Source organism: Ambystoma mexicanum, chromosome 1q, assembly GCF_040938575.1.
Source record: "Ambystoma mexicanum isolate Mex_15411 chromosome 1q, UKY_AmexF1_1, whole genome shotgun sequence".
NCBI classification, from domain to species: domain Eukaryota; kingdom Metazoa; phylum Chordata; class Amphibia; order Caudata; family Ambystomatidae; genus Ambystoma; species Ambystoma mexicanum.
Window position 1 is genome coordinate 158,976,639 of NC_090922.1, and position 144,179 is coordinate 159,120,817.

The following is a 144,179-nucleotide window of genomic DNA, read 5'->3' on the forward strand; positions in this document are numbered from 1 at the left end:
TTTCTCACCAACAAATACCTCACTTCCATCATCCTTTCTCCTTTTGGTCTTCTGATCTGCAACCTCCTCCTCTGCTGCCCTCACATAAACAACCCGCACAATCCTGTTTCCTGTCTTTTCTTATTTCCTCCCATTTCTTGTTCCGCTGGCCAATCTTGCCTGCTCCTCCCAGCCCAGGAGGTATTACAAACAGCGCAATTCATAAAAGGGTCTAAGCCCTGCCCCTTTTTCTATTGCCATTCACTACGGATCAGCAATGGTGCTCTGATGTAACAGCAATTGCATTTTGTGTAATGCCATGTCGGACAGTTCGTAAAATGGATTTGCAAACTCCCAGTCCCACAGACTTCCCGTAAATATGGAAGGTCTCTTAATGAATTGGAGCACTTAGTAGAAATGCTGCGTGGGGCAGTCCACGAGCTTGTGTTGGTGAGGGTCACAGAACGTGATGGCTTCACCAGCTTTTTGTTCTATAGTACTGTCACTCACGGATGTCTCTTTATGTCCGCCAGTGTGTTGGTTTTTTCAGCACTATGCATGCTGGTAGTGGTACATTTTCTACAAAGAAACGGAGACGACTTGGCCAATACCATGTAAGCCAATAATGGAATGATCAGCAGTGGTACTGTCCACACACATATGGGCACTTAAAGAGGGGAAATGAATTGGGACTCTCCCAAATGCCACCTTCTTGCATTGGGGAATGACTGGCTCAGTCTTCCACCCTCATAAGCCTCCCCTCACCCAAGGCTGAGAGGGTTCCCCATCTCCTCTTGACAGGGTCAGACTGGCTATCTATCACCTTGCTATCCTTTTGTTCACCTCCTACCACCTGCTGTTTTACCAACTTCTTCTTGATCTTCCACAACTTTCTCCCACGTTTTACCAACAACATCCTATGCTTGTTACCACCAACCTCCTACTTATCTTCACCACCAATCTGATCCCGACTTACACCAAATGCTTTGAGACCACCCCTGCCAACTATGTCATGAATTCCACCTCTAACCTCCCCCTCACTTTCAACAATCCCCCTTGATCTTCACCACAACATCCACCTGTCTCTGAACTTCACCAATCTCTTCCTGATCTTCATTACCAACCTCCCCCTGAGTTTCACCAACTTTCTCCTAATATTTTCCAAACTCTCTCTGTTATTCACAAATCTTATCCTGACTTCCATCAACCTCCCCTGATCAACGACTTTAATGTCCCTATCATGTCTCCAATCTTCTCCTGATTTTATCCATCAACAACTTCTTAATAACATCATGAGACCTCACCCTATACTCCTCTTCTTACCTCTCTAAACTCCTACCGCCTTCTCCACAAATCAATGTTTTCCTTAAGGTAAGGAGAAGTCAAGTTCAGAATGTGGCTGCAATATTGGAGAAGGTTGATATTCTGGGCATCCTTCTGGTGTATCACGGTATTGGTAGGAGAATGCAGTTCTTGATATCAGAAGTCTTGAAACGTAAGGAATTACTTTTCCTTAGAATAATTTAGAACTGAATGGAGTTGTGTGTAATGCAGAGTGACAATGGAGCACCCTCAGCGCTAGGGGGATCTAGTCTTTCCTGGTGCACCTTAGTAACAGTCATGTGGCTGTGTTCTGGATGTTTGTAGTTGCTTCAATAGGTGGACCTGAATGCCATGCCATGTTATATGCTCTTAAAATAGATCATTCTTGGTAGCACCAGTAATATGACCGCAGAGGTTCTATGTTGGGAACCAAAAATGGGTATTTTTCTCTTGATTAAACGTAGGTGGGAAAAAACACTTTTTCACCATGATGTTGATCTGTGGTTACAGTTTGAGTCCACTGTCAATCAGAATCCCTAAGTTGTTTGTGAATTTCAGTTTCTCTAGCCAATTGCACATCTCTCTAAGTCATGGGATTTTTTCTAGTGTGCAGTGTTGGTGGGGGAAATCATGTTCTCAATGGGGCAAATGTTCAGCTTCAGGTTGTTTCTCATCATCATTGTATGCATGCTGTGCACTCTGATATATGAGCAGAAAGCTGGTAATATTGTGACATATGATGAACTATCTCCCTCTTGTGACATAAACACATTAAAGAACATTAATTTGTTATGTATGCAGAGTATCAGTGAGTGTGCAGTTTGGAGGCAGTAACTTTTCTGAAGTGGCCTGCTTCGTGAGCGGATCCATTTCCAGGCAGACCCAACCCATAATTGAAATGCCATGCTTCAGCACAGGGTACCCCTGGGTGCCGGTGAGTGTGCAGTTGGGAAGCCGAACCTTTTCTAAAACAACCTGCTTGGTGAGAGGACCCATTTCTAGGAGAACCTGGCCCAATAATTGAAATATTGTGCTTTATTACAGAGCACCGCAGAGTGCTGGTGAGTGTGCAGTTGGGAGGCCAGAACTGTTTGGAAGAATTCTGCCTGGTGCGCAGATTAATTTCCAGACAGGCTTTGCCCATAATTGAAATACTGTGCTTTAGTGTGGAGCACAGCAGAGTGCCAGTGAGTGTGCAGTTGGAAGGCCAGAATTTTTCTGAAGCAGGCTGCTTATTGAGCAGACCCTTTTCCAAATGGACCCGACCATAATTGAAATATCATGCAGTGTCATGGAATGCTGGTGAATGTGCAGTTGGGAAGGCAGAACTTTTCTGAAGCACCCTCCTTGGTGGGTGGACCTATTTCCAGGCAGACCCATAATTCAAATATAGCACTTTAGCGCAGAGCGCCGGTGAGTGTGCAGTTAGGAGGCGGTGGAAGGCGGTGGAAACAAATACTGTGCAAGGTAACTGTTATAGTTTATTTGTTCATTCTGCCCAACTTGCTGCTGTTCAATTATGTACAATCTTCAGAATACTTCCATGGCTGCTGAAACAATACTGATCCCTGTAGAGGGGATCTTGGAAAATATATCTGGACAAAACAATAATGCCAATGCTACCGAAGCTAATTTTCCTCTGCCCTAAACAATCAAATTTTGATTGACTCCCCTAGCACTTCAGTGACCGGCTCCTCCCTAAATATGTAACATATTTGTACTCTCTCTTCAACTTCCATCTAAAATAATATAACCAATTTATTTCACACCTCAAGTGCCAGTATGGGAGATCTGACAAATGTAAATGATGACATGTTATCCAACCCTTTTACAGATCTAAATAAGGTGCATAGGGACATCTTCAGCACTCATGAGGGTTTGTGACCAAGACCATTGTAATGCTAATCTGCAGTCAGTTTCAGTATTGCCAGGTCATGGAGCGGGTTTCTTCCTAAGACCTTTGGGCTCACTCTCAGAAACTCTAGATGTTTTTGCTGACCAAGCCTCATTGAATGTTTCTAATTTATCTACCTCATTGTCTCTTAGTTTTGAAGAGAGTGATAAACACAGAAGGCCAGAAGATATTAAGGAATTGGGGGGCCTCCTCAATTTCTTCATTACATTTATTTTCTAAACTCAATAGTAAGGCTCTATGACAACATCAGTAATGAAGTCAAGTCTCATACAGTCTCATTCAACACAATTAATTAAAGCAAAGCTAGATTCCTGTAAATTGTACTCTCTTGTCCCCCAGGAGGTTGAGATGACTACAATGGCCCACTCAAGGAGTAAAAGTCAATGCCCTGAGTTGGTGAGTTCTTCTAATATCTAATTGGTTTATGCAAATACACCTACCTCCTGAATTTTATTTATGGACGATAAAAGGACGGATGCAAAAGAGAAATGAAGAACACATATGAACATTTATCACCCTCTAAAATACATTTTAAAACAAAAGGGTAAAAAGGGGAAAATTAAGATTCAGGCGAAAAAAAACAAAAAATCATATCAATGCTGGGGCCAATCAGAAGTCATCCAGAACATGTTTGAGATCTCGCTCCTTAAGGAATTAACTCTAGTAGGCAGATGTGCTGTTGTAAAAGAAAATGAGAGGTTTGTTGCAATCAGTATTATTCCACCCAGAGACACGAAAACTTGTTCCAAAAAAGGCAAGACAAAAAAATCGAGAAAAAAAGAACATCATAGGCGAGCAACACAGTCAATGTTTAAACCATGAAACAGTGACAATCTATTCAGCTACTAGTCCCTTAGGGGAATTAGTAACTAGTTTTCCATCTCAATCGATTTGCATAGAGCAGAGTGAAGTAAATGAACTGGGACTGCAACCTGATCTTCCATCAATATTGTGTTGTTTTCACAAATAGTAGAAAGGAATTCATCAGTTAGGAAAACCCTTCTTGAGGACTCTTTTTAGATGTCTTCGACAATGGACAAGTTGCTAATTTAAGATGTTTAATCGCGTTTCATTTGGGAATTTCTTTAGGCATCAGGATCTGGAGTTGTGTTAAATAGAACAAACATTCTTGCATTATTTCAAAAAATCTATGCTAACCATTTCATTTAATCAAGAAACATAGTTCTTGTTTACTTTTTTGACCCCTGAATGATGGACTTAGTGTCGATAGCAATGCCTAAAAAATAGTGTGTGGAGAGAATCCATAGTGATCAAAATATGATAATGGCTAGAAAATGTGGACTCCCCTTAGTAGCACATTTCTCTGGTGCATCTGCTACAGTAGTTTCAACTGGTAATGATAGAATTTCATGGTATCTGAAAAATATTTCTTCATTTAATTAGAAAATCCAACAAGATGTGTATTCAATTTCACATGAATGGAAGGTGGAGGCGTTTTCCCCATTTGTTTTTTTTGAGAAAATGGAGATTATACATAATAAGCAGATGCAATTTTGCCCTAGGATTCGTCCCTATTTATAAAATACTGAAATTCAGAACCATACAAGAATAATGAGAAAGAACATTAAGGAAGCTCTTAAGTGTAACTTGGAAAGGGATGTTAAATTACATACAATTAGGTTGATTCATCAAATGTACAAAAATGTTATCAAATCATTACAACATGGACTATTCCAATATGATGTTGAAATGTACTACTAATAAATCTGATGTCAACTTTTAGTAGTTGATAAATAATTTTGAAAAGAACGATTTGATTGCCCAAGAAAATCTGATAATGGAATCAATCTGGTGCCTGTATTTTATAGCTCTTGATGAATAGTCTAGTAACATTAGTTTATGAAACAACACTGAGGTAAACTGGTCCTTAACATTTGAGGCTGAAGATGTTTATTTATTCATGTATTTATTTTTGCAATTATTTCAGAGCGCCAACTCCTTAGGCATCATGGCACCAGTTACAGAAATTGCTTAGTACATCAGAGAGCTTCAAGAACATGCATAGTGGTTACAGGTGATAGGTGAATTGGTGTTTGTATACAGAATGGCAAAGCCTCACCTCATGGTACGGGGGCTACGTCAGGCATGCGGGCAAGCAAATGAGAAATAGTAGGTATGAGTGTATACAGACTGGCAAAGCCTCACCTCAGGTATGGGGGCTACATCAGAAGTGCAGATTGGTATACACAGTGCTGGTAAAACAATCAAAAAGACAGTAGCAGTGCAAGGGTAGTTTATCATAAGAAATGCAGCTACAGTGCAAACGCACCACAGGGCTGGTGAGTCACATCAGGCAAATTGTAAATCGGGAGCATACACAGCAAACACTCGGAGGTCTAATCTGGTAAATTGTATGTTAATTGCAAGCGCAAGCACAACACTAGGCTGCTGAGTCACATCAGGTAATTTCTGAGACAGGAAATACAAAGCAAACACTAGGAGGTCTAATCCGGTAAATTGTATGTAAATTGCACGCCCAAGCGCAACACAAGGCTGCTGAGTCACATCAAGCAAACTGGTAGTCAGGAACATACACAGCAAATGCTGGGAGAGCTAATCCGGTGAGCTGTAGGTAGGTTGCAAGTGCCCGACAGGGGGCCAAAGGGACAACAAGATAAGATCGGGTGAAGGTGGTAAAGGAGGGGTGGCGAAAGAAAAAAGGTCAGGAGAATCATGGAGCATAAATGATGAACTTGATTGACCTAACAGTGTATGAGTCGCATACCTTGATGGATGTATGAATGGGTGCCCATCCAATGCTGGACAGGGCAAGACCGGCATCAGCCTTGTTTAGAGGCCTTTGGTGGAGGACTCCGGCTTTGCCTGTCTCCTCGATGCTGGTAAGTGCCAAATGACATAGACATGACCCTGAAAGATAGTGACATCTGCATACAAGGAAACAATATTTAGGTAATGTGTATTTGACAAAACTATATTGGTGACCAGAACCCCCTTCCTCCTCAAAATGAGGACACCTCAGTGGGATTGTGTGATTCAGAACCCATAAGTATTGCATAGCCAATGAGCGAGAAAGAAGACTCTTTTGATTGGCACTTGACGAGAAAAGAACAAAGGCATTTAAAAAAATGAAACACATTAAAATCAAGTAGGGGTCAGCTAACCACAAATGAGGATGAAGTAGTGAAGGAAGGAGAGGAGCAGGTACTGCAGAAAGTAAAGTCAAGAATGATGAATAAAAAGGTTGGCACTCTTACAAGTTGGGTATTGAGAAACAACATGGATGGGACTAGCACACAGGATCCACTGGAAGCAACCAATTCAAAATGGCAGCAGTAATGAAAGTGACTGTGAATGAGATTCATCTGAAGTAGACAATGGTACATCAGAAAGGTGTACTACTCCGGACAGACAAAAAGTCATTACTGAACAGCCTAGTAAAAGAAAAGGCAAAGACCCTCAAAAACCATTGGTTCGATCACTAATGGAGGAGGCAGGGGAGGCCACTGTGTGAGGACGGACATAGATCAGATGGTGGACCTGGGCCAAGTTCATACGAAAATGCAGCCTCAGACAAATGGCAAGATACTCTGGAGAAGAGAATGGCTCTGTTGAAAGGATGAATGAAAAGGGCTTCTCTATAATTAAGTTCTTTAAGATGGAGAAGAAGAGTGGATAAACCACTCATATCTGCTACATTTATTCTGTGCTATCCCTCAATATGAGTTCTCCAATCGGGGGATTTGGATTGGGTGGAGCCATTAGATTGTAAGGATGGCCCAGTGACAAACGTTTATTGCTATTACAGTGCAGGGTTCGAAATTGTTGGGATCTGGGAGCTATTTAGCTCCTTCTTGTGGCCTAGAAGAGCTTGGTTAGCTCAACACCAACTGCTGCCAGGAGCTACTTCTGGCTCCCCAGACCAACTGATGCCGAAAAAACACATACATGTCAATTTAACTCTGTGCATTTGGGACAAACTATAAATAAACATTAGGACACATGTATGCAACATTTAAAGCATAGGACGTCTTAAATAATGGACAGAAGGATATGTTTGCATCTTATGTGGAAGCTAGATTTGCATAACACTATGTACTAGCTCCTCATTCCCCATTGGTAGCTCCTTGTCACTAGTTAAGGCTGGATATGCAGGAGCTGCTTTTAGCGCCTGCTTATCAAATGTTGATTTTGATCTCTGCAGTGACAAAGTACATCTGATCAGGACTCAGACATCGGCTTTTCTTAAAATGTGTTTTGACATGAGTGGTTGTAGGGACTTGCAGCCCCCTCAGGAAATTACTCCTTGTGATGATTGTATGCCACATCTAAGAGTGACCACAAATAGGGGGGTATTGTGGTTGGCTGTGAGGGAAGAGAGCAGGGTAGGAAACCCATGGACTGAAATTGGCTACTGAGTTTCCTGCCTTTCAGGGTGGAGAGACAATGGTAAAATTGTGAGATTGTAACTTGGAACACCAGGAACTTGGGGCATTTTCATTGCAGCAACAGTCTGTTATCCTATCTCATTGATGTTGGCATCTTTTGTTATGCTGCAGGTGAGTTGTATGACAGCAGACTACAAGCTTCACGGTTATACGATATTTTCAAAATAAGGCCAGAAAAGGCCAACTTGGCTGCCCTTCAGCTGGTCTTTTGATAGGCATAAAGAGCACATTAATAGCATGGCAGATATCTGTCCCTTAATATTGGCGTAATGTTTTAGTAGTTCAGGTGGCCATATCGGATTGTGAGGAAAACAACATAATATTGTTTGTTAACATCTATGACCATCAGGTTGTATATACATGGAAGTAATATAGTAAACTGTGATGGAAGCAGTCTAAATTGGGAGGGGTTAGGAAACGCAGACCTGGTCATTAATTAAGGAGATCTGAAGACTTGCTGCATGGATGAAACATTAATCAAGTTTTCAACTTATGTTGTGCAGGTCTGTCGAATGAACAAACCACACAGCAATGAACAGGGAAAAGATGTCTCAACTTTATGCGGAAGTGCGATTTGTGAAAGCTGAACGGAAGAACTGTAGGTGATATCCCTGGGAGTGATGCCTGGTCAAATTGGTATTGTTTTGCAACTTTAGATAACTGTTTCCTCAATACCTCCATGCTGTACATGCCATAATTATGGAGGTCTGTGCAAAATGTCAAAGTGACCATTCAGTACTTATGTTAAAATTACAGGTGGCAGACCGTGGAGTTATTCCAATATTAAAGGGAAATGTGCAAGTAAATAGTGCTGGAAATAGTGTCTCTTGATCAGCTGCAAACATGGTCAAGTTCAGCAGGGCATTAAAGAAAGAAGTGGGACATATTGTTAAATTAGTGAACTTTATGTCTCCAGATGAGCTAATAGCATGGTTAAAATGGCTGTGATCCAGCATTGTTTTACAGACTGGGTGGTATCAATTGACAGAGGGAAAAATCACCAAAAAAAGTAGGATCGTGCCATTCCGGTTGCAAAGCGTGAAATGAGGAGGGGGTGCATTACATGAGCTGAATGGGCTTGGAACAGGCTGATATGGAGAAGGCAGTAAAAAAGATCAAAAATGCCTACACAAACTGGGTAAAAAGGTGGCTCCAATCTGAGAAAAATGTGCATTGGCAAACTATGGCCTCTATATTGGCCAGTAGGCACTCAAGGAAAATCTGGAGGTACCTAAATAACCATAGATGGAGAAAAGCTGAACAGGTTATCAACCCTGTTAGAGGGGAGGGCTGGATTGTCCATATTAAAGGTATACAGCAGAGCTCTGTGTCCCTATCCGACACCAAAAGGCAAAAACCTAGGGTATTGCCCTTCTCGTTTGACAGGGAGACCATAAAATGCACTAACAGGAATCTGAAAAAATCTAGAGCACCGGGCCCTGACGGGCTTGCAAGTGTGGTATCAAAGCAAGTCGAGGATCTTTGGTAACACATCTTAAACTAATTATTCAAGAAATTGTGTCTGGAGGGAATCATGCCACTATCATGGAGGCCGGCAGTGATAGTGCCAGTATGCAAAAAAAGGCCTGTTATCAACCCATGGGAATTACTGCCTTCTATCAATGCTCAATGTGCATGGGAAGTTGTTTGCTGCCGTCATTTTAATGATCTCAAGTATGGGTGGAGGAGAAAAATATCCTGACCCAATTCCAAACAGGCTTTACCAACTCCACAACATCTTGGTACTAAAGTTCTTGATGAATGAAGCATGGATAAAAACAATTCCTCCGTTATACCAACATATTGAGGTTTTAAGCAGGGTTGTGTCTCACATCCTTGCTTTTCAACCTCTATCTAGGGGATTTCCCAGTGAGAAAGATAGAAGCTAAAAATGTCCCTCCTAGAATTGGCATGGGACACATGGTGTAGCTCTCATATGCCGATGATATCATCATACTGGACCACACGTGAAAACCACCTGTAAGTGAATTTTAATAAGACCAAACACATGTGCTTTAGCTGGAGGAAAACCCAACCTAGACCTGTGTATTGCACTTTGGGGGTTATTGATCAGGTTGACAATTACTGTTACTTGGGGGTGCCTATCAGCACCAAGAAAACGCATGAAAACCTGAGAGCTTTGAACAAGCTCAAAACAATGGTAATTGTAAGCATGGCAAAGAAAATTGATCAGAGTACTGCTGGGTATAGGATAAAGAGACTGATAACGGTATACGAGCAGTGCTATTGTGCTGCCTTACTGTATGTTTAGAGGCAAATCCCTTTGATGAAAATCAGTTCCAATGGCTGATGTTTTATAGGGGAAGTAATGGAAAAGAATACTTGCGATGCCAACCTGTATAACTATGGCCGCCGTAAGGCTGGAACTAGGAATACTGTCCCCGGTGAGTCCGGGAAAGGCAAGTCTTTCTTTACTTAAAAATCATGGATGATCCCTTATACCTGCTGTTAAAATTGCTGGGCTTGATGCTAAGCAATACTCATTTGGCATTAAGTAGGACATACCTAGATTCAATTGGAAAGTTCTTTGAAGAAGTTGGCTGTGAGCCTGATTGGACAATGGATGCACATAGCCTTAAACAAAGCTTCACCAAGAAAGTGAGAGTGCACAGCTGTTGTCAAAATTGCAACCATTTGGCAACATTAAAATCCTACAATGAGCTTGCAGGAATGTCACATGTGAGATAACGGGTGCAGAAATATCTGGTAATATGCTCTGAGCATGGCCTAAGAAGATTTGTGCTGTTATTAAGATTAGGACAACTTCCCACATTTGCCATGTGTGGCCCTAGTATGGGTCTAACTAAGGAAAAGTGCACATGCAGTCCATGTAAGATCGATGGGAAGATTGAAACAAACAGGCATGTGCTAACTCTGTGTAGAGAAATAGGGGATGTCTATAACAGAAACCTTGGTACCGAAAGACTAGCTGCATGGTTAGCACATTATAGGATCTGTAAGCATATTGAGTATCTCACTAATGTGTTTGATACATTTGACACATAGAAGAATTGTGCTACTTGGGACTTGGCACCTTTTAGGTGGTAGAATTAACACCCATTGTGGGGATCTTTTGGCTTTATTTTGCCTTGTAAATCAGTGGGATTACCATTTTTGTTTCTGGAGCTAATAGTTCTGGTGGAATTAGTACTGCAGGAATTACCGCCAGTTTCCAGCAATAATTGCACCTGTGCCAATTCCCTTAAGGCTAATTCCACCAGATAAATGAGCATCAATTTCAGTGACCCTGAACTTGGCAGAGTGATAACAACGGCGGTAATTCTCTTACTGCCACTTTTTTCCATTTACAGCCAAACTCGAAATGATGGCAATTTTTGGAATTACAGCCAAGGTAATTTAATGTTATTGCCACTGGGTTGAGTGGATTAGCAGCAGGATTATATGTGGTGATAAATCAGTGTTAATCCTGTTTTTTTGAGTGGGGATTTTGTTGGATTTACTTAAAGTATGTAACCTTTCTAACTCGCTCTGCTTGTTGTCTTTCAAGAAAAGCACATAGATGTCTTTGGGTCTGGAGCGCTATAAAAATGACTAAATAAATAAATAAATCAGTAATTCCATTGTCGAAAAGATGATGGTTTTGGAGGTAATGTGGAGGATTTACCATCAGCTACATGCTAGATGTAAATCCTCCTCTTTACATCCAATCTCAGAGTTCGGCTCTGTGGTAAAATTCACAGCAATTTTTCTGCCGTTTAACAAAAGGTAACAGTAAATGAATTACTGCTTACATCTACTGCAGTATCAAACAGGTAAAAATGCCCTTTGGTTGAGTGGCCAATGATAAATACTATCTTTGTGGCAAAGTGATCCCAATGAAATTAAACTGCCCAGTATTTCTCCAAAAGAAGCAGCTCTAGATGGTGTCTGGCGGTGTCAGCCAGGGAAGCAGGAAGCAGGCACCCGTAAACCAGCAGTGACAGATGTAGTAAGTGTGGTGTGGACTGGCGGGCACAGTACTTCACCCCACTGCGCCACACTAAACTGATCTAACTATATAAAGTAATAAATACATTTATGACAATTGTATTGGGGCTCTTAGCTTGACTATTATATTTCATTAGCAATAACAAATAAGCATTGCCAAAGCAGATAGTTTTGGCTTTTGCAAATCAATTGCATAGCTATTTCGGAGTAATTTCCTTCATATACATAGGTACACATGCCATTTGCCAGCTGTTGTCATCATACACTCATCGACTATCATTTTTTGCCACATTTTACCATGATACGTGCCAGCATTCCTATCATATTCCAAGTATTACTATCAAAATTCAAGGGACTCTCACCATTGGCAGGTTTTTCTAAAAATCCCCAAATGCACAATCCATAGTGAGATATTTTCTCTAAATGCCCATGCACTAGCTCAGGTATTCATACTTCCATGTTCCCTCCCTACCCTTGGAAGGACAGCCCTTAAAATATGGATGAATAAAGCATGACTGTTTTTACCCTGGTGCAGTCAGTTAGCTCTAGCACAAATAAAGAAATTCCCCTGAGACTCTTAGACTGAGACTCTTAGGTAGCAAGGGACTGCGAAGACGGCAAACTCGATAGTGCTGCCTTACTGAAAACTCCATCTTATTCCCACACCCAAATTCCCTGTCTGTCACTGCCATCACACTGCTTTTCAACATCCTGAAACCGTGTCGCCACTCCATGCTTTTTTAAGGCCAAGGCACTGTACGTTTATTTTTAGAAATCAACACTCCATCTTCCAACTTGAAGAAGAGCGCAGCCACATTTGTCTCTGCACAGTACAGGAAAAATTACTCTGGAGTTTGGATACATGTCAATGACTTTCCCCAGTCCTTCTTTTCAAAGCAAATTGCAAATAGATTCCAGAAACATGTCCTAAACTGTTTCCTCCACAATGAATAATAATAATATCTGGATGACACTGTGTCACCAAAGTACCACAAAGAGGTACCAAATCCAGCAACTTCCTTCCACGCACTCCATGCCAGTGCACTTCCACATGAGGGAATCCAAGATGCACAGCCACTCTATAACGATCTGCATGCACCTCCAACCAATTTATCCACAAATCTCCCAAAATCCAGACAATCTGCTTTCTGAAACACACAGCCATAGCTATGTGCTCTCCTCTCAGGAAAAAGACTTTCTGACAAAGTCTCTGCTCACACATCAGACCCAGTAAAACCTATTGACCAATCCCTTACTCTGGCAAGTCTCATTTGCATGCCTCTCAACCTCAATAATCCCGTATGTAATACGCGCTGTCTGCGGATAACCGCAGTGTCCACGGTCAAATCATAAAATCTGAGCGTGGGGAATTCAAATTTAAATAATGTAGCCCAATTCCCCCTTGAGGTTGGCTCTGAAAAGAGCAATTTTTTGGTTTTCTTTTGCAGATGCTTCAGAAACACCTTTTATTTAATCTTTTTGGTTTTTTTTCCCTTATTTCCTCCAAAAATTTTCACATTAGCTTCTCCAAAGCAACCCTTATGTTCAAAAACAGCATGGCATTTTCCATAAAAGATAACGACATGCTATCTTCTTTAGAGTAATCAACATTACCAGAGTCAATGTTCTCATTGTTGCAAAAGAACATGCCAGCTAAAAGCAAACATGCCTTGGTTGATTAAACACCTTGCAATATTTACTGCCTGAACCAGGTTTACTAGATCTTTTAACAAAATAGGGGCACTGACATAGCCCAAATGAAATGTACCACAGTGAAGAACAAACACATGTGGACTATAAACCCTAGCCATATCTTCACAAACTTCTAGCATTGCCTGCAAATTGAAACCAGACACAGTGCTCCACACCACCTCCACTCCTTTTGAATCAAGATTGTTAGCCACATTCCTACATTTAGCATACTGCTCCAAAGCATTCACAAACATATCTCCTAGCAGCAACACCCTGACTTTCTCCACCTCTGCCATCTTGACTATACACAGCCTCTCTCAATACAAAGCAGAAACTCAACACCTGATTGGCTAATCCTTACAGTCCTATTTCCATGCCAGATATGTTGAGAAGCCATGTATGTGGCACGCCCTGCCCGTGAACAGCCGCGGTGTCCGCACAGCGTGTAACACTGGTGCAGCCCTTTTACCCTTTCCACTTCACTCTCTGCACCATTCCCTCATTGGCTACTGTTAAGCAGTCACACAACAATCCACCAATCACATCCAAGAACTCTACATCGAACTCCATCATCACTATTCAGCACTTTATATGTGCTGTTGATCACTCTGAGTACAATTGCGCTGTTACTGCCAAGCACCTAGAGCAACTACTAGTAAACTTTACAATACATTTCTTGTATAAATTCACATACATGCCAACATTCAGAGACACCTGGCAGGGAGATTTCCACAGGGAAATCGGGAGATCTACATTTCCCCATAGAAATGCATTGGGGCTAGAATAATTTTAGGTGGGAGAATGTGAAAAATAACTATATTTTTCACCAAAGAATCGTGAGTCTCCTGCCTAAATCGGAAGGGTTAGCATGTATGAATACATATAAACAGAGTAACTGCCACTTACCCTGTACAACCTGTAAAACAAGCTTACTGTCATTTCTCCCATCTGCTATGATCAACTGTCACTTGCAAAGTTGTCTGCTCTCCAATTTTCTATTCACCCATATTATTAACTGCAATGTGCAAACTGTTATTTTCTTCATTCATTCTATCATTTGTGTAACCTCTGCCACCTATTTAGCCACATTTCAACCGTAAGAGCATTTAATGCATTATAGTGCATAAGATGTACATACAATTTCCTTTCTATACATTCTGCATATTTAACATACATTCTATCATTTCAGCTTCCTTTACAAATGATTCTTAGATAGATGTGTGTGTTGTGTTCGATTAGTATTACAAAGTGTCATTTCATGTTAAAAGATGGGAGAAATAACAGAATAATTATGGAAAAAGTCTTTCTAGTGTGTTATAAAATGACACACACTCAGGATGCGTATATGCTTCTTTAGTTATGCACACAGATAGCCAATATCATTTGAAAGGCTCCCAGCTGAAACAACACCAGTGCCTCTACAACTCTTCTTCCAATCTTCACAGCTCTTTCATTCCAGCTGGTTGCCCATTCCGTTTTAGAATTTACAACAGCATTCAACTATACACAAGTGCATTTATGTCTATCACATCATCTACAACTATGTACAGTGTTGTAAAGCAACACATAAAAAATCTCCCCCTTCCGTCTCCAACACAAGCACCAGATCCTTCCTTGCAACCCTAACTTTATTTCAGACTCTCCCATCTCCAAGCTCCACAGAATCACCCAGTACTTTGGTAATGACTTACTGAGGAATAAGCTGCTGACCCCATCAAATCGTTCTGCTTTATTTCCCACATCTTCACAAATGCATACATTGCATACTTTTCCATATACTTCCGGCCCTTTACCCTCTAAAAATAGCAAACAAAGCATACGATTATTTCTTCTATCTCCTAACATCCAATAACACCACCTGGTCTCTGTGCGCTTACTATTGCACTAATTTCTAAAGCACATTCAACTAACAGATTCTAGAAGAAATATACAGAATGCACATAGGCAAAGGAAAGTGCATGTACATGCTATGCACAGTTATCAGAAAGCACTACTACTGCAAAAACAAAGAAATCCATGTCTACATTAACAACAGTGCCATTAACACACATATTTACTAACTTCTTTCTTTCACGATTGCAGTGAAGACCACTCCCCTGAAAAGCAACATCGTCTCAAGTACGAAGGAGAACTCTTAAGAAACCTACTCTTTCCATCCAAAAAAGTAAGTGCAATACTGCCATAATGATCTAACTGTTACTCAAACACTGTAGAATTCTAGCATTCTAGAACCAACAATTGTACTAACCCTGCAACATTAGATTGAGTATTCGTGCTTCCCCTCACCAGCTCCATACTTTGTATTGTAATCTGAACACCAGTATAGTAACACACAAATACAAGAATAGCCTTCCCAACCTGATATAGCAGCCCATTGCACAATCACACACCCCTACATACATCCTTACCAGCATACTCAGACACTCATGCACTCATGCACTCATGCACTCATACACTGGCCAAGATTCGAACCCACACTTTCTTTTTTTCTCCAACAGACTCCAAAGAATGCCTACCAAAAAAGCAACTCTGTAGAAAGCAACGCAAAAGTAAGCAAAATCAAACTAAAACTCTCCAAAATAAGCATCCACCTCTAGCAGAATGTGTACAAAAAGTTCTAACAAAACAGCTAATACAGTCATTAAGCGAAATAAAACAGGCTTCCAGTACAGAAACCTTGCCTCCACTTTCAAAATGTAAAACTAAACAGAAAGTGATTAACGAAACTGCAGTTAACACTAGTGCTAACATTGCACCTATAAATCTGGATGTAGCGACAAGTAAGAATACCAAACAAATTATTTTACAAAGAATGTTCCTCCACAGAGTCCTTCAGAACCTCATAAAAACAGGAGAGAAATCATGCACAACCCTTAAAACCTACCGTAGAAAATTATTCCTAGAATCTCTCATAGAAAGTGCAATCCTTCTCAAAAGGAAATTATTTATTTTAGTTTTAAACAGAATGAAACCACTAACAAAACTAAGTACTGAACTACAAAAAAGACTTCCCAATAAACTGAATATCAACAAAGATAGCTTCACAAACATCTGTGGAGGTGAATGGAGTCACACAACGAGCACAGAACCGTATTTCAATGAAGAAGCATACAAACAAAAGCAAATAAACCCAATTGCCATACATAGCAGTGGAAGAGGGTATGAAAAACGTAACAATAACATTATGGAACAAGAAACACTGCTCACAAAAATATCCCCAGAAAACTCAATATCAACTCTCCATTCCGCTGAAACAATACGTCCAGTCTACAAATGGCCATGCACATCAATGTGTAACATAGCCAAAAACTATTTCAAATCTTTACGCCAGTTCCTCTATCAGTATGTGAAAGGCAAAGACAAATTAAAAATGAAACTACTACAAAATATGGACTCCTGTTCAGTGCGCATTACACAGGACTACAAGGACATTCACTAGCCTGCATTTCTGGACCTATTTGCAAAATCACATTCTACCATATCAAAATAATATCAACACATCATTCAACTATAAGAGATCTGGTCCATAAACTGTACTATGCAAAAAGTTCTGCTTTAGCACTAGCCAATTAAAATAACAATCTTCTACATGGTACAGCCAAACAACTACTCGAAGAAATAGAGCATATCCAGTGAAAATATTTTGGAACTGAAAGCCACTTACAAAATGCAATAGATTTAGAACAGACTAGCAACAACTGTACAGATGGCAACCTTCTTTTACACACATACAAAAAAGAAATATTAAAGTTTAAAAGTACATCTGCTAAAGTACCAAACCGTGTGTGTGTTGCCACTGGACTTTTTATAAAAATAGCACAGAAACTGTAGACATAATGTACAAAATAGAAGACAATGACGATTCCAAATGGTTCCAATTAGCTCTATATTTTATAGCAGAAAACAAATATGAGATTACTGACCCCTTAATACTTTGCATTTACTGCACTGCAAAACTTGACAACAACCAAACACCTTCACGTGCTATCACAAATAACTTGGAATTATTCCCATTACCAAAACCCCTGCAACAACTCAATTTATTTGAGAGCATCATAATTCAAACAGTGCACCCATTTCAAGCACTAATATGCATTCAAGGAAAAACAGCAAAAGTACCTCCCTCTGAATTAGTGAAAGGCATTTGTGGCAAAGTAGTTTATTTTCCATTAGAGCTCAAAGAAAATGTACACACTCTGGGAGTGCAACGTCCAATAGATCAATCTTTAATTATCTTAGTAAATGCATACCTACAAAAGACAAAAAAACTGTCAACAACTCGTGGACTTACATAAAGTTAGACAAGCCCTGTAATATCTAAAATACATAGAACAATGAATACTACAGAGAAATTAATATTGAAGAAAACCTGGGGGGAAACACTGAAATCATTCAAGAGTCATCAGAAAGTGGTCAATTTCAACTTCTAGATCCTGCAACAGAATCCAATATTTTAGACCATTATACAATGTATCCATTACACTCTAAAGATACCATAGATGAGGCACTGGAAACATACCAAATGCGACAAGCCAAAGGATCACCAATCAACATATGGGAATAAAGTATAGAAGCACATGCCTTTCCTCTACTCTTTCCTACTGGGAAAGGAGGAAGGTACGATGATAGACCGACACAAATAACAGCATCAGAATACTGCTCTTTACGAATGTATTCTGAAGACCCCAGATTCAGACAAAACGTGGAATACATATTCCACCTTCTCTTTGAAAGTGAACTAGCAACGTTATGCTATGGACTTGCACACACATTGATATCATGTACCCATTTTCAAGACGTTTAAGTCATCTGGAAAGGAAGTCAAAAATCCCTACATGAATATCATAAGTACGTAAACAACAATTAATACAATCTCAAGCTAACAATGGAAGAGAATGTCAACAGAATCCACTTTCTAGATTTAGAACTATATATAGAAAATAACAAAATATAATCTACATTCTATACCAAACCAACAACTGGCAATAGCATCTTACATGCAGAAAGCAATCATCTGCAGCATATCAAACAAAATATACCATATGGAGAATTCCTCAGGATTAAAATAAATTGTACACAGGAAAAAGAAATGACCAAACATGTGGATCTCAAAATTACCAGATTTGCGCAAAGGGGATATGGCAAACAACAATTAAAGGAAGCCTATAACAAAAACAAGTCTCACACAAGAAATGAATTATTACAGAATAAACCCCAAGCAAAGAAAAAAACAATAGAAGGAAAGATAAGATCTATCACATCCTATAGCTCAGATCATATGACTCTAAGAAAAATACTCAATAAACATTGACCTATATTGAGGCTTGTCATAGATCTGATAAAGTATACAGATGAAAATCCATATATCACATTTCGCAAAGCAAAAAACTTGAAACAAATCTTATGTCCTTCACACTTTTTGACCAAAAAGAAAGTCCAAGGGAAAAGAAAATTGTGGACAAATGACAAGCTAAAAGGAAATTTCAAATGTGGATCCTGCAATTACTGCATATATTTAGATAATGGTAAAAAGGAAATAACATTACCTAATGGAAAAAAACATGTGATTGAAGACTTTATAAATTGTTATTCAAAGGTTGTGGTATATGAAATAGAATGCATCTGCTCCAAGCTCTATGTAGGGAGCACAGTGAAAGCACTAAAAATCAGATTTTCGAGCATTTAAGGACAATCTAAAACAAATATACAAGGTACACATTAAGACAGCATTTTGAATCAGAACATCCAGATGACAGTCCAAATGGAATTAAATACTATGGTTTGGAAATAGTGAAGACCCTGCCCAGAGGCGGGAGCAGAGAAAAATTATTACGTCAACATGAAGCTATCTGGATTGGTTGTAGGTCAAAGGATCGAAAAAAAAGGGTCGACAGGACAAAGGATCGACACCAAAGGGTCGACAGGACAAAGGATCAAATGTTTACCTTCTTTTTTTTGGGGGGGGTACCCCCACCCTCTTTTTTTTTGCTAAAAATCACTTTTTTCCAAAACGAAAACCTAAAAAAAATATATATAATTTAAAAAAATTGGATCCTTTGTCCTGTCGACCCTTTGGTGTCGATCCTTTGTCCTGTCAACCCTTTCTTTTCAATCCTTTGACTAGACACCATCTGGATTTGTAATCTTGACTGCTGCAACACTGGTCTCAATTTTGATAGGGAAATGGGGCATTTTCAGTAATATTTAGTAACTTTCTGTAACTCTTTGTAACTTTGAATTAGCAATCTTTATGTTTAAGTTTTTGCAAACTTGTGATATTGCTAGATCTCTAATGAAGCAAATTAGTATGAAAAGTAACTATGAACATACTAACATGCATTCTGCCCAGATAGAATAGGCAACGGTAATTCACCCGGTACATATATATATATATATACACATATATATATATACATGATCACTTTATATTTTGGTGCACAATCAGGAATAATTATCCCTTATAAAATACACAATGGCAAGTACCAATCAGATTACCCATAATAATCAGAACTCTCCAGATTGCAGTAACGGTATACAATAGGGCCAGTGACACATACATCCCGACCTGAAATGGCGTTCAAAATGCAATTGCGTAATGACGTCATTACGCATCAAAATATCGACGTAAATGATGCAGTTTAAATTTGTCCATTTTGAAGTCACTTTTTTCGAAATATAGGGCTCGTAAAGACACACGGGTTTTCACTTGAAGCTAAAATGGAAGCAAATTAATAAGGTAAGGGACAAGAAATGCATGAAAATTGCTCATAACCTAATAAGAAAAGCAGTTAGATATGGCAACATGATGCTAATGTTTTACCAGCACAGGATCAATACAGGACTATAGAATTTGGAATTGTGGTGGAAAACAACACATTGACTAAATATTTGTCAAAATTGGAAAGGAACAATAACGATTAAGACACCAATGGTGCAACAAAAACGGGAAACACCTAGGAGTATTAATAGATGTACAATGTACGTATATAGACCTGATACAAATACTATGTTATAATAACACTGGCCCAACCAAGTAAATATCCTAATTATACAATAATCTTGTTCCCACAGATAACAAGTTCTCAATTGATACTTCTATAATCATATTTATAAAACAAATTGAAAAAGTCCTATCATAAACACTGCATCCCTCCTGAGGAACACCTAACAATTGAATACAACCTACAAATGTGATCCACAAGAATTGTAAAGAGGAAAAGAATCTGATGTTGAAATCCTCATTTGATGAATGAATTTTATACAATACACAACTGCAATATTTCATTTAAAGAATTGAAAAGGTTGGAAAAGACATTATAAAAATGTATTTTGCAGCAGGCCAAAGGGGTCAAAGGAGGTTATATTTCTTATATAATTATTTACACTGGAAAGCCGCAGTGTAGCAAGCTCCAGGTGCAGCAAACAAAGCGTTGAGTAAAATCTTCTAAACAAATATAAGGATACTCGTCATAGTTGCTACAGGCTGAAACAAATAAACCCCATTTTCAAAATATGTCAGCTACGGAATTACTACAAAAAGTGCAAGAAAAAGATGAGATTTTGCAGTCAAGCATTACAAGTCTTGTAGCAAAAATGCGTGGTACAAAAGAATGCTGGTTCAGACGTCACAGAGATGTACGCTGTATGATAAGAAACCTTGGCCCGCCCACTTGGTGTGTGACATAAAGTTGTGCAGAATATGCATGGGAAGATGTACACAATTTCCTACGCGTAGCAAACAAAAACAAAACAAACATAGATATAAAAACACCAGGAGAACTCTGCTCTCTAGATCCTGTAAATGTATCAAGATATTGCCATCATCGCTTCATTGCTATGCTACACTACATTTGTAATAAAACTGTTCCTCCCCTCGGAGAAGTGCAACGCTTCTTTTGGAGAAAAGAGTGCCAAGCCAGAGGAGCACCACACATCCACATGCTTTTGTGGATTAAAGATGCTCCTAAATTTGGTCAGGACAGTGATACCACTGTTTTACAGTTCATACAAAAATATGTCACTTATGAAATCCCTTCACAAACAAGACATAGTGACCTTCATGCACAAATTTTACAATTTCAAAGACACAAATGTCAATAATATTATTGTCGTTGCAAATATAAAAAACAAAGGGAAATTGTCAGGAAAAAGGGCTGGTGCAAGAAAGGAGTGTGCAAAAGGCAGTAGAGGTCTGTGGAATTCACGAATTTAACTCTAACTACATTTCCCAGCATTCTTTGGGAAAAATTGTAGTTGCGGGCCGTGCCGCCGTTGACACAGCTGGTAAGGATTAACAAACGTTTATAAGGAGTAACAGAGCCACGGCAGGTGTGGCTTATTTTGTGTATCGAAGCAGGAGCAGGCGAAGCTACAACACAGGCAGCCGCATGTGAATACTCTCTACGGGAACACGGACTACAGGCGGCTGCAGAATCCACTTTAGAAGCTGAAAACTGCTAGGTCCGGGAAGGCTTGCGGGCCTCCCGGACTTGAGTTAAGTACAGGGCGAGTGGCGGCGGGCAGAATCACGCTCTTATGGGTGTTATTTGCTGTGTGTGGAACGGCGCGCTTACCGCTCGGACATAAGTAGTTTGTCCTTGTTTCTAGTACCCTGCCACCTTGAAATCCAGTGCTAGAAGTTTGCTTGCTCGCAAGTTTCATTGATCAATGCGGGTGGAAGAGCCATTAATGAATTGCATGACAGCAAATCACGTTCTAAAATCAAAAGGGGCATATGTATTTGTTCTTTATGTTGCTGCAAATACGTTCCATGTTTCATGTTACGTGTTCATATTCATTGTTTTCTGTAAGCCCACGGGCCATGTGTTTGTTGATTCATTGTGGGATTTTCTCCCAAGTATGACATGTGCAGGGTATCATCTATGTTTCTATGTTTATGAGTTCGTAGTGGCAGGTCTAAGACTATGGTAGATGCACGTATTAAGGTGTTTCAAATCTCAGGACTATATTCTGTGTATGGTATGCTGGATACAGGTGTAAAGTGTTCAGAGGAAAATAAATAGGGTTCTTCCCCGTTGCTCTCCTTGTCCTATCCAACATAGGTTTTCCTATCCCTCTTACAGGTGTTCCTAATTTCCCCCCACCCTATCCACAACCTCTTCCTAACTCCTCTTCCCCCCATTGGCTGCCACGTGGTGTCCTGTTTATTCTATCAGGTGCCTGTGCCAACCACGGGTGGAGGGTCAACTTCATTCGGCTTCTGTGGTTCGGGAGAGAGTGTCGAATTCTCTTCCCTTGTGCGGAGTATTATTGACATAATAAGCCACCCCCATATTGGGATACTTACAACCACCCAAGCCAAATGGACGCGACACCTCCGCCTTTAGCCAATGTGCTAAAGGCTCTTTAGGATATTCAGTTGGAGTTGGCACATGCCAGACAAGAGTCAGATAATCTAAAAACACAAGTTCAGAGTTTGGTAGCCCAGGGAATTCCTTTGGAAGGCAACAGAACTCAGGGAGCATCCGCAAATCAAAATCCAACAATCATTGTGAAACCTCCGAGCAGTGTTCCTCTAGCAGCACCGGAGCGGTTTGCGGGAGATCCTCGCAAATACATGACGTTCCTCACACAATGCAGATTACATTTTTTGTGTAAACCCACAGCTTTTGAGAGTATAAAGGCGAGAACAGCTTTTTTAATCTGCTATTTTACTGGAGATGCAGCGGCTTGGGCCATGCCTTTGGTACAAAAGGATGATCCATTGCTATATAATTGGGATGGTTTTTTGGCAGAATTTGGCAGACTATTTGATAGAAGAGAGGTGTCCTTAGCACAGGACAAAGAGTTGTTGGGATTGAAGCAAGGAACAAGGGATTTGGTCACCTATGTCACACAATTTAATCGGCTGGTAATCGAAACAGAGTGGCCAGTGGCTAAACAAACAGTGTTATTTTACCAGGGGTTACGCGAAGAGCTCAAAGATGCTATTGCTCAAGTAGAGCCGCAACCAAGTACTTGTACGGCAATGATTGACTTGGCATTACGATTGGATCATAGGATGAATGAACGAAAAGGGGATAAGAAAAGACCGGAAGTAGTACCATTTGCGAGGCTGGATAGAGGTAGAGGAGGAAAACTGAGTGAAGCGGAACCTATGCAAATTGGCAGTATTAGAGGACCATTATCAGCATTAGAAAATGAACAACGTAAAATGAATAAATTGTGTCTTTATTGTGGGCAGGCGGGACACTTTATACGTACCTGTCCCAACACCCCGCAAAAGAAGGTGGGTGGAGAAAAGAGTAGTAAGGAGTCGGGAAAAGAGTTGGGCCGACCTTAGGGGGAACACAGGTGTCAGGCCCGAACGAAGTCGGGTTCCCAAGATTGGAGGCAAATACGATGGGAAGTAAAACTTCTCATTTATACATTCTGGTAACATTATATTTTGCGTGTACTAAACAAGAAGTGATGGCCATGGTAGATTCTGGGGCTACAGGCAATTTTGTGGATATTTCATTTGCTGAAAGGTTAGGATTGCCCTTGGTTGATAAACAGAAGATGGAGGGAGTGCAATCTGTGGATGGTTCACCGCTAATATCAGGGCCCATCCGGAAACAGACACAAGTCATGGAGATGATTTGTACATCTGGGCATAAGGAGGAAATCACGTTTGATTTAATTGCAGCCCCACAGTTCAGATTGATTTTGGGTATGCCATGGTTGGTGCTACATAACCCTCGAATTGATTGGATAAGACAAGTCTTGTGGTTTGAGGAGGAAAGTTGTCAAGAACATATGGTACCAGAAATAGGACCTGTCCAATTTATGGTAGAGAAAGGATTGGACAATCAGGTGGTGGGGGCCATGAGTGGAGAGATTCCGTCACAGTATCAAGAATTTGTCCAGGTATTTGACAAAAGGTTATCAGAGCAGTTACCACCTCATAGACCATACGATTGCGTGATTGATCTTGAGGACGGAGAAAAAATTACCTTGCAGCAGGATTTACGCTCTTACTGAAAAAGAAAATAAGTATTTACGTGACTATTTGGATGAGATATAAGACACTCTACGTCCCCGGTCTCCTCACCATTGTTTTTTGTCCCAAAAAAAGAAGGCACTTTACGAACTTGCATAGATTACCGTGCATTAAATAAGGTGACAATTAAGAACAGGTTCCCATTGCCTCTGATTGCAGTCCTTTTAGATCAAGTAAGGATAGCCAAGATTTATACTAAGTTGGACTTGAGAGGAGCATATCATTTGATAAGAATGAAAGAAGGTGATGAGTGGAAAACCGCTTTTCGGACAAAGTTTGGGTTATTTGAATACTTGGTTATGCCTTTTGGTCTATGTAATGCCCCAGCGGCTTTTCAGTTTTTTATGCAAGAGGTATTGCATGACTTTCTTGATGTTTTTGTTATTGTGTACATAGACGACATTTTGATTTATTCAGAGTCTCTAGAGCTGCATGTGCAGCATGTAAAAGCTGTGTTGCACAGGTTGCAAGCTTATCAACTGTGTGTTAAGGTAGAGAAATGTGCTTTTCATGTGACTCAGGTGGAGTTTTTGGGCTTCATTCTGACGGCAACAGGAATTGTGATGGATCCTAAAAAAGTTCAGGCCGTCAGGGATTGGCCATCTCCACAATGCATAAAGGATATTCAGTCTTTTCTGGGTTTTGCTAATTTTTATAGGCGGTTTATTAGTAATTTCTCAAACATTGTTACCCCTATTACACAATTACTCAAAAAGGCAGTGAGATTTCATTGGAGTGCTGAAGCAGAAAAAGCATTTCACGAATTGAAGATAGCCTTTACCACTGCTCCAGTACTAAGACATCCAAACACGGAGAGGGTTTTTCAGGTGGAGACAGATGCCAGCAATGTGGCCATAGGAGCTATTCTTTCCCAAAAGGATGAGAATGGAGTTTTGCATCCGGTGGCATTTTTCTCTAGGAAATTGTCTGGAAGCGAACAAAACTATTCCATCACTGATAAAGAACTATTGGCTATCCGATCAGCATTCCTTGAGTGGAGGCATTACTTACTGGGAGCAAAACATCAGGTTGTGGTAGTAACAGATCATAAAAATTTACAATACTTTAAGACAGCTCAATCTTTGAGTACAAGACAATTAAGATGGTCTCAATATTTCAATGAATTTGATTTTGTGGTGACATTTAGGCCGGGAAAGAAAAACGGTAAAGCTGATGCTTTGTCCCGGCAACAGAATTTAGACAATACAATAAGTGAAACAAAAACAATCATTGCATCCCAGGATTATTGGGACTATTACCATGAAGTTGATTGAACAGGTAAAGAAAGCAGTATCATCTAGACAACTGCAAGAGTGGCAAAGGAGTCATTTGACTAGGACAGTACGGAATGGCTTACCATATCATCAGGGTCGATTGTATTTACCAACCAAGATGTTGCAAGAAAAGGCTTTGTTTTGGTGTCATAACTCTCCCTTGGCGGGACATGCAGGTCAGAAAAAAATGAAAGTGATGTTGGAAAAGTACTTTTGGTGGCCCACATTAAGACAAGACATTATGACTTATTTGGTACGATGTGAAAATTGTTTAAGAAATAAGGCAGATCATGTTAAGAAAAGAGGTTTGTTACAGCCATTACCGACGCCTGAGAGACCCTGGACTCACATTTCGATGGATTTCATCACAGATTTGCCCCCTGACAATCACTTTGATACAATATTGGTTGTAGTGGATTTCTTGTCAAAACAGGCACATTTTTTGCCGTGTGTTGGAATACCGGGAGCAGGCCAATTGGCTGAGTTATTTCTACAACACATAGTGAGATTACATGGTCTACCTAAAAGCATTGTTTCCGACCGAGGTTCTCAGTTTACTTCTAGGTTTTGGCGTGCTTTTTGTCGACTATTAGGAATCAACTGTGCTCTATCCACCAGCTATCACCCTGAAACAGATGGTCAATGGAAAGAATGAATCAAACACTTCAGCAATATTTGCGAGGGTATTTGGGGGATGGAAGAGGATCCTGGGTGCAAGCTCTTTGGTTAGCAGAATTCACATACAATAACACATTTCACAGTTCTTTGGGAATGGCTCCTAATGAGTGCCTGTATGGTCAGGAGCAGAATATGATACCTGAACATTTGCCCGAAATAGAAAGTATACCAGCATTGCAGGAGCGCAAACAGTTTCTTTTGGAAGTCAGACAAAAAGCACGAACCAATTTGGAACATGCCAAAAGACAGTATAAAACACAAGCTGATAAGCATAGACAGGAAAGTCCTAAATATCAAGTGGGAAATAGAGTGTGGCTCTCAACTCAAAACCTCTCCATGGTAGGATCACAAAAATGTATGCCTAGGTTCATTGGGCCTTATACCATTATTCAATGTATTTCTGAATCTGCTATGAAATTACGTTTGCCTAAAAATCTAGCGATACACCCAGTATTCCATGTATCTCCTCTTAAACCCGCAGCTCCTGGCATGACAACTAAATGACCACCAGCAATCATGAAAGAAGGACAGGTGGAATATGAAGTGGAATGAATTTTGGATGTCAAGAAACGGGGCCAGAAGATGTGGTATTTAATCCAATGGAAAGGCTATGGACAGGAGGATTGTTCTTGGGAGCCAGCAGGAGCAGTGCATGCTCCTAAGTTGGTGAAACAATTTCACTTGCGCCGCATGTCCAAGGCTGGTTTGAGGAAGGGCCGTGAGAGGGGAGGTAATGTCAGGAAAAAGGGCTGGTGCAAGAAAGGAGTGTGCAAAAGGTGGTAGAGGTCTGTGGAATTCACGAATTTAACTCTAACTATATTTCCAAGCATTCTTTGGGAAAAATTGTAGTTGCGGGCCGTGCGGCCGTTGACACAGCTGGTAAGGATAAACAAACGTTAATAAGGAGTAACAGAGCCACGGCAGGTGTGGCTTATTTTGTGTATCGAAGCAATAGCAGGTGAAGCTACGACACAGGCAGCAGCATGTGAAAACTCTCTACGGGAACACGGACTACAGGTGGCTGCAGAATCCACTTTAGGAGCTGAAACCTGCTACGTCCGGGAAGGCTTGCGGGCCTCCCAGACTTGAGTTAAGTACAGGGTGAGTGGCGGCGGACAGAATCACGCTCTTATGGGTGTTATTTGCTGTGTGTGGAACGGCGCGCTTACCGCTCGGACATAAGTAGTTTGTCCTTGTTTCTAGTACCCTGCCGCCTTGAAATCCAGTGCTAGAAGTTTGCTCGCTCGCAAGTTTCATTGATCAATGGGGTGGAAGAGCCATTAATGAATTGCATGACAGCAAATCACGTTCTAAAATCAAAAGGGGGGCATATGTATTTGTTCTTTATGTTGCTGCAAATACGTTTCATGTTTCATGTTACGTGTTCATATTCATTGTTTTCTGTAAGCCCACGGGCCATGTGTTTGTTGATTCATTGTGGGATTTTCTCCCAAGTATGACATGTGCAGGGTATCATCTATATTTCTATGTTTATGAGTTCGTAGGGGCAGGTCTAAGACTATGGTAGATGCACATATTAAGGTGTTTCAAATCTCAGGTCTATATTCTGTGTATGGTATGCTGGATACAGGTGTAAAGTGTTCAGAGGAAAATAGGTAGGGTTCTTCCCCGTTGCTCCCCTTGTCCTATCCAACATAGGTTTTCCTAACCCTCTTACCAGTGTTCCTAATTTCCCCCCACCCTATCCACAACCTCTTCCTAACTCCTCTTCCCCCCATTGGCTGCCACGTGGTGTCCTGTTTATTCTATCAGGTGCCTGTGCCAACCACGGGTGGAGGGTCAACTTCATTCGGCTTCTGTGGTTCGGGAGAGAGTGTCGAATTCTCTTCCCTTGTGCAGAGTATTATTGACAGAAATACTATAACAAATGCTGCTTTGGTTTCCCTAGACCAGTTTCAACAACAGGTCAAGTAAACAACTTCATGTCTTCAGTAAGAAATAGGGCCTCATTACGACCTAGGCTGTAAGGGGTTAACGGTGCCGTAAAAGGTGGCGGTGCCGTTAACCCCTTACCGCCTAATTACGAGGTCCCTTTGCGGGTCCCCACCTTAACGGCTGGTTTTACCAGCCATTAAGGAAGGAACCCGCAAAGGGACTTTCGAGACAATTTGCGGTACCATAATTACCGCCTTCCCCATTCCCACTGAGCCCTATGGGGGCAAAAATGGGAATGGGGACAGGCCAATGGTGAATGGGGAATTACCGCCCCACCAACCTTGGAATGGAGCGGTAATTCTGCCATCAACCATGGCGCAAACGGTAAAATACCGGCATCAACCATGGCGCTAATAGCACCATGGTTAACGCCTGGGTCTTAATGACCCCCATAGTGTCAAAGGTAAATCACCTAAGAACACATATTACATAAAAAGAAAAGAAGAATCAAAATACATCAATGATTACAATGCAATCATTGCCCTCCTATGGAATGCAAACATAGATGTGCAGTACATTGCAGACAATTCCACTGCAGTTGCACAATATGTCACAGCCTACTTAACGAAAGCAGAGAAAACAGATCTTCAGGACCTCTGTGATGACATATCAACAGACAAAACACTATCACAGACATTGTACAGCTTAGGCATAAAAATGCTCTCTCATGGAGAATGTGGCTGCTCTGAAAATGCAGACCGTTTAACCGGTACTGCCTTGTATGGAAAATCTGAAAATATAGTATGGCTAAGTCTTGGTCCTGCTAAATCTAGAAAAAGAGTTCTCAAATCAAATGAGGACATAGAAACAATAGCCAAAAATGATCCCAACAGATAAGACATTTTGAAAAACAATTTACTGGACACATACTACTCAAACAGGAGTACCACTTTGCAAACCTTGTCTCTATACCACGTAGCCCAAAATTTTACATACAAAAATAATATTAAACCAGATGAAAAGAAAGGTAGATCCAGAGTGGCAGATTGTGAAGGCAGCTTAGTGAAACTTACCAAACTTAGCTTAATGAATCATATCAAATTGTCATTAAAAACTCCTCAACATAAAGAACTGTATCGTATGTCCCTACTACAAATTTTTAAACCATGGAGAAAAGAAGAAGAGTTACTAGATACCTATGACTCCTATGAAGACGCTTTCAAAGCAAATGAAAGCACAATAACAGAAATAAACTTTACACAGTACCAAACAATGTTGCACAATGAACAGCAACACGAAGAAGAACTCCAGGTGCAACTTAATGTGGACACTACTGACAGAAGTCAACCTTCTGTGACAGGAAGCCAAGAACCACTTGGACAGCCGCTAATAGCAAATGAGGCAGAATTAGCCATGACAGAAGTAGAAAACACCATGTGTCAGTATGAGCAATCTACAGAAGAGTTTGCAGTAGTAGAATCACAACCAAACAATGAGCAGCATAGCATTTTCCTAGAAGTAACAAAACAAATTGAACATGGTGTGCAACATTAAAGTAAAAACTGTACTTGCCAAGACTACAAACCTATACTGCTATACGTGAGTGGTTAAGCTGGTTCAGGCAAAACATTCTTAATCAAAATCATCAGCAAGTTCCTCCAACAATTGACAAACAACAAACTGTCAGCTATTGCAACTGCCCCACAGGTTTAACTGCCTACAACATAGGCAGTGTCACTTTACACCGATTACTACTCCTTCCAGTAGAACAGCAAAACAAATTAGACTACTGCAAACTTTTTACAGAAGCTGCAATGGAACTATGCAGAGTTTTCAAACAAATGAAAATGCTGCTAATAGATGAGGTGAGCACGGTCTCCAGCCTAATGTTATCTGTGATTCAACTCAGATTACAAGAGGTCCTCAAAACAGACTACGAAGAGCTCTTTGGAGGACAACACATTATTGTTTTCGGAGAACTTCTTCAATTAACACCAGTGAAAGGTGAACCTATTTTTAAAACCTTAGGGCACAAACTGTGCCGTAAAACTCTTGTCAGCATAGGAAATGTCAACCTTTGGCAACATTTCCAATACAGAGAATTAACTGAAAACATGCGTCAGCCTGCAGACCTCACACATGCCAACATTTTAAAATGTATTAGAGTTGGTGTACATACTCAAGAAAGAAGCGCAATCTATATTAATCCCTACAGTGCCAAGACGAGATATCTCATCTGTGGAATTGCATGTGCAGTGCCAAGGACGAGATAGCTCGTCCTTTTTGGCACCTTGTTTTGAGCGATCCCTGCAAAGCAGGGATCGCTCAAAACTGTAATCCAACCCCCGGGCTATGTGAGGGGGAGGTCCCCCCTCACTGCCAGGGGGCTGGATTACCTTCAGTTTCACGTCGGCGTGCGTAAAGCACGTCGGCGTGAAACTGAAAGTAAAATCACTGCAGCAGCCGTTTTCGGCTGCTGCAGTAAAGAAAGACGGTAAGAGCCCTTCTTTCTCCGCATCGATCTCCGGCTGTATTTCAAGCTGGAGATCGAGGCAGGTATCGTTCCAATGATACCCATTGTGTGGCATTGCTGCCCGTGGATCCGGCGCAGGGCGCGCAATCCGTGGGCAGCAATGTCACCGGATCAATAGAGATCCGTTTGTGATGCGGGGGGAGAAGGGGCTGCTTACTAGGGCTGGAGACCCCTGGGTCAGGAGACCCCTGGGGGCAGATGATCACTGCCCCAGGGGTGAAAATAAAAAAATAAAAAATGTAAAATAAATCGAGGGATGGGGGAGGTGGGAGGGGGTTTGGGGCCCTGGGGCCCACTAGGCCACCAGGGATATAGGAAAAAGTGGTGTCCTTGGAAAGGGGAGGTTCTTCCTTTCCAAGGACACCACGTATATGAGGCATTGCTGGTCAAGGATCAGCGCAGAGCACTCGATCCTAGACCAGCAACCCACTGGACCACCATCAATTCGTTTGTGACATGGGGGGGAGGGTGCCTGCTTACTTGGCAACCCTCTCCCCCCCGGCCCCCAAAGCATGGGGGCACATATGTGCAAAATCCTGGGGGAAGATGGCTGATCATCTTCCACCAGGGAAGGGGGGGCAAAAATAAATTTAAAAAAAAATAGGATGGGGATGGGGGGCCTGGGATTTTTTTTCCCCCATGAAATGGTGGTGGCCCTCCCCCACCCACACCAAATGGAAAGGTGGGGCCACCCTTGTAGCCCTCCCTGCGGGCAGATTTATGCCTCCAGGCAGGAGTACATGAGGTGGCCCCCCCATCCAATTGGGGGTGAGGGGGAGGGCCACCAGGAATTAGTGTGCAGGCCCCCCAAAGGATGGGGCCTGCAGGTTAGGCCCCCCCGGGGCAGATGGCTGATCATCTGCCCCCAGGGAAGGGGGCAAAACAAAAACAACAAAATGAAAATAACGAAAGGGAATTTTGGGTGAGATTGGGTGGGCCATTAGCCACCAGGGATATATTTTACAGAAAAGGGGGGTGGCCCTCTCCCCCTCACCCCAAGGGGAAATGGGGGCACCCCTTGTAGCCCTCCCTGGGGGTAGATATCTGCTCCTAGGAAGGGGCATCTGACTGTCAATAATACTCCATACAAGGGAAGAGAATTCGACACTCTCTCCCGAACCACAGAAGCCGAATGAAGTCGACCCTCCACCCGTGGTTGGCACAGGCACCTGATTGAATAAACAGGACACCACGTGGCAGCCAATGGGGGGAAGAGGAGTTAGGAAGAGGTTTTGGATAGGGTGGGGGAAATTAGGAACACCGGTAAGAGGATTAGGAAAACCTATGTTGGATAGGACAAGGGAAACAACGGGAAAAAACCCTACCTACTTTTCCTCTGAACACGTTACACCTGTATCCAGCATACCATACGCAGAATATAGACCTGAGCTTTGAAACACCTTAATACGTGCATCTAACATAGTCTTAGACCTGTCCCTACGACCTCAGAAACACAGAGACATAGATGATACTCTGCACATGTCATACTTGGGAGAAAATCCCACAATGAATTCAACAAAACACATGGCCCGTGGGCTTACAGAAAAAAACAATGATATGAACACGTAACATGAAACATGGAACATATTTTCTAGCAACATAAATAACAAATAACATATGCCCCTTATGATTTTAGAATGTGATTTGTTGTTATACAATGCAGTAATGGCTGTTCCACCCGCATTGATCAATGAACTTTTGCGAGCAAACAAACTTCTAGCACTGGATTTTCAAGGCGGCAGGATACTAGAAACAAGGACAACTATTTTATGTCCGAGCGGTAAGCGTGCCGTTTCCACACACAGCAAATAACACCCATAAGAGCGTAATTCTGCCAGCCGCCACTCGCCCTGTACTTAACTTAAGTCCGGGAGACCTGCAAGCCTTCCCAGACGTAGCAGTCTTCAGCTTCTAAAATGGGTTCTGCAGCCGCCTGTAGTCCGTGTTCCCGTAGAGAGTTTTCACATGCTGCTGCCGGTGTCGTAGCTTCGCCTGCTCCTGCTTCAATACACAAAATAAGCCACACCTGCCGTGGCTCTGTAACTCCTTATAAACGTTTGTCAATCCTTGCCAGCTGTGTCAACGGCCGCACGACCGCAACTACAATTCTCCCTAAAGCATGCTGGAAAATGTAGTTTAGAGTTGAACTCATGAATTCCACAGACCTCTATCGCCTTTTGTACACTCCTTTCTTGCACCAGCCCTTTTTCCTGACACTGACCCCAGGGAGGGCTGCATGAGATGCCCCCCTCTTATCTTCCCCCAGGGAGGGATGAATGAGATGCCCCCCCTGCATTTGGTCTGGGGGGGTAGAGGGTCACCCCCAGGGGCGTTGCTAGGGAGGGATAAGGGGGCTATAGCCCCTGATCTTTTGGTTGTAGCCCCGGATAAAATCTCAGGAGCTACAGCCAAAAGACTAGCTAGCCCCCAGTCTCAACAGTTCCGATATCAGCGTAGCCCAGGGTCTTTTCCAGACCTAGCAACTCCCCTGGTCACCCCCATTACATTAAAAAATCACCTGGCGGTTTATGGTGCCCCCCAGCCCGTCCTAAAGTGTAGTGTACCTTTTTAATTTTTTTCTTTGTTTACAAAACTTGCCTTGGCGCAGAGGGGACATTGGTGTGCCAATCTGGCGCCGGGGTGCTCAAACCTTACTGCCCCACCCACTGAATTGCGACATTAAAATAAAGCAGCAGTATCAGATGTGAATAAGCAGTCAGCAAAGTATGACAGGGTTTTTGTCCTGGGATGCTTGTCGTAGAACATAGTGTTTACGGCAATTCATGTTCCAGGTATGAACAATAGCTTAGCACATGTCTTGTCACATTTGCAGTGGCAGGGGTTCCATGGTCTGTAGCCTGGTGCAGAGGAGCGACTGAAGAGAATGCCACAGGGCTTAGGGTACATAGGAGAATTAGGGCTTTAAGGCTTGTCATGGGTCCCTGGCCTGCTTGACCATGGAGAACCATAAAAAAAGCCTGGCATGATATGTAAATAGTGGGGATAAGTTCTGAAGATGGTGTAGGGATGCGGACATGATGAAATTGTGTAGTTAATTTATTGTTGGATTTGATGGACAGGGGGCGGTCGAGGGCTCTGCTAGCAGGGAAATTGACATGGATTGCATTTTATGGAAGATGGTTCTCAATTTACAGCTGTCAGCTATGGAACTGGGGAGGAGGATGTTGGAAGACTGTACCAGGGAGAGGGCTGGAAAGAGAGGACAGGGAGCACTAGTTGCGGTAAGAGTGCTCAAGAAGATCTGTGGATATTGGAATGAGCTGCTTTGAGAGTAATGGTTGGAGGCACAAAGTAATACTTGGTATTTATTAAACTTGTAACAGGAGCAGGGGAGAGAGGCAGCTGGCATCTAACTCAAGGCGTTAATCTCTCCATCCTCCCAAAGTCATCTCTGCACCTGTGATGCTCATGCAGTCTCATGCGCAGGAGAACCTGTGTGAAAAAGCAGTGCTACATGTCTCTCTTATTATATACAAAACTTTGAATAAAACCAATAATTTAATGCAGTACATAATCTTTGTAACTCATAGACGGACCCCTCAACACAGATTGTGTTCTTCCTCTGGGTTGAACTCTCTTCTCTGCTTCCTCATTATCCTGAACACTTCCGGCATCCTCTTCCTCTATTTGTCTCTCATCACTAACATGAACAATATTCTGTTTATTCCCCTCTGGCTTTTTCCGTAAATCCTGCCATGATCCACTTGTCTTTCTCTCATCCATATTCTCTCTTGCATGACACATGTAATACGGTTCATGTTCCAACTATCCCAATTTTTTATATGCACACAACTTTCCTTGCACTCCTTGAATCTTTTGGAACTTGAAAACTTCCACAATTTCCTTGACTACCTTCACAGGTAATTTAATCCATACCAATTCACCTTCTCGATTGCAAATCATTCTTGTTCCTTGTCTGTTGTCTGCATAAGTCTTCTGCTGAATTTGTTTTTGTCCTACTCTTCCTTGCAATTCTCTCTGCATATCCTTATTCCACTTGTATACCTTCTACTCTCACTCATCTTGCACACAACCTGTTGCATAATAAGAGTTCACGCATTAACTGAAAACTGGTCACATCAGTTACACTGTGGGGCGTGGTACGATAAGAAGAAAGAAACCTTACTTGTTCCTTCCAAAAATTCCAATTATTGTGCAGACACATTTGAATAAGCTCTTTCAATCTTGTATCAAAGCTTTCTTTTATCCCATTGGATTGTGGATGATGCAGGGTGGTACACAAATGTACAATAGTATGTTCTCTCAGAAAAACAATAATTTCTCTTGATTTATATTGCACTGCATTGACTGATACAATTTTCCCCCATGCTCCCTCATTGGTAGATACCTTTTCTAGGAAAGTTATCATACTCATTGTATTCACCTCTCTCATAGGTTGTACAATTGTCAAGTTCTAGTAGTAATCCATAACTCTCACCAAATATTTGCAATCCTTAGGTAATACCTGGAAAGGCCTTGCAATGTTTATGACAATTTATTTTCATGCACCTACAGGTAGATCAACCAGAATCAAAAGACACATCCCTGTTCCCAACATCTTGTCACTGTTTTTACAAGGAATGCAAAATATCACTGCATTCTCTTTTTTCGAATCCATACCTGGCCACAAGATGTCAGCTCATATTTTCCTTTTTGTGGCAGTGATACCTAAATTGCCTTGATGCACAACTCTATTGATCGTCTTCTTAGTGACTGAAGGCAAGCCCCTGAATGCTCACACCACAGAGAATACAATCTGCTAGGGAAGAAAGGCGCAAGTTGATTTTGTAAGGATAACAAGTTTTAATCTCACATGCAGATGAGAGCAGCAGCAAAGAACTCTATTGCTAAGAAGGTTCTGCCAAAAAGAGGTACAAGCAGAAAATTTGAAAGGTACACAGCGTCATGATGACGCGACAACATACAGTAAAAACCCACACGGCTGATTGAATGGACCCTATACATGTACCACTTTATCCGTAAGGAATGGCAGTTTATTGGTCCCAGCCCAGTCAGTCCATCTTCCATCGGGTGGGTGCTGCGGGGCTCATCTTCTTCTCGAGTCAAAGGTCAGAAAACAATGTAATTATACTCCTACTATACAGCTTGTTTTATAACTCATAATGTGCACTTGGCAGGCCTTAAGACAGACACAAAGGAGATTCTGGGCACTCTAACCTTCACACACACATTTCACTCACTCCCTCTGAGTCATCCGGCTTCAAGTTCTCCACCCTCGTTTTGAACTATAATGTATCCCTCCCAGCACCTTGCAATACAAATCACACGATTGTCAATTTTCCGATATGCCCTGTCCATCCTCATTGAACATTTCAGGACTTGTTTCTCTGGGGTTGGTGGTCAAAGGGCACCTGGTGCCATGGAATTCAGGGGTCTTAGGGTTTAGTCAGTTACATGGGCTACAATTTGTGATCAGCCGGTAATGAGCTGGGTCATGCTTTGGCCAGTCTGAGATAACATGCACACCAGGCACCGGTCTCTGATCGAGACTTTGTAGGGCACATTCTTCTTCGGTGAAAAAAACATCTTTGCAACACTTGGAACAATTAATAGACATGGTGGTTGGGGGTGTGGGATGTCCTTATGGCCACTCAGGAATGGATGGGGATTTCTGTGGTCTCACGAATTTGGGCCTAGTACCTGTAATGCTGCATTTACTGCGCAGGCCTTCCCTTCTACCCATGTTTACTAATATCTATACAAAATAGCAATTCTGCTCGCACCTTGGATCACCCCATCTAGTTAGACTTTATTTGATTATTTTAAAACGGGGTCCTGTTAAACAGAAAGGCGTCCCTCTGACTGTTCCACGTCCCCCAGGCTCATCACAGTGCCTCGAATGCATCTCACCTCACTTTAAAGCACCTAGGGATGTGGAGGGGAAGAGGCTGTCCCCTTCCCTACATGACCTTGGAGGAATCAACACCTCACCTCTCACTGCACATTCACCTTGACGCCAAGTTCACCAAAAATCTTCAACAAGGAAACAATTCTCTTTTTAATCATCTTTCAGGTGGCCATCCATTTGCACAATATTCCACTACTTTAGTTCTTTACTTCTGTGTGCCATTAATTTCTTGAAATGGCTTTCTCTCCCAACCATCCAATTTCTGTACTAATCTGATCTTCACTCTCTAGCCTAGTAACTTCACATTCAGACTCACTCAGTTCTCCTATTCCGCTTATTGGTATTCTTGACAAGCACTTTGTCAGGCGTAATCTCTGCCTCATAACAAGTGATGATAGCGGTGTAAATCCCCCTTTACGGACCCAATGGGCCTTTTTTTGCGGAATAAGAATGGCGGAATTACAGCAACAGTAATTCAGCTAATTCTGGCGATTTTTGGGCGTTGAGTGGCAAGATTTACCACCAGGTTTTTGCCATAGGTAAATCTTCCACTCAAATCCTTAACTCACAATTTAGCGTAGTGGTAAAATTGGAGGTAACTTGGTTACCTCCAATTTTACCACTTATCTCCATACTCATAATGAGACCCAAATTATTTCTACAAGTACTTATCCTCCATTTCTGTCCATTCAAATGCTTTTCCTTTTCTTAGTAATCTCTTTGGTCTGTTTTATGTCCAAATGACTCCACAAATGTTGAATACAATTCTGCCAACGCAAGAAATGTGCTTAACTCTTCTACATTCATAGGAGATGGGGTCCCTGTACAGCATCCAAGTGATTCTGTTTGGATTTAGGGCCTTCCCCAGATATGATGTACTCCAAACACTCCTACTCCTTTACTCCAAACTTACATTTCTCTGCCTTTAAAGTCATTCCACAATGTTCTAAAATTGCCAACACTTCCTTCAATACCCTGTCATGTACTTACTTATTTTTCAAGTGCTTAATTTGTGCCGGTGTTTGCCGGTACTCAGCCCCATAACTTTTCTTGTAGACGGGGCTCGGCACCAGCACTTCTGCACTGCCTAAAATGAACCATTGTCTGAAGCATGCATTGTGATTTATTTTTCGTAAATGTGAAGTGCTTTAAGCATATGATGAACATTTTTGGAACGACAAGTGTGTTTCAAAAGCAAACGAAACTTGGAGAATGCCGTGAGGGAAGGAGGCATAACACAATTTGCAGCAACACTGTTTCAGTTGTTCTTGGTGCCTACCAGGCTCTGCTCCAAGAAAAGGGAAAGCAGCCTGCCCAAATGCACAGCCACGGTCTTCATCACATGGGAGGTGCCACCCAACTATCTCCACGTGCCCTGAAGATTGGCTTCCTGTAATTTGTGCCGGTGTTTGCTGGTGGCCAACACCAGCACTCTTTATTCGGCACCGTGACTCCTTTCTGCAGGCAGACTGCAGCTGTGCTGCAGAATCCCACATGCCTACTGCCCAAATTGGGAGGAGAAGGGGGGTCTAGATGTATGGCAGAAGCATAGCTGCAGCTATGCACATGTTTAATGAGAAACAAGCACATTTTCGCCTCAAAGATTGCAAGCGAACGCTCAGAATCTGAGAATCACCAGGAAACAAATAAGCATGTGTCCTGTAGGCAGTGAGGGGTTAACACGAATGGGGAATTCTGATGCAAGGCAACCAATTAAAAGAAGGCGGGCTCAGCAGTGTGACTCTTGCTGGCAGCAGCCCTGCTCTCAGGAAACCATTCCGTTGCAGAAGGCACCGTCACAGGCAGCAGCTCAGGAGGTAAGCCTCGCTCGCATGGTTTATGTCAATAACTGCTAACAGATTTTGGGAATGTGCATTTGGATGTTGCCAGGATGTGTCGTAGTTCTGCGGTGATTAGTTTGGTGTGTTTGCATTCAGTTTAAGAGACAGAGAGAAAGTGAAAGACTTTCACATCTATAAAAAAAATAAGTTATATTACATCTTTGGATCCTTTGAGTATTTCACTTCTTTTCTTGTTCAAATATTAGTTTGCTATGAATTTTCTGATTGAATTGGGTTATCCACAGCAACTCTCTGATATGAAAAGAGGCATGTTAAGGAACATGTTTTGATGCAGTTTAAAGTTAAATATGTTTCTATTGCGCAGTTAAAAGAAAGGTTATTTTGATTGCCAATATGCATAAAACACACTTTGCAAAATACCCCAAACACATATCGCAGAAATCTCTTAGAAATCCAGCAGCATGCATATCTCTTGATGCTACCACTTTCCAAGCAGCGGCCATGTTTGTTATGCTATAATAGTTTGCTGCACAGATAGGCAAGTCTACTAATCCAATTGCAGTCCTCGTAGTGTGTTCTTTGTTGTTGGCTCTGCGATGGCCTTGACTTTGTGAAGTCCCTCCCACCACTGGGTTTTCTTTTTACGTTAAACAAACCCTGATGGGTGTCTGGTGCTACCTTATCACAAGAGGGGCCCGTGCATAAGCAAAGCAAACAGTTTTCTTCTTCTTGGGCACCCGGATTGACTGTGTAACAGAGCAATGCTGTTCCACCCTTGTGGGTGGGACAGGATGGCAGAAGCAGGAACAGCCACAGGCTCTGGTAGCACAGCCTCCACACTTTATTCGGCAGTGCTCCCCCTGTGCAAACATATGCATTGCATGGGATATCTGAAGGACTTAGTGGCAATCTGTTTTCTTTAAATATAATGTATACAAAGAGCACATATATCCATGGAAGGCTGCACACACTTTGTTTTCCTTTCATCCTTTTGTTTTTTTTCTTATTCTTAACCGTGCCTTTTCACTCTAAGACAGGGGTACTGCCGGGGCCCTCAACGTAACTTCTTATTTTGCTTTTATATTAGATGTTTTGGTGTGATGATTGGAGAAAGGGTTCCCTTAGTGTAGGCAGCTGAGCTCCAGGGGCACTAAATGCCTAGAGCAGGCCTAGATGGAGCTGTGGAAGTAACTGATTGTGCTACTCTCCTTTACACATGCAAGTCCCTATAGCTCTGCTCATGGATTTAAAAGGGCTTTTCATTATGAGAATTCCACAGGGTATCAACATTCAGTGTTTTCCCAAGGAGGGGGACAGCTGAAAGGTACATTTACCCGGTGCTTCATTTGTGGGAAGGCTTGCCAAGCTCCGGTAATTATTCCTGAGCCCCAGCACTTATTTGTAAGCCCACCTTGATTATGTTGTGGTGTTTTGGCAACTTCATTATTTTAACTGTCAGTCATAGTAACACAACAATCAACAATAGTGTGCACTGGTCAGGGTCTCTGCATCCTGGATTGGCATATTGTTTTTCACAATCCTGATGACCCAGGTTGGCAGGGCAGGACGATTTATCCATTTGCATGAAAAACAATGAGATGCAGGGCACCAATCCTGGGCACTGATGCTAGCCATGTCCACGCACTGCTCCATTCAGCCTGCATGACATTGTTGCACATTTTCTAATGTAATAATCACCAGGGTGGGTTGACAACAACAAGACAGTCACCAGCCAACAGCCCCAGTACAGGGGCAAAGTAAGTGAAAAGACCCATATCGAACAGGAGAGCCAGTCATGAGTACCAACGTATGCAAACTATCTTGCTGCAGTGCTTGACAGGCACTCATCGGGTCAGTAATGATTTTGCCTACATTCGTCAATCAATTTACCATAGGCAGAAAGCGTTTATGCTCTTTTTCCTTGTGGCTGGATGGTTAACATGTTCCTCTTGACACTGATAGGTTTAGAGCAAGATGTTAACAATGATGTGCTGGGCCTGTGGGAAGCGAGGGGAGAGTACTCGGGAGAGATGGGTGTGCTATGGAGAACAGTGCGTGTGAATGTGTGAAGTGCAGCATCAATGTACGAGGCTTTCTTCTCTTTTGATTGTCCTAGTGGGGCAGTGTGTCACCTCCAGCAGCAGTGTGATGGGCTGGTGGTGGACCGATCTAAGTCTAGCACTGAACCTGCCCGGGCCGCCCGCAGCGTCTGCGGCGCCTGCCGGCACCCGGGGGTGGAATTAGGTGGGCAAGATATTTTGGGCCCTGGCACTTATTTTTTTACAAATTAAGCATCCTCAAACATGAGTACTGCACCTCTGTGCTCTCTGTTGACAAGCCTGTACAAATAATTGTTTGTTTTGTAAGTGCTTTTGGTGATGGTCACAACGGCTCTCTGGAGCATACTACACTGATGGATTGGCCAGCTGCACAGATATGTGTATCTCGCTTTGCCAAGTGAGGGTCTGTCACTGCTTGCGAGGTATGAGCTGGACAGCCAGTGGAGCCAAGAAGGCAGCACAAGGCATGCCGTACAATGCTTGGTTGAGGCGAGCTGCAACTGCTTTGACGGTTTATTTTTAAGCAGTTATCTATCCCGATCAGAGTGCGTGGCCAGTGAACTGCCACTGTGACTTTGATGAATTTGGCAAATTGTAATGCAATAAATAAAAAACAAACTAATGAAGCCATCTCACAATAATCACACATGATCCTGTGTTTTTGTATTATAAGATGCAAGTACTAATCATGTGTCTTCATGCTTCCACATGTGGCCGCGGAAGCTACTCAATTGTTCTTGGCAAATGTTTGCTCTGGGACCCTATGATCTGTGCCTGCCATAGAGCTCACTCCCAGACTGGACCACATATGAGGAATGAGCCCTGACCATTATGCAGGCAATATATATTAGTTTGTTTTTCGATGGATTCGAGTGGGCGTTGGAGAGAGGAGTGCATGAGAGTGCCAGCAAGAGAAACTGTCAGTGCAGAGGCGAGTAGGTGGTGTTACAGTCGCAGAGTGCGTGAAGTGCTGCAGGTTGAAATTGTTTCTGCTTTCATCGATACATGAATTATTGAACATAGTGCTTGGTGTAAAAACTAGGAATGCTCTGTAAACCTCTGCCACCATCCCTGGGCGGACTCCAGTCTAAATCCCTGCGCTTACCCCCATGCTGCGAGTTTCACTGTGCAAGGCTGGCTAAGACTTTGTAGACACACTTGCAAATTGCTAACCAAGCAGCTAATAACATGATGGTGGTAGTTTACAATAATTATTACTTTGCACTTTGACAATGTGCATTTATTATGCCATGTAGTTTTTCACTCTGGAATGGCTCCAGTGACTGTGCGTGGCCAACTGGGTCCACCACACCGTCCTTCTGCTGAGGGAAAACGTTTTGGAGCCTTGTGTGAAGCTGGACACAGTAAGCAGAAGGGATGGAAGGAAGGATAAAGTGCATCAGGGCAGAATACATTGGGTACAGAGGAGGGAAGTGTGCAGCGAAAGAATCGCAGGAGATGGGGGGTTGCATTGGCGAAATTTCAGTGATGGGGAGTTACGGGTGCTGAAATGGTATGGCAAGAAAGTGGAGAGGAGAGAAGTGCAGAACATGCACACATAGGAGGGACCCTAGTGGAGTACAGATGAGAAGCCCATATTAAAAAAGGGTTACAGGCATAGTGGAGTGTAGCAGAAGGAATTTGCACAGGGGATAGAGGTGCGGGCAGACTTGTGCAGGGGGAAGGGTGCAGGGAAAATGCATGAGAGCAGACAAGAGCGGTTCAGCGTGAATTCAACATCGGTACATGGATACAGGAGAGAAAGCAGAGAAGGTAAGGCACTGCAGTGCAGAGGAGAGGGGTACAGACAAGTGGCCAAGATGAGTGCAGGTTAGTGTTAGGCAGAATCACCTGCAGTAACCTTTGGGAACACTACAGGCAATTAGTACTACAAGTGTAAGCACAATTTCACCTTCCATACAAGCCTGTACTACACAGTAAAGTGGTATCTCATGAGTTTAATTGAGCAGTAGAACAAGATACACAAAGGCCCAACCAATACAGTGATTCAAGTAAACACTTACTCAAGGTTTCTTGGTAAAAGAATATGCATTTATTTACTCAGTCAGTTATAAAACATTACACTAGCTCAAGCAGCTCAATATCACACACTAATACACCACAAACATCCAACTGGTAATTAACTAAACAAGTTTAGCTAAAAAATGAAGTGTGAGCAAAATGGCACTTTAGATACTTAGAAATGGAGGGGAAAAGACAATGTTATAATAATAGACAGCCCAAATACAATCATAGGCAGGGCAAAGGGTTCAAGTTAAATACAACCAGAAATTCTTCTCAATAGGCCTGGGTCAAGGTCAATGGTTCAGAGTCTTTTGTATAGGATAGCACAGTTCTGGTATGTAACGGTTAAGTCTTTGCCACAGATTTTTAAAGGATTTGGCTAGGCGAAAAGTCTGATGAATGTTTAGGGAAGCACAAGCCTGCGTAGTTGAGGAAAGTTCCACACACTTTCTCGATGGCTGAAAAGATTTCCGGACCTTTTAAATGAAGAAATCTGTAGCTGAGGCAGTTGTTCCTGGCAGTTCAAGCAGATCTCGCTGTGCCTAGGCTTCAGTCGTGGGTACAAGAAGGAGGATGTCGGAAGGTTCCTGCACTGCCCGGAGAAGAGGACAAAAGCTTTAGCAAGTCGTCGGTTTAAGATTGAGTGCCTTAAAGTCCCCCTGGTTTCCTTCCCTCTAGCCATCCGGTTTTTAACAGCACTCTCCAAAAAATTCGACCAGAATAGGACGGTGTCCAGGTGGCTTGCGAGATGGTTGTTCCCACCAAACTCAAGGGAAGAAGTTAACCTTGAAGGGCTTCTCTGTCGTCAAGGTTTCAGGCAATTCGGACCTGCAGCAGGGCTTCACCAGGCGTCCAGGAGTTGCAGCAGTCCTCTTCCTTCCTCTCCTCTACGGTTCTTTCGTTCCAGTGTTCGACTCTGCTTTCCAAGTCCCAGAGACCTGTTTTTAAACAGTTTTCCCCCATTAATTCTGCCTGTATGTCACTCACAAAGCAGGGTGACTGTCCTTGCCCGACAGCCAGCTGAACAATCACACCAGAGTGCATTCAGGTCTCCTAGGAGACTAAGCACAGGAGTTTCGGGCACCTCCCTCACATCCTGTCCACCACAGACATTCTGGCACCAGAGGATGGCTCAGCACAGAAGCCCGCAAAAGGGCACGAATAAAGGGACCAAACCTGGTTTGGCACGCAGATACAAACACAAGAAGGACTTTTCCTAAAAGAAATGGCGAAAAAAGAGGATCGAAGTCTGTTTTTACAGATAGGTCTGGGGCGCCATATTGAATAACATGGCTACCCCTGATTTGGAGCCTCCGTTGCTAGTGGTCGTGAAAAATCACGGTAGTTGATCTAAACCACTGCCACCAGCCATTTAGAATAGGAAAAGGTAAAATGTTACTGTTACATTAGTGTTTTGACTCGGGAAGCTAAGCAACCCCTCCAGCACTCTATAGTAAGATAGGGTGTGCTGGGTCAGTAAATTTAAAGATACTAGTAAAGTCAATTTATCTTTACATGTCCTGAGAGACAGTAGTCAGTCCCAGGAAAGGTATTTAAACCTTCGGGAGTCTGAAAGACACCCCTGTGCCACTGCACTGAAGGTGCAGTGTGACACATAGGCCCTCATTATGAGAATCGCGGTAAAAACGGGGTCATTACCGGCATGGAGGAAGTAGCGGGTCTGTGCTCATTTGACACCGCTAATAGCAGCTGATTACGAGTGCGTGAGCACGTACAAACCCCCATGCCGGTAATGGCCATACCGCCATGCCGCTAATGGGCCTCCAACCCCCGTTAGTGCCATCACGGGACCCGCCGATACCGCCTTCGCCAAGGAGCAACCCCTTAATAACGACCAGGTAATAACAACATGCTAATACCGGGCTTGTAATACCGGACCTGGAAGTAACGTCTTCGCATCGGAACGGGAAATGCGCCGGCGGCCATCTTTAAAAACACAATCCATTGCAATCCTCCCAAACCACCACTGCTACAGAGGAGAGACCAGGGCCATTGTGTACAACATGTCCAAGGCAACCCGAAAAACCACCCCCCGCCTGCGCAAGAAGTGCTTGAATAGATGATGAAGATGAGGAATTGAATATGTTGGCAGATACCCTTGCTGCACATGCCGAGGAGGTATTTTCCAACAACCTCAAGAAGGAGGTGCATTTGAGGAAGAAGGAAATTTGGGCGGAGGTAGCACGCAAGGTGTCTGCGGTAGGCACCACCCCCTGGACAGTCAAAGACTGCAAAAAAAGATGGGACGACCTCCGTCTCAGGGTCCGGAACATCCTGGCCAGCAATCGGAGGGAGGCCATGGCCACAGGCGGGGGTGCGCACTCACCGGTTAAACTCATGTGATTCGAGGAAACCTGTAGCACAACCATTCAGATTGAGTCAATAGAGGGATTTGGCGAAATGGAGACATCTGGAGAAGGAGGTGAGTGATCCTGCAAACCCCAGTAAGCCAAACCATGACTTAGCACAACTGATGTGAATGTGAGCCAAGGCAAGGCAATGCATGTCCCATCGTACACACACATTTACAGATCCATGTCCAGATGGAGGCCCAAACCCTGCCACACTGAAATGCATGCTGTGTGCCAATCCCATTACCAACAGACACCCAACACACAGGGACAATTTGCATGTAACACACCACACAAAGCCCAATACAATGGCATACCAACTGGTACGTATCAGTGCCAAATGGAGATGCCACAGCTAATGCCAATATGCCCCCCCTTGAAACTACCCTGTGTGATACACCTATAAGAGTGCAATGCATGAGAAATGAAATACCGTACTGCACCATCTCATGCTTCTTGCATGTAACAGTGTCACTGATGCCCTGCATCTCTTCCTCCAACACAGGCACTGATGGAGAAGGCGGGAGTCATGACCCATCCACAAGGCCTTCCACGTCCAGGGCCAGACCGCCGGCCACTGGCCAATCAACCTCCGGGGCAGCACTGCGGCCCACAGTCCAATCCAGGGCAGGTGCACAGGCCATTCAGGCACACGAGGACACCGCAGCAGTGGACGTGACTGCTACCACAGAGCTGCCATCAACAGCCGAAAGGGAGGCTGATGGAACCCAGTCCGCTGCCACAAGCTCAGTGGGTGAGGCAGCAGCCACAGCCCCACTAAGTGACGTTGATCTAGGAGCAGAGGAGTACGTGGACCAAGATGGAACAATCCATGTGGAATGTCCACACACCCCTAGCCCCCCGTCCGCCCCCAACCCCACACTCAGGCCACACTCTCCAGCCCCATGCCAGATCCTGCAATGCACAGTTCCGACCTCAGTACCACCTCCAAGGCCAGCCCTGCAATTGCACGCCCAACCTCTGCTGCTCCCACTGACTTGGAGGCACGGCTGTCAAGGGTGGAGGCAAGGCAGGACTCCATGATTGACCTTGTGCGACAATATGTGCCTGACGTAGAGGAGACAAGGCGAGAGATCGGTCAGGCCATTGCTGGGAACACTGCTGCCATTAATGCCTGTGCGATCATGATCCTTGAAAGTTTGGGGGCCGTCACACAGGTCCTGACCAGCATCTTGCAACACATGCAGCACCAGCAACCTGCGCCTGCCTTGCTAATTCAAACAGCATTCACCCCATCTTCCACACCTGCGTCCTCCGCACCCTCCAGCCCTGTGTGGATGACAAGGTGGATTGCGAGGCAGACCGAAATGCTGCCCCCGGACACAAAGAAAGGCTGCAAATAGTGTGGGATGACAATGGGTGTGGGGAGAGGTGGTGTTGGTGGTGTATAGGGGATTAAGGGGGTGTTAATTGGGGGTATGGGTGTTAATTGGGGGTATGGGGAGTTCATTGGGGGTATTGGGAGTTCATTGGGGGTATGGGGAGTTCATTGGGGGTATGGGGTGTTCATTGGGGGTATGGGGAGTTCTTTGGGGGGTATGGGGTGTTCATTGGGGGTATGGGGAGGTCATTGGGGGCATGGGGTGTTCATTCGGGGTATGGGGTGTTCATAGGGGGGAATGAGGTGTTTGGGTGTGTGGGGGTGGAGGGGTCAAGGGGAGGGCATGTGAGTGGTGGAGGGAGGACACACTTTTCTGTAGTTTTCATTAATACACCCGTTGTGTGCAAAATCATTTAATGCCTGTGTTCTTTTCGTGTGTGTTCATTTTATTCATGACAGTGCACAGTGCCCAACACCCCACATACCCTGTGTGCATATCCACATGGACACAGTGCTCAGTGTAGCACTCACACATATCCATCAACGTCCCTGTGGTTCAGAAGTATTCGTCATTCAGTGATTGGCGTACAGCATGGCCATCTTATGCATCACCTACTGGCAGGGGTGCTGCTTCCCCTCCATCATCATCCTCATCATCCTCTCCCGGTGCATGCATGTCAATGTCAGCTTGCAGTGGTACATTTCTCCGGATGCACTTGTTGTGCAGCATGACACAGACCATGGTGATCTTTGCCAACTTCTGAGGCCCATAAAGGAGTTCTCCACGAGAACTGCTTAGGCAGCGGAACCGTGCTTTCAACAGGCCAAAGGTCTGCTCAATCACGACACGGGTATGAACCTGATTGCACTCCTCTTCGTGCCTGTTACGCGGGTTGCGCACAGTGGTAAGTAGCCACGGCTTCAAGGGATAGCCTCCATCACCTGAAAGGGAGCACAAAGAGGTCTGGGCGAGTCATTCTGAGCTGCCACCTTTAGGATTCACGGCCATGGCCGCAGCTATTTGGTGTTGACATGCACATGTCCCTGTACGTATGCACACAGATTCATTGGATGCATTGTTTACTGCAATATGGTCTGCTAGTGTGGATTGCATTGTTCAGATGATGCAGGGTGTACACTTGCATGCTGATGCAGATGGACTGTGGATGTGGAACGATGTCTTGGCTCCCATAATTGTAGTGTATGCTACTCTGTGCCTAATCACACTGGCGACATTGGCACAGTTGTTGTCATGTTTAGTCATGCATCGCTTGACATACCCATGGTGGCCTGGTTGTGTGTCTTGCATGTTGTCATTGATGTACGGCATTGATCTAATGTGTGGCATTGATGTGTCATGTTCGAGTTTAGAGGTTCAGTGCATTGTCCACTCAACGCCGATTCCCACCCAGGTGGAGTATGCATCCCCCCCATTCCCACCCAGATGCATTCCCCCATTACCACCCAGGTGGAGTATGCATCCCCCCATTCCCACCCAGGTGGAGTATGCATCCCCCCATTCCCACCCAGGTGAAGTATGCACCCCCCAATTCCCACCTAGGTGGAGTATGCATCCCCACCCCCATTCCCACCCAGGTGGAGTATACACCCCCCCATTCCCACCCAGGTGGAGTATGCATCCCCCCACCTCACAACCCCAATGCACTGCCATGGGCCAGTCAGGCAACTCACCAAGCAGCCAGGCACATCGTCCAGCATGTCGCTCCATGTGGCGGGGTAGCATGGAGTTACGCAGCACCATGGCATCATGTGTAGATCCGGGATATCGGGCGCAACATTGTGTGATGATCTTGCTGGAGTCACATACCATCTGCACATTGATGGAGTGGTATTGCTTGCGATTGCGATACACCGCCTCTGTTGCATGAGGGGCGACCAATTCTACATGGGTGCAGTCGAGGGCACCAACGCAATTGGGCATGCCTGCCAGTGCATTGAAGCCTACTTTAGGGTCGGCAAGCTCCTGGGCAGTCCGTGGTAGGGATATGTGGGTGCTAGCGTGCTTCAGGAGGGCATCCAGCACTTGGGTCAGCATGCGCGAAAAGAGTGGTTGTGATATGCCATGCAGTTGGCCCACTCTGTGCTGGTAGGTGCCTGTGGCCAGGAAGTGGAGCACGGACACCACCTTTAGTAGCGGGGAGATGGCAGTGCGTATTTCTATGAGGCTGACGATGTTGTTGTGTATCATGTCCACTAAGGTGGTGATGGTGTCCGGGTCCAACCGGTACAGGGTGTGGATCTGCTCAGGGGTTAGATTGAATGGATTGAGTCTGATGCGAGGGATTGGTGGCTGCCTACGAGGTACCACTGGCTGCACTGGTGGTAATTGCTGAGCCTGTGTCACCCTCCTTCTCCTCCTGTGTCTCCTCTGTGCTGCCTGTTGTTGTAGCTGTAGTCGTTGTTGCTGTTGTTGCTGCTGTTGCTGTTGTTGCTGTAGTTGTAGCAGTACAAGCATGTCCTCCAGCCCCATGATTCCAAGAGCTAGTGGTATCATTTTGGTGTGGGAAGGGGTGTGGTGTGTGAGTGTACTCCTTGTGTACTGGGACAGGCTCCATTGACTCCACCTGTGGTGATTGTGTGCACCTGTGGTAGTTGCCTACACTGCAGATTGTTGTTTCCGGGTGGTCCGCGATGCCTGTATTGCCACCGTAGTGCAGGCCCTAATTACCACCTTCGGGATGCCGGTAAGTGCATGCCAGCGCAACTTGTCATGTCCTCCTATTACCGGCATCCCGGTATTTATGCCGCAAAGGGGCACGTGTACGCACACATGCCGGTATGAAGGTGCACGGTACGGGCAGTGGCGGTATTGGCGGATGTCAGGTCATAATGGCCCGGACCCGTTAATGATGCCGGTATTACCATTGCGTCTTCCTATTTTCATTACCTCATGCTTGTAATGAGGCCCATAGAAAAAGAAGATGCCACTGGAGTTGTTTTAAAACTCCATAACCAAAGAACACAAAAGTAAAACACACACAAAATACATGGAAGAGTGGGGAAAAAAAGACTCACACTCTTCCCAGGTAAAAAATTAAATCCTAGAAATCCAGAAAAGTTGCTGGGGGTCCCAAAAGTTAAGGGAAATTAGCACATTTGGAGAATTCTCCATAACAGTTAGAAGAGAACACAGAGAGAAAGAGATACAGCAAAGAAAGGAGTCAAGAGTAGAATCGTACAAGTGAAAAGGGATCATAAAAAGATAACTGACAAATGGGTGTAAGGGGAAAGAGAGCACAAAAAAGAGAGCTAGATAAAGGAAAAAGACATGTTCGTAGAGAGGGGAATGGAGAAATGTGCACAGGGAGATGCAAACAGAGACAGTGCCACAGGGATATCAATAGGTGCAGCAGACAGGAAAGGGAAAGCTGGCAAAAGGAGAAAGAGCCCACAGGCTTAACTGACACAGGGATGTGCACTGGCATACAGGAAGTGAGGCCACAGACTGAGGAGGGAGAGGGGTGCAAGGAAGAGACGAGAGTTGCAAAGCAAAAGAGCAGTGCCTGGAGAGTGTATGTTTTGCATGGAGAGAGAACAATACATGGGAGATATGTATAAGTGTGGGGTAGTAGGAGTGTTGAATGGGATGACAGTGGTGTATGGCAGCTTGGTGGAAGGGATAAAGCAGGGGTGCCGGTGGAAACCTAAAACCATGTGACAGTTGCAAGGGTCAAAGAAGTACATAGTTGCAAGACGCGCCTATGGAGAAAATAGGTTCAGGAACATTCAGGTACAGCGAGTATGTGCAGGAGAGAGAAAGGCACTAGAGCCGCGAGCGTGTTGCAATTGTACACAATAACCAAAGTTAATTATATATCTACACACTGCATTTTTTAAAATTGCACACTAAATATCAGATTGCAAGAAACAGACAAAGCATCAGAAAGCATGCTTCACTGTTCTAGCAACCTATTGTTTTATATAGCAGCAATTTGTCAAAATAGTAAAATGGTACTGTCTGGTGCCTCCTGAGGAGTCCTTTGCCCCGACCCCCGGCACTAAACACCTGCGTTCCCCACTGTGCACATTTCAGAATCATGCTTGTGATGCTCAGGGCCTGCCCTTAGCTGCCTGCAGCACAGAGGTACGGATGTTGGGTTTGTCTGCTGATTTCAAGGCTAATGTTGGTGGCGTGTAGAGCAGTTGTGGGAATACTATATTGCAGAGGTGGTAGACAGAGTAACCCCAGAAGTACCCACACGCAGAAGGGTGCTAGGGGGTTGGGCAGCAAAAGAAAACCATTTGTATATGCAGGTATTTAAAAAAACTAGTTGTGGCAATAGTACTTTCTGTTTATGACTCAATTTAGTTGCGCCATATGTTGTATGAATAAGAAAGGAAAGTGGCTGTATTTGTCATTGTTTGGCAGAGCCTTGTACAGTGTGTGTAGGGCCCACCACAGTGTCTGCCCAAGTGGCTACTAAATGGAGCCATTGGCTTGGGAGGGTGTTGGGGTTTCACAGTTCTCCCCTGAAGTTTATATGCTAGCAAGATATCATGTATCACTTTATGTACAGATTATGGGGCCAATTCACAGAATTCAGCGCAGAAGTCCCGCAAGCGTCTCGCGCAGAGTGTGAGCGTGTGCCAGGCGCAGCACAAAACATAATTTTCGTGCACCGCGTATTCATGGATTACCCGAGACATTTGCAGCCGTGGCGCAGCAAACATCCAGCAGCGCCGGTTACACCCCAAAGACCGCCCCTTGCGCCAAAAAAAAAGCCTCAGAAAACTACAATTCGACGCTTAGCCCCCCTAGATCACAAGGAAACAAATAAGCATGTGTCTTGTAGGCAGTGAGGCGTTAACATGAATGGGGAATTCTGATACAAGGCAACCAATTAAAAGAAGGCGGGCTCAGCAGGGTGACTCATGCTGGCAGCAGCCCTGCTCTCAGGAAGCCATTCCGTTGCAGGAGGCACCGTCACAGCAGCAGCTCCGGAGGTAAGCCTCGCTCGCATGGTTTACGTTAATAACTGCTAACAGATTTGGGAATGTGCATTTGGATGTTGCCAGGATGTGTCGTAGTTCTGCGGTGATTAGTTTGGTGTGTTTGTATTCAGTTTAAGAGACAGAGGGAAAGTGAATGACTTTCACATCTATAAAAGAAAAAAAAAAAAGTTATATTACATCTTTGGATCCTTTGAGTAGTTCACTTGTTTTCTTGAACATGTATTGGGGTTCTATCTATCTATCTGGCTGATGTTGGGGTGTTTCTGGGAAATGCAGGTATGGTGAATGAAAAATTGGGGGATCTCAGGCTCTCTTGGTTGGCGTATGCCGACGATTTTCCTCTCTTTGATCAGAACAAAGTCGGCCTGCAAAGATTGATATGCAGGTTTGAAATATACGCTACACTCAAGGGGCTAAAAATTAATCCAAGTAAAACCCTTACGATGGTCTTCTCAAAGGGGAAAAAATGACATAAACAAGTGTGGAAAATTGGTGGTCAAAACATTATAAGAGCACAAAAATCGTATATCTGGGATTCCTTATTTTGGCCCAACCATCGGTCGCTGAACTAAGACGTTCCCTTAGACATAAAATAGTCCCGCTTATTTCACAATCTATTAAGTTAGATAATAGATATGACAGGTTCTCCTTTAAGCCAATTGTAGATTTCTTCAAGGGAAAGGTGACCCCAAAACTAATATACGGAATGAAACTAAATTATTTAGCTCTCCTGGCCTTTTGGGACACCCTTGAAGGTATCTATTGGAGAAAGGTTATGAAATTGCCTAACTGTGTCCCAATAGCGGCTATAAGGTATGAATTGGGTTTAGTTTCTTTGCGAGCAATAATCCTTTGGAGGGCTCTTGTACTTTTCTCTACATTACTCTCCCAAACAAGATACTCTCTATGTTGATGTTGGTAAGGCGCTTTTTTCACAGGGTTCTCGAGACCGTACTTTGTATCTCTCAAAATTCAGGGACTTCTGGTATAAAACGCTATTAGATCTCTCTACTGATAGGGATTCCCTGTTGACTAATCCGAACAAAGTTAAAGAGTGTCTTTTCTCTCATGACTGGAGCGATACGCTGTTAAAACTGCATGCTTATCCATCTCTCTGCGATTTACAGTCTGATCATAAGAAGAGAGGCTGTTTGTCCTTTATCTTGACACAATTCCCTAACCGTCACTATCGCTCACTTCTCCTGACACTCAGATGGAACCTGTTACCCACCAAGGAAGTTCTATATAGAAGGAAGGAGATTAGCGACTCGGTCCTTACATGCCGCTTATGCCACACTCCTGGGGTTATAGAATCTGCCCGTCATTTTTTTTAGACTGTGTTGCTCTGAAAGGGCTTAGGGCCACTTATCTAGGTAAATTTAATACTCTGGGATTATTGGGGGCAGATATTTTCATTTGGTCTCAATGTATTCCCATTTCTAAAACCATAGATGGACTTGCTGTGGCGGGTTTTATTAAATCATTAGACTTGTTTGCCCCTTCCTTATGATCAACCTATACGATGAACTTCTATTCCAATATTATTGACTGTACTGTATATCTTTATAAATTTGGGATTTTTATTGACATTGTACCAAAATTTGTCTGAATGCAGAAGGAAGCTTGACTTTTAAATACTATCTTTTAAATGCTATATCAAATTTTATCTCTGCACTGATTCTCTATGGTTTGTCAAATGTCTCCTGTTTTAAAATAAGGATCTTGGGGCTGTAATGTATTTTTTTTAATGAAATTGTATTTGTAATGTATGTTCTTGTATGCTCTTCTGATATAGATGTATTGATATTGATGTTCTCTTTTTCTTTTTTTTTCTCATCCAATGTATTTGTAAAGGTTTCTTATATAAACCATAAACAATAAAAAATAAATTTAAAAAAAATGTTGGCCCAGTCACCAGCAGTTTATTGACGCATACAGGTATTTTCCATTCATTTCCTCCTCCACAATGAGAACAATTTGGGATAGGCAGCCACCGACAGGCCTGCTCCTCGGCCCTTCCATCTATATCACACTAGGAGGAGAAGCAGCTCTGCCTTACGAATACCACAGTTGGCTCATTAGGATTGTAAAAAAGGTACAAATAAAATGCATACCCTTTTGTGTATATGCTTAACATTGTTGCTAAAACTTCAACTATGTGAAGAAAATACTTCCTCTCCTACGTGGCAGGTTTGGCTCCTTGAAGAGGCTGCTTTTTGTTCTCCCATTTGGAGGTTAATGTAACTGACTCAAGGCACAAAGCTATTCCAGATGTGCATGTTTTGAAGATGGAACTTTGTGCCTGTAATTATTTTGTTTAGGTGGATGGGTGTTCTGCTGCGATCTGGTGCGACATGTGCTTTTCTCAGCAGCCCATTGTGATTTAACTTCCAGATTCCAATAGAAAAAACATGACCAAGATCTGCCGAGTAGATGCACTGCACTAGCCCCATTGTGGCTGTCAACAATCCCAGAATCTGTTCTTGCTAGCCCAAGCAGAAGCACATGTCGGAACACGTGAACTGTACCCACATGTGGAGCCGATGGTTCTTTTTGAAATAAGCTACTTTTGGGGGACATTTTGTAACTTAACCACTTGGCCCAAGATGGCCCCATGATAAAATGCCTAAAGCTTAGTTCTTTAGAGGACACTTCTCAGCTTAAAGATAACCATGTTCCACCAAAATATGCAAAAGCAAAAAACTGGTGGAGAGGGAAGGAGAATGATGTGCAGATACGCATTCCTGTTTTCCATGTTCTCTTATGGACAGCAATTATGGACAGTGCCAAGAATTGGGCAGTGTGTCATGTTGGGTATTTTTGGAAAGTTTTTGCATTGTGGTTCTGTGCAGGGTAGTAGTGTGTATTAATGACTGTCTTGTGCTTTGGTTGTTAGTTACATTATATCATACTTTCACAGGGCAGTATGTTACATACTTGTGGTGAAATATGCTAAAACTGTCCAAATGTCATGCTATCAAACCGTTTAAACATTGTGTGCATATGGCACAGTGCAATGCCTTTTGAAAACAAGCACGAAACCAGGAGCATCAGACTTACTTTATGTCATTAGCTTGCGGGGTAGTGTATTTAGAACATGTGTCTGCCATGACCCTCTTCTTGTGTCCATTGAGAGATACAATGCACAAGGGTCTCTTTCCTTCATTCAATTCTGGTTCCACATTGAACATTAATACAGAATCCGCTGTACTTTCTTCTCTCCAGTCTGCATTGTTCTCTACCTAATGTATTGTGCTCTTATTCCTCACATAGTGCATCTGTGAATAAATGTCCTCTCTGTCCACAAGCAATCCTTTTCTAATGCTGGACAGGTATTACCATTCGCAAGATTATCTCCTTTAGCACATCTGAAACAGTGTCTCTTGTCAACTCTGGATTGATGCAGGTGTGACCCTTGTATTTCTCTCCTTCCCACTCTGTACTTCCTTGTTGACCAACCCTGTAGCGTACATATCATTGTTTTTTTTTTCTCTTTCCAGTGCCGTGATGCATATTTCAGATGTCTCAATACTTACAGAAGTTTCAATTATTGAATGTAAATCTGTATTGGCTCCAGTCCATAGTATTTCCCTTATCTTCTTGTTAAATGCACTCATTAATATATGTTCTCACAACACCTGGTCAGGTGTTATTTTTTCAAAGTTGCATTTTGCTGCCAGACACTTTAGTGCTCCCACATAGTCAGCAATGCCCTCTAATGGCATTTGTTTGCTGAAATAGAAATTGAAATGTTCCAAAACAATATTAGTCTTCTCCACAAATATTTCTTCCAGTCTTGTCATCCATATCATGAACAAATCTGTATCTTCCTCCTCTTAGCTTTAAGGAAGATGTTTCATAAACCTTACTGCCTCCACTCTAATAGTGGTTTTTAATAATGAGAACTTCTTAGATGCCCATAATTCCACACCACCGTGTGCATCTACATACGCCCCAAACAGTTCTCTCCATAACTCCCACTTCATGCTGGGATTCCCGGGAGAAGAAAAAAATGGAACTGGAGTTGCAACTGACAAACTCATAGTCTTTCTTACAATCACTGTATTCTCATTCTGTTCTTTCATTACACGGCCCGCGGTAGCGGGCGTGTAGTTATGGCTAAACCCATAGGAAGACTTATTTTTGGTGGGGTATAACCTCGCTCCCCCTGGACGAATTGTCACCAAACTTTGCAAAACAAGTATATGGGTGACTCTGAATTTTTCTCGCAGGTTTGGGGAGGTTTCTTCAAGGGGGCGGGGGGGAGTTATAGGGGGATGGCAAACATTTTTTTTTTCCCCTACACTGAATGGGCAAAAAATTGCGCATGTCTACAGCCCAAATGTCTGGACGGATTTAGCAGAGGCTTGGTTCAGAAAATGTGCTTTTGTGTATTTGGTGGAAATCTGAGCAATACTTTTGATGAAATGCACTGAAATGTACGTCTCAAAAAATGTGTGACATCTGGCTCTGCTCTGCGGACCCATTTACCTGTTCGCTCCGCGGACAGAAGTGCCATTGGCTTGCAGTATGCCGTGATGTCGGCAGGCATTGTAAGCGGCCGATGGTTGGCTGGAGGGAAGCGTGCTGTGTGTCAAAATGTTTGAGAAACACTGCCATGGTGTATGAGAGTATAGTGCGGTGGCAGAAGGGGCTGCAAAACATGGTTTGGATGGGAGGGTGGCTGAAAGAGGGGATGAGAAGTTTGGTGGAGTGAAAAGCGGAACATATGATATATTTTTATACAGCAATTGCAATCAAAAATGCAGACTTTCATCCTTTGGGTGAATCCAATGGCCTCATTACGGGTTTGGCGGGAGCCATGCCGCTATTGCCTCCAAAACCGGGTAAGGGTACGGGTTCCCTGAATGGGGAATTACCGGGCCATTCCGAGTTTGGAGGGGCCGGTAATTCCTCCCTCAGGGAACCCGGGCCCGGACCTTCCCCATTGCCATTCGAGCCCCCATAGGGCTCAATGGGAATGGGAGAGGGAGCTAACAACGGGCCGATTATGACCGGCCCGTTGTTAGCTCCCTGGTCCCCTTGCGGGACCCAGTATGGACGCCTGGTTTTACCAGGCGTCCTTACCGGGTCCCGCGAGGGGACCTCGTAATCAGGCGGAATGGGAATAACGGGTCCGTATCCATTAGCGGACCCCGTTAACCCATTCCGCCTGACTCGTAATGAGGCCCCAAATGTGAGTCTTTTCCTATTTATTTCCTAAAAGATTCTGCCTCAGATGTCCATAGAACACACTTTTATACAGCAATTGCACTCAAATATATAAGTATAAATCCAAAGCAGACAACCAAAAAACATAAAATAACCACAAAACTCACTGTTTGGATTCGCCCAAAGAAAAAAGTCTGCATTTTTTATTGCAATTGCTGTATAACTTAACAAAAGAACAACAACATACAATGGAGGATACTTATGAAAACCGGGATGCGGAAGCAGAATTTGGCTCTCACCAAACAAAATTGATTATTTTGCTGGTTTGGCGCTACTGGGAGTATAATATCATTTGGAACATATTCTTTCTACCTTTAGCAATCAAGATACAAGTATAAAGCCAAAGCAGACAACCAAAAACCATAAAGTAACCACAAAACTCACTGTTTGGATTCGCCCAAAGAAAAAAGTCTGCATTTTTTATTGCAATTGCTGTATAAAAGTGTGTTCTATGGACATCTTAGGCAGAATCTTTTAGGAAATAAACAGGAAAAGATTCTAATCTAACTAAACAAAACAACAACAACATACAATGGAGGAAACTTATCAAAACCTGGATCCTGAAGCGGAATTTAGCTCTCACCAAAGAAAATTGATTATTTTGCTACTTTGGCTCTCCTGGGAGTATACTATCATTTGGAACATATGCTGTATTTATGTAGGCCGAAGAAGGCTGTCAAAACTTGTAACCTTAGTTCTCCTCCTTTCCAACTCCTCCTCACCTGAGTCTCCGGCGGAGTCCTCTTGGAGTTCCGCCTTCTTCTTTCTTCTAGCTTTTCTGGACTCTTTACTCTTCTTTTGATGTAAGTACAGGCGTGACTCCCCGGAGGCCACCCTGACCAGATGGGAACCAAATCCTAGAAGCCTCCCAGGAGTCAGCCCCCAATGCCAGGGAAAAAGCCGTAAGGCAGAAAAAACCCTGTGTAGATGGTATTCTTCTTAGTAGAATTGAAGAGAAGAGACAAATCCGACCTGCTATTAAGTGTAGCATGCACTCTAGTTTCGAATTTCCATACAGTATGTCTTACCACAGAATCAGTGGTAAGAAGGTACGGACCGCAAGGGCTGGTAGAGAGAACAGTGAGAACTTGTCCAAAGGATTGTTTCAAACAACAGGGGGCGCCGAAGGAAGGAAAGGCGCACAAACAGCAGTCATGAAGGATGAAGCAGGTAAGACACACAAGGAGCACTGGGAAGTAAGACCGGATGGTCGAGGAAAACAAAGGACGGCGAACCGACAACCAGTCGATAAGACGGCTCGTCTGGATAGAAAGCTAATAGTAAAAAAGTGGAAGAAATCAGAGCAGGTGCGAAAATGAAAGTAGAAGGAAATGAAATGAAAGCAAGGTAAAAGTAAACAAACAGACGTAATGGAAAAGTATAGAAACAGAGGCTGAGGAGTAAAGGGCTTACCTCAAGGTGCGATATACAGGGATACAACCACAATAAAGAATGTTAACCAAAAAGTCAGCAACCGTGGTGATAAGAAAGTCAAAGATGAGAGATGGAATAATAAACTGGAGATGAAATAGAACGTAGCAAAAGCTCAGAGACAGCGCTGGGGAATACGAAAGTACTTCGATACAACGCATCCGGGCATCGGTGCGTCGTACGTAAATACGTGCTGGCGGCAATCTCGGATGAGGCATAGTCCGCCAAAAGAGGTTCCCAGCCACCCTGTTAGGTGTGCTTCCATTGGTACCAGACCTTCCAGGGCTGGTGCATTACAAAGATGGTGGCGCGCAAGTGGTGCCCGCAAGCATTGCAGCATTTTGCTGGGACCTCTTCAGGCAACCACCTTTTGTGCTGAGTGTATGGACGCTCCATTGGGAATGGGGACTTCATTGCGGATGATACGAGAATATTGGTAATGTGTTCTGGGGGTGGGTAGGGGTGGAAGTGGTTATGTTGCTTTTGTGGGTTCTCATTGTATTGCACAGTTGGGTAGGGGTGCCAGTGAGTGTGGTACGTTTGTCAGTTATGGTAAGTGGTTACATGTTACCATGCATGGCTCCATTGTCGGAGGCCTCGCATGCAGCCAAGACAAAGGCCTTGGTCATGACCACCGCAAGGCAATGGAGGCATTGGTAGGCAGAATTATATGCAGTACCCTTTGGGAACACCACACACAATTAAGACTACAAGTGACAGTACAAATTCACCTTTGGTACAAGCCTGTACTACACAGTAAAATTGGTAGCGATGGCTGAGCAGCCAGACTTATCTCAATAGCAAATGAGCAGTATCAATAGTTACACAAAGGACAGCAATCACTATGATTCAAACAAACACTGACTCAACGTTTCTGAGTAAAAGAATATACATTTATTTACACATCAGTTGTATAACATTTCACTAAAGTAAAGCAGTTTAAAAATCACACTCTTAATACTCCACACCACTCCCAATAGGTTCCAGTCAAGTTAAGCTCACAAATGAAGTGGGAGCAAAATGGCACTCCAGAAATTTAAAAAGGGAGGGAAACACAAAGGGTATACACGCATTTCACCGCAGTATTTTTCATCGCGTGTTTTTTCATTGCCGTTTTTATTTCGTTTTTTTTTGGGGGGGGTTAAAAAATTAAATATATGGTTGTGGGTGTAAGGGAATAAAAAAAAAAAGCAATGAGTTTTTCAAAAAAAACGGCGATGAAAAAACCTGCGTTGAAAAATACCGCAGCGGAATAACGTAGAACCACACAAAGTTAGGCAGAAATTGAACAGCACCAACAGGTAAGTAAGCAGGGAAATCTAGAAAGAGGACCTACAGTGCTGGAATCAAATCAAAAAGGCTTAGGGCCAAAGTCAATAGGACAAAAGTATTTTGCTCAAGATCACACAGTTCAGGGTAGTTCACGGTTAAGTCTTTGCCAAGAGTTCCTGACGAAGTTGGTCGGCAGAAAAGTTAGTTTAAAGAGTAGAGAAGGACAAGCCCTCAGATTGGAGAAAGATTTCACACACTTTCACCGCGGCTGAACGAAACGAACAACCGGATTTGAACAGTACCTTTCAATGGAGAAGAAGCTGTAGCTGAGGCGGACATTCCTGGCAGTTCCTGCAGGCTCTGGGTTCCTGAAGCAACTGTCAGACTGACATGAAGTAGGAAGACTGGAGGGTCCTGCACTGCCCAGGGAAGAAACCAGCAGCAGAGCAAGCAACGAATAAAAGGTGTGCTCCTTAAAACCCAAGAAGGGTCCGACCATCCTGGCTATCCGGCCCACTGTAGCTCTGTACATCGAATTCGACCAGAGGAGGGAGTCCTGGCTTGCAGTTTGGCCGAACTGGTTAGTCCCACCAGCTCAGGGTAAGAAGATTCCTGGAGGATCCTCTCTGTCGTTGGTGTTCGAGGATTCGGACCTGCAGCAGGGCTTCACTGGGTGGTTCAGTCATGGTAGGGGTCCTTTTCCACCAGCTCCTCATTGGTTCTTTCGTTCCAGTGGTGACTCTGCCTTTCCAGACCCAGAGACCTGCTTTTTATGCAGATTTCCCACAGTCACCACAGCCAATCATTTTAGAGTGCGACATGGGTCTCCAAGGAGACCCTGTGCAGGAAGTCTTAAACCCCTCCCTCACATCCTGCCCCCCCAGACATACAGGCACCTAAGGAGGGCTTCTGCGTAGAAGCCCATGAAAAGATGGTGAACAAAGGAATCAAACCCGGTTTGGCGCGCAGAGTAAAACACGAGAAAGGATTTTAGAAAAAGAAATGGCGAATAAACCCAGCCGGAACCAAAATAAAACATATAAGGTCTATCGGGTTTAAGTTCGAGGCTACCAAGATAGCCTAAAACAATAGCAAGTTTATTTAAGACAACCGCGGTAGGAAAAATAGGGTAGTTACCACTGCCACCAGCCAAGTCTTGATGAAAAGGGAGCGAAACATTGCTCCAAGAGAAACAGTCAAAAAGGGATAAGTATTAACCCTTTCCAGTACTCTATGTAAGATAGGGTGTACTGGGTCTGTGGTTTTTCAGAGGCTAATAAAGTTAATGGCAACTTGATATGTTCTGGGAGACAGTAGTCAGTCCCAGAAAATGGAGTCTGAGTTGGGAAGTCTAAAAGACAATCCTGTGTCACTGCACTGAAGGTGCTGTGTAACACACAGTAAAAAGATGATGCATGTGGAGTAGGTGAGGCTCCACAGTCTATGAACACAAAAATGTTAAACACACACAGCAAAACACATGTAAGAGTGGGAAAAAAGGCTCACACTCTTACCAGGTGAAAAAATAAATCCTAGATATCCAGCAAAGCTGCTGAGGGACTCTGTAGGTAAGGGAAACTAGCTATTCTGGAGAATTCTCCCTAACAGGCATGCATGTGATCAGTGTGATAGTGGAATGTGGATTGTATACATATGTCTACAGAGTGCATTCCCTTGTCCTTTGCTCATTGAGGGTAAGTTATTATAACCATAAGGTGGTGTAGTGCACATATTGTGCGCGATGGACTATTAATGCAGGTACTCACATATACTTCATTGTCGGGTAGCTGTACAGGCAACTACCTTGTATGGTGAGTGCAGACACACTCCATTGGGGATGGGGAGTGCATTTCAGATGATATCAGGATATTTTTATTCGGTGTACCATGTTGTGCTGTGCCTGCCAAGCCCCTACTGCCCTGTGTGCATGGCTAGGGCCCTAGGACCTAACAGTCTGAGCACTGGTTGCAAGTAGGTCTGAAATTGTTGCTTTGTGTGTGTGGTTTGTCATCATTGTATACATTGTTCATTCCATAGGTGTCCTGATTGTTAGCACATCCTACAGTGTTTAATCCATGGCTGGAGCTGATGGAGAGAACACTCCTGCAGTATGTCAAGTGGGTGTAATGTTGCAATACTGTGTACATAGAAGTGGATAGGGTCCAACTGCATATTTTTTTGGCTTGCGTAGTGTCTCTTGCGCAGAATGCTGACTACTGTATTGCTCTATGAAGTATTGGTTGTGTGCAAACAATAGAGTGCTGGGAGCAGGGCAGCTGTTGTCAATATGTTGTGGTTCAGTTGGCAGTAACACCATAGTATGTGAATGACAGTGGGAAGGGGTGCAGGAGGCCGTCTAAAGTTTGTAGATTGTGGTAACTGTTCAATGTATCCATGCATAGCTGTATGATGGTTGGGTGGGAGTGCCGGTGGCTGTGATGCATTTGTGGATTGTGGTACTTGGGCACAGCTTCACATTCATGGCTGCATTACATTGCAATGGGTGTGGCAAAGGCCTAGACTCTAGGGTGCATGGACAAAGGCTGTAGGCCATGCACCCAAGAGCCTAGGCCTTCACCACACACACCGCAGCAATGCAGTTTTTATGCTGCATCTGCAAGACGCTGGTGACATTTAAAGAATGGTTGTGTAGCACATTTTAGACTTGATGGAGCACCGGAAGTGAGTTGATATGTGTATATTGTTGGTTGCATGGGTGTGTTCATTGTTGCAACATCCTACAGTTTTCGGTGTATGGCTGGAGATGCTGCATTGAGAAGTCCTGCAGTATGCCCAGTGGGTGCAGTATTGGAATGCTGTCAATATTGAAGAGAGCAGGATTGAACTGGATGTTGTATGTGTCTGGCTACTGTCATTTGTGCAGACTGCTGGTAGTAGGCCCAATTTTGTCAAGATTTTGTGCTTTGGTTGGCAGTGACATAATACTTTGTGAATGGAAGTGGGTAGGGGTGTCAGAGGCTGTGATATGTTTGAGGATTCTGCAAACTCAAACATGTTTCCATGTATCGGTTAGTTATGGTGCGTGGGAGGGTAGAAGTGCTGCTGGCTGTGTTATGTTTGTGGATTGCGGGTCCTGGCCACATGGTCGCATGCACAGCTCCATTACGTTGTGCTGGGTGTGTGCAAGGTCCACGCTGTTGAGTGCATGGCCAATATCATGATGGGTTGTGCTCTGGATGATTTCGAATACTAAAATAGTTTATTCTTTAACTGAACTTTGTACTCGAGGCGGTTTGGAAGCACATGTGACGTGTACGTGGATTGCTTGACGGTACATACGCAGTGCTGTACAGAAATGATAGTGTTGGATGTAGAGGTCTTGCATGTGATAGCTGTATGCGTGTGTGCATATATCACAGTACCCAATGAGGGTGTGCAGCAAATAGAACAGTGGAAAGGGAAGATGGTCTGTCCCTAAGGTTGCACTGGATGTCGTATGTGCTTGGGTACTCTCCTTTATGCAAATTGCTGGGAGTAGGGCCAATGTTGTGAGCATGGTGTGCTTTGGTTGGCAGTGACATCATACTTTGTGAATGGAAGTGGGTAGGGGCGCCGGAGGCTGTGGTATGTTTGGGGATTATGCTAACTGTAACATGTTTCCATGCATCGGTTTGTTAGGGTGCGTGGGTTGGGTAGAAGTGCCACCGGCTATTTTACATTTGTGGACTGTGGTACATGGCCACATGGTCGCATGCACAGCTCCATTATGTTGTGCTGGGTGTGTGCAAGGCCTAGACTGTTGGGTGCATGGGCAAACTCGTGATGGGTGCTACTGTGGATGAATTTGGATGCTGAAATAGTGCATTATGTTGCAGAGGTTTTTATTGGAGATGCTTTGGAAGGACATGCGACGTGTACTCAGAGTGCTTAACAGTACATATGCAGTGCTGTAGAGAAATTACACTGTTGGATGTGGAGGTCTTGGATGTGATTGCTGCAGGTGTGTGTGACTATATCATAGTACCCAATGAGGGTGTGTAGCAAAAGAAACAGTGGAAAGGGAAGAAGGACTGTCCCTGCTGTACTGGGGCGCGGCCCTTGCTGTAGCTCGGAAAGCGCACATGCCACATTCTGACCTTCTGAGCATGGTGGCCATGGAAATGGAACTGTTGGAATTATCCAATCAGTTGTTTAGGGTGTGGTTCACAGGCAGGGGCATTACTTTTTGTCCCCAATACTGTGTGTAGTGATGTTGGCAGAGATGGAGACACATTCAGTGCTGATCGTCTGTGATACCTTTGTGCAAAATCCACACAGGTATGCCGTGCAAAGAGGCATTGGTGCTAATTTCGGGTTGGAAGGAGTGGAGGCTTTGTGGGCCAGTCTCTATGAGTGCAGTTTTGACGGTATGCTTAACCTTTGCAGATATGTGGCCTCTGTCGCCATTGTTCATCTTGTCGTGGTGCATTATGGCGCTGTATATTTGGGTTAAATGCCATGTGGACGTTTGCTCCATCACCTGAAGAAGTTGATGAGCGGAGTGGTGTAGATTTGCCCCACTGCAAAGGTGGTTTTCTTGTGCATACCACCAAGAGGAGTATGGGACCATGCTGTGGTAAATTTTCCGCAGCAAGAGCTGGGAAGGTGTCTAATAAACAGAAGAAAGAGTGAATTTATGTGCGCTGATGGGATGTTCTCCACCCAGTATGAGATCATGACTTTGCCAAATATCCACTGGTTCCTTGCAAATGGCATATCTTTCACCGCCATTGGTAATGCTATTTTCGTTTACACTGTGATATAGGTAAATGAAAATGTTCAAAACATCTACCATTGCTTTGGCACTTGATGGTAGGTGATGGGAGAGAAAACACTATGTTTTGTAAGAACGTTATGGCGGTTCAGTGCCAGACACCATACTCAGAGGCACTTATAATGGACTTGTAAACATACTGCACAAAAGGCATTCATACCTTTAGTTTGTGGTGATGGGTGCCCATGTGTAGGAATGTGGATGCAGAAATGGTGGATAGTTTTACTGAACTTTCTACTGGAGGTGCTTTGGAAGCACACACCACTGTAAGTCTGAATGTGTAAAGGTAAATATGAAGTGTTGTACACAACTGACAGTGTTAGATGCGGACGTCGTGGATTTGATAGGTGGATGCATGTGTGACTATTGAACAGTACCCAATGAGGTAGTGCTGGACAAAAAGCAGTAGAAAAGAAAGAAGGACTGCTCCTTCTTCACTGGGGCGTGGCCCTCGCAGTAGTTGGGGAAGCGCACATGCCACATCCTGCTCTTCTCTGCATGCTGGGAATGGGACTGTGGGAATTATGCAATCAGATGCAGAGGGTGTGCTTCACAGGAAGGGGTGGTAAACATTTTTTTTTTACTCTGCATAGTGAGCCTGGGAGAAATGGAGACATGTATAGTTTTGCTGGTCGGTGATGCCTTTGTGGTAGATCTGCACAAGTATGCTGTGGAAAGAGGATTTCATGGCAATTTCGACATCGCGGGAGTGCAGGCTTTGTGGTGCGGTGTCGATGTGTCCAGTTTCGGCGTTGTGCTTGAACGTTGAAGACACGTCGCCACTTTCGCTACTGTTCATGTTGTGGTCATGCACTACGGAGCCTTGCATTTGGGTCTCGTGCCTTGTTCACTTGTGTTCCATCAACTGAAGAAGTTAATGAAAGCAGTGAAGTGCAGTTTTCCCACCGCGAAAGTGTTTTTGTCATGTATACCCCCAAGGAAAGCATGGGACTCTTCCAATGTATGCTGTCCCCAGCCAAAGGTCGGAAGGTGTCTTATCAACAGAAGCATGTGTAATTTTATGAGCGTTGCTGGGATAGTCTCCTGTGACAATGACATCATTGGTTCTCGAAATGTGCACATTTCCCATGCAAATAGCATTTCTTTGTCCCCCACTGACAATGATATTTTGTTTTACAATCTACAAGCAGCATTGAATGCATTATTGTGAGAGAATGTGGAGGGCAAGAAAACAGAAACCACTGTAGAAACGGAAAACATTTTATTTCAAGCACCTAAAAAAAAGGCTTTTTTCAGAGCTACCACTAACAAATAAATCCACCGTTACAAAATAAATCCCCTACTGATCCGATCTGGTGGGACACATAGTCTCACGAGATTTAGGGGGGAACCCGGAAGAGCCAGGGAAAGAGCGCGAGAGCACCATTAAGACGGCACAGAGGACACAGAGCTGGTCGTGCTCCCGGCGTTCCACATAATGAGACTTTTGGGACATTATCCACCAAATCACCCTGTCCTGTTAATGGCCTTAAGATGCACCATTTTGTATAGTTTGTACTGTTGATGTTATTGGAGTAATAAAGATATAAAGTTACAAATCCAGAAGGCATGTCAAATTTTATTTACAACACCTACCCTGGTTCAAATTTATTTCTCCACTCTCGCAGAGCACGGAAAGTCTGCAGAGACCACGATAGTTGCAGGTTTACATGTGCCATATCTGGGGCTTTCAAGGATAGCGGCCATGTAAATGGGACTGTGCAGGCTAAGGGGTTGCTCAATAAGGTTTCTGGGTGTGGTGTGTATGCACAGACTGGTAGAAGGTGTATTTGTGGAGACAAATGCAGAGGCGTACACTTATGCTTGTGTGTTTCAGGAGTCATACAGTATGGGTTTTAGGGGAGTCCTAGATACATTGGTTGAAAGTGAATGCAAACCACTGTGAGTAGGCATCTCATTTTGGATTCTGCAATGTGCATGTACGTGCAATAAAGTGGCTGAGTGTGATTCGTCTTTGTGACACTTTGGTGACAAACGAATATCCAGCCATTGCTATTTTTTATTGTGGAGGGAAATGTTTAGGACATGTTACCAAAATTTCTCTGCAGTTTGAGATGAAGAGGCACTTGGTCAGGTCATGCTTATGTTTGAAAACTGCTGTATAATTTTTTGAAGCTGTACGCAGACACGGATGTGGCTGCGTTCTTCTGGATTTGGCCCGCAAATAGAGAAAGCAAGGTATATTCTCACGAAGGCTATAACTGCCTTTTTCGGACATGTGACCATGCCCGACTGCCACAATGGAAATATTACCTTTCATAGCACTAGAATTTTTCGCACCAATGACGTCCTTCTAACTGATACTAGAAATGAGGTTTGTCTGCGACCTATCCAAAATGCATTGGTGCCCTTTTAGGAAGTATATCAAGCATTTCTCTAGTAGGTAATGCACCCTTCAACCCGTCTGAACGCACAGAAACACAAGAAGAAGCCTCTTCTTACAGCAAGCCCTTTGTACCCGACCTGACTGCAATGTTTTTTAAAGAGCCACGCTTCCCATTATTTGCTGCGCAATGTGACGAGCGTATAGACTGTGTGGCGGCCTGCATCCTTTCATTGGCAATTCCATTTTTTAGCATTAAAAGCATGTTTTATATAATTTTTTCCTTTTGTCTTTTGTTTTGTATGTTTCTTGGTCTTGTAACACAGGACACAGAATTAAATGAAGGAAAGGGAGGGTACGGAAGGGCAAGCCCCTATACGGTCAAGATAGTTCAATTGCAGAGGGAGGAAGATGTTGGGTGGCCTTCTCTTAGGTAGGCAGCAGTAATTGTCATGCTCACGGACCAAACATTCCCAAGCTCTTCCAAGTTGCTCCCTCCTGCACAAAACCGCATCGCAGCACATGCACAATACAGTGCCCTTTGACAGGTTATGGTCTGCTGCACAGCATATTGTCTGCAAGGGTGCTTTAGGGCTCTACTGCCTTACAGGAGTGTACCTGGTGTTGGCAGGACCACATGCGGAGAATGGTATAGAGGAAAGTAACCTACTGTATTGTTGGAAGGGCAGTACCCTGCGCCCTAATGCCTTCTGTTTCACTTTTAGGTGCTGTCGCATAGAATATGGTCACTTGATGGAACGGATTGGCCGTAGCATCAGCATTCACAGACATGAGTAATACGGATAGCTTGGTATTACTAAAGAGTAACTGCAATGTCCCTGTAAGGAACTGTTTGAAAGAAGTTTGATAGGTTTTTCTTAGGGCAATTCAACAGTAACGTCCCTGTAAGATCTTTTGTTCACTGAATTTCATAGATTTTTAGTAGCACAACTTAACCAAAACATCCCTTTAACAACATTTTTTCACTGAATATTGTATATTAATTCTGTTCTGGTAGCCTTAAATGTCTCTCCACTTTCCTTCCTTTGATTTCACTTTACAACTCTTCTTTTTCAGTTTGGCCCTTTCAGCACATTCTCCTTTACTCATTTATTATTACTGTTGCTGCCTCAGTTGCTTCTAGCCCTTCTGTCCCTCCTTAATACTCCTCACTGACCTCTTCTCAATGTGCCTGGCTCCCATGCTTTATAGGGTTACAACTTCTTTCACTTCCTTGAGCTCTGTGTGGAGAGGGCGTGCTTCAACATGCCGGTATACAGAGCTACATGCCTGGGTGCACAGCTCAGTTCCTCTGCCTGCGTGTCCTGTGATCCCGTCGCTCGTCATCACTTTTTCAGAGTGATGGTCAGAGACATAGGGTAAGTAATACTTGGTGTTGATCGTCTAGCTCAAGCAGTTAGTCTCTGCCATCCTTCCAACCATCAACGCTGAATGTTTGAAGTTCACGCAGGTCTCACACGCATGAGGGCCCGCGTGAATGATCGGTGCTACAGTCTGCTTCAAAAATGGAACACTGTTCACTGTCTGTTAGTTCTTGCTGTATTTTGCCTTTTTGGATGTTGCAGACGGTTGACCGAAAAGGGACGGAATCATTGAAGTAGGTGCATGAAGGTGTAGAATCTGATAAAATGAGTAGCCTGGATTTGTTATCATTAGAGAATCATTAGACTCTCTGTTGGAGAATCATTATTCTTTGTTAACCACCATTACCCATCATTACCTATTGTTAGAGAACTATTATCCAGTATTACCCCTTTAGGAATTATTGCATCATGTTTATTTATCCATCATATATTCTGTTTAGTTCTGATTAGTACTGACCAGTAACAATTATGCATTTGAAGAGAGAAATAGGCCCTGTTATATGAAGGGTTTGCTTAGTTATGTTATTGCCATATATATTGGAAGAGATGCTTTTAGAATGATGTATTATGCATTAGAATGTAGCGTTTAGGCTGAGAGAGAAATGTGCTAGGCATTAGAGAGAATGAATGAGGCATGGAATGACATGTAGAGCCATTTAGAATTACACATTGTTATATGTGTAGAGCCACATTTAGAGACACAGGATATTTGTAGTTACACATTTAGAGATATGTATATGTATTATGTATGCATTGTAGAGACACTATGCATGTAGAGTGTGCACTTAAAATATGTTTGCATATAGATAGTGCTTGGATTTGCGGTAAATGCTACAAAGCATTTAGCTGGCATTATAAAGCATTATAAAGCCATTTCTGTAAGGAGACACACAGAAGCCTCACTGGGCTCTGTGCGGAGATGTTATGGTACACTGTGAGAAGGAATTCGTAAACAGTTTCTTGGCAGGCAAAGAGGTTGCCTTCGCATTAGTAGAAGGAAGCTAATCAGCATGGCATGGCCTGGTGTTCACAGAGAAAGGTTGGAGGGAGCGCCACATGGGGAGATGGGAGAGGAGCCTTTTCAGACGAGGAGAAGTCTTGAACACAGGCACAGCAAGAGGATTTTGTGATACCAACAGAGCCAACAGTGGAGTGAATGGGTATGAATGGAGAAATAGGAGGTAGGCACCGCAGAGAGATAGAAGGCCATGAAAGAGATATGATGTCCAATGTCACGCTGACAGAACACGACCAGAACACAGAGTGATTGCAAGTGAAAGTACATTGCAAAACACAGACTTTCAGGCATTGCTAAATGCTGACAGAGAAAGATATATTCTTAGCTTAGAGAACGATGTAACCATGGGGAATGAGTGTGTCATGGATTAGTATAACCAGAGATGGAAAGAAGGGAGTTTGGAAGTTGCTGTTCGAGATGGGGTTAGATACTGATGGAGTTTGTTCGTTGGAGTTGCGGTTGGAGATGTTGCTAGATGCGATGAGGGAGAGATGTCTTGGTGCAGCAGAATCTGATGTGGCCTTGATGAGATCGATCTGGCAGAGAGAGACCTGGGCCTGCCACTGACTGATTGATTGCAGAGTAGCGGGAGAGGAGAGACCTGGCCCTGGCAAACAGAGATGGAGACCAAGGGAAGCAAATGGGAACTATGGTTTATGGCATAGACAAACTATTGATTAGAATCAGTGGAGTGGCTTTTGCTGAGGATGTTGGGGAGGCCAAGTGAGTGGGGACAGGATGGTGTGCCATGGAAGTTGGGGGGGCAGGCACCACTGCCCCCCCCCCCCTAAGATTACACCCGTGATTAGAACAGACACTCACACAAAGAGCTTTGGGTTTGGGAAAGGGGAAATCAGACAGGGATTGTCTTAGAGAGTGAGTGTGAAGTGTGGTGTGGATTGGAGAGTATTGATCCTGCATGAAGGAGAGGATTGTTGGATGTTTGACGCTTGTATTAGACTGCATTAGAATCACAGGCTTGCATCACAGGCTTGCATTACAAGCCTGTAAGGCTTATAGTTATTGCATGGTAGATTTTCACCAGAAGCATAAAAGGTGCAAAGTTGAGATTCGCATAGTTTAATGGAATGCTTGCATTATCATCATGCTTTGCTGTGCATAAATAAATGTATTCTATTGTTATAATTGAATCGATTCATGTGTTTTCTTTGTGTCTTGTGTTTTGTGTCCATAGGAGTAAGATAGTGTATGTTGTTTGGCGTAAGATAGGAGTAACACATTGCACGTAGGCCCTGAGATACAAAAGCAGGGGGGGTATAGTGATCCACACCCCCCTAGGAGATTGTCTAAGATTGTCTAAGACCGGTGCATGGTTGCCCAGGGGGGCTAGACCATGGTAGGGATTTGTTTTCGGACTAACAAAGGAATGGTAAGAGAATGAGTGGACATACTATTAAGAGGGGAACAGTAATCAGAAGAAGGGCCCGATTGAGGCTTTTTAGTATTGGATTATACTGAGAGGATCAATAGAAGTGGCTGTTGTGCAACATAAAGCTGGGTTAGGTTTGAAGAGGAAAAAACAACAGGGCAAATTGAGGCTTAATTAAGCCATAGAAAAAATTGGTGGGGGGGATTGAATTCAGGGAGGTAGGCAGAACCTCCACTAGTGGATGGTATCATGTCAAGTGATGGTACAATCAGGGCTGTGGTAGAGGGGTCTGGGGTAGAGAGAAGGCATCCTACCTGAATGTAGTCAGGAAAGCATGTTTTCAGAGGTGTTCATGCAGCGGCGCTGCTTCTCTGTGTGTGAAATGAATGGAAAGCGTGTTATAGCGAGCGGCTATATGACTTTGAAAAAGGGCAGAGCACGGCTGTGCTGGAAGAAACAGGGCTCTTACCGGTTCTGCGGGCTTTACCGGCAAGGGCTGTGTACAGGAACATCAGACTACGAACGCGGAAGAAGCGCAATGAGTAAAAGCTTCTTCCGCATGTGACGCGTTGTGGAAGGCGTGGCTAGGCAGGCGGCTTAGTCCAATGACAAGTCGGAGCTAGTGGGTGTGTGCATGTACGTGTGCCGTGGCTTGGTCCAATGGCTGAGGATCTAGCCGGGGATGTGTATGATTACGAAGCGGACCTCTGGGGGCGGGGCCTGTGGGTGCGAGATCCAAAGTTCCAGTGTCGCGGGGAGCAACTAACGATGCTAGTGGAGCCGGGAAAGTAAAAACGGCCAGCATCAATTGGGAATGCGTCCGAACACTCAAAGGCACAAGTGGGAATGGGGCCTGCAAAGGGTGGTGACGTCCAGAAATGTACCAAGTAAGGTGGGGGAGGTGGCAAGGAGGGGTGGGAAGGTTGGAAAAGGGGAAGCAGGAGGGAAGGGGGAGGGAGGAGGAGTTACCCACTCCCACGGTTGTGTAGGAAGGCATGCCTACCAATGTTTGAAGAGTACAGTGCCGTTCATAAGAGGCTCGGATGGGAGAGATGGGAGAGACTATGTGACTCACTGTTTAAGAATTGGAACAGCACCCAAAGTGAATAGGATGAATAGGATGAAGTTGTCAGTGGAGGAAATTAAGAGGTTCAGTAGGTGGAGGATTCTGACTCATAAAGGTTACATAAAATAGCTCTGAGGGTTGGAGATTAGCACCCCCACCCTTCTGGATTACATTGTGGGTAACGAAAATTGCCTCAGCACTTTTTTTTGTATTTAGGGATGTTACATTGAGAATGGAAGGAGACAGATATAATTATAAAGTGAGTGGAGATGTGTGAGGCAGCTATAAGGGCTGTGTGGTAGGATGGTTGGGGGAGTCGGGTGTGTGTTTGAGGCAGCTGGGGCCAATTGCTTCCGACATTGAGGAGTTTGAAAGAGGCTCATGTGGTGCCAGTAATTATCTAAATACATTTGGGTTAGAGTGATTTAGCAAATGATCCTAATGTGGTGCTGATTAAAAGCCTTGAGAGGGAACAGGAAGGGTTAGCTGAATGCAAAAATAATCTGTAGAAAGCTTTTGCTTTCACAGGTATGGCGGGGGTGGAGGGGCATACGCCTATGTATTTGAGAATTTCCAAGAAAGAAGTTGTTTAGAGAAATTAGGAAATTCTTTAAGGTTTGGAATATAGCAGGGGTAAAGAACAAGGAAAAAGGTTCGAGGAAGCAGCTATGTTCAGGGAGGCAGGGTTGAATCTATCAATGATGGGGAATGAATTCAATTTTTAGTGCTGATTCTGGCAGTAATAGATCATGTGAGGACAAGAAAGGAGATGGAGGTGGGATAGCAGTAACTCTTTGGGGGAAGGTTTTTCTGAGTGCCAGGTGGGACACGGTTTTGGAACATGGGATTTGCAGTAGTTGTGGTTAAGGAAATATGTACTTCTACAGTTAGAAAAGGATTGGTTACTTGTATTTTGCTCAGAACAGAAAGGCGGAGATCAGTGGGACCAAGCCTGATTTGCATATGTTCTTTCCCCTTTTGTAATGGCTTGGCAGGTGAGGAACGATGGCCTGGAGGGTTGCCCAGATCAACGCCAAAGGTAAAGATTAATCAAAAACCTTCCAGCCATCATCTCTTTTGTTTTTCTTTGCCACCGCAAGTGGTACAGGTCTGCCCAGACGTGGGTCCTTTGCCTGCTGGGCTGAGAGACCCAAGCTACTCCTCACTGATGAGGCCCAACAAGGCCAAATGTGTCTGTAGATGCTTGTTGTCTTGTGCATAAGGGATGTGACTAAGCAGTTTGGGCTGGACTACCCCTTCTGGGGTGAGACCAAGCCTGATTTGCATATGTTCTTTCACTGTTTTGTAAGGGCTTGGCAGGCGAAGAACGATGGTCTGGATGTTTACCAGAGCCATGCCAGAGGTTGAGATTAGTACAAAGCTTCCAGCCATCCCCTCTTTTGTTTTGCGTTGTCACCCCCAGTGGGACGGGTATGCCCAGACGTGGGTCCTGTTCCTGCTAGGCGTAGAGATGAAGCTACTCCTCACTGATGAGGCCGAACAATGCCGAAACGTGTGCAGTGATGCTTGTAGTCTCATGCAGAAGGGATGGGACAAAGGCGTTCTGACTGGACTACCCCTTCTGGGGTGGGACCAAGCCTGATTTGTATATGGTCTTTCCCCTTTTGTAATGGCTTGCCAAGTGAAGAACGATGGTCTGAAGGGTTGCCCAGAGGAATGCCAGAGGTTAGGATTAATTCAGAACCTTCCAGTCATCACCTCTTTTGTTTTGGAAGAAGAGTTGGGGTACCTTTGGTGCTTTGGATAGAATGTTGTTGGGTATCAGAGTTCGGCCTTACTCTAGCTCGGCAAGGTACATTGTTGGAAGGGGAGGGGACAAAAAGGGTGAACATTAGGGGTGGGGATCATTTAGAGAAGTTGATTGTTAAATGAAGTAAGGTTGGTCTGTAAGGCAATGAGCCCAGGGCAGCATTTTACGTGAGCTTAACCCTGTCAAATTAAAGAAGCCTTTACCACTCAATTTAAAGTCTGATGTCTAATTGCTGTGTTATAGCCCAACAGAAACAAATAGTACTTTTCGTGGTTGCAAGCATGAACATTGCCATTTCCCATGCCAACCCCTTTTCTTTCTCTCTTCTCCATAGCATTACAGTCCCTGTTTTTTTCTTAATTTAAAATCCAGACCTAAACCTCACTCACCCAGTAAATGTCCAGCCCCTTTTCCCACCTAATCATAGATAATAGCCAGCATGTTTAATGGGTTGGTTTATACATTTGTAATATGTGTTTGTTTTATAAATTGCTACATGTCCTGTGAAAACAATTCTTAGGGGGTCATTTTCAATCTGGTGGAGTGGCATAGCAAGATATAAAAACAAGGTGTGAGGCTATGTATACCTGGCTATACTGCTCCGTTACTTTTTCCAAAGAATTTGGAGATGGAGTAGAACAAGTATGGGAAACATGTTTCTGCCTCATACGTCCTACTGCACCTGAAAATCCTCTCAATTTTACAGATGCATGAGATTTTCATGCTGGTGTAAAACTATTGGATTCCTATGAAGCCTGGATGCAAAAAGCAGGTTAATTCCACAGGAATCCATTGATTGCTGCCCTCTGCAAGGCATGATTTGCAAGCAGCATATATATTTTCACAAGACAGAGAGGAAAAGTGAAGATTAAGGGCAATTTTGCCAGACATTTCTCTTCACACTCTGCCTTGCAAAAGACAATAATTGCATATTGGGGTCGCAACAGCACCTACGTATTGGACGTAATTTTCCTTTTTTGTAAAATTACATTGGTGTACATAGCGGGGGGATTGCCCTAAACCTGGTGGAGAGACACATAAAGGTGTAAAAACAAGGTCCATATGCATTTTTGTCCAGTTATACCTTGTTTTTGCAAGGGTTTTGCAGGCAGAGCATGAAATGGAAGGGAAAATAGGTTTAAGATTCAAACTTCCACCGTTCCACCTGCAAAACCTCTCGGTTTTTTCCAGCATATTTTCAATAGACAGTTCAAAACTCAAATGCCAGATTCTCACAATGAAAGAAGCATTTTATGTAAATAGACACCTGAAAAAGCTAGTTTATGGTGTGTCATAATCATTGGAAGATAAAGAGCACACAACCACCATTTAGAAAGTTCACACCATTATTCTTAATATAGGGAAAGGTGGTTGAATGCCTATGGGAATAGTGGTAAGTGAAGCAGAACAGAAAAGGCTGCTTGGCATAACTTACACAATAAGTAAATGGGCAGGAATAAAAACAACTACTTAAAAGGCGGGGGTTATTAATATTCCTAGACGTGACTTCTCCTTGACTAATACCTTTACCCTATTTCCTAAGGATTACTTCAGCAAACAAGGCTAAACCTCTGGGGCTATGGGTTACAAGCTAAAATAAAAGAGGAAATAGCCATAGAAAAACAGTGTCAGGAGGAGCTGATCCAAAATGGGGTCAAACTGACCTAACCAATCACTGGCATTTCTTTGTATCTTTTTTTGTCCTTCAGATCGAGTGTTGTAAATCGCTGGCTGCAGGCTGCTCTCCTGAGCTTGGGGCAACAACATCGGTCTGTTCTCCCTCTCAAGCGGAGCCCGAATAAAGCTTCTGTTCTCCTTCTCAGTTGGAACCTCAGACAGTCTCAGGTTCGCATTCAGATTTTGGAGCCCACAACAGGCTTACATTTTCTTCCATATGGGGAGACAATGACAGGTGTAAGGTCTTCTCAAGTGGTGTCTCGAACAAGCTCAAAATCCCCTTCTGAAGTGGAATCCACAATAGGCACACATTCCACATCTCTACAAAAGGCTTGAGTCTGAGGCTCCTCCTTAAGGGTGTGGGATATTTCCACATGGTCTGGGAATCTTGCCCGCAGACTAGCACCACTCCTCTCGCCTCAAAGCTCACTGGCTCTGGGTGGATCAGAGCCATAGCTCTCAGCATGGTCCTTAGTTTCTTTCTGTGGGTTTTCCACACCTGTGTAACTCTCTCCCATGGTTAGGGTTACTCCCTTCTTGGGGTCATAGGCTTACTCCCTTCTTGAGGTCAGCTCACACTGCGGGTCAGGCCCCATTCCATAGGATGGCTCTCTCCCAGCATCTGGCTCCATTCCTGTGGATGGATCATTGCCAGGGTCTGGTTCCTTTCTTTGTGCTGACATTTTTTAAATTGAGGATATATACAATAAACAAGAAACAATCAACAGCATATTCTGCAAATATAACCGTGACAGAGCAGGAGTTTCAGAAAATCAAGTGTCTTGAAGCAAATAAGAGCTGCAGATTCTTAAATTGATTCCGGTATGCACAACAGTGCTTACATGCCACCCGTTTACACTAAAGAAAGAGGGGCAAGGGAGGGAGGAAAGAAACAGGTGAGTAAGTGGAGAGAGAGGAGAGAGTTTAGATATAAAAATAATGTAACAGTAAAGAAGAAAGACACTGGTACAACACATGGGTTTCAGTTACGTGCCATCGACATTTTCTGCGGTTTATACATCCACCAGGCTTTAAATACTAAGTAGTCCAATGACCCTCTCTGAAGGGTAGAGGCATACTGGTTAATCATATTCAATTGCATTCACAAGGTAGAGCTGATATGTATAACGTGATCAACCGGAATAGAAGTGTCACAACAGCTTGGCTTGGGAGAAATACCATTGATCGTTCAGGCTACTATTCCTGAAAGCATATGACTTTAGGGAGAAAGGGGGATAGATCACACCCCTTTTCTAAGTGTGCAGCTGGCGCTTTCAGTGCAAGGAATACAAATAGTCTTAGAGTAGATGCCAGGGGTTGGGCCTTGACAGTGGAAACAACGCCTTTCCACCCATCCCTTCTGCCACCTCCCACCCTATATCCTGCTGATAGGCTGGTGCCCCATGAGACCAGAATATGCCTGAGCACTGGGGATCGTATCCCCCTGATCGGCATGCAAAGGGCTTTCCAGCACTCCTCCAAACATTGTGCAGAGTAGGGTGTCTGTCTCTTTTTGCTCTCTGTGGTCACTTGTCCTTGTATTTGTTTCCCCTCTGATCCCCGTTTTACTCCCTGCCCATCCCCACCCCCACCTCCCACTGTATCCCTTGTTGATACGCTGGCGGCACCCCCACTTGACCGGAATGTTCCCGAGCACCGGGGATCTTATCCCCCTGCTCGGCACACACTGGACTTTTCCAGCGCCCCTCTGAACAGTTTGCAGTCTAGTGTAAGTGACCCTCTCTTTCATTCTCTTCTTTCTGCTCTCTGCAGTATCTTTCTTTTCCTTGGCACCTTTTTCCGTGTGTTTGTTTCTCCTTTCATCCCCATTGTGCTCCCCGCCCATGCCCACTCTCACCACCCGCCCTACTCTTTGTTGATAGGCTAGTGGGCCTCCCATGTGACCGGAATGGGCAGGAGCACCGGGGATCTTATCACCCTGCTCAGCACGCACTTGACCTTTTCAACAACCCTCCGGACAGTGTGCATCCTAGGGTAAGCATCCCTATTTTGCTCTCTGACCTTTCCGCTCTCTGCAGTTTCTTTTTTTTCGTTTCCATGGCACCTTTTTACTGGTGTGTGTTCCTCTCTCAGCCTGTTGTACTCCCCACCCATCTCCACTGCCACCTCCCACCCAACCCCTTGCTGATAGGCTGGTCCTCCCCCCTACCCCCGCCACCAGACCAGAATGGGCCCTAGTTACTGACCTCCATAGGGCAGCCTTCCACAGGCAGTGGCTAAAGGTCAGAGCAAAGGGCAGATCCTTTCTGGGCAGCTCTTGTTACCTGTTAGTCCCTGTTCGCCAATGGACACGTGATGGAATATCCTACAGCGACAACTCATGTAAACTTGTAAGGGTAGGGAGCATAGCCATTACTGTGCTCTGTCACTCTTACTCACATTACTAGAACATGTTCCTAACAATGTGATGTTCTCCTCCATGCACCAGTAAATGGCTGATGTTTTAACCATGGTGAGAGGGTGTTCCAACACTGATGAATGAGGCATCACACAGGTGAGCATAAAGGTTCAAATTGAGGTGTGAACAGGCGAGAGACTCCTGTAATTTTCCAAATGCAGATAGCTTTTTATATGTGTTCTCTGCCCTTTCCAAAATGCAGATTTCACATATAATTAAAAAGCGAAATGTTCTGATAAGTAAATGCCATTTTTATTATGTGTTTATGTTTCTTTACTGCCCAAGCAGCAAGCTGTATCTATAATCTGAAGGCAGTGAGCTGCATAGAGAGAATGTTATTTTTCAAGGTCGATTGATAACCGTGTTTCTGAACTTCAACAGAAAAAAGGGTGCTTAAAAAGCCCATTGTGTAAAAACGCATGTATTGCAGGGAGTGGGAATGGAGATGAGTTATATTTGTAAATATTTTATTTCCATGTTTGAATCACAGAAAATGTATCTGAAGAATACTGTGCATTGCATGTCTTCATATTGCTGCTTGTAGTAAAGTACATAGCAATGTTGATGATTTTAATTGGGTTCATTTCAGCGGCTAGTTACAGTAATGTCTGCGTTCATATGATTTGGTAAGTGTTTTCTGAGATACCGCCAAAGGGCATAATGAGGTATTGTAAATGAAATATGTCAGGAGCATGAAATTATGATCTAGAGTGTAGTATGTCGATTCTAGGCTTACCGTTAATGACCCCGGTATAAGAACAGTTATCAGGCAGTTCCCTGTATTTTGGGCTCACCATAATACCACAAAATACCCCAACAAGCTCACCAAAAATTACCACCAAAAGACCCCTGGCAGCCCCCATACTGTGGAGCTGCCTGCAGGTCTGCTCTGCATATTTGGGCTCAATGGGCAATCTCGTTCCTGCCTTTATTTTTAGTGGTAAAGTGTACAGCACCCATGTAGTTCCCAGGGTCAAATATCTTGCACACAGACTGTGTGGAAGGAGAGAGCATGCATTCTTGCACGGTAGAGTGTCAGTGGTGCCCGGGCTGGCTGTTGTCCAAGGAAGGCTCTCCCCAAGTCTGCACCTCGCTGAGGTGGGGCGAATGACCATCAGAGGAGGTCTGTGAGGCCGGGAGGATTTAGCATGCACTGAGATCTTGAGACTCAGAGACATTATCATAGATAAGGAGGAGCTGACACCTTCTAGGTGAAGTCTGGAGTCGCACTGAGTAGATGTTGATGGATGGGAATGTTGTTTAGACTACAAAGAACTCTTGCATGATGGAAGGATGGTCAGCCCAGGTCATGCTCCTACACTGTAGCACTTTCTGTCACTCATGGTGGACTGGGGTTGTTCCATGTGGACCGCGCCCCCGGGGCTATCCGAGGCCAGCAGGGAAACTCAGATGATTCTCACTGACTCGGCAGTTATCAAGCCACAAGATTGAACAACATGCCTTTCTATTCTGCTGGCGGAAAGAGATGTTCCTGATCCAGTTTGATTGCGGGGGGCACCATATATAATACCAGTTGCCGTGTAGGAGAGGTTATGAGCTAAAGAATTTGTGCAGTAAATTCTGTATGTAGTTTAGTACATTGAAACTGACACTTAGTTTTGGGGGATGGAATGGGTTTGATTACTAGGCCACAAAGAGCCGGCTCATCAGCAGGCACATGAACATGCAGCTTTAAAAAATAAAAGAAGATTAAGAAGCTGGACGTGGAAAAAATATTCAGAGCACATTATGTAACAGGCTATGATTCTTGAAAAGAGCACTTTATTGTTCATACAAAGGCAAATGCAGAAAGGATAGAAGGAAGTACAACTTGCAGTACTGTCAGCTGTTCTAGATCAATCTTGGAATTTGGTATGTGCCACGTGCGTGTAACGTGACAAGGAAGAGGGACATTGAGGTAATGCTCTGATTACTTAGTGGTATAGTTAATTACTCCTTGTCCTACACTTCCTTGTTACATTATGGGTGCCTGTCTCTACTTCCCCCAGTGGTGTTATCATCCCAGTTCATTTGGTATAGAGAAGAGTTTTCTGGAACAAGTCAGGTGCAAGCTTCTGGGACAGGTCAGGTACAAGCTTCTTGGACAGGTCAGGTGCTTTGTACCCCATATGTGTTCTGGTGGGCATACAAAAGAATTTATAAGGATTATTTTTTTGGACAGGGTTCTGTTGCAAGGCTGATCAACCTTCCTGTATAAGTAAGAGGAGTGTGACTAAGAGTAATGAAGATTACCAGCAAGTAATCAGAGCACTGTCACCTCTTCATAACACATTTTCCAAGGTGACTGAGGCATCCTTTTGCCAGGATGTATTAAAAAGGATAACATGTAATTATCCTGCTTGCCCTGAGTGAAAAATGTAGCCTCCACACATCATCTTGCCTGCCTTTCCTAATGTAAGGAAGGCCAAAACTACCCTAGTTCGAAATGCTATGTTCAACAGCCTGGGCTATCTGTTATTGCTGTAAATATAACATCAAGCATGTAAATGCTTCTTTAATTTTTTCCACCAAGCCTCCAAATAGATGTTAAATAAAAGGGGGGGTAATATACAGGCTTGTCGTAGACTGCAACTAGCAGATATGTTAGTTGTACAGTCACCCTTCAAGTTCATACAAACTCTCATTGTGGTGTCTGTACGTAGGTGTATTAGAATTGCCAGAAGTCCCGTGGGCAAGCACCAGTCCCTCAACTTTGTCCATAGCAGTCCCCTAATGACAAGATCGAACACCAGTGACAAATCGATCATGGCGCATGGATCTTATCATCTTTTTGCTTCCAGGCTAACTTCTGGACCTTATTGATAAGATAGCAAGCAGAGATTGTGCCAACCCAGCCCTAAAACCCACTTGGCACAGGCTCAATATCTCATTAGCCTCTGCCCACATTTTAAGTTCCTTCCAGATGTGGTTGGCAAAAATCTTTGAGTCCACATCCAGCAGGGCTATCGGGCAGTAATTTAGCGGATCTACTCTGCTGTCTTTTTTAAAAAAATCCTCACTATGTTTCGGGTGCATTGAAGAACTGTGAAATCTTGCCCTGTACGCTATCTGATCACTCCCCTGTGTTGCTAGAACTTAGGCTGAGACACGCCCCCAGACCAGTAAGGAGATGGAGAATGCCCAGTGGGATACTTAGGGATCCAAATGTGGTTGAGTCTTTGCACGTTGAGATAGCTAACTTTTTCACGGATAATGTGGGGATGGTAGATCTGGTCTCCACAATCTGGGAAACATTCAAGGTTTAGGTCTGGGGAGTCCTGATATCGAAGTCCACGGATCTCCTGAAATGTGTGCGGCGGGAACTCGAGGGGGAGGAGAATGAATTAAACAACTTAGAAGAAACCTGCAGTCGTACACATGACAGGGACACTCTTACTGAAATACACAAACTCCTTAGAGACTTTGACAGTCTGGCTGTCAGAGAGATACGATCTATAGTGGCCCCTGCCCCGGCACGCAGATATGGGGAGGGAAATAAGGCTGGGAGAACATTGGCCAACTTGACTAAACATGAAAGACAACAGAACACAATCACTAGTATTCAAACGGCACAAAATGAGGTGGTCACGAGTGAGATAGGCATAAATGACGAATTTGTTAAATTCAATCAGACACTCTGTGCAAACAGAGATAGAAAGACTTACACTGAAATAAAGGCCTATCTGGAGACACTCGACCTTCCGAAGCTCCCGGTAGAAAATAAAATAGTGATAGACCAGCCTGTCACTGCAGAGGAAATTACTGAAGCAATTAAGGAGCTTTCATCAGGTAAGGCACCTGGTTCGGATGGGCTAGGTGCCGAATTCTATAAGGAGTTCCGTGAGGAACTAGTTCCTATAATGCTGAAAACTTGGGAGGAAGCCCTAGAGAAAAACATACTGCCCCCGACAATGAGAGAAGCCATAATAACTGTATTGCCCAAGCCCCAACGTCCGCCACACGATATGTCATCTTACAGACCCCTTTCACTCATAAATGCTGACGCCAAGATATTTGCGAAGGTGCTGGTGAACCGGATGCTACCCATTGTATCTAGCTTGGTCCACCCGGACCAAAGCAGATTTATCCCTCAAAGGTCTACTGCCTTAAACCTGCGCAGGTTGTTTGGTATAATGGCACAGATAGATCTGGACAGAAGCGCAGTCGCTGTATGCCTTGACGCCGAAAAGGCATTCGATTCAGTTTCATGGGTCTACCTCTTTGCAGTACTGGAAACATTTGGAGTAGGACCTAACCTCATCAAGTATGTACGATTGCTGTATAACGCCCCTGGGGCCAGAGTATGCACCAATAGGACCATCTCCGAAATGTTCCAATTGGGCAGGGGCACTAGGCAGGGCTGCCCGTTCTCACCCATATTTTTTGCTTTAAGCATGGAGCCCATGGCAGCAGCTGTCAGATTGAGACACGGGGATAAGGGAATAAAAATGAAAGGCTCCACCCAACTAATTTCATTATACGCAGACGACACACTATTATATATTCGGGAACCCGTCAAAAACATTGCACCCATAATGGCAGATATACACGAATTTGCAGAATACTCTGGGTACACCATAAATAATGCTAAATCGGAAATATTCCCGCTTACCCCCTCTACTAAATGTCCAGCTGTGATGGTGGACTTAAGTGGTCGGAGCAGCAGATCAGATACCTGGGAGTTCTGGTCTCCAGGAGCAGACACACTCAATCATGACAATGTATTACAATTACTTAACACCAAACCACAGGTGTGGAGACACCTCCCCATCTCTCTCCACGGCAGGATTGCAATTCTCAAAATGATAGCTCTCCCTAAGCTACTTTACCTTTTTGTAAATGTTCCTATATGGCCTGGCAAGGATTTCTTTGCCAAACTAAGTGGTAGTGACATTTCTTTGGAATGGGAAAACAGCCAGAATAGGGTGGGAAAAGATGGCGGAACCGTACTGCACCGGAGACATTGCCGCCCCGGACTTTGAGCTCTACTATTTGGTTGCTCAAGCATAATTTGAAATACTGGTATGATGAAGCTGATAAATCACCACATACATGGATAGAAACACACACCATATACCCCACGGACATACAGTCAGTTATTTTCAACACAAGACATAAGGACACATGCGAATATGACCCATTGAGTTGCACGGTTCGGGCATGGGGGGGCGATATATTAGAGGCTGAAGCTAGAGACGCCCTATAAACCGGAGGTTCCTCTATGGAATTTCCCAAACATAACCCTGACATTCGATGCAGGTATGCAAGAAACCTGGGACCCTAATGGAGTGATGAAGGAGGGGGACATGTTCATAAATGGGAAGTTGCGACTCTAGAAGACTTTACTAGAGCGATGGGGGGAGGGCCACTCAAAACACTGCAATACTATCGAATGATATCTGCGTTCCAGAAGCGGTGCCTGCTCTTCCCTGATGAGCTCCCCCCCACACCCATGCCTACAACTGGTTAAAATAAAAGGGGGGCTGGGGATTTCTAAACTGTATGCATCGGTACAGGCCCACACTCCTTCGACAAACCGGGTCAAAGATAAATGGGAAGCAGACATGCAAACGCCCATAACTGAGGAGAAATGGGGCAGATACTGTGCACTTACAAAAACAGTGTCACTCAATGCCGGCCTGCACCTGATCCAATTTAAAATCCTGAATAGATTACATTATACACCGGCTAAGGTGGCCAAATTTGTGACAGACTGCTCAGGTGAATGCCCCAAGTGTGGCTCACCACAGGCGGGGCCCTTTCATATGTATTGGGAGTGTCCAGCTCTGGCGTGGTTCTGGGGAATGGTGGCTGAGATGCTGGCAGAAATTACACAGATACCCCCTCATTTGACACCTCAAAAATATTTATTTGGAGACATCGGCAAGTGCTCCGAAAAAATTAGAAGGTTATTCAATGTCTCATGTGCAGTGGCCAAAAATGTATCCTACAAGCTTGGAAAAGCCCCACACCGCCAAACATGAACACTTTCCTTTGTGAAATGACGTATGTTAACGAATGTGAGGAACAATACGTCTTGACCCAGCCCGGCACAAGTCGACCAAAAGACATTTGGGGCCCTTTCAGGGTTTATCTGTGTGAAATGCTTTCTGACGATGAAACCTCCATGTAACCTGTATTACACCATTGTGATTACGAGATTTACCCTTGTATGATGTACTGAGTATGATGTGAAATGGCGCTGCTGTATCTGATGTGACCACTAATAAAAAGAAGTTTAAAAAAAAAAGAAAATCATCACTACGTTCGATTGCTTCCTACTTGATGGTGTCTGTTCGAGCTGTACAATTTCTTGAAAGAGCTTGAACAATACACCTCACCACAATTTAGGGTCTTCTTTCAAGACCAAATTGCAGAGTTTATTGAGAACCGGTGCTCTTGATTTATTGCTCTTCCTTATACTTTCCTCAATGCTGTCTCTAGAAAAGAGCAGTTCCCATTTAGAATAACACCCTACAACTGCTGAGTTCCCATCCTTGAGCTTGCTTCCATACAACTGCGAATAATCATTTATCCAAATTGACTCTTCAATTGGATTTTCCTGCACCAGAGACTGGAATTGTCTCAGTTGTAAACTAACTTCCAGTAATTATGAACTTTTTTTACTTATACATGTCAACATATTTTCTCCAGCCACTTGATATTGCACCAAGCGTAACCTCTTTATTCTATTCTTGTGGCTCTGTTTCACCATTTGTATCACCTCCAACTGCTACCTACTATCGTAATGTTTTTCTTTGCCCATCTGAGGCTTTGCCTCATGTGCCTTATAGAGTCCTGAATCTCTCTACTAAAGACCCTCTTCCTCAAAGGAGTCCTTGTTTTACCACTGGCCACAAGATTTACATGTTCCCTAATAAAGAGTGGGAAAACCCATGGATTGTAATACGCGCCGAAACTTGCGTTAGTCAAGGCTGCTACCGCATTGCTTATTTGTTTTGGGAGCCATTTCAAGGTATTTTCCCCCCTATTTACAGACAAGGTTCCCATGGTGCACCTACTCTTTATATCAACATCACCCTCAAAGGAAGTGCATAACCATTGATGGTGCACATCCTCAATCTCCATGTGGCCCAGTTCTTCTCATGTTTTAAGTCTTTGTTATACAAGACAGACAAACTCTATTCTTCAAATAATGGAGCCCATTTCAAACCCTGCATGGATTGCCCCTTTCAATACTGCGGGAGCTCCTCACCATAAGGGCCTTCGTGGTCTGTCCAGGATCTACAATCCACGTTAAAATCCCCAGGCAGTACGATTTCCCCTGATTTCTCCACATACCAGATGTACAAAGTGCACTCAGTATGAGCCAGCAGTATCTCTACATTATTGTCTAAATAATTACAGTAGATGTTTACCAATAGCACTTTTTTCCCTTTCCCCCAACCAAACACAACTTCCACCACCAGCATTCCCACCAACGTGCTATCCCACACCAAAGCCTGCATGAATTTTAAAGTGTGCACCATAGTCCAAAGCCCCCCCCTTTGGCCTACCACTCATACCCTTTACCCTTTACGCATTTTGTTCAAAAGTATGCAAACCATCCAAGACCACCTCCAAACAAAGAAAGGTATCCTGCAGGCATATCAAATTATGTTTGCTTAGTACCAATCCAATCGCTTTGTCCTCTAAAATATGGCTGAACCCTTGCATGTTCCAACTGCAGATGCTAAAAGCCAGTCTGCTTACATCCTCTACTCGCCTCGAAAGTGGTCAGATGGCCAGCTAGCCACCAACAAATCATCTTTGACCTTTTGCATGTTTTTACCAGTCTCCTGCACAGCAACAATTCTATGATTGTTGGATTCCACAGTGCAGGAGACAGGAACGTTAAAGGAAATAAAGTGGTCATTCTTCAAAGGATGCTTAGCGTAAAAGTCAGAACCATGTAGTCTCAGTTCATCAATTGAGGACAACAGGAGCTCCCTAAACAATGTTAGGGGCATGGTTATTATAGCAAATCTAGGCTATTCTCATAGATAAAATCCACACATGCAATATCGCTTGAGTTCAATTACCCCAACTTGCATATGTCTTGAAAAATCGCTAGTATCATCCGTCGGTTTAGACAGATGTTGTCCTCAATTGGAAACATTAATTCTAAAACATAACAAGTCTGCTCATTTCCCAGAAGGTTTTCCCTCGCCTCTAGTTTCTGTGAGGCACTCAGAGTTTGTATAGTCTGGCTGTACGTATTCTTTTGTCGATTACTTTTCTGAGGAGGTATGTCACCAACCAGTAGAACAGCCTTACCTACCAGCCCCTTTGTTTGGCGTTCATGCCATCTGCCCTCAAAATTCTTATCACCCAATTCTATTTGTATTATTCCTCTCTCCTGGCCTAGATCTGCTTGATGAACATGTTGGAATTTCACCATCATAAAGTTTGGGGGGCATATTCCCACCCTCTGTGCTGTTTCTTCCCGGTCTACCCAATTAGTACTCTCCACATATTTGTTGGTCATATGATTGGCTGCACCTCCCTACTGCCACTGCTGATCTCAAAAGAGCTGAATCTGCCATCCTAATTGTCAATGCCAACTCCACCAAACTTTCATTATCATTATTTTCTATAAGTTCTCGGGTCATTCCTTTTTCCATTTTTATTTTTAAGGAATATTGGTGTCACAGTTTTTATCTTGCTTACTTGTGTGTCAGTCCTTTTTACAGCACCTCCCTCTCTGCTTCCCCTTTCAATATTATTAACAATTCTATTCAGCGAACCTTGATGCTTCTTTTTCACTTTTTGAATTTTTGTTTTCTTTTGTCATTGCAGTGGTGGATTCACTTATATGTTCTTTCTTCCCCCTTTGTTGGAGAAGGTCAACCCCTCTGCAAAACCTATGGGATGGACCTCCCTCGGGATATCCATTCCCTGCGAGCCCAGGGCCTGTCTATTAAAGCCCTTTGCAACTTCACATGCAATAATATCATCCGGCTCTACATTATTATCAAACCTAATCTGGCAAATTCGTCCATAAAGGACAGCAACTGAGGAGTGTCATTGAATACACTCACATCCATTCAAAAAGATTCTGCTTCTTGCTGGGGTAGTTTTTGTTGATTGCCCCCATGGACGGTGGTGACACTGCCCCCACATCTGGGCTAATATCCCGAACTTGGGTTGAGGGTTCTCTTACCACAGTTACGTGACTAAAATGGACAATTAACTCATATCTTTGCGAGTTCAATAGACATTTAATATTCTCCTTATTTTTGTTATTCTCCAAGCATAGTAATTTCCCAGGGAAATCAACTAACATAACCACCTGTTTTTTTACATCTTCCATAAATGGGTCCTGCTTTTTTGTGATATTGCACTCAATTGATTTTCCTGCTATTAGTGATAGAATGCTTCTTTGGAGTTCCATAAGTGTGAGTGCTTGCCCCTACTCTCCTCCTCTGAGTAACTTCAAGACCTTTACTAATGAGTCTAGGACAAAGTTCAGAGCCACAAGCGTCAAATTATTAATTTGTTTGGATACCTGTTCTTCCGCCTCCTCCGCCTCACAGTCCCTTGCAACTATTGTCTCTGGCTCTACTGCACTTTCACCTCTGTTTGTTGAAATAAAAAAGAGGTCTGGAGAAGCTGATTAATATTCCTGCTCCGGCGGGTCTTCAAATCTCTTTCGGGCATTCAAACCATTCAGGGCTTATCCTCTTCCTCTGTAGTTACTGTCAGTCTCTCCTCAAATACAATCACACTCTAATCGTTAGTAGTGGTGTTATCCTTCTCACTAGCACTTCTTCCCCTAGTAATACAATCTGTGATGCTCTTCTTTATATTGGTAGAATTAAGGGTGAAGTACAGGCCAGGTCTTTTCAGGACAAAGGAAGTGATGGGGGAAACATCAACTATAGAAACATGCTGTTGTTTAATCATGGATATCTGCGATGTCAATTCATCCCCAGCAGTAGTCCCGTGGCATTTGGTCAACACACATAGCAAATCCACCTCTGAGAGTGGTAATCTGCCTCTAACCATTTCTATTAGCACACAACCGTTGCTCCTGAAATGGTACATACGTTATATCACAAAACAGTAAAAACAAATCTCACCAGCGTACCACTTGTTAGTCATGTCGACTCACAGATGTCAAGCTGGACAAGAAAGCACCAACTTGTTTCCAGTACAGGGCATCCCCAGCACCCGGCTGCCCAGTCTGCCTTGACTGCCCCGCACTCGGTTACACCCTATTTCAAAATCCTAGGTATCTCTCTACAAGCATGAGAGGCAACAAAACTACTGCCAGTGACAAATATTGCAGTCAAATTATCCTTGCATGCAAATTTTACAGCGACTCAAATCCGTGTCTGGTTGATTGCTACAAAACAAAATAACACCAAGCCAGGTGTGCATTATGTGCTTAATGATTCAAGCCTATAACCATTTCATCTCACACATACTAGTTAAATTAAGGATAAGTGGATATTTTTATCTTCCACAAACGCTCTTTGGTTTTATGCAACGCAGCCAACAACCCTCATTGGTGTGATTTGTCATTCTCCCAGGGGTATTTCAAACAAGTTCAATATAAGTGCAAAAGCCTGAGCATCTTGAATGCTAAATGTCTATCAGAAAATAATGTATATGGTTATTCTTATTATGACTATGACATACACTGGAATTGATAAATAGGGCCTGCGCAAAGAAACAAATATATGGGCGGAACATGCATATTCCCCATCACAACACACAACTTCACGTCAGGAAAATTCGCCCACAAACCTCGGTTTGCATGAGGGCGTGTTTTGGCCTTCCGGCACAACTTACATTTCTTTGCACCTCTGGTTACTTTGCAGTTAGAAAAACATGAATACGTGGAAAGCGCAAAAAAAGTGCATGCAAGTAGGCGCAAAGTTTTTTTATGCGTTAAGTACTTAGAATTTGAACTTTTTCTATAAATCAGACCCTTTATATCTCCAAATACAAGGCTGATGGTATTCCTTTCTTACTGCTGCTCTCATTCTACTCCTAACCTTAAAAAATACAAAATGTACCCTTCTCGATTCAAAACATCTTCTTTTTTCCCTGATTCCGCATCTGTCAGTAATGGCGGGGTGGCACCATTGGCATTGCGGGAGGGGGGCCCTGCCTGAGTACAATGTCTTTAAAAAAAAAGACCACGCACCTCGGTAGCCCCCTGCCTAAGTACTGTGTTTCTTTGAAAATTCTGACCTCGAAGTCAGCGCAGTGCTTGCCAAAAATTTAGTATGGCTGCTAGGCAACCAAGTCCTCGCTCTGTGCACAGACCCAACTAGTTCTGGAGAAACAGAAAACAGAGAACATGCAGCTGAACTTGCGTGCCCAGACGTGAGTTTATCGAAGCAGCACCAAGGGAACTGAGGTACATTAAAACATAAAAAAGTGTGTGCATATGTGTGCGTGTATATTTGAACGTGTCTTTGGTGTGTTCAAAGGCTTGAAGTGTGTGTCCGTGCACATTTGCAGTGGTGGAAATGGAACAAATTTAAAGTGGGTTCACATAAGGGCCGAGGAGGTTCCGAGGAGGCAGAGTTCAGAGGGGGCGAGCTGGAAGTTAAATGTTCAAAACAATAGTTTAAAAATGGTGTCATTTCTTTCATGCTGATTCTTTCCAATAACTATGCTGGAAACAAATACAAAGTGCTCACCTTTTAAAGCCAGCAATCCATAGTGCAACATTCCCTGGAAAACAAAATATCCAAATATGAGACATGTACTTTGTTGACAATGAAGATTACCCCTGCTAGCTGTGCAGGGAGTATTAATTCTATTAAAGACTAGGAGGCGAGCATTATGCTTCAACTTCTTTAATTTACCACTCTTCAGCAGTTTCAACAAAACTCAAAAGCATAACAAAACACTGAAAACAGTCTGAACAGACTTTTCTTCTTTTGAACTACAATCCCCATAGTCTCTGTAGTCCATCTCACTCCATGCTCAGTTTATGACCACTTCCTGTCCCCTGAGCTCCTCCTCTCTTTTACTCGCTCTGAAAAGTCCACTGAAAACTCCACACTAAGTCTTGCAACTGGCAATGACTTGCACCACTTCAAACGAATGTCGAACTTCCTCGACCCAGGCGACTCTCTCTGCTAGTCTCCTACTTCAATTGTTCTTCTGCTCTTCCCCTATGAATAAATAGAGAGCAGAGAAATCAGGGTGGTGTCCATGTATTGTCAATACCATCATATTATTATTACATACGATCATTCAATATCCCGCACAATACATACTCGGGTGGGAATTCAATGCTTGCCTCCTAGTCTTTAATAGAATTAATAAACCCTGCGCAACTAGCAGGGGTAATCTTCATTCTATGACAAGACTGGAGGCAAGCATTATGCTTGTTCAAAGCTTCCCAACACACAACCGCTAAAGTCTCGATCAGCTTAAAATAAAACTCTTTAAAAGTTTGATCATTCGACCAGTCTGCTGTCAACATAATATCTCTAAGAGATACTCCTGTCTTAAATGCTTTAGATGCCATGGCTCCACGCACAGAATGCGCTCCATACTTCCCCACATCTATCCCTGCTGCATGCATGATCTCTTTAACCCATCTGGCGATAGTCGCTGTGGATACCCCCTTGAATGGCTTTCTGTGCGCTATAAGCAATTGTTGGACAGTCGCTGCTCTGTATTCTGCTGTCCTGCTCTCGTACTCTTTTATGCAGCTTGCTACGCGCCATTTAGGTTTACTCAGGAAATAAGGGTAGTGGACTGAGGATGTCCCCGTCTTCGTTCTTCCCACTATTGTAAATGTTACGCCTTCTGGCCCGAATGACTTCCTATCTACTTCCAGAGCTCTCACGTCTGAGACGTGTTTACAAGAGACTAGGCACAGCAGCATTGCTAACTTTCCTGATAACTGTTTCAGCGATAGATATCTGTACCCCAGCCAACTCTCTAATAGCTTAAGAACTGTCTGCACGTCCCAGACTGTCTTATATCGAGGCTCTGGGGATGCCTTAAATTTCGCTCCTCTAATGAGCCAGACTACTGCCCAGTGCTCACCCGCAGGTACGCCCTCGATAGGGAGATGGCCTGCTGATATGGTACACTCCTATGGTGCGGAACGCTTTACCACCTTGCAATGATTGCGAAAAAAAATTCAGAATCAATACAGGTGCAGAAATGGGATGAACACCTCTCCCTCTGCACCAGCTTGTCCATTTGGCCCAAGCCGCATTGTAGCTCTGTCTTGTAGACGGGGCCCATGAATCCGCGATGAGCTGCGCAGCCTGAGATGAAATGCCTGGCAACTCCCAGCGTCTCCTGATATCCTGCAGGCGATGAGCGGGAGAGTCCCCCTCACTCTCAGAGGGCAAAACGACCCAGCTGGTCGAGCAAGTGCTCCAATTCCGGGAGCAGCCTCGGGTAATCCACTGCTAGTTCCATAAGCATCGGGAACCATACTTGTGACTTCCAGCATGGCACTACTAATAGCAGCTCCGCTGTCTCCCTCCAACACTTCGCTAGCACTCTGCTCAGCATCATAAATGGGGGAAACGCGTAGTGTGGACCTCCGCTCCACTCCTGTCGGAACACATCCGTCCCTTGAGCTCCCGGGTTCAGCCTCCAGCTGAAATATTCTGCAGTCTGGGCGTTCAAGCAGGATGCGAAAAGGTCTATGTGTATTGGCCCCCATCTCTCGGTCATCCTCTGAAACACTGCTGGATCCAGCCTCCAATCGCTGGAATCCGTGAGGTAGTGAGAGTTCTAGTCTGCTATTATGTTTAGCGTTCCGGGGAGGTACTCCGCTGTGACTGACGTCTCCAATTGTAGGCAGAAGTGCCAAAAGTCCTTCGCTAGCTCGGCTTGCATTCTGGATTTGGTGCCGCCTAGGTGGTTTATATATCGCACTGCTGATATGTTGTCCATCTTTAATAGGACGCACAACCTCATCCTCCCTTTCGTGAAGGCTCTGATCGCGAAGGATCCTGCCAGTAGTTCTAGACAGTTTATGTGTAACTGGAGTTCCTCCTCGCTCCATTTCCCCCTGTCTGCAGGTCTATGCACCTTGCGCCCCAGCCCAGATGGCTGGTGTCGGATTCTATAATCAGATCTGGTCTGTCTCAGAAAATGGCACGTCCATTCCAGGCGTCCATATTCTTTAACCACCATTCCAGCTCTGTCTTGGATTCCTGATCCAACGGCACTGATTGGTGATACCTCAGGCCTTGCTGTAGATGTCTTATCTTCAACCTCTGCAGTGCTCGATAATGTAATGGCCCTGGAAATATGGCCTGATTAGAGGCTGCTAAGAGCCCTACGATCCTCGCTAGAGTTCGAAGGGACACTACTTGTCTTTGTAGGCATTCCCTCAACTCCCTTTTGATGTTGTGAATCTTCCGAGCTGGAAGCTCGAGCGTCGCCTTCCTGGCATCTAGTACGAAGCCCAGAAAGTCCAGTCTTTGTGCTGGCTCGGTGTCCGACTTTTCTATTTTCACTAGGAATCCTAGTGAAGCTAGCAGGTCCTGGACCCACCTTGTCTGGTATCTGAGGGTTTCTCGATCCTCGGCTAGGAGTAGCAGATCATCTAGATAAATGATCAATCTTATCCCTTTCTCTCTTATTGCCGCCGCTTCTGGCTTCATCACCTTGGGAAAGGCCCAGGGTGCTGAGGCAAGCCCTAAGGGCATTGTCTTGGACTGCCAGAGCTGTCCTTTCCAGCGAAAAGCTAGGAAGGTTCTGAATTCCTCTGCTATTGGGATCGTCAGGTAGGCATCCTTCAGATCCAGTCTCGTCAGCCAATCCTTTTCTCTGAGCGAATCTCGGAGTTGATGGATGCCCTCTATCTTGAAATGCCGGGCAACTATCCAACCGTTCAGCTCCTTCAAGTTTATAACTGGACGCACTTTCTCTTTTCGGTGCACCAGAAACATATTGCTTATAAATTTGGGGTCTCTCGGGCACCTTTCTATGGCGTTCTTCGCCGCTAGCAGGACTAGCTCCTGGTCTAGGAGCTTCTGCTCTGCGCGCTCCAGCTGCTGCTGGTGAGGCCTGTGCCCCTGCACGGGCGGCTGTACGAACTCTAGGCGCATACCCAAAATAGTTTGTAACACCCAGGCATCGCTGGAAAGCTTGCGCCAGTTTCTCAAGAACATGCCAGTTCTCCCCCCCACTGGGGGATAATACGCTGCTCTCACCTTGAGTGAATTCTTGTCCACGCCCCGATCCTCTTCCTCTGCGACCTCTTGGGAAGCGTCCTCTGGACGGGAAGAAGGAGTCCTGCTGCCTATTCTCCCAATATTGGGCTCTGGGATTCTGGGGCCTTCTACCACTCCGGTTGCGACCAGTCGAGCGACCCCTGTGGCGAATGGTCCCTCCAAAAACTCGGTTGGGAAAGATCTTCCGGATGGAAGCCTGTGCCTTCTCCAAGGACGTGTAGGTGCCCACAAAGCGCCCCATCGCTTGCCGAAGGTCTCTCCGAAGAGGAGTCCCTGAGCTGCCTCTCCGGCCTCATAAGAGGCTAAATCACTCAGCTTCCCGTCGATTTTCAATAACAGGCCTCTCTGGCGTTCTGATGCGATGACGCAGTTCGCATTCCCCAAGAGGCATACTGCTCTCTGTGCCCAGCCCGCTAGGTCGTCGGGGTCTACTTCTTCCCCCGTGTCTCTGGCTCTCTCAGCCAGATCCATTATCTTCGCTAGTGGCCCGGCCAGGTCCAACACTTTCTCCTGGCAACTCCTCCAAGATCTATCAATCCCTTTCCGAGGGTCTTTGATCATTTTAGATATGAAAGTAAGCATTTTGGGGTCTACTTCTGGCATTTCGGCCACTTTTCCTGGAAGGTCCGGCCTCGGGCACTCCGCTCAAAGTCTCTAGCGGACTTCCTTGTCCAGCGCTTTTCTTAGCCTCTTGGTCATATACTGCTCCACTGTTGGCGGGGGCTGCCAGTCAGAGGACCTCGGATTCCGGATGCTTTCCGGGTCAAACATATCTTCCTCCTCCTCCTCGAGGTGTTTCTCTTTGCGAAGCCTTTTACCTCCGCTGGGTGTGAGATCCTCCTCCTCATTTCGTTCCTCCTTGTCTTGGGAGGGAGGATCCCCATCCTCCGGCTCTTCTTCCGAGCCTGGGTTCTCTTCTACATCACCTTCCTCCCCTGGAGTGGGAGTCGTGAGGTCTGGCACTGTCTGATGCCGCATGTATGCTTCTCAGAGCTTGGCGAAAGCGTCGATGACCTCTGGGGCCTTATTTCTCGCCCCTTCCGAAGGGCCCTGGGGGTCTAGAGGAGCTTTTCTCTTTCGGGCCTTAGTACTCCCCAATTACCGTGCTTCCGAGGGTTCTGTGGGCGTGCGCTCTTTTCGTCCGGTGCTGTCTAAGGGCTGGATCAGCATAGCCTCTAGGGACTCCAGCCTCTCTTGCAGGGGTTTAACCCCTTGCGCCACTGCATCTATGAGTGAACTCCCTAGCACCTCCTTAAAGCTGGCAGCGAGATCTGACAGCTGTTCCTCTTCGTTCCACTCGAAATCCGACATTCTGAGTGGGTGCTGTGTGCCTGAAATACCCGTGAGGGTGCCACTGCACGCCCTGTCACTCTAGATGCTTAAGCTCCTTAACAATAAACTCTTTATTATTATCACTTTTTTTTTTTTTCTTCAGTGGCTGCGCCGGACTTTCAATAGTATTATATATGCCTGCAATGTGCGTTAATTTCGTAGCCCTCGTTGGTCGTGAGGAGCGCTGGGTAACCTCACTTGCCAGTCTCTGATTCTCGTACGAGGCTGTAATATTGAGGCAGCTGCCTGCCGCTTAATCTGCACTTCAGCGCGTATGAGGGATCGAGCTTATGCTCGGAACTTGATCGCTCGTCGGAGGCTTTAATACGAAAATCATCGCCGGGCCCGGTTTCTCTGATAAGCTCTTCTCCGCTTCGCCGTGCTGAAGTGGCAAGCGGTGCTGGTCCCGCCTCCCGAAGGGAGGTGGGTGCTCTCGGTGCCCGAGGTCCCTCTACCTCGCCTCCGTAGAGGAGGGTGTTAGGAAAGATTTCTTAATTGTAGGTAATTTTCCTTCCATGTGGCAACCCCTAAACTTTTTGCTGTTGTTTTACACACTGATCTAGACTTTGCCAGAGAAGCGCAGCCTTCTGCCGCCCTCCTACGGGCTTTTCGCTCACTTCTGCCGGGAAACACCGTTTTCCGTAGTTCTTTTTCTCATGTTGCAGCTTTCGCGCAACATGGCACGAGAGGGCACTGAAAGCTAAGTTACTGCTCTCTCGGGTCTCCAGTCACTCTACAGGCCCTAGACACTCTCATTGGATTGTTAACGAACGGTGCAAGTGAATCACGGATAGGACTTGTGGCAGCGATCGTTTATTTGTGTTTTGAGCTTCTTTTGGCTGTTTAAGCGCATTTCTCGCGCTTAGCCCAAAACGGTGGCCTGGCTTCCAAAATGGCCATACCACGAGGTTCTTTGTCCTGCCCGCTGACTGTCTTTCTCCCTTCACCTTCCCCAGGTCGAGCTGACCTTGGGCCTTCCTTATTTGGGCATGTACTTTCCTACGAAACACAGATGCTTTCGCGGGCTTCTACAGGCCTGGTGTGAGCCTCCAGGATGTGGGCTGGGATGTCTGGTCCCAATACACATCATGGGTGCCAGAGAGTCTAGTGTGTCTTGAATGCCTGGGACCACAGTGGTCCGTGATAGGTCCACGTATGGTGTGAGTGTTTTGTGAGCAGATCTCCTATTGGATCCCCTCCGTTTTGGCGCGAAGGCGAAATCTGGATAAGAGGAGGCTGGAAACACCACTACCAGGGTGATCTCCCGAGTTCTCACGAACGACGGATACAGGAGCCAAGTATCCTGCAACCAAGAGGCTGAACCGAGGAATCGCTGGTGACCCGCTGAAGGACTGCTCCTCTGCACTTCTGTCGCCCTGTGAGACCATTCTGCCTCTGATCGAACGAGAAGGCCTGTACTGGTACTTCAACCCTTTGGAATAGTGGGAACAACTATTCTCGGCATCTTCATCATCTCCTGCACGTAAGCCTTCGGAAGCGTCCTGAGCCATCCAGTGGACTGACCAGCCTACCCAGGAGTCTTGCTCTGTCACCGCCGTCAGGTTGCTGCTGTATTCCGAGTCCTTGACACTCTCACACGATTTGTACACTTGGCATTCCCAGGTCTGAAGTGAGAAGTGTACATTGGGCTGAAATACACACAGCCGCTTCGTTGCCCCGCTGTGGTAACAATCTGTGCGGGTTCACTGCGTTTGGGACATCCTCAACTCTAACTTCTGCTGCCATGGAATCTACACGACGCCGAGACGTCCCCTGCTCGTATCTGAACCTGCCAGCCCTGAAACTGATGGGGAGAAGCCTGGGTCTGCCTGCATCGGGGACCAGTGAGTAGCAACGCTAAGAACCGGTCGCCCTCCTGCAGTAGCCTGTAGCTTTTCCTCGCTGTGTTAAACAGAACGCCTTTTTCGCACTCGCGCTCTGCTTCTGCCCACAAGTGTAGGCTGCGTTTGAGTAGCGGAGATCTGTTCATCCTCGTTTGTTCACCGCTCTGAATTGCCTGATTTCCCTGAAGAGACTCTCTTTTGCCCGTTGGCACCAGCGTGTGCAGGTACTTCTGAGCACAAGGCTCCACTCTTCGTGGGGCTCAGACTTCCTTCTAGTTAGGTGGCCTCTGAAGACGACGATTACTTGCACTGCCTGTTTTCCTCCCCATCTAGGTGGTCTGCATATTTCGTGCTTCTAACTCTTTAGACCCTTCGGTAATTGTATATATATTGTATTTGATGGTGATGTGTTGGTTTACTTGAGTTTTACCGTGATTCTTTACTATGGTCAATGTTACAGAGGGCTTGCAATAAATGTGTCTATATTTTAATATAACACCTGCTTGGAGTAATTTGTAAGTGCCCTTGTGTTGTGTGCTCATTGCGGGCTTTCAGTCACCCTCACCCCTCTTGAGACCTAGTCTTGACCGCCGCCATCGCTACCCTGATTGGTCTGGCTTGTCCAGAGGTTACCCTGTTCGAAGAAACTAGGCTGGCCTTCTGAACCTCTGCACCTCCAGGACAGAGTTCAGAAATCCGTCTTAACAGAGGGGTTGGGACTCTGAATTCGTGAACGGCTCCACGGAGCCGCGGCGGGCTCCTCTTCGTGGGCAGCCACCCCAAGGGTGCTGAAAGTGCGGCACGGGGCGGACGCGTCGAGGGCTGCCCAGTCGCTAGAACGAGCAGTCGACGGGGCTGTCAGACTGACGCCTCTTAAAACTGACTATACGCTTCACTTAAGCAGCTGATTCTACGCTCCGCAGCGCTGCTCTATATTACGCCTGCATATACTAATGCCAAATGTTAAAACGTTATCTAATCTACATGCTCAAACTATCACGATTCCCCAAATAGTAAGAGGATAACTAAGATAGTAATTATCTGCTTGAAGAGCAGTAAAAGAAGAGGAGGAGCTCAGGGGGCAGGAAGTGGTCATAAACTGAGCATGGAGTGAGATGGACTACAGAGACTATGGGGATTGTAGTTCAAAAGAAGAAAAGTCTGTTCAGACTGTTTTCAGTGTTTTGTTATGCTTTTGAGTTTTGTTGAAACTGCTGAAGAGTGGTAAATTAAAGAAGTTTATGCATAATGCTCGCCTCCAGTCTTGTCATAGAATTTTGTGTGGTCTTTCGGGTAAGCGTCAACACTGGTAACGTGCAACCTGAGTGAAATCCTGGTAGCCAAACACTTGAAGCAAGATCACTAGCCTCAAGAACTCGCACAGGGTGTCGTGTCTGCCCTCTGAAAAAAAGCGACACTGTCCACCCACGTGTTTTCTTTTCTTGTGCCCTGAAATCAGCATAGGGCCACAATGAGAGCAAATAACTGCTCCAGTCTCCAGCATTGTAAACTCTCTTGCCACATGAGATCCTGGGCATATATTCACGACTCACTTGCACTCTCATCTCCCCTCCTAAACCCCCGATTTGGCTTTCAACTTTCAGCAATGCTCTGCTTTATAAAAGATGCCCTGAAAAGAACAAACACTAGAATGAGCCACACACACAAATATATTTAAGGATTTATATATTTGTGTGCATACCTTACCATGGTTTGTGTACTTTTCAAGCCAATCTTTTTTAAACATAAGAAGACCTTTAGTAGGCAAAACGTGTACAATTGTGACATTCCCCCCATCATGACTGAGAGACTACAAATACCAGAATCCTTGTTGGCATATTTCAGTGAGGCCCCAGCTTCACGTGTGTTCCCTCTATGAAACTAGGGGCTGGGTAATGGAATCTGCGCAGTGAGCAGATTAGATCACAGAGCCGCCAGGCGGGAATGAGGCAGGCCGGCTCCTGAGAATCATTGGCCAGCGCTGTATATATGTTTGTGCGAGTGTCCTGCGTATATGCGTATGTTTATGTTTGAATGTTCTTCAGTGTGTTAAAAGACTTGTATTGTATGTTGGTGTGCGTTTGTGGGTGTGCAAACAATGGTTCCATGACCCTTGGAGTGATAGGGCTTTAGCCGCCCCCTCGGGACCGACATTTTGGGTTATGTTGACTTGACCTGGCTGATCTAGTGAGCTGTGGTGGACACAGACAATACACAGTGCCTGTGCTGTTAACAAAGGCCCAGCAATTACTCATGTAAAGCAGTTCATTGTTCACCGCTGCATTCTGTGCATACGTTTTTAGGTCATTAAAATCGTGATGTGGGGTTAATACTTGTATGCCAGCGGAGTGATTTCAAGGGTGTGGGGGAGTGAAGAGGGACAAGAGACATCTCATTCTCATACCAGTTCTTAAGTGTGTGGTTTCAAACTGAAGGGGAGAGTTAACTTCGTACAACATTGAAGCAGCACCAGAATATTCTTGTTAGAATGTGTAAAGAAGTTAGATGACTCCACACAAATAATTTCATGCCTCCCCAACAATCGCTGAAGTTAGCCCTTCTCCTGACATTTGAAGAGTTCACACCTCCAGCCCCCTAAACTTTAGCTTAGATGCGCCCCTGTGTGCCGGTATATATGCTTGTGTGAGTGTCCATCACCAGTGAAAGCTCTTGGTAGAGCCCCACTATTGATGGCGTTGAAACAGATTATGACCCTTTGTGTTATTAAAGTGCACATCCCAGGTTGACTTTAGTGCAGTTTTAGATTCTGCTTCTTCAGTTTAGACCAATGTTCAACGACAACATCTTTCTTTTCTTTGAAATAAACTTTCTGTTTGAACACTCCTCAGTAGGTGAATGTCTCCTGGAGTTTTCCATATAAACCACTTCCAACCCTTCAAAGTCTTTTCCTTACAAGAAATGCTGCCCTTCTGCATAACATCACATGCTATTCAATGCATGGCCGGGCTTCTGATAGCCACGAAAAACTCATGCAAAACTCAATCGTTTAGTTCCAGGCAGGAACAACTTCTGCAGTGACCCAAGAGTAAAATATAAATTGGCGAATTAAACATTGGCAATAGGATTATGACTGGTTAAAGATCTGAGAGGCAAAGAGAAGGGCAAGACAAGGCCTAAAGTGTCCTCCTGTTGGCAATCTGCATTAAAGATCATATCTTCTGGTCATGGGTGGCAACTTTTCAGTTTCGCTATAGGGACAGACCAAATTTGGATTTTTACGACAGGGCGTAAATTCCCACACCAAGAATCGAGGGAGTTGTAGCCATACCAAAGGCCAAACTACACATTTTACAGCACTTTTAGCAAAAGGAATTGAAAAAAAGCCAAAGCATTTACAGGCTGATCTCGTCATCTAACATCTCAGCAACAGTTGCCTAACATGCTGAGCAGCCTTTGCAGCATTCTACTTTAGGATTCCCTTCTTCTGCCATGTCCAACAACAGCTTTGGCCTGCCCTCCCAACCCGGCCCCCTCCCCAATCAAAGCTGAGGTGACAATGAGGCGGACTTCCAACTTTGAGTGTGTAGCAGTACTTGTAATTTTCCAAAATGCATGCTAAAACCTCACAAAGCCTGAGCCCAACAAGAGAGGAGCCAGAAGCCCCGCCAGCCCCTGGTGACTCAGAAGAGCAGGACACTGAATCCAATTTCTTTTTCCAGGTGGTTACACAATCTACAAGGGGGCAAAATTACACTCTTGCCCCTGTTGTTCTAGCAGAGTGCGGGCACGTGCCCCCCTGCACTGAGCCCCTATGCCTCCAATCATTCTATAATACCACAGGGATGTTGAATGTTCAGTTGAAATCACATATTAGCCGATGTAAATAATGCCTGGTACTGTCTACGCCACTGGAGGTCAGGATGTTTCATTCATCCCGGCTACTATTGCCTCAGTAGCCAAAGGCCTGACCATGATGCAGTAACGTTTGAGTCTGTTCGCTCGAGCCTGTAACTATGGGCTCCCGGGCATTACCTGACATGGGATGCCCCCCTTAATTGTTGTTTATTAATTGGATGTATTAATTGTTTGTTGAAAGATTGTAATCATTTATCGAATGTTTGCATATTGTGAGGATCAGATGTCACTTTATATGCTGAATGTTACGTGTTGCACTTTATACTTACTCTGAACCTTCGAGTAAGAGTTTAGGCAATATTGAAGATGTGAATAAATTGAGTTTAAGAACCAATTTGTTAAATAAATAATTGTATGTTTTGTCCTGGTTAAAGCATTGCTATTCCCCTATATCACAAAAATTGAACTACGCACATATGTTCAAGGTCTGTTGTGTTAAAGTTGTTTTTCAGGTCATAGCATCTTGCCCTCTCCTTTGAGGGATATTTTTTCCTTGCCCACTGCTGAAGCAACAACATGCCCATTGGAACCTTAAATGTCACCAACATTATAAGTGTTTTAAGTGATCTTGTTGAAAGTTGCTATCCTTAAGGAAGTTAAAAAAAGTAGATTTAACTTATCAGTAGGAAATATATCTAATTTCATTTTCTACCCCTTTTTTCAGGAGGTCAACCTGTTGTGAGGGAGAGATGTCTCTGCAGATGACTTGGTGTAGCCAGAGGAGGACCATCATTCTTGCTTTATTCAGCTTCCTTGGGGTTGTATCCATTTCCTATTATTACCATCTTAACCATCAATTTACAACAGATCACCAAGTTCAACCATTGACCAACTTTCCCGATAAACCCAAGAATGTACATCCAATGACCAATAGCCTAGTTGAGGGGGCCTGGACTATTAATTCCCAAAGCCGGCTTGGCAATCAGCTTGGCGAGTATGCAGCATTGTATGCTTTAGCCAGGATCAACGGACGTCCGGCTTACATAATACCGGAAATGTTCAACTTTCTATCTCCTTTCTTCAAGATCAGATTGCCTCAGCTGCATGCCAGTGTGATCAAGAGGATAAAATGGAAGAACTATTTTTTGAACAACTGGATGTGTGAGGAGTATAACCACATCACCGAGAAGTATGTCTATTTCACAGGTACTCCCTTCTCATGGACATTCTACTACAACATTCGTGATGAAATCTGCAGGGAATTCACCTTTCATGACTTTCTCATAGAGGAGGCAAATGAGTACCTGGAAAAGCTGATGGGCTCACGGAAGAATGTGACTTATATTGGGGTTCACGTTCGAAGGGGAGACTTGACCTGGACTATGCCGATCTCATGGATAGGGGTTTTGGCTGATAAACACTACTTGGAAAAGGCTATGGGTTATTTTCGAGACAAATACGAGGAGCCAGTTTTTGTGGTGACGAGCAATGGAATGCAGTGGTGCAAGGAGAATATAAACACCTCCAAAGGTGATGTCTACTTCTCTGGTGATAGCAATGAGGCATCTCCTGGAAAGGACCTTTCTTTGCTCTCTCACTGTAATCACACCATCATAACAGTCGGCTCCTTTGGCATTTGGGCAGGGTTCCTGGCAGGTGGAGAGGTTATTCACCTCGACAAATATATCCTACCTAATTCCTGGTTTCACAAGATCTTCCATTTTAATGCTTCGTACCCTCCTGAATGGATTGGCATTCCTGCTGACCTTTCACTTCTTCTCTCAGGAAAACATTGACTATTCATAGTACAAATAGTTCACAGTTGGTTATTCTTACAGAGCTTTGAATTTGTTTTTCTTTTGCAATTTAGAAATGTAATTTTCTGATTAGAAAATGTAAATTTTAGTATTTTAACAATAATTTGAGGAATCAATCAGATTGTCAAAGTAGCAAACAATATGCATGGTACAGGGTATCTATCAAATTGCAATACGGTGGATATGATGATGTGTGACTTAAATTCATCATAAGAATACTGCATTTTAGCCCCGTCTCTTTTCAACCTGTATATTTCGGATTTGGGACAATATCTGGACCCAGTCTGGTTTGTGCCACCCAAAATGAATGACATTGCCATTACGTGGCTGAGCTACTGCCATGACTTCCTCATTTTTGATTGTAGAGAAATTGGTTTGCAATGTCTCATTACTGCCTTCTTGAAATGTGTTAATCATAGTTCTTTGGTGCTAAATCCATCAAAGTCCAAGGTGTTGCATTGTGAAAAAAAAATCCACTAGATTCAAATGGTAAGTGCATACTGAGCCTTTGGAGAAGGTTGACAATTTTGTGTGCCTTGGATTTCCTATTTTAGTCAAGGTACATAGATTTCAGTCCGGGAGTGGCTTTGAAGCAGTGCACTTGCCCTGTCAGTCCAAATGTCCTGTGTGGACGCATGATACAGGAAATTCTCTTTGCTCCCAACCCTGACATTTTCCGAAGGAAAAACTGTGACAAAGATTCTTTATGGATTTGATGTGCTCCCTCTTTGGGCAATTGACTTGCTTACCACGTTGGAAGGTCTAATGTGGCAAAGGACTTAGGGATTCAGATCTCCCTTTCCCTGGCAGCTATTCAATATAATTGGGGCTTACTTCTCTTTCCGCAAGAGCGAGGTGGAGAGTCTTATCATCACATCGTAACATTATTAGTCCTTTGAATAACTCATTGTATAAAGATCTGCACAATGTAAGTCAGTCAACCAATGTGAAATTCTTAAATGAATTAGCTTCCTTCTTTACCTCCTTGCTGAGTTCCTTTGAGCTTCAGGAGGATGATCTCATTCAAAATCCCTTCAGGGTCAAGACAATTCTGTACAATGAGGATTGGATTGAAATCATGGAGAAATTCCATGGTTATGAGTCACTGGAGCACCTCAAGTACGTTCATAAGAGATCGGTAATTGGGGCTCCTTTTCTTACCAGTTATGCCAATAGGGTTGTAGGTCAAAGTTTCGACTCAAAAGGGTCGAATGACAAATGGGTCAATTCGACCAAAAAAAAGAGTTGAATGTTTTTACATTTTTTTTTTAGGGGTGTCAACAAAAAAAAATATACATTTAAAAAAAAATGTGATTTTTTGTTTTCGGTCGAATGGACCCATTTGTCATTCGACCCTTTTGAGTTTAAACTTTGACCGGACACCTGCCAATAGAACATCGAAAAGGCAGTTCCTGAGATTCAGGTGGAATTTGTGTCACACTAACTAAATCAAATTGAGATATGGTCACATACAGAGAGAAACTATGCAGTGTAGATACTGTAAAACGGGGGATTTAGCGGAAACACTGAATCATCTGCCAGCTACCTGTCCCACCTCTAGCGCCAAATGGCAGTATTACTTTGGGAAACATGTGCATCATGGATATCTGGACTGGGAGGATGGACTCTAGAGGACATTTTAGGGGGGAGAAAGTCCTCCCTCATGATTGCAATTGTGGGTTTTTTTAAAAACTTGCATCTGGATGAAGATAGTACTCAGGAATGAAGGCTGTAGTTAAGTTTAGTAAATACACTCAACTGCGATATGTCATTATGACTAATGGTTTGATTGTTTTTTAGAACAGTTTAATTCGTATTTTTTTCTGTGTTCTTCATAATTGCTGCTTTGAATTTTATGATTCGTTTGATTTTACGAAGAATAGGAAATGTTATTCTAGTGTAATGAATTGTGATTCTTTTAATTGTATGAATTGTATATGATCTTAACTGTGATGAAATGCTTTGCAATTGTATTCTAATGTATTGTGTAATTCTGTATGATCTTAAAATGGGCTAAAGGCTATTTGATTAACCATAAAATAAAAAAAGAACTAAAAAAATTATATTTACATGTGCATCATGTGGGTGCATATTTGGGTGGGGATATGTGTTGTTGAGTCAAATTGCTGCCCCTAGAAACATAATTGTCCATCAACTCAGAGTGGGTAATAAATCCACTGTGGTGAACGTGCTGCACTGGCATGTGCTACCCATCTTCCATATCATCCTCACCATCAGACTGCATGTCCTGTTCTGCTGACATTTCAACATGATGTCTATGGCATTTGCAGCAGAGGATACCCCCAAACACCTGTATGGAATTTGAAAGATGGAATATGGTCAGGGGTAGCCACACATGTGATGCTGTGCTTGTACTCAGATCATGCAATGCTTAGGATGTGAGCTGTGGCACCGACTGCTGTACAAGGGCACTTCTTTCATAATCATCCAGCCAGGGAGGCATATGCATGGTGGTGGTAGTGGTGTTCCAGAGAGTGGAAATGAAGGGGCAAAGGAAAATTAATAAAGACAGGGAGAAATGTGTAACAGGTGACAGGAGTATGGATACAGGCTTCATGCTGTGATGGGGAGTGATTTATCTAGGAGCTGTATCTGTCTGCCAGTGTGTGCCTACATGAACCTTGGAAGGGTGCTATTTCACTGCAACATGGCATCAGCAATTGAACCAGGGAAGCAGATGCAGCAGTATGTGATTGTCGGGTTCGTATCACATGTCATATGTATATTGGGGGTATGCTGCTGCTGATTCCTGGAGATGTGAGTTCTTGCTTTGGGGGGCAGGAAGAACAATGGCATGCATCCTGTCCAGTTCAGGGCAGCAAAATAATTTGGAAACAATGTACATTTCTAATATCCATCTTGGCTTTGATGATCGCCTGTGTGGTTGGAAGGAAGAGGTGTTCCTCTGCATTTTGCAGAAGTGATCTAGCAGCTAAGCCAGTACCATGGAGAAAGCAGTCTGCGACATTCCATGCAACATACAAAATGATGAAATGTGCCTGTTGCACAGAAGTGCAGGACTGACATCTACTTCAATATAGCAGGATGTCTCTGCCTAGGTTGATTGCGCTTTGGATGTCAACCGCTATGGCATACCATAGGTACTGGATGTTGCTTTGTCCAGACAGTACAGTGTTATCAGTTTATGGTCTGTGAGACTCCAGGGTCATGGTCTGGGTTGGGGAATGTCAGGCTGACACATCCTCCTCCTCTCTCTCCACCACTTTGTTGACTGTCTCCTCTTCTGCTATATATGCACCTGCATGTCACCCAGAAACTACATTATTAACTCCTGCGCGTTTTGGCCAGCACCCTCTAGTTCAGCATGGTGACCCCTGGAGTGCTTCCACATCCTGTCAGCCTTTAGTAGAAATGTCCGGGTCATGGGCTACACCTGTAGCTGTTAAGATGTATGCTGCTCAAAGGTTAATAATTGTCCTCTTGCTGGCCTAATGCAGGGCGTTCTATGTGATTTTATCTAAAATAATTCATTGATGGATTAATATTCATCACATTTCTATTCTTTTTACTCGTCGATTTTGCCGCATGTATATACAGGGGGAGACCCCCTGCATCCTCCTCCTCCATACCCCCATAAACCCCCAACATTTTGTTTCACCTAAACCCACCCACCACATATATTTGGGACAAAATCCGATCCAAAAGATTAGATGAATGCTCCTTCGATGAAATCTACTGGGCAAACATTGCTGTTACCAATGCAGATAGGAAGACAACAGCTGCCATCTCTTTCATTGGCTTTAACATGCATATTATGTGAAATGATGTTTACATGATGTGCTGAGTTGTACAGTAATGCAAGGGTGTGTTACCCAAATAATGCACACATTTAAGTTGATTTCAAAGGTGGTCCATCTTAGTGTAGGTCCTGCTCCCAATTGACAGATTTATCCTTTTTGCCTGCCCTAACTGTTTTAACCACCACCTTTTCATGGAAGCATTTTTAGAGATATTTCTGCTCATTTGTAGGCAGTTTTTCAAGCTGCAATAGGGTGGTATTTAGCACTGGTGATATTTCAAGGATACTGCTGCACTTTGGGCATTTCTGGGAGTGTAGGTCTTGATTGAGCGAGAGTGAGAATGATGTCTTAAGAATATCATGTATCAGCCTTTTTGACTGGAGCTGGTGATGCTAGACGTGATAAATGAGAGATGTGCTGTTAGTGTGTGCTGACTTCAGTCTTACCTGATGCCTGTGGCCTAGTCAATGGAATGTTCACCTTTCTTAATTTGCGACACACCTGGCAACGAATCTGATGAATCCAGGTTGTGAGGGACGCCAGAAGACTGAGGAAGAGTTCACCCACCGCCCTGAGCTGAATGTATCTTTACTGGGTAGCTGAAATCCGGTTCTGTGTTGTAAATTGCAATGGAGGTGAGCCCTTGTGCAGCGATGTCCTGAGAAGGCCCTTCATGGAGTTGTGGGTCACAAGGAGCTGCTGGTATTTCATGGAGGTCCTGGCCTGAAGTGCTGAAGTGCACTGTGGTCTGCCACTTTGGGGCCTGGCTGAAGGACTCCAATTGTCTTTCATGCCAGCAGTGCCTATTCTGGTCTGTGGTGCTTGTAAGGATTTGCCATTTGGCAAGTCTGTGACAGCCCTGGCTTTTTAAAATTTATATCAATCAAATGATGCATGTAATTCCACCTCTGAAAGGGTAATCTGCTGATCATATCTGTGTCCTGCTGCATCAGTATCCTGATTTGCAGCACCAGTGATACTTAGCAGATTCAGAGGTGAAGGTGTCCCATTTTACAACTGCATTGCCAGCCAAGTCTCTGCAGCACAAGGGCAACATTTCAGATATAAGCAGCCCATGATGGTGGAAGGGTGAACTCTAAAATAGAGCTATTCTCGAGTTAAGGCATAGTGCATAGCACTACTTATAATCATTGCAACCACATCCAATGTGATATATAACTCTGGTCAGCTCCTGTGAGGCTGACTCAGCTGTGAAACGTGATATGTATTCTGGCCAGACAGGATGAGCCTGCCTAATGACAGCACAGAAACCTGAATGGCCATTCCTCTACGTTGATCTCTTTGTGAAGGTAGGCAACACCCTCTAGCAGAGAAAGCCGCATGACAGGCAGCTGACCTGTGCCCAGGCATCAATTAAGCACACCCATTCAAAGGGAGTAGCCTCACACCATGGCAGGGTGCTGCACATGTCTAAAGGTCTATGTTCCTTCTTAGAAGGGAAAGGGGCAGGGTTAGAAGGGAAAGGAGATTTTGGATAAAGAAAGGCCCCTTGCACCCATTCCAGGTTCATCTTCTGAGTTCCCACCGGACTCAGTAAAGGAGTCAAGTATCCTGAACCCACTGGAAGATATGCCACCCTGACCCCACTATTGTCCAGTCAGAGCCCTGTTTCGCATCAACCACAGAAGGCTGTGCAGGGGAGCTTTGACCCATTGGAGTAGTGGGATGTCTCAGCACTTCCTGCTTAATTTGCAAACGAGCCTGCTCGGAAGTCTTCCTGGACTGCCCAGGTAACTGACCAGCATGTACGGGACCTTTGCCCTGGACCCGCCGCTGTCTCGAGTTTCGACTTGAGCCTTTGGAGACTGTAAGTTCTGGGCAGAAGGCACTCTCTCTCTGTTTCATAGACTTAGCATTCCTAGGTCTGGAATTAGGAGAGTCCGCCTGAACCGAGCATAAGCGGTCACTGTGTCCCCCCAGTGTGGTGACAAACTTCATGGGTACCTTGCTGCTGTGCCCCCCTGTGCCCTAGGATGAGCTGCAGTTAAACTGGCCTGATCCCTTCATCAGAAGCAGAGAAATCGCTACTGTCCCGCCACGAACTAAGGTCCCAGACCGCAGCCCCTGAAAGCCGCAGAGACGCATAACTGCAGGATTCGAACCTGCAAACAAACTGGACTTGACTGGCGAAGTTTGTTCTGGAGTGTGTCCTGAAGGTCGGTAAGTACTTGTATCCCTTAGCTGTGGCCCCTGGTGCATCCATAGACTTTTACGCACAATTGGCCCCTGAGGGCCACTTTCCTTTGTCAAGGTAGCCTGTGCTACCAAGCTATTCACAATTCTTGGAATTTGCTATATCCTCTTGTGGAGACCCTCCTTGAATAGTGGAACCTTATTCTTCATCACCTCACCCACCTCCCGGAGTCACTACAGCCCCTTGAAGAGACCCATTTTGAACTTAACGGCACAATCAAGTGCTTCGTCACTGAATGTACTTTTGAGCACAAGGCTCCACACTTCTTAGGGACTGGAATGCCTATTAGTTAGGGTTTGAATTGATGAAGGGCTGCCTAAAGTATATTCTCACTGTGTGATCCCTCTCTGTTTTACTTTATGTTGAATTAAAAGGCCTTTAATAAACGTATATATGTATTTTTGATATGTACACCTGACTGAGAGTAATTTATGGAGTTGTTTACTGTGTGTGCCCATTGTGGGATTTTGATCACCCTCACCCCTCCTGAGACCTAGTCTTTACCGCTGCCTGCCAGTGCTACCTTGATTGGTCTGGCTTGTCCAGAAGGTTACCCTGTTCCAAGAAACGAGTCTGGCCTTCTGAACCTCTGCCCACCAAGTCAGAGGTCAGAAATCCATCCTATCAAATTGGTGTACAGCGCTGGGATAGGATCGAAGGTACCCAGTGTTGCGTACTGGTAAGGGTACCCAGATTACACTTACCCAGGACACAGAGTGACCTTAGTAGAAACCTAACTGTAAAGGCTATCAACCTATCTTAAAATGCGGAAGCAATAACTAACATAAACCTGAATGCTTCTAAATCAGAGACACTGAGAATGTTGTGTACCAAGAGAGGCTTATAAGCTCAAAGTACCAACAGTGAAATTATCCAAAGGATCATGGATTGCCAAGAGGCTCAGCTCTATGCCATTACCTCAGATGAGAGTGCAGAAGGCAGTGGGGCTGCTATCACTGACAGCTCTAGCAGAGCTGTCACTGCCCTCATCCATGGGGTCCATGAAGTCAAGGATGATGTAGAGGTCAAAGTTTTGTCTGTTGGCCCTGATGCTGAAGGCATGCTTGAATTCAGGAAGCAAGAACTGCTATTGAAGCAAAAGGAATTTGAGTTCAATATGGCAAAGCTGAGAGTTGAGAAAGCAGAACAACAGAAGGACAGGGATCAGGAGTTGGAACTGGCCAAGATTCAGGCTACAACTGGCTCCTCCAAGGGCTCTGGACATGGGTCTGGGTCCTCCTCTCATCCACGTTTTTCTAAAGATCTGCTCAGTATGTATGATGAAAAGAATGACATCATGGACTTGTTCACTGTATTTGAGCATGCATGTGAAGTACAGGAGGTTGTGGATGCTGACAATATTGCATGACTGCTCAGTCGACTACCCCATTCTGGCTCAATGTCATTACGGAACTGTCAAAGACTGATAGAGTAGACTTTGCAAAATTAAAGCAAACTCTCATCTTAAAGTTTGGTAATACTCCTGCCAATACTTAAAGCTATTTAGAGAGTACAAGAAGAAAGAAGATAACACTTGGGCATCGTATGTTACTGATTCCTTGAAAAACTTGGATGGCTGGGTTGAAGGTTATAAGGTCACCACCTTTGAGTGTATGATATGTTTAGTCATGCTTGAACATATTTGTGCAGCTTGTTCCCCTGAGCTTCAGCAGCACATGGCTGATTCAAAGGAGATAGATCCTAAGAAGTTGGCCAGTTTGGGAGATGTATGGGTGTCACACAGAGTGTTCCATAAGGACAAGACTACTCCTGGTACGCAGGAGGTTTGGGAAAAAGAACAAAGATAAGGAGGGTGGGTATCTGATAAAACATCCTCCCAAAAGAGCCACAAAATGAAAACAAGGGTAAGTGCAAAGAGAGTGTTCAGGGTAGCGGGAGTTATACTCCCAGGCAGAACTCTGGTTATAGTAAGCCTCCCTATGTCCCAAGACCCAGTGGATCTTGTGTGGCGTGTGGAGGAAAATGACCATGTGAAGTGGGCCCCAGATATAAGGTCAAAACCTTGGGGGTCCACTCCGTGAGTATGGCCTTCCCCTCTTGTGAGGAGGAAAAGATCACAGGGGCCTCCTTCTCTCCTTCCACAGTGCGATAGAATCTGAGGCAGCCCTAGTTTCCCTGGGTTCCTGGGAGCCTAAAGTCTCAGAGACTTATGCTAGCGTACCAGACAATACCAAGCACTACTTTAAGGACAATGTGCTAATCAATGAAGTAGATACTCCTGCTCTTAGGGATAGCAGTCCTGTACAACTGTGATGGATTCCACTTTGGTAAACCAAGAGGAGCTTGCCAGAGCTCCCCTGATGCCCACCAAGTTAGCTGATGTCCCCCCTCTCATGTTCCCAGCAATGCCTGTAAATCTTACTATCAATGGTACAATGGTCTGCATTCCAGAGAGCATACAGAGGCAAGTTCCAGGTAAGGTCCTGCTGGGGAATGATCTCAGAGACTTCGGACTTGTGGGTGACGCATCAGAGAGACTATACACAAGGTCACAAACAAGGGCTGCCTTAGCCAAGACAAAGCCGAAGCCAAAGGGGAAACCCAAGGCTAAAGGAGTGAAGAAAAACAAGAGAGAAAAGAAAACATTTCCCCTAACTCACCTACCACTGAGGTGGAGGTAGTTGGCCAAACACTTGAACCTGATAGGGAAGAGGTGGTGCCTGAAATTCTCAATCCCCATGATCATCCTGAACTCCAAAGTGTATTGGTTGAAGGTGATCCTGATAGGGTTGAGTTTAGTAAGGGCCAACGTGAGTGCCCATCTTTGGAAGGCCTTAGGAGATAGGCCTGCTCCCAGCTTGAGGGTGTTATGAATCGTGAAGGGGTTTCCATTCATCCGTCACGTCCCTTACGGCATTTGCTTACCAGATCACATAATCCATGCACACAGTTAGGCCTACTGCCCCGTTACAAACAATCAAGACATGTCTCGCTACAATCTCGTCATTATGTTCAGAAGACTTCACACGGTAGAAGACAGACTTCCTTTGCTAGGAGATGGTGGTTGCAATGGAGATTGGGGTGTAAGCAGTAATTCTGTCCTACGTCACACGCACGTTAATATCATGTGACTTTAGATTCTTAAACCCTTTTGAACGATTGACCGGTGCTTCTGATTGAATGAAGTGTGTTACGTTTTTGCTTGCTAGAGACTCTATGTGTTTTGTTTCCTGACTCTTGGCTCACTCCCTGAATTCTGTCTTTTTCGCTCTGGTTCTGCTAAGCTAATCCTTGGATCCTGTCATTCTTTGAACTCTGGTGTGCTTGTTTCGTTTTCGCTTCAATCTGTTTCCTGTTGATCTTTCTCTGACTATTTACTCGATACTCCTGTTACCGACCCGGACCTCCATAAGGATTGCCCCGCCTTTTGTTTTGTTTGCATTCAAGAATGGAAATTCCTGTTACCGACCCGGACCTCTGTAAGGATTGCACTCGCCTTCCGCTTTTCTGCACAAAGACTGGATACTTCTGTTGCCGACTCGGACCTCCGTAAGGATTGAAATCGCCTTCCGCTTTTCTGCACAAAGACTGGAAAATCCTGTTGCTGACCTGGAAACTCCTTTGGACTGTTTTGATTCTAGGACCCTACTTGCTACACAAACTACCACATAAGATTGGAAGGCACTCTTCTCACTACTCCGCCCCGGTACAGACTACAGACTTCCTGTGTACCTTGGGAGGGTGTAGTGGTGAGCGTCCTTGTTTCGTCTGGCGTTTTGTGGACTTCCTAACTCTAGGCGTCCATGTGCCGTCGGAAATAGCCTTTTCCCATATTGGTGCTTTCAGTTCTTATGTGTAGCAAGTGTCATTTGTTGCAGCAGACTTCATAGTTGTGACATCTCAACTGGGGTAAGAAACATTTGACTATTCTTCCTTATTCTTGAATTTCATTCTAGACTTGCTTGATCATTTCTATATTGCTCTTTCTGCTACAGATATTCCCTGCCTCCTTGGCTGCCTGTTGATTATTTATCCAGTGTTTGCTACCAGGTGGTGTTATACAATCTTCATCCGATCAACAGTTAGGAGGTTAGTTGTAGTTACACACACTATTTCTTGTTCTTGCTTACAGAAAGGGTTGTTGCTAATTTTGATCTTCCTTTCCAGTTCTGGGAGGTTGCTGCACTCGTTTGGGTCCATTCTTCTACATAATAGATCCCTGGGTAGTGGTTTTCATCCATGCACAGGGTTACATTGTTGGGTAGAATTCATCATCTACACGACATGGACGAGTTACAAGGCATTCCTGACATATTCAGAAGCCTTATCATGGACCCAAACGAAGCCCTAGCCCAAATCATGCAAATGGTCACTGACCTACGGGCAGATATGTCTGCCGCTCATGCGTCAACCCAGCAGCGTATTAATGAGTTACAGGCGGGTATGCAACCAGCTGTACCTCAATTACTGGATCCAGCTCAACCTTCGGGTTCTGGTATGGCCCTGCCTAGACAGGATTCAGGGCCTGTCTACATGACAGCCCAGTTTCCGTTGGCACAGCCTGAGAGGTTCAATGGGGATCCACAAACCTACTGCACTTTTCTGAATCAATGTCGTCTGCATTTCCTGTGCAGACCAGCCTCTTTTCCGGATTCCAAAACTAAGGCTGCCTTTCTATTGTCTCATCTTGGCGGCACAGCCGCTTCTTGGGCTAATCCTTCGCTCGAACATGGCAGTCCATTATTATTTGACTGTGATGCCCTGATAGAAGCCATGAGCCGAGTATTCGATACCCGTTACAAAACCCAAGCCACAGATCTTGAACTATTGGGGTTACATCAAGGTGACTCACCATTGTTGGCATATTTGGCCCGGTTTAATCAACTTGTGGCCGAGACTGGATGGCCTGAAGACAAAAAGGCATCTATGTTTTACCATGGGTTATCTGGTTCATTAAAGGACACCTTATCGACGGTTCCTATCATACCTACTACTTTTCCAGAACTCCTAGATATGGTGCTCCAGATAGATGCACGACGGGCAGAGAGGAAGGGTGAAAAGAGAACATCTGCACCTTTACCCATTTTAACTCCAGCACCTGTCGTTGGAGGCCCAGAACCCATGCAAATAGGGGCAGTACGGGGCCCATTAACCGCTGAAGAAAGGGAGTCGAGAAAGAGGAACAATTTATGCTTTTATTGTGATTCCTCTAAACACCTATTGAAGGCTTGTAACAAGAAACCTAAGCGCCAGGGAAATGCCAAAGCTCGGCAGTAGATGAGGTCAATCTGCCGAGCTCAGCCTTTCTTGACTCCTCAATGCCCAAACCATTCACTATTTCTACCCGTTGCTCTTGTCCTCCAACCCATGAGTGGTTTATTGAAGCAGTGATTGATTCAGGTGCCACTGGCAACTACATTGACAATGTTTTTGCCGGGAAACTGGGTATTCCTGTGATATCCAGGTCGCAACCCGAACTGGTAAATGCCATGGATGGTACCATGTTGGTTTCCAGTTTGGTTACTGAACAGACAGTTGATCTATCATTAATAGCTAGCAATGGCCACACCGAGACCATTAGTTTTGATCTTATTGCAGCACCTCAATACCGGATGATATTAAGTTTACCCTGGTTAAATCGCCACAATCCAGTAGTGGACTGGAATTCTGGTGAGCTGGAGTTTGTGTCCTCCCATTGTGAGGCAATTTGTCTATCAGGTGTCTCAGAACCTCGCACACATTGTCGACCATTGTTGCAAGTGTCTTCTTCTATTGGGGCCATCGTTACTACTGCATTGCCTAAGGAATATTCAAGTTTCTTTGATGTTTTTGACGTAAAAGGAGCAGAAACACTTCCACCTCATAGGACATACGACTGTCCCATAGATCTGGTACCTGGAGCCAAGATACCATCAGGTCGCATATACTCGCTTACGCAAAAGGAGGATGTGATACTCAAGGAGTACATTGATAAATCTTTACGTTCTGGCTTCATCCGTCAGTCACATACTCCCGCTGCTTCCCCATTGTTTTTCATACCTAAGAAAGAAGGAGATCTGAGGCCATGTATCGACTACCGAGCCTTGAATGCCATTACTATCCGAAACCAGTACCCTATCCCCCTAATTTCTGTACTCCTGGACCAGCTTGGTTTATCGAAAATCTTTACCAAATTGGATTTACGTGGAGCCTACAATTTGGGAAGAATCAGAGAGGGGGACGAGTGGAAGACAGCATTTAAAACTAAGTATGGCCTCTTTAAATACTGCGTAATGCCCTTCGGTTTATGCACTGCTCCTGCTAATTTTCAGCACTTCGTTAATGTCATTTTCAGGGACATGATGGATTGCTTTCTCATTATCTATCTAGATGACAACTTGATTTATTCTGACACTTATGAAAATCATATACATCATGTCCGTCTAGTCTTACAACGTCTAAGGGAACATGCTTTGTATGCCAAACTAGAGAAATGTATTTTTCATGTTAAATCTGTGGAGTTTCTTGGTTATGACATAACAGACCAGGGAATAAAGATGAGTTCTCTTAAGATTAGAACGGTTCTTTATTGGCCCGTTCCAAAAAATCTGAAATCGTTACAGTCCTTCTTTGGGTTAGCCAACTTTTACAGGCGTTTTGTACGCTCTTTTGCTGAGATTGCGGCCCCCCTAACTGCACTCACTAGCAGCAAGAAGGCTTTCTTTTGGGATTTCACAGCTAACAAAGCTTTTGAAACACTCAAGTCAGCATTTACTACGGCCCCAGTTTTACAACATCCAAATTCAGCTCTACCCTTTGTGGATGAGGCTGATGCATCAGACACTGCCCTGGGGGCTGTATTATCCCAACGATGCCAAGATACAAATGCATTGCACCACGTAGCATACCAATCGAGGAAACTCACCATCCATAAACGGAATTACACCATCACCGAATGGGAACTTTTAGCCGTTCGGGATGCTTTTATTGTCTGGAGACATCACTTGCTTGGCACTACTGTGCCAGTCCAGGTATATACTGACCATCGTAATCTGGTACCTTTGCAATCCATGAAATGCACCATAGCCAGGCTTGCACGTTGGCATGAATTTTTTTCCGCCTTCAATTCACAATACCCTACCGTCCCGGGTCTTGTCATACCAAGGCTGATGCCCTATCATGCATACCTGGGGACGATACTCCAAGTGCCAATTGTGGTTCCCATTTACTCCCCCATAGAGTGGTATGTGGTTGTATCGTGAATTTGTCTTTAAAATCGCTTCCGATGGATTGGGTGGAGCAGAATCCACAGACCATTAAGGACAAAGGTATCTGTGTTATACAGTTCTTGCCTTATATTCAGGACAGGTTGTTTTTACCTAACGATGCTACACGTAGCATGGCCTTGCAGTGGTGTCATGATTCCAAGTTTTCTGCACACCCAGGTACTAGAAAAACCCTGGAACTATTACGCAGATGGTGTTGGTGGCCTACCATGAATGTTGATGTTAGTCACTACATCACATCCTGTGCTGTGTGCGCTCGGGTAAAACCTTGCATGCCAAACCCATGGGATTGTTGCAACCACTACCTGTTCCTAAGACACCATGGACCATGATATCTATGGATTTCATTGTTGAATTACCATTGATTCAGGGATTCGATACCATCTGGGTTCTAGTGGATTATCTATCCAAGTCTGCTGTTTTTGTTCCCTGTCGTGGGTTACCGTCCACTCCTGCTTTGGCGGAACTATTCATCAGCCATGTCTTCAGGCGTTTTGGTCTACCTAGCATCATCATTACGGATCGTGGTTCACAGTTTACCTCACGGTTCTGGAGGGCCGTTACCACAGCTTTAGGCATCGAAGACAGATACTCAAGTGCCTACCACCCTCAAACAGATGGGCAGACTGAACGAGCTAATGCCACACTTGAACAATATCTACGTTGTCTCTTGCTTCATCATCAGGGGTCTTGGTTATTATTGTTAGCCATGGCGGAGTTTGCTTACAATAATTCTTTCCACACGGCTACAGGTACAACACCCTTTTTTGCTTTGTATGGTGATCATCCTCGAACTCTGCCTCTACCTCTTATATCGTTGTCAAGTAACCCCGCTGCTCAGTCTTGTGTCCAGTAACTTGCTAAATTACATTCTGATCTTAGACAGCATCTCTTGGCTGCTCAGCACACTGGCAAACGTTATGCCGATACCCATAGTTTCAAATCGCGCTTGTATACCAAGAATATGAAGGTTTGTTTATCCACTAGACATCTGCGATTGCCAGGGCGTAGAGCCTTATTGCCACGCTTTGCTGGTCCTTTTACTGTCTCAGAAGTAATCAATCCAGTGGCCATTCGTTTACATCTTCTGGCCTCCTGGTATATTCATTCGGTATTTCACGTCTCCCTGCTCAAACCTGCACAGGGGGGTACGAGATTCACGACTTCCATGCGTCCTCTTTCTGTGGTGGGATCTGATGAATATGAGGTCCAGCAGATTCTGGACACCAAGGTCACCCGTGGTGTATGTTTTTTTCTTGTTGACTGGAAGGGTTACAGTCCTGAAGACCGGACTTGGGAACCTCTTGCCAACATCCATGCCCCTGCTTGTCTGCGGGATTTATGGTCTTCCCATCGAGAGAGGCGTTCTTTGAGGTGGGGTACTGTTAGGAATCGTGAAGGGGTTTCCATACATCCGTCACGTCCCGTACGGCATTTGCTAACCAGATCACATAATCCATGCACACAGTTACGCCTACTACTCCGTTACAAACTATCAAGACATGTCTTGCTACAATCTCGTCATTATGTTGAGAAGACTTCACACGGTAGAAGACAGACTTCCTTTGCTAGGAGATGGCGGTTGCCATGGAGATTGGGGTGTAAGCAGTAATTCTGTCCTACGTCACATGCACGTTAATATCATGTGACTTTAGATTCTTAAACCCTTTCGAAAGAGTGACCGGTGCTTCTGATTGAATGAAGTGCGTTACGTTTTTGCTTGATAGAGACTCTATGTGTTTTGTTTCCTGACTCTTGGCTCACTGCCTGAATTCTGTCTTTTTCGCTCTGGTTCTGCTAACCTAATCCTTGGATCCTGTCATTCTTTGAACTCTGGTGTGCTTGTTTTGTTTTCGCTTCAATCTGTTTCCTGGTTATCTTTCTCTGACTAATCACTGGATACACCTGTTACCGACCCGGACCTCCACAAGGATTGCACTCGCCTTTCGTTTTGTTTGCATTCAAGAGTAGAAACTCCTGTTTCCGACCCGGACCTCTGTAAGGATTGCACTCGCTTTCCGCTTTTCTGCACAAAGACTGGATACTTCTGTTGCCGACTCGGACCTCCGTAAGGATTGAAATCGCCTTCTGCTTTTCTGCACAAAGACTGGAAAATCCTGTTGCTCACCCAGAAACTCCTTTGGAATGTTTTGGTTCTAGGACCCTACTTGCTACACAAACTACCACATAAGAATGGAAGGCACTCTTCTTACTTCCCCGCCCCGGTACGGACTAGAGACTTCCTGTGTACCTTGGAGGGTGCAGTAGTGAGCATCCTCGTTTCTTCGGGCGTTTTGTGGACTTCCTAACCCTAGGCGTCTGCGTGCCATTGGGAATAGCCTTTTCCCATATTGGTGCTTTCAGTTCTTATATGTAGCAAGTGTCATCTGTTGCAGCAGACTTCATAGTTGTGACATCTCAACTGGGGGAAGAAACATTTGACTATTCTTCCTTATTCTTGAATTTCATTCTAGCCCTGCTTGATAATTTCTATATTGCTCTTTCTGCTACAGATATTCCCTGCCTCCTTGGCTGCCTGTTGATTATTTATCCAGTGTTTGCTACCAGTGTGGTGTTATACAATCTTCATCCTATCAACAGTTAGGAGGTTAGTTGTAGTTACACACACTATTTGTTGCTAATTTTGATCTTCCTTTCCGGTTCTAGGAGGTTGCTGCACTCGTTTGGATCCATTCGTCCAAATAATAGATCCCTGGGTAGTCGTTTTCATCCATACACAGGGTTACATTGTTGGGTAGAATTCATCATCTACACGACGTGGGCAAGGTACAAGGCATTCCTGACAGAGGGTGAGCCTCTTGGGAAGCATAGGTTCTATTGGGAAGGTGGGCTCCTGTACAGTGAGCCCAAAGAGTCTACAGAAGGAGACCATCAGAGGCTGGTGGTTTCCCTTCATGGAAAACCCTTCCTCTTGCAGCTGGCACATGAAGTCCCCCTTGCAGGTCACCTTTGCATCAAGAGAACCAAGCAAAGTTTAGCCATACATTACTGCAGGCCCAAGATGGGGGTCCAGGAAGAAAGTCACTGCAGGAGCTGTGCCACATGCCAGTTATCTGGGAAAAGTGGAATAACAATCCAGGTTCCATTGTTACCACTCCCAGTGGTGGGGGGTACCATTTGAAAGGGTAGGGATTGTTGGTCCCCTTGACCCTCAGACAACCTCAGGCAATAGGTTTATCCTGGTGCTGGTTGACCATGCCACCAGGTATCCACAAGACCATCCCATTAAAGACAGTAACTGCCAAGTCTGCTGACAAGTCAGCTGCTAAAGCTTTGCTTGGTATTTTCACTAAGGTTGGCTTCCCTAAAAAAGTTGTGTCTGATAGAGGCAGCAACTTCATGTCCAAGTACTTGCAAGCCATGTGGAATGTGTGTGGGGTTACTTATAGGTTTTCCTCCGCATATCACCCCCAAACCAATGGCATAGTTGGAGGTTCAATAGAACCCTCAAAGGCGTGATTGGGGCTCAGGAAGAGCCCCAAAGTAGAAAATTGGATCTCCTTCTTCCATGCTTACTGTTTGCCTACAGAGAGGTACCTCAAGAGGGCGTTGGCTGCAGCCCTTTTGAGCTTCTTTTTGGTCACCCTGTTAGGGGACCCTTGGCTATAGTCAATGTAGTGGACGATGTGCTAGTATTGAGGAAGAGGATGGTCCTCCTGATGAATCTGGCCAGTGATACGTTGAAGCCTGGGCAAGCTCTGGTGAAACACTGGTATGACCAGAAGGTTCCCTTGCCAACTTTGCACCAGGCCAGCAAGTCCTGATCATGAACCCTATAAGGCCTAGAGCTTTACAGGATACAAGGTCAGGCCCATACTCAATAGTGGAGCCACTGGGTGAGGTAAACTATTTAGTGGACCTTGGAAGGGCTGGACATGCTCCAAAAGTGTTCCATGTAAATATGCTGAAGGCTTTCATCCCTACAGTTGAAATTGCTGCATTGCAGATGTGGAGGAGGAGTCAGAACCTCTTTCTGACCTGTTCCAAGGCAATCCTTCAGACAGCTCCATTGAGGGTAAATAGGGAGTCCCTTTCCATCCCATCAAGCTTTCTGGCATCTTTGAATTCATTTGAGGCAAAAGACAGGGACAAAAGGAATAGGCGCCTGGGTGATTTTCACAGCAGTCTTTATTAAAGGTGACAAGACATTTCTGGAAAAGCACAAAGTAGCTTTGCCATCAACCTGCTTATATAGGCTTATTTGGATGATGCAACACCCTCACACAAATGACTACTTGGTCAAAGTATGCTTCTGATAGGTTATCTTAGCCAGAGGAAAGAAAACTCACTTCTCTGTGATAGGGTGACTTATCTGGTGCACCTCAAGCCCACGTTAACATACATGGCATCAACAATTGCTGTCTGCACATAGGGCCTCATTACGACCCAGGCGTTAACCATGGCGCTATTAGTGCCATGGTTGACGCCGGTACCTTACCGATTCCGCCACGGTGAATGGCGGAATTACCGCCCCATTCCAAGGTTGGCGGGGCGGTAATTCCCCATTCACCATTGGCCCTTCCACATTCCCATTTTTGCCCCCACAGGGCGCAATGGACATGGGGAAGGCGGTAATTACGGTACTGCAATTTGCGGTACCGTAATTACCTCCAAGGTCCCTTTGCAGGTCCCGTCCTTAACGGCTGGTAAAACCAGTCGTTAAGGGAGGACCCGCAAAGGGACCTCGGAATTGGGCGGTAAGGGATTATCGGCACCAGTGCCCTTACCGGTACCGGTAATCCCTTACCGCCCGGGTCATAATGAGGCCCATAGACTGGTAGGTTATTTTTAACCCGACTGAACACAATTATAACATGTATTCTTGATTGGACCCTACATATGGAAACGTCCTTGCTAAGCTCCGACGATTAATGAGGTGTCCTAATTTGATTTTTCCGCTAGGTCACAGGATGGGGTTGAGGTGAAGCCCACACCTCTTTTGTTTGACGTTTTAGGGGTTTATCCTGGATACCTTACGTTTTATTTGTTTTCTCAAAATAGTGGATTTGCCACACTTTTTGTTAAAAAGTAGAAAAGTCCGTCTTTCGTACAATTATTATTTATTTATCCATTGTTTCATGTGGACTCATAGTCCCAATTGTAGTCAGCCGACACGTGTTTCGACCCTGTGGGTCTTTATTAAGGCTGATACATAATTACAAAGGTTACACACATATGCATGTGAATTGTGTAGGTGAGAATTGTGACATGGTGCGTGTGTTTCAATTTCAGGTGAGTGATATAAAAAAATTTGACATTATTTGTTCCAGCATAGAAGATAAGTAGATTAGTGCTCACAGCATATTGAGGATGCATACACATAATCAATTATGCACAGTTCCATAATAAAAAATTGGGGAGGTAAAAAAGAAGAGAAGGGAGAGAACAGGGAAGAGAGCAAGGTGGTTAGATGGTTGGTTGCTGCAGTAACACGAATTTATAATGAAGAGTACAGTCTGAGATCTTACCAGGTGGTATGGAATAGATCCCCCAAGTGGGGTTGGTTGATGATGGGCAGGCAGTCCAATGGATGACGGCTGGGCTTCAAGTATGCCCTGTAACAGAAAGCGCAACCAGGATTAGGTACAGTCTCTACCTGTACACTAAGTAGTCTACTAATGCAATATATCTGGTGATGAATGGCCCAGCATGTGGCAGTGGTATGGACTCAGGGAGCTATCCCCCGTGTATTCTGGGTGGAAAAAACCTAGTACCTCGATGGGCAGTGGCAATTAAGTCGGGTGACTGCTGCTAAAAATAAGGTGTCCATGGCTAGGCTTATTGCAGCTGTAAAAAACATAGTGTAAATTATAGTTGTCTGTAGGAGGAATTCTAATCTCAGCCATATTAGAGATAGGAGGCAAGTACGTAGGCAGTACCTGTGGTATGTGGTCATAACTGGGCCGCAGTGGCAAGTGAAAGCTGCTGGAAGAAAGGTGCCCCTTGCCAGGCTATGTTGCAGAGCTAATTAAAATATTGGCATCGCCAATGTGCAAGGAACAATCCCACCTAAACCATGTTATTTTCCTTATTCCGCATTCAAGGACCATATTTTTATTGTTTTGTCGTCCTTTGGGCTGCTTCCCAACAAGTTCAAGGGCTCCTTAATTTAAAGGCCAGTCCTTTTGGATATTGTTTTTTGTGACCACAGAGAACACAAACGTACAATTTTCTTTATTCACATAGAATAGTCAGGGGGGGCATTCAATTGTTTCTGGGGAACACAAGGATGGGGGAGTCTCAGAGGGAAACATTTTCAAAGTTCATTGCAACTGGGCATCTGCATGGGTCCCTCAAAACATTTTTCACAATAGGTTTTTTCTCCCTGCTCGCAGGATTGTTTGCTGCCAATCACCTGCTGTGCAGGTACCTCCCGTCCATCTGTAATATAAAAGCTGAATGAGTTTCTTGAATAATAAGTGCATTTTTACCCTCACTACTGCCTCCTCAACTCAAACCTTAGAATAACCATGTATTTCCTTTAAACACTCCTACCTCCTAAAACAATTTCTACTGCATTTTCTCTTTTTCTAATATAATAGGATGGCTGCTTCATTCCCACTTTTTGGCAAACCTTAGTGTCATCTATGCTCCATACCTATTGGCAGATAACGGGGTGTGGCTATGACATAAGACCATAATGCATATACATATTTTGCCTTTTACTGGCATTGTCCTATTTTTTACAGGCTTTCTTTCCAACAATGTTAATAGCAACTGAAACATTTTCTCTGTGGTTGTCATTGCTCTGTGGTTGTCATTCTTCACACCCTAGAGTTATACAGTCTTATTCTTTATGATAAAAATAATAAAAGACAAAACAGACAACATAACAAATTCAAAACATTTTTTTGAATAAAGGATGTGTTTTCATCAGTCGCTCCGTTTCTTTCTTCTTGGTGCATCCGTAGCTGAAGAAGAAAATGCTGGTATGGGTTCTTGCTACCTGTAGAAACCGAAATAGAGGCAAAGGCATGAGCGATCAGTTATTATTTTTAAGTTGGCCTTTAGACAATGTTGCTGAGTTCATTTGTTGGCATCCTCAGCCCAATAAAAATCCAGGACAATTTTTTCTGAAAGATAAATTGTGGTTCACTTTTAATTTCTTTTGAAATGGAAGTGACAGCCTGTGCTAGTCTTTTCTGCTATGCTGAACATTTTCTCTGTAATTTTGAAGTCCTCCTCCTGATGGCGTGGGACCGCGGTCTCTTCTTTCTTTGCTGTATTTATTCTATTGAGACTTAATTAGCATTGTATGTTGACCTTCCTACACTAACCTTGCCTACCCATGTTATTTGGAACCCAGCAATGATTCTGTTAAGAGCGTGACAGTGTTGCCTATCCTTAAAGTTTCATGCATTTCACAAATGTATACATTTGGCATTTTTCTTATCACTAGAATTACAAAAAGGTTACTCCACCTTCTATCCAATAGTCTTCTAAGTTCTTGTCATTTAATATGCCCATACTCGCATATATGTACTATCCTGCGCTCACACCTGCTTACACCTTTCTTGGGAAAAATGCTACCTTTTCAAAAGGAACTGTATCCCTTACTACCATTTTTTCTGTACTCACATGGGTCTTCTTACTCCTAATAACAATCAATAAGGTTCTTCACACACTTACTGTGTCAACTGATACTTACCTATTCATTCTCTATTTGTCTACTAGTACTTGTTTTTGTCATAATGTAATGTTTATTCCAATTATATTGCTGTACTCCACTAAGCCATATAGACATCCTTCCCGTGCTCAGAAATGACAATAATTTTCATCTGTAAAACATAAATCAACATCTTCATATAAACATATATTTTAAACATATAATTTAAGATTGCCCTCCACTTTTCGGATGCAGCTACCTCTTGTATTAGCTCATTCCTTGCAAACAGATCCATGAGGGTCTTCTCGCCTCTTGCCGCCGCTGACCCAGCTCACGTTCCCTGCAGAGTCTCGCAAGGCTCATGCGTATCACCCACGCTTTACAACGTATTTACTAAACGACTCTTTGATATTCTTGACCATCTGGGTGTCACCTACACGAATTATGATGACGACACCCAGATACTCATCCCTATCACTGGTGATTATGTAACCAATGTCAAAGAACTCAATGCAGTATACACTGTCATCCAGGCGTGGATGGCCCACCACGGGCTTTGCCTTAACTATGAGAAAATTGAGTTACTCATCTTAGGCGCTCAGTCCAAACTCTCAAAACTTGACAGTAAATACGAGGCCTTCAACATTGATGGCAATATCATCAAGGTCACTAATGTCACTAAAACCCTCGGAATTTACCTAGACTCCACCCCCTCTCTCAACAGACAAACCAATTACGGGTTCACAAAGATGTTAGTCACCACACTATGATCTAACTTTAGCACACAGGGATCTATAACTGTACCAGTGTGGGGTGCGAGAATGAGTGATCAATAATTATGAAACAAATGACACTCTCCGGATTTGCAGGTGCGCAGAGAAAGGGTTTGAAACAAACATCACCATAGTCACGTGACATGACTTCTCTCCATTCACTTTTAGTAGATTTTAGATACTGTTTATGCATAACATGTCATTTTACCCATGTTTACCCATGTGTCTCAGGGGTGCTGCTAGGCCTCTGGCTCAGGACGAGTGAGTGCCCTGGCCCAGAAAACATGCACTCACAAATGCAAGCGCCCACAAGACATCACCCTACCAAGAAGTGTGCAATATAGTACACACACACAGACACAGCACATGGCCCACTTTTCGGAATCCCCTTCTGATTACTGAATTGTGCATATTTCTGTGATTGCGCAACAGGAACGTTTGCTTTGGGATTGCGGGTGATATGATGTGATAAGTCATTTATAGCACGCTTGTCCACAAGTGTTTCTAGGCGGAAGCCTGGACTTTATCTTACTTGCAGAAGTTCTACTTTAACTGGTGAGTGATCTCAGGTAGCGACGCAGCAAATGACACTTTAATGCACTGTTGTTGTGTTGCCGCCAGACTCGTGTGTCTAACAATGTGTCCTTTGAGCACAGGGGAGTGGGTCTCGAAGAATTTCAATGATTAATTTCTTTATGCATACATCATAGTACCAGCTACTCTCAATACAAGCTGCTGTAAAATACACTTGCACACGTAAGAATAATTTACCACCATTAGTATGTAAAACCTAATGCTTTTTATGTCATATTTAGGTGGGTTTTGGACAGTAAATAGCACATTTTGGAGGCCATTTTTCAAAACATTTCACGGGGGAGAACCCCCTTTGGGTGGTGTGGGCTCGCGCGCTGCACGTGCTGCCGCCACTGCAGGGGAGGGGACCTGGGCCTGAGATCAGAAGGTGGCCAGGTAACCAGTGCAGTTTCAGTTTCAGCCAGGAAAATCAGCAGAGGAGAGGAGGAGAAAAGGCAGAAGCAAAGAGAAAGGTTTTGAGGTGCTTCTGGAACCGTAGATCTTTCTCCTCAAGTTTTAGGGAGGCAGGGAGGCTGTTTCAGAAGGATGCCCCAAGTGAAGAAAGATCTGCCACCATATCTTTGCTTGGAGATGCAACTGACCCTGAGGGAGTTGGAGGCGGATGAGCGAAGAGCTCGAGAAGGAAGATATTTAGGAAGAGAAAGTTGAAGGTATTGAGGCCCCAGGCCCCAGAAGGCCTTGTGGACAATGCAGAGGGTTTTGAACTTAACCCTCGCAGCCACTGGGAGCCAGTGCAGAGATTTCAGTCCTGGAGAGATACGATCCCTGGGCTTGAGGCCAAGGACAAGTCTCGCAGTCCTGTTCTGGATGAGTTGCAGAGAGCGGAGAGTAGCAGCAGGCAGATTTAAAAAGAGGCTGTTGCAGTAGTCCAGCTTAGAGAGAACCAGAGCTCTGGAGATAGTGAGCTTCCGGGGGAAGGAGAGGAAAGGAAGAATACCTCTGAGGAGTTGCAGCTGATAGTGTGACTTCATAGGGAGGTCAAAGATGTGAGGATAGAAGGAGAGTGTGGAGTCGAAGATGACCCCGAGGTTTTAAGCCTCACAGGTGGGAGCAGAGGACCAAGAGAGGCAGGCCAGAGAGTGACAGGAAAGGAGGGAGCGGGTGTGCCGATGAGGAGAAGTTCTGTTTTACTGGCATTAAGGCAGAGATCATTGGCAGCACATGATTCCTAGATGGCGGACAGACAGTCAGAGATGAGAGAGGGAGAAGTGTTGGCTGTAGGTAGCCTGAAGATGAACTGAGTGTCATCCGCATAGCACTGGAAGTTGGGGCAGAGCGCAGCAATGCAGTGGGCAAGAAGTCCAAGATATTGGTTGAACAGTCAGGGAGAGAGGTTAGACCCCTGTGGAATACCACAGGTAGAGATAGAGATAGAGAGGATTGACCCAAGTTGAAACTGGGAGGGTCGATCAGAGAGGAAAGAAGTCAGCCACGCCAGGGCCAGACCGGTGATACCGAAGTTATCACGGATATATTACACTGATTAATTTAAACAAGCACCATCCATTGTGCTAATTTGTTTGGAAATATGAACATCATATCTACACCATCCTCATCACCCTTGCCTCACAATGTTATTATGTGTTCCTTTATTTACATCTTCTATCAACTTGTATTTTTTGCTGCTTTAACATTCATTCATTCATTATTATTTTTTTTTTTTTTTTAAATTCACCCCTGGATTGAAGTCAATCATTTGGCTTTGCGTGTTTTACTTCTGCGCTTTTAGCTCTAACCATTGATGATTATCTTACATTAATTAGTCTAATTACAACACAAACCCTCATATTTTACATATTATAATCCCTCACATGTGTGCACTTTTATTTTGATCCCCTATTCCTTTCAATAGATCTATGTCATGAGGGCCTGTGGTGCACAGGACACGTGGCTCTCTCTCCAAGTCTTCCTGAAAATATGCTGAGTGCTGCCACATTTTTATCATTTGCTGTTGGATTTCCCCTTTTCTCTATTTTTATCAAGTATTTGATGCTCCTAAAAAACACCACTTCATTATCTATTTGGTCTTCTCTAAACATGTCAATGTCAGTTAAATCGGTCAACCCAGACCCTTCTTTGAGTTATCACTGTCCTCCATGGTCTATGCTCATTATCCGGTCCTTCAACCATTGCCATTTCTAACTCTATAGGGATAGTCTGTCCCCCTCTTCATCCATAGGTATCTGTTGTCAGAACAAGAATTCATCAGGTATTCTCACCATCTTCTCCACTAAGCCAGGTAGCCATGTTAATAAAATGTTCACCCCATAATGCAAAACCTCTGGCTCCACTGAAACACCTTGCAGAGCCACTTGCCCTGTGAGTACCAATATAAATACGCCAACGTATAAATAGTGTATTCGGGGAGTGGAACACACTATCCCTTGTTCAATGAATGAAATCATCATGTCACGTTTTGTCATTAAGTCTCTTCCCAAAATATGAACTGGTGCCTGTTGTGAATACAACAAAGGAGCAGTCATGTCACACTCTCCTACATAATCTAGTAATTCATTAGCAAAAGGAACTTGACTTGTAGCTCTAGAGAACCCTTGAGTATTTAGGCCATTCCCATCATTGGATACTTTCCCTCCTGTGTACATGAACATGTAGCTCCTATCATCACATCAACCCTTGATTCCTCTTGAGGGTCTGGTGCCATTGATGATTCTGAACACATCAAGTCACCCTGTGAACTGTCCTATTGTGGGTGCTTGCATACCCCCGGACCTGTGAAAGGACTTCCTCCTACCACAGTGACACCCCCCATTCTGGGCGTCAGTAATTGTCCTGTGTATACGTATTGCTGTGTCTCCATGGGGGCTTGTTGTGATTGCCCTTGTACTGGAATCATTTGCACAAGCTCTGGCTTTTGTACCTGTTGCAATCTCGGCTTTTGCTTCTGATACAATGTCTGAAGGTCCCTATCTCTCTGCCATTTATAGTCTCCAAAAACTAGCTACTCTGATATCATATTTTAGAAAAACAGAATGTCCCTAACTGGTATCCCTAATGTAAAAGAAAAAGTATCCTATGTGTGTGTGTGTTCTCATGCAGTATTGAATTCCTTTTCTGACTACCTGTATGTGTTTTTATGTGAATTGAGCCTACGATCCATTGATTGCCTGTATTTCAGCAAGATCATGTGTGTGTATGTATGCATGCCTGTGTGTGCATGTGTGTGTGTGTGCGCATGTGTGTGTGTGCGTGCATGTGTGTATGTGCGTGTGTGTGTGTTTTTTTCGCATGTGCTCATGTGTCTGTGTGCGTGTGTGTGTGTGTGTGTGTGTGTGTCTCTCTTGCTGGCTACTGTTTATCTCACATCGAAGGGGGATGGCGTAGTGTCCATGTTCTGTGTTTGCTGTCTGGGCCTCTGGCCTTTGTTGTGGTTTCAGACTCATGTTTTATGGGTTTTCTCAGATTGTATTTACTCTCACGTGTGGGCTGTTGGACGTTAATCCTAACAGGTCTCTCCTTGGAACAGTGCGGCTCAGGCACTTGTTCCTCCCAGCTTCTCCCCTGCTGGTTTTCAGTCTGGTAGTCCTTCCTGCTTGTCTGAGGAAATTGCACACTAGGTTCTCTCCAGTTCAATGTAAGGTTGCTATACTTACCATTGGCCCATTTAGAGCATACAGATGAATACTTGGGTGGCATCTGGATATTTGCTTAACAAAACCAAAAACCAATCTATGGGGCTCATTACGAGTCTGGCGCAACGACAGCTGTAATTCTGCCTTGACAGCGGTACCATTACCGCCAGGATGACCAACAGAATTACTGCTGTATTATGACCTGACAGACAATCGTACAACCCCTTGCAGTAATGATAATAGCATCCAGTGGTATTATCATTGACAATGGTCGTTTGGTGGTAATACTGCCCAGATTCAATGGTATTACCATTACTGCTGGCACACCCGGCAGTAATACTGCCAGACAGTATTACCACCGGTGGAAATAATGTCACCGCCGGAAATGCGAAGCATGGCGGCGGCTGCCATCTTTAAAAACTCAATCCACTCTTTATCTCCCATTTCCTGTTGGCATCCGGACACCATGCTAGGCAGAACATCATGTCACAGGATAAGGGAAAGGCTCACCACCCTAAACTGAGGCTGTGCAAGCCGACGTTCTGAGAGAGGGAGCTCAACACGCTGACAGAGGAGGTAGTGCAGCATGTTTGGTAGCAGGCAGCGGAAGACCTCTGCACAGAGGAAGGCTGCTATATGGACAGCCATCCAGGACAAGGTGACGGCTGTGGGAACTTTTCCACATGATGCAGAGCACTGCCGTAAATGTTGGAATGGCCTGAAGTCGAGGGTCTGCAGCCTAATCTCACGCCACATGAGGGAGAGTTCTGCCACAGCAAGTGGCACAGTGGAACCCCTCACGTTCATGCCATGGGAGGAGATGGCCAGCTCCATCCTCCACATCAAGGTCATTGAGAGGATTGGGAGTGCAGACGCTGGAGCAGGAAGCCACAACAATGGTCGTACGTCTATCAGACCCCACATACATGTGAATGCAGTGGCCAAAACCATTAGTCCCCGGCATAGATGAGCACAATGGGCAATAGAATGGACTGTCAGAACCCATTGACCCTTTAGCTGTTGAGCTCGTAAAGTAGCCGACAAGTTCTTCTAACCAATGTACCCCTCTGAGTGGTGTAACACGCAGAGGAGTCAATTAGCGGGAAGATGGAACACCAAAACGCAGACCGGAGGCTGTGGGAGGGAAACAAAGGCACTGTCAGAACATACATTAGTTTGATAGTGGACAGAACAGAGAGCAACCAACCTTTATGGTAATAAATGAAGGTGGGTAAGTGGAGAAACAAGTCCTCTATCTGATCGAATGTGTACCTGAAATAGAGAGCAGGAATACTAAGACCAATGACTATACAATGGAAAGCAATTAACAGGTGCACAGGCAGTAAACTTACCGTTGGATATGTGTCAAGAAGCAAAATTCCAGAAAGTCTCCCTGGAGATGAAGGAGGAGGGAGAGAACTGTCCCGACGACACGCGGACGCCTAAATCTAAGGTGGCCCTAGTCTCTAGTTCCAATGTGGACCACCGGGACTGGCGGCATGAGGATGCCAAAGGGAGGAATACAACACACTGTAGACAGTCTCTAGTCCGTGCGTGTATGCCTGGGGAGATACTGAAATGCAGTCCCAGGAGAACCACCAATTCGTAAACAGAATGCGTTGTGAAAACAATGCAGAAGACAATCCAGTGCGGGAATCAGCAGGTTGGCAACAAGCAAGCAAAGAACTGTACCAAATCGGAACCAAAACAATCCATATGCGCAGCAATCCGGGTCGGGGGTGTTACAACCAGGTCAGAATCCGTTGAAATCGAGAGGCAGGCAATCCGAAGTTCATATGAAAAGTCGCTATCAAGAAGCAGCAATAAATCAGGGGCAAGATGTAGACAGTCCGGACACAAAGCAAAAAGGTCGGCAATGAGAAGTCAAGAATTTACAAAGATACTAGACGAAACACAACTTCACACAATGAGAAGCAATGGATCTGATATCAGACGCGGTTTAAATGGTGATTCTGTTCTAAGCATGCCCTGTGATTGGAGAGTGTACTGAGGGTGCCAGTTTCCATGGCAACCTCCAACGCTCTATCAGCCGTGATCTGCCCGTGACGACCACCCGGGCTTGACGATTTGCTGAACACAGCATGGAGCGCTGTAAATTGGTTTAGTGACCACAAACCGAGTGAAGTGTAGCATCTTTAGTCTTAGGAACGTTCCTGGCACTGTTGTTTACTCTGCCTGTGACAGCAAGATTCTTGACATGGATAAACACATGGAAATCACAGCACATGCACAGTGATTACACGCATGTGCAAGGGGAGGTGAAATGTGCATGCCAACACATGGAAACATGAGAAACACCCATGTGTGCCATGACAGTCCATGTTGGCAAGTGAAGCCCCACCACACCCACAACAACAAGAGAGCTAGGCAGACCAACAGGCAACGTGCACATGCATGCACCGTGTACACCGTCAGTGGTAGCACTCATTGGCTTAATACCACCCATGCCAATCAAAATAGGGTGAACACTCACAATGCTGCATGAGTGTCTTGAAAGCCTGCTGACATGTCTGCAAGATGAGTGACAGCATGTCATTGTATTCTCAACAGAAACATAGTCCACGGACAGTGAATTTGCCAGACCCTCCACAGCTGACACACCATCCACCTCCACCCCTTCACAGGCCAGACCTGTAGGCTGCAGGAGTAGGCGGTGGAGGGAGGCAGCAAGGCCACCACATTCCACTGAAGTTGAACCTCCAGCAGGTCTGGATGATAGCACCATCCACACAGCAATGCCCAGTGGCCCCCCTACCAGACATGCTATTAGCATGGCTGCCACTGAAGGTGCCAAACCACAACCGGCATCTGTGGCAATCTACACAGCCCCAGCACACCCTCCTCACCATCACAGGTAGTGGAGCACCAACACCATTGGTAAAACGGCCTGGCAAGTTCAAATTTTCACAGAGGTTCTGGAGCCAGTTCAAACCGGACTCAATAACGGAAATAGACAAAGTGCAAGGCAAAATCCAGCATTATTATCATCAAAATAAAGCAGGGACAGCATACAAGCATAGAATTCTTGGCGCTCTCAACATGCTTATCAAAAACAATGACTTATACAACATTCGTCATAACTGACATCATACTGTAATCTTAGCTACCAAAACCTGCAGGGTACAGGGACAGGCTAATAATGGTGATTGCATTTACATTCTATAGGGGTTACATTTCTGATTGGGTAACGCTTGTCTGATGGCTCCTCGAGAGACCACCTCTAAACTGATAAGAGTAAAAAGGCATCAGGCCTCATTACGAGTCAGGCGTTAAGGGGTTAACGGCGCCGTAAACGGCGCCGACCCTTAACGCCTGATTCCGAGGTCCCTTTGCGCCATGGTGAGTTTAACGCCTGCTTTTTGCAGGCGTTAAAATCCATGGCGCTAAGGGACCATGGTGCTAATTACGCCACCGTAATTTATGGTGGCGTAATTAGCGCCTTCCCCACTCCCATTATGCCCTATGGGGCAAAATGGGAATGGGGAAGGGTAAATGGGAAATGGGGATTTACCGCCCCACTCACCTTGGAATGGGGCGGTAAATCCGCCATCCACCATGGTGTAAACATAGTAACTTACCGCCTGGGTCGTAATGAGGCCCATCATCTCTGCAATATGCAATTGGCTGGCACCTTGCTTCATGGGTTGTATAACTAGCCATCCTTGGACACCTGACAGTCGTCAAGACATGAACCAGACAAGAGTAGGGGCAGAGAGGTCCACAGACTGCTTTCCTTTCAGTTAAAGAAGATACCATCCCTCATTTATGGGCCATGAGCCAGGGTGATCTCTTCATATTTGACCTTGTGTGGCATCTTGTGTCTGGGGGTACATGTAAGGAGTAAAGCATGTGTCCTATCTGTGTTAATTGCTTATGAAAAAAAAGTGTTCTTCAACTAAAGGTCACATGTGATGGGACCGTGTTTGGAATTATTTCACCCTTCATTTATTGGGATTTTAGCTAATATGAATGTAGGTGTTATATTTTCTCTTGCCACTGGGGCCACTCTTGAAATATTGGTAATGGAGTCTTTTGGCTTACACTTGTCCTGCACCTAGCTTACAAACACTGGTTGTAGTCTTAATTAATCTGAGAATATATGGCTTGCATCTTAGGAATCGTTATCTTGTGCTGTCTCTCTGCCATTTCTATCCTCCTTTATTCATGGTAAGCTTGGCTTGGGTTGCTAGCTACTGTCCGAGCTTTGCACGGATATGCGTTTTGTTATTTCAGCATGTTAGAAGCTTGTTTTGGCTTCCATTTTGGAAAAGACAGCTGTCCATTACTGTTATGTTTCTGTGTTAGTGAGCTATATTCACTTGTCATTCATGTTGCATTCATCCTACACAATGCTGATGTACATATTTGTCATGTTTTATGAATGCTATGTTAATATTCTTCATGTTTAAATGCATATGCTACCTAGTGTTTGCGTTCTTCATGTTGGGTGCTTATTTGCTTTGTGTCTAATGAATGCACATGCATTGTCGCAATGTTAATTTGGTTTACTCATGCCATCTTTGGCTTAGACTGTGTCATGAACCATCGGACGCGTCCCTTTTGGACTTCCTGGTCCCTGACACATAGGGGCTTGCACTCAGCAGTTCTCCCAACATGGGCGTTAAACATGGAACGCTGTTTACCAGCTTCTGCGTCGGACGCAGCACGTTCTATAAAGAAGCCATGCCCCCGTGGCCCTGCGCATCTCAACGTTACCGCTTGTAGTGGTTAGACATGCGCTATCGTAGTTCGCTCTCGCCAACTTCTTTGATTCCTGGTTCCTGGCCTCTATTTTCCCTCCTCATTCACCCCCTTTCTCTTTTTTACCTCTCGCATCCCGGATCTCCGTGTACCTGCCTCTGAGTACACTCTTCATCGTTTTCCAGGACTTCCTGGACATTCTGAACGTTCCAGGAGTCGGATCGCGGAACTCACGCTGGAACCCGAGGACGTACGCACAGGGTTATACAAGACCTGAACTGTGCGCAAGAAGACTCCATCAAAGAACTCAATAAACAACACAGACAGGTGAGAAGGGGGGAAACCTGTGACAGATTGTGTCCATTTCCTGCTGTACCTACCTGGGATAAGGGCGGTACAGTTGTCTTAGTGAGTAATGTTTCTCACCTGTGCAGCATTGAGCTAGGGGAAGGGCAGAAGCTATGGATAACATATTCATCTGCCTCTCAACACCATCGTGGCATAGGCATCATCTGCACCACTGAGGAAGAGGAGGAGGAGGTCATGGGCTTCTGCTCCCCGTGCTTCAGCCCACACCCTCCCCACAGGCCACCACCTCTGCCCGTGCACAATATGTCAGCCATATGGTCACAGCTAGATGTCATTGAGTGGTGGCAGGCAGCACTTGAGACACTGGTGAGCTAGCAGGTACAACATATGCAGGCCATGAGCGACTGCCTGCAGGGGTGTTACCACCGGATATCCTGTTCCCTCGGCCAGGCCACCGCTGCCATGACCACAGTTGGGCAGAGAATGCGTGAACACATGGAGGGTATGTCAGCCTTTTCTGGGTTACTCAATACATGCATGCTGCTCACCATGCAGCATATCTGCGGACGGAGTTCAGAGTCCTCCACTTCTGTTACCCCCACAGAGGGCTCACACCCCAGGACCCCAATGCACCGCTCACAGGGCCATCTGACTCCCAAGGTGCTGGAGCAGGCTTCTGTTCCCAAGAGGCACCGGAAGTGAAGTAACTGCCAACTGTGTGACACTGTAAGAGTGTTCTGGTGATGGCATTTTGGGAGTGTTTAGGGGAGGGTTTTTGGGGACGGGGAGGTGCTTTGGGGATGGCATTTTTGCAGGGTTGTTGGGGAGGGCTTCTGGGGAGGGTTGTTTGACATTTGCCCATTAAATAGTTTTTCACTTAAAGCAATGCTAGGACATTCCTTATTGTGTGCAGGTGTTTGATTAATAATGAGACGGTATACAGAGGTACATCGCAAGTGCATGTCGATTGGCCTCGAAATAAATGAATCAGTTCTTGCCGAACCAGACGTCCATCCCTACCCTCTTCCCGCTCACTGCGTGAAAGCACAGCACCTGCAGGTAGTGAGTCCTCCTCTTCTGGGGGTGTCATGTCCTCATCAGTGGGCCGAGGAATATTCCACCTGAGGCAAATGTTGTGCAGCATGGGATTGGCAAGGTCAATTTGTCTGATCTTCTCTGGCATGTACATTAGAGCCCCCCAGGCCATTGTAGGCACCGGAAACAAGTCTTCAATGCTCGATTCAGATCCTGGCCAGATATGTGCCTCGTTAAAGGCCACCTTCTGTGGGGTCTGTGGATTCGGCACAGGTGTCATCAGCCATGGTAGCTGGGTGTATCCAAAGTCACCTGCGAGGGCAAAGGTCATAGGTGTCAGTCGTAGAGCATTGTGGATTGTCCTCCATTACAACTGAATGCTAATAGACATTCTATGCATGCATTTCAGAAGTATTGTCACACAACATGATTTCCTACACCAGTACTTGCATATGCAGACATTCTCTGAGGGGGTACATTTGCTCTGTCGTGAAACATCTTGCTCACAGCCACCACTCATCGCTTTCAGGGTCTGCGATTGGCAGGGCAGCATGCCATGGTGTCTGTGCTGGGCCTGGTCATTGCTGTGATGGGTGTTTAGTTGTACTTATGCAGGGTGCCTGCGTCTATTCCATGATGGCCTTCACATCGATGGTCACCTGAGTTCATGGCATTACTACTGGCAGTGTCGCATTCCTTTGTTGCAGTGTTTAAGTGTGTCATTCCAAGTATAGGGATGTGTAATGTTGCATTACGGTTCCTATGTGTATGTTGCTAGCCTGTTGTGTGAATGTGCAATGGTGATTTACTGCAGCATTGTCACTCATGTCCTAGTCCTGTGGGATGTAGTCTGTCATGTGCGGGCTGAGAGGGCAGGTTGTACATGTACAGGGCCTTGACAGGGCATGCATTCTTCAGTTGTGGTATTCCCCACTTCACATGGCATTGCACGTCTGCTACAAGAATAGTCTGTATGATGGCACTTGTACTCACCCAATATCTACATCTGTTGCCCTCTGTGCCTCTCCATGTATTCAGGAACTGGACTTTTCCGCAGGACATTGGCATCATGAGTGGAACCAGGGACGTAGGGCACATCAGTGTGTAATGAGAAGGTCAGGATTGCAGGTGACCTAGACATTCAGGGAGTGGTACTGCTTCCAGTTGCGGTATACCCCTTCAGATGCCTGAGGTACCACCATCTCTACATGGGTGCAGTTTTATAGAAACATGTCTTCATGGCGTTCTCCTGTGCCGGAGTGGTGGGCTGGGAGATGTGCTGGGAGACAAGGCACAGAAGCGCTTCTGGCACCGGTGTCAGCACATTTGAAAATGTGAGCTGGGGCATGCCGTGCAGCATGACCACAGTGTGCTGGAAGGTGCCCATTGCAAAGAACTGCAGGACCGACACAAGCTTCAGCAGTGCGGGTAAGTCTGTACTGATGTTGATCCTGCCCTCGATGTCATCCTGGATCAGGGTGAGCAGTTCAGCAATTGTCTCCCTGCTCTGCTGGTGCAGGATGATTAGCTGGTCGTCAGTCAAGGTCCAGGGTGACGGCCTGACCCGGGGTATGGGCCCTCACCTTACATGGCGTCTTCTCCTCCTCTTCTCTGCATCCTGCTCTTCCACTCTCTCCAGCTCAATGCAGAGCTGGAGCAGCTGCACGTCCATGTTCACAGAAGCCAGTGGCAACATGATGGTGTACGAATGTGTGCTTGGGGAAGGTGTGGGCCTTATGTACCCTTCCTGAGTGGATTGGGTGCACCTGTGGCTTACTTTCCAACACCTGTATGCATTTACCTCCACCATCTAGGTGGAGGTAAATGTACTGTGCTATTGGCAGTATTACCGATCAATTTCAATGGCATTACCTCCATATCCTAACTTGTAATATGGCCACAATACCGTTTTGTGATTTTGGCGGTAATTCCGTTGGTGTTAATACCGTTGGCATTAATTCCACCAATGGTATTACTGTTGGCGGTATTACCACCAACGGTACTACCATTGACTCGTAATTTGGTTGAATGGTAAAAGGGATGCTAATACTGGTACCACGACTTTTAACGTATACCGTAAGACTTGTAATGAGCCCCAATGACTTGAAGCAGACCTCAAAATGTGCACTCACCACTTGGCACTGGCAAGTGATTATAAACTCTTGACAAGTAAAAAAAATCAGTGCTTTCTTAAGTTCCACCTGGACCATGGCCAAGCACATTTTGCTTTGGCATTCATCCCAGATACCAACCGAGTAGCTCTTTTTTTTAACCAAAATGCTTGTGCAGTTTTTAGGTATTTTTACTCATTTTTAGGTAATACATTTTGATCATTGGACACAAACACTTAAGAAATGCTTCTTGACCTGAATTACACAGATCAAATTAGACAAGGTTCTACCTCTAATGCATTTCTAAGAGGTGCTGAAAATGTGTCTCTTCAAACAACCACCTGACCAACCCCAAAAGGAATCATCCATCTGTCCATGGTGTGAGCAATTTACTCCCTCTCCTACTCTGGCATGATTGAAATTGTCTCTCTTTTTGTGTAACACATGTTGCTGCGATCCTGGCACTTTCACCCCCGATAAGAACAAATACGCACATCCATGTACATACATTAAGGCAAAGATAGCATAGAAGGGAGTTGGTGAGAGATCCTGGACAATGTACTGCTTTTTTTGTACACTTACCGGTAAATGTCCTCCAGACTAGTCTTTGACACACACTGCGAATTAACGTGTCTCAAACCACCAAAATAAGCTCTGAAGAGCAGAGCTCCCATCAAGGCAATTATTTATGCAATTCAATGTTGGAGAATGCTGCAGTTGTAATTGATAAAAGGAATACATGGGTGTGGTGTAATCTGTACTGCTAAACTTTAATTAATCTAATGTCAAATTGCTCAGCCTGTGCTCAGTGGTGTATTTAGGCATTCTGCTGCCCTAAGCCCAAATAAGTACATACACCCACCCAACTTTACTCCACCTCTGCCAGACTCTGCACCTTCACCAGATTTGGCCCCTTCAACAAACTTGGTCTGCGTTGTCCTAACTACGCCCCTTCACCCCCATTTTGGCCCCCATTTTGGCTCCATAGCATTATAAGGATGTTTTTAAGTTTGCAGGGATTATAAAGCTATTGCTTCCTCTCTATTAATTCAAGCCTGTCATCTGCTATGTTATGGTAGTTGAAAGAGTGTTTTCCAATCTCTGCTGACCAAGATTTGGAGAAGGCAGTGTGTTCTACAGTTAAGTGCACTAGAGGTAATTGTTAAGGCTAATTCTCTACTTTTGGTTAGGTCTGTAAACCATCTTTTAGAGGAATCGATAAGAACATAAGCTGTCGGCCAACCAGATACAAGTGAGAGAACGTCGGAACAAGGAATTTTGGATTCAATGCAAATATCGGGTTTCGCTCACACATTGCCTGCTGTCACTCTGAGAAGCCCCTAGACTGGTCTAATATTAATGCAACATAACTACATTTCTACATTCAGTCTTGTCAAATGGTTAAGTGTACATATTAAATCTATACAAGTGGGACAGGCACATCTTTATAAAAATGTTGAATACAAAGAACTCAAGCCTCTTCTCATGGTTACAGCTCTGGAGTTAGCAGGGGGCAAAATGGAAATAAGGCAAGTTACCTACTGCAGCCAATGTGCCTTCAATCCCTTGGGCTGGAACGCCATTAAAATATGGCAAAATCGCAAGTGAAGTTTGTAAACCCTGCCTGGGCATAAACACCTCAGTAGAGTAAAGACAGCTGGAGGTGGTTCTTGGAGTCTTTGGATGTGCATTCTCATGGTGGAGTACTGTATAAGGGCGGCCCTGAACATGCATGTGTGGGAAGCAACAGCATTCCTTGTAGCTGTACAATGGAGGCACCTTTTATAAAAAAATGAAGTGGTACATACTGTTTACATCCTTGCTGTTTTTGCAATTGTTCAGAATACCCAACCTCCAAGAGTAAAAGTGAGCAATGGATTGTGCGTTCCAGCACAGTATTACCTTTTTGGGTGTGGTGTAGACTACGGGTCTTGCCAGCTTGCGTTTAAGGTCATTTAAAATGTTTGTTAACTCCGTAGAGCTGGATAGACTGTAAAATAGAAAGGAACATTTTGAGATTTGTGGGAAAAGATATTTTTTATAGAATAGATATAGATGTCTTGTCGTTTGAGGTACTGTTTCACAGTAAAAGTCCTACTTTGTATTTAAAATATAATGAATATAAAGATTACTTATAAACATCACAGTTATGCATTGTGTGACATATTTTGCAGTTGTTTCTACTGGTAGTACTGAGCGTGTAGTAGAATGTCATCAAAGACACATGATAAACCATGCAGGGATGCCATTTGCCTGCTTAGCACTGAGCAGCTTCTGTAAAGATGGCTGAATTGGTACCTTTATGGGACACCTTTACAGCTGTAAAACAGTTTGTACCTTTGGCCCACAGTTTTTATTCTCACCCTTCTATAACTTTGGGTGTCCTTTCACAGGTTTCTTCATGCACCTCTGCATTCAGATGTACCCTTCACCATTTTAACTTCTCTAGGATCTATTTCATGCTATTGCACCTTTTGGGCGGCCTCAGACCTCTGAAATGTGGTGGCAGGGAGGTAAATTAGTGTTGGCTTCTGAATGTCGTTTTAGTGCCACCTGCGGGAACTCTGTGATTGCCCTAAGCATAGGCATGCGTTTAATATTGTAAAATGATGGATCGTTTTTAACTTTTACTTTTCTGAACGGAAATCCCTAATATTTGCAATGGTTTAAAAAATGCATGTCATGTATTTCAGTATAAAAGATATTGCCTAACACAGTGTATGTGTGAATTCATTAGAAAGAACTCCTAAGATAATGTGAAATGCTACCAATAATACCATGAGGATGTTACTGTTTTACATATTAAAGAGCATTTTGGGAAGATAAAAAATGACCAAAGAGCTTTATATCTGTCATGTGTCTGTGAGAGTTGCGTGACTGAATCACTAAATACCTAAAGCACGCTGGGTACACTGAGTTTGGTACGCTTTTCCTTTTTTATTATAATTGATTTATTTTTTAACTGAAGTCACCCTAACAATAACACTTTTGTAAATTTCAACCATATATAAAAGTTTGGCCATAAATAACTTTAGCTGTCAGAGTGGGCTGACTGCTAACAGCTCATAATTACCTGCAGTGTTGTGGATCAGCCAGATGTGGAAAACAAAATTGCCTTTATATTGAAAAAATGACAACCAGTAAATTGAAAATAAACTGCAATCTGCCTCCTTAGGCCTAGTGTACCTTCTTGTAAATACACCTGTGCTGTGAGCATGTGGTAATAAGGCTTGTAATTTTGTTTTCCATTGATACCCCAATCAATTTCCTAGGCATAGTCCCTATACTGTGACGTGAGTCTGCACCAATGAGCTAATTTAAGGTCTAAATAGATATTTACCAGCAGCTCTCCCCCGAGTCATGTAATAACTATAGATGAAAATTGCTTAATTGGAATTATGAAATAATTAGGGGCTGCATTGCGTCACAAATGACATTTTTAAATTCAACTGCATGATTTTCTTATCATGGTTTTAAGCTATTTTAACTTTTTTATTTTTTAACTATGTATCTATGGAATCTAATGTTTGTTTTTATTGTATGTAACTTTTTATGGTTTATGCTGAAATAAAATTGATTGATGAGGATGATGATATAATAATATCAACAACTTGGTGATTTATAAATCACTTCATGCCAGATTCACCCGGTTTATAATATGGAAGTCGCTGACCAGGGTATCCTCCTGTTCCCAATGAGAGCACTTAGCATCCGAACTACACCTGCGCACCTGAGCTACACCTGAGTTTACTTCCTGCTGGCGTCTGCTCCGGAGCATCATCCATTGATAATGATCTTCTGTGAGGCCTGCCTTGGGACCTGCCGGAGGAATCTGCAGTTGGAACTGCAACTACCTTTATCTGCTGCAATCAGGTACGAGCTCCTATGACATCAGGAGCAGAGCGATGCTATTGCTTTTGGAGGCAGATGAAATTTAAAATACTGAAACAAGAAAACATTTGTTATGTAACTTTTATTGGCAAAATGACGAAAATTTAATAATGTGAAGAACCATCTGTTTTTGTAGCACGCTGGCTACCGCACATTTATCTCTGCTTCACCCCTTGTTCAGAGGTTGCCTTTCGTGCCTTCCTTCCTGTCACCTGTGGCACCTCCAAGATAGCTGCATCATTTTCAGTTGTTCTCTGAGCCCTGGCTGTGTGTGCCTACCACCTTTCTGCACACGGATTGGACTTTGTGCCTGCTAAAGGGACCTATCAGGGACCGGTAGGCTTGCCGGCCCCCGAATCAAAGGCCCACTTTGTAGGCCCCTGTTTGCTTCCCTGTCCACTACCAGGACGCCACAAGAGCTATTGCCACAAACTGACCCTCCCTTAGGTTGCTACCTCACTCAGTTATGATTCTGGACTACCAAGACTCTCATACCTCATTCACCATGGGTTAGTTCTCTCCTTCGGATCCCCCCCCCCCACCACCTCCCTTCCTGGGCCCTTCCCTCCCTTCTCTGTTTGTTCTCATAGTTCTCCCTGTTATAATCTCTAGTATACTCGTTTCTGCTCTCACCGCTAACTCCTGATTCATACTGCGATTCTATACCTACAGTGCCTTAGCATTTAACTTTGAAAGTCAAACTTGGGTGTGTTTTGCATTTAACTTTGAAAGTCAAACTTGGGTGTGTTTTGCATTTAACTTTGTACTTGGGTGTGTCTTGCATTTAACTTTGTAGAGTCAAACAGGTGTTTTGCATTTAACTTTGAAAGTCAAACTTGGGTGTGTTTTGTATTTAACTTTGTAAAGTCAAACTTGGGTGTGTTTTGCATTTAACTTTTTAAAGTCAAACTTGGGTGTGTTTTGTATTTAACTTTGTAAAGTCAAACAGGGGTGTGCTTTGCATTTAACGTTGTAAAGTCAAACTTGGATGTGTTTTGCATTTAACTTTGGCCATTAATTGTAACCTGCTAGCCCAGTGACTTCCACACAGCTGTACTTGCAAACTCCTCCCACTGTCTCCTCTCTCTACTCACCCATGGCGCTATCTGTTTCTCCTGCCTATTCCAACTGCTTCTCTATCAGCTATCCTTCTCTTCTCACTAAGTCTGGCAAGAAGAAATTTAAAAAGTATATCTTGGCCTCCAACCTAGGTCTCCCCATCGCTGATACATATTCCAGTGCCACTTCCAGACAGATCCTCACCGACATCCTCTTTGACGTTCCTTCACCAGATCTATGAAAACCTCAAATGATCTCTGTGCTCTGTCCTGTCTCCTCCTCTCCCATTAATGGTGGCACCCTCTGGGAAGTCCTCATGGATTCTTTCAACTCCTCCAGGCTCATCATTAATGTCTACCTGAATGGCACTGTCATGGGCCAAGGCCCTCAGGCCAATCTCCTCCTCTTCGATAGGTGGTTCCCTCACCTCATCAACTTCCATTCATCACTGGCTGTTCCCTTCTCTTCTCCCTTAGCTACCTTGCCCTCTCTTCCCTCCTCTCTGCCCTACCTCAGGCTCCCTCCACACCTCGGCAGGACATACCTCTGATTTGTACCCCTCCCTGGAAGGTCTTTAAGGCTGGCAACCTTCTTCATCTTGTCACTCTCAACTCTCGCCCTGCTGTCAAACGCTCCTCTGACATCTGTCACCTCCTGATAGAACTTGATCTTGATGTCCTCGGTCTTACCGACACATGGTTCACATTGTTCACGGCCAGCTCTGTCATGAGCTTTGACACTTTCCTCCCTGACGGCTACAAGATCCTCTACGCGCCCAGATCCACTCACCCCAGGGGCAGGGGGGGGTGTAGACCTGAACTTTCCTCAGTGGTTTCCTGCCTCTATCATCCCCACTCAGTGTTACTCCTCGTTCGAATGCCTTGTCAGCAGGCTCTCTCTCTCTCTCTCCTAGCCACTCTCTTACTGTTGCTACTCTCTACTGGCTCCCTGGTCAAATCTCCTAATTTCTCTCTGAGTGGGCAGGCCTCTCCTCTTCCATCCTGGCCACAACCACTGAACTCCTCCTCCTTTGTGACCTCAACATCCATCTCTATTCTCCCCTTTCCTCATCTGCACTCTTTCGCAACCTCTGCAATTCCCTTTCTATCCTCCCCGCTGGCCCGACTCACTCTGCAGGACACACACTTGATGTCTTGATCTCCTCTGGCCTCCCCCTCGCTACTCCTGTAATCACTGCTCTCTCCTGGAGCAATCACTGCCTCCTCTCCTCTCATCTCTCCCTCTCTTCCCTCCAAACTAAGCCTGCCCCAACATTGCCACCTACCTTCTCTGATATCAGGCCCATGAAGCGGGTGTCAATAGAGGCTTTTGCTGCGGCCATCTCTCCCCCTCCTCCACCTCTGGCTGACTCACACCCTGACACAGCCCTGTCCCTGCTCTACTCTTGCATTTCTGATCCTCTTGATCCTCTTGCCCCTGTCATGAGGATCCGTTTGAAGTCCAAAGCCAAGTGCAATTCCTGGTATGACTGCAACCTAGCTACACTTAAACGTAATTGTAGGGCGACGGAGAGGAAATGAAGGGCTTCTTGTTCATCCGCTGACAAACTGGCCTGTCGCCTGCTCCTAAGGAAATACCGACATTCTGTTCTCACCAAGAAGAGAGTCCACGTTCAAGCCCAAGTCTCTGCGGCCTCTAACAACTCGGCCAAACTCTTTAAAATATGCAAGGAGCTGGCCAACCCTGCTGCAGTCTCTACCCCTCCTCTTGCCTCCCAGGCTCTTTGCAATGCCCTTGCCTCTCACTTTATCTCAAAAACCCAGGACATCCTGTCCACCCTCCCCTCCCCCGCCCCCCTCTCCCGTCTCTATCTGCGCTTACTGACCCTCCCTCAGTCACCCCCAACCCTGCTTCTCAGCCTTTCCTCTTTTCTCCCCTGATGAGGTCACTAGAAAAGTCTGATCTATGAAAGCCTTGTCAAAACAGGTTCATCCCTGTTCCTCTAAAACCATTAAGGACCACATTGATACCCTCGCTCCAGCCCTTGCTGATTTCTGCGACCTCTCCTTTGCCTCAGGATCCTTCCCCTCCCTCTGAAGCACTCCCTTGTGCATCTTCATCTCAAGAAACCCATAGCTGATCCTCCTTGTCTGGCTAACTATCAGCCAATTTCCATTACTCCCTTTTTGGGTAAACTCCTTGAAAAGCTGGCCATCTCTCAGCTAAACGGTCATTTCGATTCAGTTGGCTCTCTCCATGACCACCAGTTTGGCTTCAGAGCTGCCGGAAGCACGGAAACTGCTCTCCTGAACATCTGGCAAGATCTGCTCTCCAACCTTCACGCTAACATCCCCTCTGTCCTCATCCTACTCAATCTCTCTTCTGCCTTCGACATGAGCAACCATATCACTCTGCTCAACCGTCTCCGTGATAACCGGGGTATCACTGATCAGGCTCTGGCCTGGCTGACTTCTTTCCTCTCTGATCGACCCTCCCAGGTCCAACTTGGGTCCTTCCTATCATCTTTCTCCCTCTCTACATGAGGTGTTCCCCAGGGGTCTAACCTCTTGCCCTGCCTTTTCAACCAACACCTGGCAACTCTCGCCCACTGCATTGCGATGTTCTGCTCCAATTTTTAGAGTTATGCTGAAGACACTCAACTCATTTTCAGGCTGCCCCCGGACACCTCCTCTCCTTCCCTCATATCTGATTGCCTAACTGCCATTCAAGATTGGTGTTCCGGCAATGATCTTTATCCGGCAATCCGGCAATGATCTAAATGCAAACAAGACTGAGATCCTCCTCATTGGTAGACCTTCACCATCTGTTCCCCTTACCCTCTGGTCGGCCTCCCTTGGCCCTCCTCCTACCCCTACCTGCGAGGCTAAGAACCTCAGGGTCATCTTTGACGTCAAACTTTCCTTCTGCCCCCACATCTCTGATGTCTCTAAAAAGTTAAACTTCCTACTGCACCTCCTCAGAGCTACTCTGTCCTTCTTCTCCTTCCCCCAGAAGTTCACTGTCACCCAAGTTCAGGTTCTCTCTAGGTTGGACTATTGTAACAGCCTCTTTCTAAATCTACCTGCCTCTACTCTCTGCCCTTTACAACTAATCCAGAACAGGACTGCAAGACTTGTCTTTGGCCTCAAGCCCTGGGATCATATCTCTCCAGCTCTGAAATCCCTTCATTGGCTACCAGTGGATTAAAGGATTAAATTCAAAACCCTCTGCATTGTCCACAATGCTTTCTGGGGCCTGGGTCCAAATTCCCTTCAACTTTTCCTCCGTAAATACCTCCCCTCACAAGCTCTTCGCTCCTATACCTCCAACTCCCGCAGGGTCAGTCATTTTTCAAAGAAATGAGCTTGGGGTAGATCTCTGTCTTCAGCTTGGGCCTCCCTTTGGAACAGCCTCCCTGCCACTCTGAAACTTGAGGAGAACCATAAACAGCAGAAGTTCCGTAAGCACCTCAAAACCTTCTTCTTTGCTTCTGCCTTTGCCCGCTTTCTCCCCTGCTGATCTGTTTCTCTCTCAGCACTGTGCACCTAGCCACCCTCTTTGCTCTGGGCCCAGGTACCGGCTCACCCTGCCACCCTCCTGCACTGCCTCCGGGCCACCCCTTGCACTGGGGACTGTATCTGTGCCCATACAGTCCCCACCCCCTTTCTTTGCTTCTGCAATTATTCAGACATACCCTGTCTACTGAACCCAGCACATGCCACTTGCTGGCTGCACTACCACTGTTCATTGCCTTTATGATTTAATTATTTTATTTATTATTCTTTATCTGTTTTTCCTCTGATCCGCACTTTCCACTTCTCCCCATTCCATGCACTTTTCCATTTTTCCCTTTTCAAAGCACTTGCGCGTTCTCAATGTCACTGGGCCTAGTAAGATTGTTTTTTTGTTCTCCCCTGTTCCCCTCCCTTGCCTTGTCGCACTCTGAAACACTTGTGTGCGAGCGTGATATAAATAAAATATCAATTCAATTCAATTCACTGCCGTCTGTAAGAAAGACTGTACTCTACAGCGATTCCTGTTTCTTCTCTCTGTGCAGACGTGTCATGGGTTCTCGGCATAGGCTCCCTGCTTCTGCTTTTCTTTTACAGGTAACACTTGTTATGTCTCATGGAACTGTGAATTAAGTTTTTTAAATCACATGAAAATATGACTGACATGTGTACTGTATCAACATTGTGGCAAAATGTTATGAATGGTGATGATTGCAAACTCATCTAGTTTACAGTGTTATTTTATTTGAGAATTGTTGATATTTTAAACTGTTTACTATAACTGTTTTAGGCATCGCCGTTTTTAAGATTAGGGTTTTAAATCTTTGAATAAGGTAAATGAATGAGAACCAT

At 44.5% G+C, this 144,179-nt stretch overlaps 1 protein-coding gene across 1 annotated transcript; it reads left to right on the top strand.

Annotated features, from left to right (window-relative positions):
- Positions 1-51,111: 51,111 nt before the first annotated feature.
- On the top strand, positions 51,112-102,963 carry LOC138526012 (galactoside alpha-(1,2)-fucosyltransferase 2-like). Its single transcript, XM_069636304.1, has 2 exons — positions 51,112-51,144; positions 99,828-102,963. Exon 2 carries the CDS (start codon positions 99,853-99,855, stop codon positions 100,897-100,899), a length of 1,047 nt encoding a protein of 348 aa, XP_069492405.1. The 5' UTR covers positions 51,112-51,144; positions 99,828-99,852; the 3' UTR covers positions 100,900-102,963.
- Positions 102,964-144,179: the final 41,216 nt, after the last annotated feature.

Coding starts and splice junctions, on each gene's coding strand:
- LOC138526012 (XM_069636304.1), top strand. CDS start 99,853: ATGTCTCTGCAGATGACTTGGTGTAGCCAGAGGAGGACCATCATTCTT.